At 36.5% G+C, this 144179-nt stretch overlaps 5 protein-coding genes across 14 annotated transcripts; 4 read left to right on the top strand and 1 right to left on the bottom strand.

The window, feature by feature from the left end:
• The first annotated feature begins 8466 nt into the window (after nt 1-8466).
• LOC128236811 (uncharacterized) lies at nt 8467-13436 on the top strand. The gene is made up of 2 exons (XM_052951921.1): nt 8467-9531; nt 9972-13436. Exons 1-2 carry the CDS (start codon nt 8526-8528, stop codon nt 10199-10201), a joined length of 1236 nt encoding a protein of 411 aa, XP_052807881.1. The 5' UTR covers nt 8467-8525; the 3' UTR covers nt 10202-13436.
• Nucleotides 13437-26497: 13061 nt separating this feature from the next.
• LOC128237080 (tubby protein-like) lies at nt 26498-79933 on the bottom strand. Of its 9 annotated transcripts, XM_052952281.1 has the most exons (17): nt 79814-79910; nt 71964-72027; nt 67711-67780; nt 57921-57944; nt 53883-53936; nt 52651-52702; nt 50443-50608; nt 48940-49086; nt 47607-47804; nt 41968-42182; nt 39365-39574; nt 38246-38358; nt 34426-34525; nt 33891-33989; nt 33211-33298; nt 31644-31727; nt 26498-30112 (listed from the first exon to the last, which is right to left on the bottom strand). In XM_052952281.1, the coding sequence occupies exons 3-17, from the start codon at nt 67728-67730 to the stop codon at nt 29979-29981; spliced, it is 1704 nt and encodes a 567-aa protein (XP_052808241.1). In that variant the 5' UTR covers nt 67731-67780; nt 71964-72027; nt 79814-79910; the 3' UTR covers nt 26498-29978. The 9 variants fall into 9 exon arrangements, with proteins under 9 accessions (XP_052808241.1, XP_052808246.1, XP_052808243.1 ...); XM_052952286.1 differs by lacking the exon at nt 67711-67780 and having other exon boundaries at nt 79814-79933; XM_052952283.1 differs by lacking the exon at nt 57921-57944 and having other exon boundaries at nt 79814-79907.
• A 272-nt stretch (nt 79934-80205) lies between these two features.
• On the top strand, nt 80206-114671 carry LOC128237078 (SWI/SNF-related matrix-associated actin-dependent regulator of chromatin subfamily A containing DEAD/H box 1B-like). 2 transcript variants are annotated; one of them, XM_052952276.1, is made up of 25 exons: nt 80250-80281; nt 80605-80869; nt 81285-81343; nt 81638-81831; nt 82211-82370; nt 82864-83051; nt 84717-84870; nt 85306-85441; nt 86353-86494; nt 86702-86769; nt 92109-92252; nt 92670-92884; nt 93877-93967; nt 96298-96397; nt 96788-96926; nt 98670-98805; nt 99491-99628; nt 100216-100317; nt 100788-100892; nt 101103-101246; nt 105185-105286; nt 106556-106770; nt 107148-107330; nt 109335-109447; nt 112050-114671. In XM_052952276.1, the coding sequence occupies exons 4-25, from the start codon at nt 81639-81641 to the stop codon at nt 112133-112135; spliced, it is 3054 nt and encodes a 1017-aa protein (XP_052808236.1). In that variant the 5' UTR covers nt 80250-80281; nt 80605-80869; nt 81285-81343; nt 81638; the 3' UTR covers nt 112136-114671. The 2 variants fall into 2 exon arrangements, with proteins under 2 accessions (XP_052808237.1, XP_052808236.1); XM_052952277.1 differs by lacking the exon at nt 80605-80869 and having other exon boundaries at nt 80206-80281.
• Nucleotides 114672-132244: 17573 nt separating this feature from the next.
• Nucleotides 132245-135956, top strand: LOC128236597 (uncharacterized). Its single transcript, XM_052951568.1, has one exon. It carries the CDS (start codon nt 132399-132401, stop codon nt 134457-134459), a length of 2061 nt encoding a protein of 686 aa, XP_052807528.1. The 5' UTR covers nt 132245-132398; the 3' UTR covers nt 134460-135956.
• A 2748-nt stretch (nt 135957-138704) lies between these two features.
• LOC128237590 (uncharacterized) lies at nt 138705-140401 on the top strand. Its single transcript, XM_052953180.1, has 2 exons — nt 138705-138831; nt 139000-140401. The coding sequence occupies exons 1-2, from the start codon at nt 138705-138707 to the stop codon at nt 139329-139331; spliced, it is 459 nt and encodes a 152-aa protein (XP_052809140.1). The 3' UTR covers nt 139332-140401.
• The last annotated feature ends 3778 nt before the right edge of the window (nt 140402-144179 follow it).

Here is a 144179-nt window from a genome sequence, read left to right as displayed (position 1 = left end):
TACGTTATTGTCAACTGTGCGGTATTTATGAAAATTTAACGTTCAAGATCAGCGCAGCAAATATTTCGAAAAATCATGCAATCCTATTAATTTACAGCTGCACTCTCACAGATTTACCGTTTTGACAACTTTTTTTTATTGTTTTGGAATTGCAATTTGGTTTTGAAATGAGCCAATTTCTGCGTAAATATCTGCAAACCAGTGATATAAGACTTCTGACAAAACAACAGATCGCAGGTATTCATATTTCCATTCGAAAATTAATGTTTTATGGCTAAAAGTGTTACTAAAGTCTTAAGAAAATGCATAAAACATCATTTTTTGAACTTAAATATAAAAATATTCGATTTGATATTTTGTCAGCAGTCTTAAATCCATGCACTTTAGCATAAATTGGCTCGTTCAAAGACAAAAATAAAAAAAAGTTGTCAAAACGTTCAATCTGTGAGAGTGCAGCTTTAATTGGTTTAAAAATGAGTGCAACTATCATGCGGGAGTTTACTTCATCTGCATCTTTAATTTGCAGATAATTACTTTCTTTTACCTTTTATACCTATATTATATAAAATGGTCGGTTTAAAAGTTATATAGAGGTTATATTTACTCTTAGCAACTTGTTGACCGAAGCTGCCTATCCACGATCAATAACATTGACCAAATGCGCAATCATTTTTCTAAATAATTTGATTAATTTATTCTCCGACAAACATTTTATATTAGTAGGATACTAATAAAGTTGTTGTCAACAAAACGAATGTTGAAGCAAGGCATCAAAGACGCAGATGAATTGGTTTTATTAAATATCTGTTCAATAGTTTGGTTCATTGATTTCCCCCTTTCTTTTTTTCATATCAAGTGTAAGTGTTATTTCGTAATATGTGTAGTTTTGCCGCGAGTGTTCAAGTTAATACAAACGAATTACATACAATTTGTGATTAGTGTTTCAAAAATACAAATCCGATAAAATCCGCAAATTCTCAGGTCACAGACCACTAAATAAAGCACTGGAAACTAGTGGTATCTTGTATTCAAATTAGTCAATTGACTATATTGGAAAAGTATTTAGTGGTATGTGACCTTAATTAAAGGGTCAACCCGGGTTTATCCAAAACTACCAAATTATATGTTGTTTTAACAATTTTCGTCACCCAACAGTAAACTGATGCCATTTAATACCGTCTACAGTGTTTAAATACGAAAAATATAACGATTTTGAAATTTTCGATAAAAAACCAATAGAAGTATGGACGGAAGTACTTTCTGTACGATTTAATGTAAAACAGTGTGTTTTGAAGACATTTTTCATGTTAAATGATAAGATAGTTCATTTGTGTTGAGACAAACAAGTTTCTCATTTAATTCCTTAATGTCAGCATATTTAAAAAAATCAACCAAAGACAAATAAAATTCAAGGGTCAAATGCACAGCTAAAATGTGACATTTGTACCCTGTCCCGATCGTACCAATTTAAGATTCGCCCCCCTGCAATAATTTTTAACAGTACATGCATTTTGGCTGTTCTGGTTATTTCAAATACTTAGCTGACTTTGTTTGTTTCTTTGTTTTAAATGTTTTTAAGAGAAATAAAGTGTGACAAACCAAAAAAGTACACATAAAAAGTATTATCTTTTAGGAATGTTCATTATTTTGTATAACTTTACTCCCTATAGTAAAAGCAACAAAACTGATAGTGAATATAAATTGAGGCGTATTTATTGATAATGAATTAATACTTTTATGTACTGTTGTTTAATAAATGATACTAAATAGAAAATTAAAACAAGATAACAGTTTGTGGTTTTTCAATCAGTAAATACATAAAAGGTAAAGCAATGAGATAATATATGACAAAATTTCATTTTCGTAATGTTCTGCACCCTTGCTATTATCAGACGCCCTGATAACGTATTCACACAATTAACCATGTTCTGAAAGGAAACTAGCAGCATTCTGCTGCTTCCGAATCCCTCCGCTACCATCACATCCCAACAATCAGCAGCATTCCGCTGCTTCGAAATCATCACAATGTGCAGCATTCCGCTGCTTCGAATCACCACAATGTGCAGCATTCCGCTGCTTCGAAATCACCACAATATGCAGCATTCCGCTGCTTCCACAATATGCAGCATTCCGCTGCTTCCAATCACCGCAATGTGCAGCATTCCGCTGTATCCAATCACCGCAATGTGCAGCATTCCGCTGCTTCCAATCACCACAATGTGCCGCATTCCGCTGCTTCCAATCACCGCAATGTGCAACATTCCGTTGCTTCCAATCACCGCAATATGCAGCATTCCGCTGCTTCCAATCACCGCAATGTGCAGCATTCCGCTGTATCCAATCACCGCAATGTGCAGCATTCCTCTGCATCCAATCACCACAATGTGCCGCATTCCGCTGCTTCCAATCACCGCAATGTGCAACATTCCGTTGCTTCCAATCACCGCAATATGCAGCATTCCGCTGCTTCCAATCGCCGCAATCTAGAGCATTCCGCTGCATCCAATCACCACAATGTGCCGCATTCCGCTGCTTCCAATCACCACAATGTGCAGCATTCCGCTGCTTCAAATCACCGCAAATTAGAGCATTCCGCTGCATCCAATCACCACAATGTGCCGCATTCCGCTGCTTCCAATCACCGCAATTTGCAGCATTCCGCTGCTTCCAATCACCGCAATCTAAAGCATTCCGCTGCATCCAATCACCACAATTTGCCGCATTCCGCTGCTTCCAATCACCACAATGTGCAGCATTCCGCTGCTTCCAATCACCACAATGTGCAGCATTCCGCTGCTTCCAATCACCACAATGTGCAGCAATCCGCTGCTTCCAATCACCACAGTGTGCAGCAATCCGCTGCTGCGAAATTACCACAATGTGCAGCAATCCGCTGCTGCGAAATTACCACAATGTGCAGCAATCCGCTGCTGCGAAATTACCACAATCTGCAGCATTCCGCCGCTTCGAAATCACCGCAGTCTGCAGCATATCGCTGCCTTTAAATATACAAAATCTGCAGCATTTCACTGCTTTTAGCTTTATTCTACAACATCATGTAGCTTTAGTCATTTAAAATGTACAGGCCTCTGATTATTTCAGTACATGTTGAACAAAGCTGCCGACACCAGCTATAATAGTTTTAAATATTGTAATAACCCTATGCGAGAACAAATTTATTGCGTTTCTGACAACAAATAATAACACAGCGAAAATTATATCAAACTTCTATTACAAATTCGGCTTTTGAGACACTAATAGACAATCACTCAATGAGTCATTAATGTTACCGTCGTTTGCGGTCACGGACTTCCACCTGCCATGTCTTTGTAACAAGCTATCAGGAACATTATATTTTCACAAGTAGAAGCCCAACCTGGACGGAAAGAGTGTAGACTAAATCTTGAAGAATCCAGACCTAAAATGTTAAAATTGCGTTTCAAAGTATCACAAAGACATGAATGAGATACCGTTTTTAAAGGTGTTCATGAGAAGCTTTGTTTCAGAAAATTTGCCGGAAAATGTATTCATTTGAATCTGTTACAATATGCGCTGAAATATCGTTCTAACAGAGCTACCGGACAATTGAAAGTCCTTGCAATAAACACACAGATCCCTTCCCTCAAAAAATCGCTTTTAGATTTTTCCACATTTATCTCACAATGAGATTCACACAGTTTTATATTTGTCTTCCTTATATTTAAACTTTCGTTAATGCGAAAAAACCTGCAAAAGATAACACATGTACAACCAAACAGCTGTCTCATAAGGAACTGTTCTCACAAGCAAATTTTTCAATGTAATTTTTCAAAATATCAGAGGCGATTGGTTATTTTCTATTAACTGTTTAAAATTATTCGAATACATCCTTGAAGACAAAGCTTAATCAAATCAATGGTCCATGGATTTATAGAAATTAAAACAACATGTTAATGGCGTAAAAATAGAGTTTTGTTTCGATGTACTACAAGAACGCGATTTATATATGACGTGTACCATATATAATGCAACTGTTGTTCGTGAAGCTGATAGAGATAAAAAATTATATGTCTCACACCACTTACTAAATTTCTTGAAGGCCAAAGAATACTTTTTAGAAGTAGATCTTTCCTTCCCTCGTAAACACACTTCCACTAAACCTGAGAACAGTTCTGGAGCTTGTGAGCTGGAGCTTTTAACATCAGTCCAGATATATGTGCTAAACAATGCTGTAAAAACAAACTCATACAGTAAAAAAGAGCACAAAAGAGTATGACATAATGACGATAGTGTGACAACTCAAACATGTAATGTATACATTTATGGTATCTAAACACAATCATAGATGGAACAAAAAAACGACACTGAAGTCCTATTTTCAGTTGCCATAATACCCATATTAACACACGACAAATCCTATCATTAAAATAGAACGAGTTGATCCCTTTCGAATCTTAGGGACTGTCTCAATCAAACTTTCAACTGTTAAATTTTACCAAAAAAATATTAAGACTGTGCACAAACCAGCTGAATCACCATTACTAGTAAAAATTTCAGACCCGACTATCGTGTCCTTAAAATGACCTTGGATATAAATCTTTGATAATTCGGTAAAAAGTTATATGTCATGAATGAAATGTGTTTAAGTTAAATTCTTAGATAATTCAAAGACAAAAATGGAATTGGAGACCAGTAAGTTGCAACAATAGCTCTGCAAAACAGCAGAAAATTCAGAGTTTTAGGAATGAGGTAAACTGGTGGAGCTAACCAATATTTTATTCCTTTTTCCTATGGAAAGAGAAAGCATCAGCCGCTTCTGTATCCGGTGTCCAATGAAGGGAATTGTAGCGAGACATTTCTTTATTTGAATCATTAGGTTAGCAAAACGATCGACATAATAAGGTCCATATTACGCGTTTATGTATTTGAAGAATTCGTCAGTGACCCATCATAATCGACTATCCTACTCAATTCGTCAGCAACTGTATTATTATTTCGCTTTACCTAACGCAGGTCTAAAGAAAAACAATGGGAAGCACAGACAGCAAACATAACCAAAGCCATAAGGTTTAATCCCGTTTTCAATAATTTGAACAAAATTTTGCTATCGGTATTCCGAACTTCTTTCTCCCCGCCAACATTTTCCTGAATGAATCCAAAGAAAATTCAATGGTCAGCATTTCCCTATACGTAGAGCTTTTTATCTGCTCTGTATCTGACCGAACTTTATGGGCAATTGCACCATCAAAGTCAATATACGCAGCTCTAGCAACTGCAATGACAGTGGGTAAATAGTCTTGAAACAATTGTTTGTGGAAATGATTTTTAAAAACATTTCTCATAAACAGCACTCGACCATGCACTACTATTGATTTGAACTCAATCACTCTGAAAAATGCCTTGGTTTGTTACTGACATACGATTCCTAGGACTGGCGACATAGAAATACTTTACTAGCTGGTTGTGCCAATTTTCTAGCCGTAGTAACTGGACATTGATATAACATTTGTCTAATGCAGTCCCGAACGTTACAAATACGCCGCTCTGGAAAAAGAATTCGGCCTTCATTCAAATCCCAAATGAAGTCTAGAGACTGAACGGGCTCAAAAATGGACTTTTTCTTGTTCACTTACAAACCTGCTTTCTCTTAAGTACTAAATACAAACTTTGAATCTATACAGGTTAATTTAAAATTATTGTTATTGCACCAACCATCATCTAAAAACAAAACTATCCATAAGCCATAACTTCTCCAGTATTTAACCAAAGGCCGCAATCATTTAGAAGAAAGAAAATCTACAGAAGAGAGACCAAATTGTAATACCGAAAAAATAGTAGTATTTGAGCGTTCGATCAAAACGCCATGAAAACCCGAAATAAGTATAATGAATGCTTTTAATTGAAAAGTGGTGATAACCACTAGTAAGATCAAACTTGAACATGTAACCATTCGAAATTAAATATTTCTTCGCAACTTTAAAATCCTTAAACATAACTTTTCTTTCTTTACATTTGTATATAAAACACTCAAGTTCCGTATTAGTCGCTGTTTCTCTATTTGTAGCTATAAACAAAGGATTAACATTGTGTGGCATAAACGAAATTCATGAACAGATTGTTTCTGAACTAACGACGAAACGGCAGATTCTACAAAATAAGTCAGGGCTGAACTGTCATTTTTCAAGGCAAAAGACGGTGGAACGTTAATAAATGGTATTACAAAACCGTTTTCAATAACGGACAACACATCCTCATTAGCACCGACAGTATGTTTAAAAAAGTGTGCACAATGTTTTTATCTTCCTTTTACCGAATAATCAGACAATGAAATAGATCTGTCGACATTCTCACAAAATATATGTTGAACATCAGTATCTAGAAAACCATCAAAACAATTTGCAAAAGTCCAGTACTTATTTTAATTATCCTCAAGCGGTAGGCTTTCTGTGTCTCGCGGTAGTTGGCTCCGTGTTTCCAATGGCTGGTTTTACCCCGCGGAAGCCGTCGCTCCTGTACCCAAGGATCTGGCCCCCGGATATCTGCGGCAATTGTCTGGGCAATCACTGGCGAAACGGCAAACTTCTCCGCACGCATAGCAGATGATTTTCGGTCAATCTGCTATTGGGCTGACTCTCCATGGTAGATCTTCCGGTGATCTGTGGTTTGCGAAAACTGCGAAAAGACTGTGGGCAGAATAAGTAAATAATTGAATTGATATTTTCACTGTTGTTATTTCACTGATAAAACTCCACATTTCATCGAAAAGCATGATCGAAAGTAAATTAATTGTACCACATTGTAACCGCGAGCATTAAATTCAAAACTAAATCTAAAATTTTAAAAGATCAAATTAGTCCTAATTAGTAAATCTCTTCTTCAGAACACATGCATGTTTGTTAACGATAATATATAGATAAAAATATTCAGCAAGCTACTCAAAACACAACAAAATCACATCCGTAAAACGTGCAATGTGACACGCACATCACGCATAAAACAAGTCAAATGGAATCGATTGTTAATTTTATTGAGAGGATTAAAGGAACCATTTCACCTTTCATAGACTCAGATATCGAAAAAAACTTACCTCGAATGGAATGTGAACCAAAAGCTTCTTTTAATAACAAAGCATCATTAAGCTGTCTAAAGAAGACTTTCTAGTTACAATTTATAAAAAGAACCCATTTTGATAAGTAATTTTAATGAGGTTATTTCAACAATGATGTTTATCTACTAGGATTTGCAAAAATCATATTCCGCACAGTCTCTTTTATGTGTAAGTTCGAAGAATTAGTATGATAATTTCATTAAATCAATATAAAAAAGGTTCTTTATTTAATCGTCGTCAATGTCATTGGTGACATCATTCTTCTCATATTCGAGTATAGTGGCCCAACCAGCCGACGACTTACCAGCTATTCTTATTAGCTTGTTTCTATGTTTTGGTTTCTTTTGAGCTTCATCAATGAAACTTTCAGAGTTGAATTGAAAATGTCTTTCGTTAGGCGGACTTCGCAATGTTACGAAATTGTCTTCACGTACCTTTCTTTTACAGTTTTTGTTATTCACTCCGAGTCCTCCTAAATGTTACTTTTGAGACTCTCTAAACTCCAATACGACTTTGGACTACAAAATATCGCCATTTACTGTCTTACTCCTACTTCCATTTTTAATATCGCTTTCTGGCTTCGACATTCTTAACAAAACGCCACTTGTTGTCAAAGATAGAAACCTCGAATGGCGCAAACACGCCGCCGACAACCTTATATACTACCTCTGCACGATAACACCGTACCTTCTCGCCAATATTCATATAATCGCCAATCGACACACAAGCAGACGAGCATTCGCAAATTTTGAAACGGAAATTATTTTATTATTCGGTGGGAAATACAGAGGCAATGACGAATCATTTGAAGCACGTCAACAAATCTCTTAAACAAGAAATCGTTGTATTTGTTAATAAAACAGTCACTAATCATTCCGTCTTGTAATATGCTGATTTACATTAATTTGCTTTACTCCTGGAATTTCTAAATTAATACCTTTATTATTGTTTTACATTCTAGCCCTTGAGGGGACCCATGATAACAAATTGAAAATCATGATGACACAGCATGTGTGCAAACAGCTTAAAGTGAATGAACGATCGAGAAAAATATATTTGATTAATTTGCCCAATGATTTATGATACACGAGTTTTTTTTTACATGTGCATGTTTACAAAAGTCTGTAAACGTGAAAGACTTAGCCGCGATTTATAAATATTTGTGCTCTTTGATTAATCAATTTATTGGCCAAGTTTCAAAGGTACAGCAAAAGGTATTTTGTTTAGGTGCATTTTTGAAGTGATATGGGTTTTAGATTAAGCTAATTTTGGGAACACATTGCGCATTCGGAATCCCAAGTTGTATGCGTCAGAAAAACGGACCAAAACTAATTATATGTTTATTAAAATCCGTTGGCAACTGCCAAAACAGTCAGAGTACTGACGAGATCTTACTTCAAATAAACAGAATAGCTCTTCAAGCTTCAGTTTTTTCAAGATGGGCAACTTTATTACAGCTCGACCTGTCAGAGGTTTGCTGTTTATTTGTTTGAGTTTAACTCTTACCTATCAAATATCTGGAAAAGGGGAATCCAACTTTCTGTCAAATGGTCTAAACCTGGCATTGGATTTGATTGGAGGTTTAGATTTGCTAGCTGGTGTGTTCCAACAAGACGATTTTCAGAAACTACAGGAGTTGTCCGATAAACTCGATAGGCTCCAGGATACTGTTAACTCGATTCTGACCTATGTGAAAACTTTCGTTGAAGAAATTGACTTACAAAACCGTTTCAAATCCTTCGACGAGGTGAAAGGAGTTATACAAGACTTGGTTATATATTTTGGAAGGTATATAAATGCTGTCGAAGAAGAGAAGGAACAATATAAACAAGAGTTCTTGGATCAAGTAGACAATAACGTCCGTGCTTTACGACGTTTAGCAGATGTTATGTTTGGAATACCGTCTGGTCAAACTGAGTCTTTATTTCAAATCCTTGTAGGTAGGAACAGGTGCTCTTATCAATATATTCTGCACTTAATTAATCTTATTTGGAATGAACTTGAAATTGCATCATCGATTGAGTTGATGTCCATTTCACTTAAGTATAATTCAACGTTGACACAAGAACTGGAGTACTGGAGAGATATATTTCTAAAGATTTATAACCAGGATATTCTTCCAATAATGAACAAGTGCGACGGCCAGATGGAAGAATATCTTAAGGAAGACATGCGAAACTGTTCAAACATAAAAGACATGGAATCCCTTTTGACGGAGAGATATGGGAACTATGAGCTGATAGGCGTTATCTTAGATACAGGGGACCTGTTCATATCCAACGACGCCAATGAAACCGGGGTTCATTATACCTGCATTCAGTCATGTGACAGCGGAAAGAAGTGCGTTATATACAAAAAGAAAGACAACAATGAATCTGCTCCTACCGCTGTTGCAAAGCTCATCGGCAGACAAAAGAATTTTCTCAAGTATTTTACAACAGATGGTAAAACATTTTATGTTACCTTATAGGCAACACCAAATTAAGTTTTCGGTTGTCGGATTAGCCGCGACTATTGTTTTCTTCAGAAAATGCAGTTTAAAAAATATTTATTTAATGCAAATTCTTCTTCTTCCCATGAAAAAGTTTGCCAAAACGCCAAACAAACGCTTTCCTTGGAAGATATGATGCATTAAACAACGCAAAACTTGTACAGATATGTTCCGACCATTTCTGAATGGAAACACATATAAAATGAATACTTTGTTAAGTATTAGAATAAAAGTATAATTATTCTAAACATTAATTATACGAGCAACAATGATGTTGCTTACGTTCACTACTGTGTTCAACAAAATGGAAAAATAGTCTTGATCTAAAAAAACATTTATTAGAAACCCGTGTACTGGTTCAACAGTAATACAATAAGTATTGATATATTTTAGGCTGGTACGTGATTCAGTCCTACAGAGGTTTGGAAAGCGAGGTCGACTTCTACTTCAACAGTTCGCGTTTTGAGAATTACACGCAGACCATGACAGTGCATTTCTCGGAAACCGTCCTAGCAGACGACGCGGTCTCGGAACAGACTACATGCGCGGGACCCTATATACATACCATGGGAGCCAGCTTGGTGTCTTTGCTCGCAGCGCTGCTTATCGGACTTATGGTTTGATTGATAGTCATATGTCACTATTGTTCATGACAAAATGGTGCATTTACATGTGAATATTCTGGGTGAATTTCTTTTTATTATTCTACTGTTCACTGCACCGTATATGCCATTGTAACAAATCAATGAAATTAACAATAATATACACTTAATGAAACTGAATATGATAATTTTGCTTCCATTGCTTATATATATATATAAAATATTGACTGACAATTATTTCTGCTTTTTGATTTTATCAATATATTGATCAAATTATTATTCCGTACATAAGTTCAGCAATTTGTTTAATTCATGACGCTCGAAAGATTCCGTGATCAAAGCTGATCCTTTATCTTTATAGACAATGTCTTTTTATTCCTTTGTGATTGTTCGGAATTTTTATTTGTTTTATTATTCACACGCACGTCTTTTATTCGAAATGTGACATGTGCATATTAAGAATATTCAATCAAAATGTGGGATTCCTGTAATTATGCCAGTTGCCGTAAATAGCAAGAAATCATTACCGTTTTTTTTGGAAACCATTTTTGTTCTATCATGTATTGCAGTGAGGCTATTCCGAAATGAATCTTTGATAAGCAACTGTTAGAACAGAAATATAATGTTATATCATCATCAATTGTCTTTTGAACTGTTTGTCGTTTTTATACATAATACGAACTTCCCGGAAAATTCACACAACGATATACCGATTAACTGATTTTTTTTACCCCACCCACGCCTCAAAATTTGTCAACAACCTAGCGTGGTCCTAATAATTACCTGGAAAACTACCTGTTTGATGAGCTTGATATCAGGCTTTATATTGTTTTATTCTGTGTATTTTATTTTTCATCATTATTTTTTCTTGACATTTCATTGTGTAAAAATGTGTTTAAAACATAATGCTTCAATGTATTTTATAGAGCTTGTACTTAAATGTTCTACTGAAGATTCTTGTCCCAACCCTAATCTTCTTCTACCTTGTCTGTTTCTGCACAATAAATAACTGGTTTGGTTATTATAGTGTAACTTGGTCCAAATTTGCAAGGGACAACATTCACATGCATAGCTAGGCCCATAACTCTGGCTTTAATAATTGTTGAGTTATGCCCCTTATTTTGCTCTAAAGGGCAGTAAACCTTGATAAACAAAGACAAATGTGTCGTCTATTAATTTTGTTAGTGATTTATAGGAAATAAATAGTTATATGAATGACTTTATACTTGTCACACATTTCAGTTGAACTATTCTATTATGTGCTAATAAATTTTATGTTTATGTAAATGATAAATATAGATACCTACGAGTTCATTGTAATGCAATGTAGCGTTGTGTTTATTGTAGATTTCCATCTAGTTTTTAGTTGTCCTCATTTTAATTTCAATTCTTATGTTTGGTACTTGTATATATATAATTAATGACTTTGAATGATGTCTTTAATAAGATTTTGTTTTAAAACAATTATTTCAATAAGATCTTAAATTGTATTTTAACATGATATATCTAGTAAAAGTATGTGTAAAAATACGAAATTTAGCTAAACACGTCTGCTTTCCCCTGTTTGGATTATAAATGAAAGTGAATATTATTTCTAGTTGCAGCCTAACCTTAGAAGTTGCAAGAATGTGATATGTTGCGAGTATGTGTTAAAATTTAACATGACAAGCTTTAAAGCTGCACTCTCACAGATTGAACGTTTTAACAACTTTTTTTATTTATTGTCTTGGAACGATCAATTAATTAATTAATCTATGCTCATGTTATCCTTCTAACGTAAACAAAATTATGTATGCTATAACTCGCTGCTGCAAATCTCTTGTATTTCGTTTTGACAAGATTTTTGCATCCAAGCGGCGAATCACATACAACTATACTATCATGGAAGTCAAATAGACTAATCTTATTTGCATGTAGAATATAAGCTTTCTATTTATACTTAGATATGAAGCTATATCCTGCAATGTTTGTATAAATATTTTGACACCAATACGCAATAATTTAGAACTGTACTATTATTATACATATATTATATAGGTTCTATGTCTATAAATGTTTGTATATACCATGAATATCTCCAGCCATGGGGGAAATAAAGATGTTGAGTTGAGTTGAGTTGAGTTGAGCTTATTTTGGCGAAAATCCATGGAAACCAGTTATATAGGACTGCTGATTTTCGCAGATTTTTATACTTTATTTTTTAAAAATTGATGTTTTATGCATTTTTTTTTTAAACCGTGAGTAAGGTTTAAGCGATAAAACATTAATTTTCGAATGGAAATATGAAAATCTGCGATCTGATCTCTTGTCAGCAATCTTATATCATTGGTTTGCAGATATTTATGCAAAGGTTTGCTCTTTCCAAGAACAAAATTAAAAAAGGTTGTAAAAATTGTAAATTTGTGAGAGTGAAGCTTTAACATACAGAATTTGTGTTATCAAAACGTGACATGACTATTGTAATCATAAAATAAACATGATGTACAATTTACGTTTGTTTATATCTATCTCTGTTACTGGTATTTTAAACTCTGAGGCCGTCCTTTGTATTACTTGTTTAAATGTGCTTTATAATTTGTAATAATGCCAAGATTTTGAGTAGTTTTATATTATATTCTGCGTGACGGTGTAGAAGAACCATTGTGTATAAGTTTAGTTATGAACCTGGTGCCTGTTACAATAAACGTCTTAGTCATAAAGTGGAATTCTATTCTTCTTTAAGATTTTCAAAGTAACATTCAATATCCTTTATTGAGACAGGTTCCATAAACACTTAATGTGACCGTGCATTCCCCTCTAGTGAAGCATGGATGCAGATGTGGGTTCAATTTCAATAAAAAATTAAACAATACATTTTCTTAAGAAACATGTTTAGTTTTACTATGATTTATTCCAAACGCTGATAAAATTTACACTTGAAAACAATGTCTATGTCTATGTTGCGTTAGAATTTTTTTTTAATTCCTATGTATGCACTTTTGAGCGAAACATTTCTTACACATTACAGTGTTACATAACATGGTAAACTTTTTACACTTAAGTTTGAACTGATATTTTGCCTGTTTAGAACAAGATATGTTGCGTAAGTGATTTTTTGTGTTAAGAGAAAGAATAGAAAATATGTGGCAATAGTTAAAACAGTTGGACAGTTTGATGTATTGTTAATGACTGATGTGTAACTGGTTCCAAATCAATGTTGTATGATCATCTGTTATGTTTACATGTCTCATTATTTAAAATAAACATTGAAAAATAAGCAGTATTGTTTTTTGGCCTGTCTTCACATTGCCTTGAACATGCGACATTAATAAAGACTTGGAACAATAACAGATCAGCTAGAAGCTACGCCATAGCTTAATGCTTCTTACATCTAACCAGTCCATTCTCAACCCTTCTTTCATCTAGCCACGCCAAGGCTCAACGCTTCTTACATCCAGCCACACCATAGCTAATTACTTAAATCCAGCCACGCAATGACTCAACGCTTCTAACATCCAACCATGCCAAGTTTAAAAACTTCTTACATCTAGCCAAGTAATGGCTCAACGCTCATTACATCCAGTCACGCCAATGATCATCGCTTTGTAAAACATCCCAGTCATGGTTCAACACTTCTTACATCCAGCCACGCCATGGCTAATCGCTTCTTACTCTCCATGATACTGTTAACTCGATTCTGACATATGCGAAAACTTTCATTGAAGAAATTGACTTACAGAACCGTTTCAAATCCTTCGACGAGGTGGAAGAAGCTATACAAGACATGATTATATATTTTAGAAGGTATATAAATGATGTCGGAGAAGAGAAGGAACAATATTAACGAGAGTTCTTGGATCAAGTACAATATAACGTCCGTGCTTTACGACGTTTAGCAGAGGTTATGTTTGGAATACCGTCTGGTCAAACTGCGTCTTTATCCTTGAAATCTTGTGCGTAGGAACAGCTGATCTCATCAATATATTCTGCCCTTACTTAATCTAATTCGGAATAACTCGAAATTGCCTCATCGATTGAGTTGATTTACATGTCTTTGAAGCATAAATCGACCTTGACACAAGAACTGGAGTACTGTAGAGAACTATTTCTGACGACTGACCAGTATATTCTTTCAGTAATGAACAAGTGCGACGGCCAGATGGAAAGACATCTTAAGGAGGACATGCAAAACAGTTCAAACATAACGGACATGGAATCCCGTTTCACGGAAAGATATGGGAACTATGAGCTTAAATGCGTTATCTTTAATACAAGGGAGATACACCTGTTCATATCCAACGACGCCAATGGAACCGGAGTTCATTATACCTGCAGTTAGTCATGTGACAGCAGAAAGATGTGCGTTATATACAAGAAGAAAGACAACAATGGGTCTGCTCCTACCGCTGTTGCAAAGCTCACAGGCAGACAAGAGAATTTTCCCGAGTATTTTACAACATATGGTCAAACATTTTATGTTGCCTTATAGGCCACACCAAATAAAGTTTTCGGTTGTCGGATTAGCCGCGCCTATTTTCTTCTTCAGAAAATGCAGTTAAAAAAATATTTATTTAATGCAAATTCTTCTTCTTCCCATGAAAAAGTTTGCCAAAACGCCAAACAAACGCTTTCCTTGGAAGATATGATGCATTAAACAACGCAAAACTTGTACATATATGTTCCGACCATTTCTGAATGGAAACACATATAAAATGAATACTTTGTTACGTATAAGAATAAAACTATAATTATTCTAAATATTAATTATACGAGCAAAATTGATGTTGCCTACGTTCAATCCTGTTTTCAACAACATGGAAAAATAGTCTTGATCTAAAAAACAACATTTATTGGAAACTCGTGTACTGGTTCAAGAGTAATACAATAAGTATTGATATATTTTAGGCTTGTACGTGATTCAGTCCTTCAGAGATTTGGAAAGCGAGGTCGACTTTCACGTCAACAGTTCGCGTTTTGACAATTACACGCAGATCATGACAGTGCATTTCTCGGAAACCGTCCTAGCAAACGACGCGGTCTCGGAACTGACAACATGCACGGGACCCTATATACATACCATGGGAGCCAGCTTGGTATCTTTTCTCGCAGCGCTGCTTATCGGACTTATGGTTTGATTGATAATCATATATCACTATTGTTCATGACAGAATGGTGCATTTACATATGAATATTCAGGATGCCATTGTAACAATGCAATGAAATTGTTAATAATACAGACTCAATGAAATAATTGAATGTAATAATTTTGCTTCCGAATGCGTTTAATTCATTTTACAAAAAATTTGTACTCCGACAGTTATTATGTTGTAATATATATATAAAGAGAGAGAGGGGGGGGGGGGAAAGACTGACGTGTTGTCAATAAATATTTGCACATTTTGATTGTATCAATATACTGATCAAGTCAATATTGCTTATTTTAGTTCAGTTTTTTTATCAATGTCCCATATTTAAGTTTAATCTGTCAAATTTGTTGCCAAAAAAACTGAAGTGTCTGAGCCCATAGTACGCATTTTGTTTGGTTATGACCGTTGAAAGATCCCGAGATCAAAACCGATCCTTAAACTGGCAATGTGTTTTTATTATTTCTTTGTGCTTGTTTGAAATTTGCACACGCACTCTTCTTATTTGAAATGTGACGTGGGACATTTCGGATACTTAATCAGAAGTTGGGATTCCTGTACTTATGTCAGTTGCCGTAAATAGCAAGAAATCATCACCGGTTTTAGAAACCATTATCAGTGTGGACATACCCCGTGGTTTGTGACGTCACATTTGGCTATTGCAGGAAGGAAAATACATCTCAATTCAGTTAGGGTTATCGCTGTAAGTTCGTTATTTATATATCAATTTGTACGAAACATATCGCAGGCTAAGGTGAAAATGCTATACTCGGTTACCGTGCAATATGTTGAGCAATTTATATTTTTATCATAAATCGTGGGCAAATGCTCAGAATGTATAAAATATCGTTTGTTTTAGCGAAAAGCAAAATACGTTTCTGGTCCAATTATACATATTTTTATTCACCATGTTTAACTTTAAATTTACACATTTTCAATCAATACATACACTACCAACCACGCATTTTTTGCACATTTCGCACATCGCCGCGATTTTCCCTTACCGCGGACGTTATCTTTTTGATCTAATTTTCACTTTACGCGGCGATTGAAGCATAATGCCCACCGCGTTCTTCCACCGCGTGGTATTCACGTTACTGACTTTAACAATTTAGGTGTGATGTTTAATTATACTGGCAATTTTAACAGAACAGAACAGAATTTATTCGATTTAAACCATTACGTTTTCTCATCAATAAGATATACAAAATAGATCAATACAAATGTTAAATAATAAACAATACACGAGTATGAGTTGCGATATATGACATATCAACAAAATGATACTGAAGTATGAAGCAATGCATGAGCTTATTAAGATAAAAACAAGAGAACAAATCCTAATATTTCATCACACCATGGATATATTATGCAAAGAAAAAAGATCATACCGTGTTGTTTAATATGTTTGTTTTTCTAATTCTATATGCATCTCTTATTAAGGTGGCAAGATTATTAAGTTCGTTTCTTCTTTTAGAATTAAGCAGTGGAATTATTTTGAAAACACTTTCATTTCTCCAATCAAACGTTTTAATGTGTTTTCGTCTAAGATCTTCATAAGGTGCACATTTAAACAAAACATAGAACTCATATTTAATGTCATTTGAGTTGCACACTTGGCATACACGTTCATGTCGTTCAAGACGATTTCGTCCGTATTTTCCGGTTTCTATTCTTAACCGATGTGTAGAAGTTCTCATCTAAATGACTAAACGTCTCTTTTTCTGAATTCCTAATGACGTCCAAATAATGTTTGTACTCAAAGTTTAATTTCATATGTTTATACATTCCTGCATGAAATTGTCGATCAGGGTTTGTTTAAATTGCACAATTAAATGTTGCAATTAATAGATTGGGGATCGTTCCACACATATGCATAGCCATATCTTCATAATAATTCTTTAACTTTTGATAACCAATTTGATTTACCATCGATACAGTCTTGTAACAAACTGTTATATATAGCATTTATTAAACAAATTTTACTCTGGACCACTTCCAACAAATAGTCTATCATTCTGTAAAATATGTTTATATACAATGGATATCGTTGCAATTCTCCATAAATGGCGGCCTTGTTACACGATAATTTAATACCTAAACTGCGTTTACAAAACTTCAAATGTATGCGTTCGATCTTCTTAGATTTAACATGACCTCATATTTCACATGCATAGTTTAAAATTGACGCTGATCTCACAGTAAACAGATAAGCGGTGGTGAATAACAGATGTTAAAACCTTGGCGAAGCAACTTATCTAAGTACATTAAATACCTCTGTAATTAGTAACGTCATTTCAGTCCCGCTTTTTAAATACGGGTACTATAATACCAATCATTCATTCATTAGGAAATACTCCGCTGTGTAATACATGATTAAACGAATCGACTATATGACCTATCAAAATGTCGCCCGCTTCAATAAGATATTAATTAGTAAGTAAATCAAGACCACCAGCTTTCCCTCGTTTTAATGTTTTCATTCCACGTCTAACATCGTCAACCGTGACGTCGACGTCTAACTCTTCGTGCGGAAATATATAATTTTCAATGATTTCAAAAAGGTTATGGTAAAAAGCATGATATGCAGGCGAGTTATTTTCCCAAACATATGCACTACATATGTACAGATCTTCTATCAGTCGAAAAAGCCTTTGTCGAACCGAATCCATGCTAATGTTTTTAAATGCGTTTTTACAATATTTATACCAGGCTGTATGCTGCTTTTGTAATATATTGCAATTCCGCCACTATTACGCCTTGCGTTTCTGTGTAGGAAGCATCGAAAATAATTGTGCGATGTGTTACCATCTATTTCAATGTCGCTACTTTCTCTAGTCCATGTTTCATATTAAAATGCGATATCACCCCCTGTATAATTTAAGGAATTCGTCATCATTTAGCTTGTCTTTGGTAAGACCATTACAGTTCCAAGAACAAATGTTCAACTCACCCTCATATCTGTCCTATTGCACTTTACCATACTTGCCGTCGGTGTACTCACGACCATTCACAAAAAGTGTGTTGTACTTAATGTACTTGCCTTCACCTCTTTTTTATCCGAGAAGTACTAAAACCTTAACCAGGAACACCTGATTGGCAAAGCCCTTAAGGCAAGGAATGTTATAATTTGCTTCCTTTTAGTCATGTTTCAACAACATTCGCGGCGTCTTTGATGCTTTGCATCAAAATTAGTCTTGTTGATACCTTACAAGGAATTGTCTTTTGGAGCACTAGGGTCAAAGCCTCTATTACCGTACATTAAAATAGAGAAAACGGTTGGAACAGAATATCTTTACAACTTGTAATACGTGTGTGTGTATAGTTTTCTTAAATTGCTGTGCACTGCAGTATAGATGATCTAAGATACAGTATAAATTGATTGCGAAAAGGTGGAAAACGGACCCTTGCATTTCGTTATATGTATTTTACTTACAGATTTATGATGCATTTCGTATTATAAACGTTCTATTTTTATTTCTTTTATATTGTTGTTTCGAAAAATTGAAAAATAAAATCACTGTTTACATTGTGATACTGAATTTAAAAGTCTTGTAATATTATCATTAAAAATGACGATTGGAACTTGATATGTCGGGAGAAGACTGCCTGATGCATTTTTCATCTAAATTAAAGATTGTGATGCGACGTTGCCAAGTGTATGCCATGCCCAGTATGAACCATGTCATGTACATGTAAGCTCTGTCATAGGGTTAAAGTCAACACTTTACACTGATATCAGCCTGACTATTTGAATGAAACGTGAATCGTGCTTGGTAGGTATGAAGCTTGCTCCTGATCAGAAGACCTTTCTTGATTTTGTGGTCACTTATTGTTTTTCTTGTATCCATTAACTTAAAGTAACTCCTGAATTTCACGAATGTGGACAGCTTATTTCAATCGCGTAAGACTTTGACCGACATGTTACTGACGTCTGGAAGGATTATTGGTCGTCGATCTTATGAGATTACTATGAGATTTGGTAATGTATTGTTATGCTAAGATTTCAACCAAATTGTCTGAAATAAATCTGTGGTGTTTACTATTTGACACTTTATTAAACACTTCTTTCTCGTCACCACTTGACTCTTATGAACTTTCTATAAGAATGTATATATCGTGACCGTTTTCTTTATTAATTTGATATACATCGTGTTATATGTTGCAAACAGTTGTATTAATTACGAACTATATATATTGTGTGTTGACGATGTGCTGTATACAAGTCGAAATACATACTTCTGTATGTCTGTCTGTAATAAATCGTACTGTTTTTTGTCAAATTGGCTGAAAGAAGCGTTGAGACATGGCTTGGCTGGATGTTAGAAGTGTTGAGTCATAGCCTGGCTGGATGTAAGAAGTGTTGAGACATGGTGTGGCTGGATGTAATAAGGGTTGAGCCATAGCCTGGCTGAACGAAAGAAGTGTTGAGTCATAGCCTGGCTGGATGAAAGAAGTGTTGAGTCATAGCCTGGCTGAATGTAAGAAGTGTTGAGTCATAGCCTGGCTGGATGTAAGAAGTGTTGAGTCATAGCCTGGCTGAATGTAAGAAGTGTTGAGTCATAGCCTGGCTGGATGTAGTGTTGAGTCATAGCCTGGCCCGATGTAAGAAGCGTTGAGACATGGTGTGGCTGGATGTAAGAAGGGTTGAGCCATAGCCTGGCTGGAAGAAAGTAGTGTTGAGCAATAGCCTGGCTGGATGGAAGAAGATTTGAGACATGGTGTGGCTGGATGTAAGAAGTGTTGAGTCATTTCCTGGCTGGATGGATGTAAGAAGCTTTAAGACATGGTGTGGCTGGATGTGAGTGTTAAGTCATAGCGCTGCTAGATGCAAAGAGTGTTGAGCCATAGCCTGTTCGGATGAAAGAAGTGTTGAGCCATAGCCTGGCTGGATGAAAAGAGTGTTGAGCCATAGCCTGGCTGGATGAAAGAAGTGTTGAGCCATAGCCTGGCTGGATGAAAGTAGTGTTGAGTCATAGCCTGGCTGGATGTAAGAAGTGTTGAGTCATAGCCTGGCTGGATGTAAGAAGTGTTGAGTCATAGCCTGGCTGGATGTAAGAAGTGTTGAGTCATAGCCTGGCTGGATGTAAGAAGTGTTGAGACATGGTGTGGCTGAACGAAGGAAGGGTTGAGACATGGTGTGGCTGGATGTGATTGTTGAGCCATAGCCTGGCTGGATGAAAGAAGTGTTGAGCCATAGCCTGGCTGGATGAACGAAGTGTTGAGCCATAGCCTGGCTGGATGAAAGAAGTTTTGAGCCATAGCCTGGCTAGATGAAAGAAGTGTTGAGCCATAGCCTGGCTGGATGTAAGAAGCGTTGAGTCACAGCCTTGCTGGATGAGACAGGCGTTGAGCGATAGCCTGGCTGTGTGAAAGAAGCGTTGAGCGATAGCCTAGCTGGATGAAAGAAGTGTTGAGCCATAGCCTGGCTGGATGTAAGAAGTGTCGGGTCATAGCCTGGTTAGATAAAAAAAGGTGTTGAGTCATAGCCTGGCTGGATGAAAGTAGTGTTGAGTCATAGCCTGGCTGGATGTAAAAAGTGTTGAGTCATAGCCTGGCTGGATGAAAGAAGTGTTGAGCCATAGCCTTGCTGGATGAAAGAAGTGTTGAGCCATAGCCTTGTTGGATGGTGGAAGTGTTGAGCCTGGCTTGATGTTAGAAGCGTCGAGTCATAGCCTGGCTGGATGTAAGAAGTGTTGAGTCATAGCCTGGCTGGATGTAAGAAGTGTTGAGTCATAGCCTGGCTGAATGTAAGAAGTGTTGAGTCATAGCCTGGCTGGATGTAAGAAGTGTTGAGTCATAGCCTGGCTGAATGTAAGAAGTGTTGAGTCATAGCCTGGCTGGATGAAAGAAGTGTTGAGGCATGGCGTGGCTGGATGTAAGAAGCGTTGAGTCATAGCCTGGCTGGATGAAAGAAGTGTTGAGTGATAGCCTGGCTGGATGAAAGAAGTGTTGATTGATAGCGTGGCTGGATGTAAGGAGCGTTGAGCCATAACCTGGCTGGATAAAAGAAGTGTTGATCCATAGCCTGGCTATGAAAGAAGCGTTGAGTCATGGCATGGCTACAAAAAACGCAGCCCTAGCGATCCACACTGGTTATCAAACACTAGCAAATTTTCCTAAACTGCGTTCGCATTTGCCTCCCTTTAGGATTTTAATAATGAATATGTCAGGCAGATCAATAAATTTTGAAAATTAGTTAAGACATTATTTTGCAGTTGATTTCAAAATTGATTTTAAGGCGAAAATTGGATTCACGTGCGAATGCTCTACTGGCCGCAAAATGATAATTAATAATCGTCCCGGGCCGCAGAACTGATAATCGCTGAGTCATGCATATAATCGCGAAAACCCTGCACAAATGTTTTCCTATATATATTGTAACATATGTATTAAATGTGAATCCCAAATACAAACTTCATTGTTACCAAAAAATACTTTGTCCATTTTCAACCACACTATACAGTCAATTTCATTTTTTACAAATTTGATCCCTTTGCGGATACTTTCTCTGCCGTATATTATTAATTCATGACTGCTGAACGATCCTGTGATCAAACCCAATTCTTTAATTGCGATGTCTTTTGTTGTTGTTTTTCGCTTGTTCTAAATTTGCACACGCACTCGTCTTATTCGAAATGAGACGTGTGCACATTTCGGATACTCAATCAGAACGTGGGATTCCTCTACTGATGTCAGCTGCCGTAAAAAGCAAGAATTCATCACTAGTTTTAGAAATAATTATCTGTGAGGATATACCACGTGGTTTGTGACGTCGCATTTGGTTATTGCAGAAATCAAAATAAATCTCGATTCAGAGTACCGATTACAGAGTACATTTTTTTCCAATTGCCTGCTGATTTTTTTTTTTAAAATGATATGAAAATAACAAACTTACAGCGATATTTCTATCTGAATCGAGATGTCTGGGCCTTAAGTGTTAAAGTCACTGTTACAAAAACAAACAGTTGAAATTAAATATCTCTAGTTAAAGTAAACATAGTGTGACTAAACTTGGTGTATAGGAGGGGTCTCTACAGACCTTTTATGAAATTGCGTTTTGGGTCCTTAGACTCAAGGTCAAGGTTACTGTTTGAAAAACGTTTGAAACTGACTAGCTTTAGTTTGAGTTGACATATTGTGTCCAAAATTTCTGTTTTAGGAGAGGTTTCGGATGGATTGAGTTTGTGGCTCCTAGGGTCAGGGTAAAGGTCAGTGTAAGTAAAACTAGCAAAACAGTTGGAACTGAATAACTTTAGTTTGAGTTGACATATTGTGACCACACTTGCTATTTAGGAAATAGTTTATGGAAACTTTTCAAGGGGTTACGTTTCAAGTCCCTTGGGTTAATGTCAATATCACTGTGACCTAAAATAGAGAAAACGGCTAAAAATGAATATTTTTAATTCAGTGACATAGTGTGACCAAACTCGGTAGTAAGGAAGAGTTTATTGACGTCACGACGTCAGTTTGAAACAGGTTTCAATGTTGTACCATGGAGGGTCACGTTATCAAAATGGACCAGTCAACAATATTATTGTAAAATGAAACTATAAAATATGTTTGATAAAAACAATCTTTATGAACAAACAATTTTATAAACTGTTTGAAGAAAAAAAGAAACATCAAGATACAAAAAACATATTATACCGTCATAACAAATCTTTGGACGTATGTTATTGGTATTTAATAACTTGTCCCCAAAATCATAGGCTACGAGTTTGTTTATAACTTGCTTTACGAACCGTAATGACCCGGCTCATCAAAGCTCAGAAGGTGATCTTTTGCATATTTAAAACTATCAGATTTTTAATAAATGGGTGAGCTTAAAAATTTAATGGCAATAACCCCTTTTACCCTAGGCGTTTGTTCGACTTCTTGTGTTTGGCCATGGACGTTAGACACGAGTGTTTGTATGGACAAAATAACGAAGCTCAAGTTTTGTTAAACCCGCTTGACTTACTTTTCTCACTGACAATCCTAATACATAATTATATAATGTCCCATGTTACATATAGTTTGTAGATATCGTGTGTTTTTTTGGACTGTTGATTCAGAACACCATATCATTAATGTTTGTTATTCGATTTGTATAAACCAAGAATAAAAAAGTGTGACTCTAAACAGGTGTTTTAGTTAAATGTTTGGCTACTGGGCTTGTCCCTGTAGTTTCTATTGTATTGTGTGAAGGTCTTCTTGTTTTCCCTTTCCTGGGGCTATATTATGTTGGTGGTACCCATGATGCACGAGTTCGTTACTGAACCTCGGCTGTCCCTGAAATAATCGGTTAAGGTTCGAAATGAAATCAGTTTATTTTGGATTTTGGTGTAAACCCCAGAAACCACAAAATAAACTAGCCAAAGTCCAAGCTTGGATTGGCTTGACTGCTACACGGGAAATTTTCACAGACTTTGAACCTTATGACAGACTGTCCATTTGTTTGACGACATTTGGCTTTAATGTATAAAACAGCATCCCTGCACTTGCCGCGGCTGGGACCAGTTTTGTTATTTAGGGGATGCTCTACCCTACAAGATGCACCTGTCGGGGTGCCCGGGATGATATTTGGTCACCGGTTTCCAATGCGTCAAAGAATGACCTAATTCTTGACATTTCGTACTTTTCAACGTGCCCAAACCTCACTTGTAAGGGAACGCAAATCTCGACGATATCTCCGGAACCACAAATGATAGGAGGTCCGTACTGGTCTTTAGCACTTTTGATTTCCTACGTTACGCCACCGTCGGCGTATCTAAGACGTCATTGCGTCACCGTTTCTATTCGCCTACAAGGCTTTTTTATACTCTAAAACGCAACGAAAAATGCCTAAAACTGGGGTAGGCGGTGTCGAAGATATCTCAGCATCCCTGCACTTGCCGCGGCTAGGACCAGTTTTGCCATTTAGGGGACGCTCTACCCTACAAGATGCATCTGTCAGAATGCCCGGGATGATATTTGGTCACCGGTTTCCAATGCGTCAAAGTATGACCAAATTCGCGACATTTCGTACTTTTCAACGTGCCCCAACTTACCTTGTAAGGGGACGCAAATCTCTACGATATCTCCGGAACCACAAATGATAGGAGGTCCGTACTGGTCTTGAAATTTAGCATTCTCGATTTCCAACGTTACGCCACCGTCGGCGCATCTAAGACGTCATTACGTCACCGTTTCCATTCGCCTACAAGGCTATTTTATACTCTAAAACGCAGCGAAAAATGCCTACAACTGGGGTGCGCGGTGTCGAAGATATCTCAGCATCCCTGCACTTGCCGAGGCTAGGACCAGTTTTGCCATTTAGGGGACGCTCTACCCTACAAGATGCATCTGTCGGGATGCCCGGGATGATATTTGGTCACCGGTTTCCAACGCGTCAAAGTATGACCTAATTCTTGACATTTCGTACTTTTCAACGTGCCCCAACCTACCTTGTAAGGGGACGCAAATCTCGAAGATATCTCCCGAACCACAAATGATTTGAGAACCGTACTGGTCTTGAAATTTAGCATTCTCGATTTCCTACGTTACGCCACCGTCGGCGCATCTAAGACGTCATTACGTCACCGTTTCCATTCGCCAACACGGCTAATTTTTACTCTAAAATGCAGCGAAAAATGCCAAAAACTGTTTACGGCGATGTCGAAGATATCTCAGCATCCCTGCACTTGTCGCGGCTGGGACCAGTTTTGCCATTTAGGGGACGCTCTACCCTAAAAGATGCACCTGTCGGAGTGCCCGGGATGATATTTGGTCACCGGTTTCCAATGCGTCAAAATATGACCAAATTCGCGACATTTCGTACTTTTCAACGTGCCCCAACATACCTTGTAAGGGGACGCAAACCACAAATGATATGAGGTCCGTAATGGTCTTGAAATTTAGCACTCTTGATTTCCTACGTTACGCCACCGTCGGCGCATCTCTGACGTCATTGCGTCACCGTTTCCATTCGCCTACAAGCCTATTTATACTCTAAAATGCAGCGAAAAATGCCTAAAACTGGGATGGGCGGGTCGAAGATATCTCCCTAGCATCCCTGCACTTGTCGCGGCTTTGACCAGTTTTGCCATTTAGGGGACGCTCTACTCTACAAGATGAACCTGTCGGGATGCCCGAGATGATATTTGGTCACCGGTTTCCAATGCGTCAAAGTATGACCAAATTCGTGACATTTCGTACTTTTCAACGTGCCCCAACCTACCTTGTAAGGGGACGCAAATCTCTACGATATCTCCGGAACCACAAATGATAGGAGGTCCGTACTGGTCTTGAAATTTAGCACTCTCGATTTCCAACGTTACGCCACCGTCGGCGCAACTCTGATGTCATTGCGTCACCGTTTCCATTCGCCTACAAGGCTATTTTATACTCTAAAACGCAGCGAAAAATGCCTAAAACTGGGTAGGGCGGGTCGAAGATATCTCAGCATCCCTGCACTTGTCGCGGCTGGGACCAGTTTCGCCATCGAGTCATAACCTGGCTTGATGTTAGAAGTGTTGAGTCATGGCCTGGCTTGAGGTTAGAAGCGTTGAGTCATAGCCTGGCTGCATGTAAGAAGTGTTGTGTCATAGCCTGGCTGGATGAAAGAAGTGTTGAGCCATGGCCTGGCTGAATGTAAAAAGTGTTGAGCCATGGCCTGGCTGGATGTAAGATCTGTTGAGCCATAGCCTGGGTGAATGTAAGAAGCGATGAACCATGGTGTGGCAGGATGTAAAAGTTTTGATTCATAAGCTGGCTGGATGTAAGAAGTGTTGAGCCATGGCGTGACTGGATGTTAGAAGTTTTGAATCATGGCCTGACTGGATGTAAGAAGCGTTGAGCCATGGCGTGGCTGGATGTAAGGAAGGTTGAGCCATGGCGTGTATGGATGTTGGAAGCCATGGCGTAGCTGGCTGTAAGAAGTGTTGAGCCATGGTCTCTCTGGATGTTAGAAGCGTTGAGCCATGCCATGGCTGGATGTAAAGAGCCTTGAGCCATGGAAGGCTGAATGTAAGAAACGATAGGCCATGGAAGGCTGGATGTAAGAAGCGTTGCCATGGAAGGCTAGATGTAAGAAACGATAGGCCATGGCGTGGCTGAATGAAAAAAGCGTTGAGCCATGGCGTGGCTGCTAGCTGCTCTGTTCTTGTTCCCATACTGTATAAGGGTCGCATGCTCTAAGCAATGTGAAGACCGGCCAAACAAAATAGTACTGCTTATTTATCAATGTTTATTTTAAATAATATGAGACATGGACACATAACAGATGATCACGTAACAATTCATTTGGAACCAGTAACACATCAGTCATAAACAATACATCAAACCTACCAACCGCTTTACCTATAGTCACATTCTTTTTCATTCTCTTAACATAGAAATTCTCATAAGCAAGTATCTTGTTCTAAACAGGCAAAATATCAATTCAACCCTAAGTGTGAAAAATTTACTATATTATGTAACACTGTAAACTGTAATAAATTCTTCCCTTAGAAGTACAAAAGCAGAATTCTAATAAGCGTTCGAAACTTCTTTTCAAATACAATACAACATAGACATCGTTTCCCAGTGTAATTTTCATTAGCATGCGGAATAAATCATAGTAAAATTAAACACGTAACTTAGGAAAATGCCTTCTTAAACTTTTTATCGGAATTGATTCCACATCTGCATCAATGCTTCACTAGAGGAGAATGCACGGACACAGTGTTCATGGGGCCTGCCTTAATAAAGGATATTGAATGTTACTTTGAACATCTTAAATCTGTAGTTACATCGCAGTTTGTATAATATTATATTTTTGTTTCTCACTGTCATGTTTTCATCTTAAATATTCCATACTGAAACATTGCCAAATAATGAAACGATGCAACAGAATTCCACTTTATGACTAAGACGTTTATTGTAACAGGCACCAGGCCCCAGCTTCACGAAACTTCCCAAGTCCCTTATAACAGGATTACACTAATCTCACTATTTTCCTTTGTCTTTAATTCGCTTAATATCAACTTCAATAAGAGTTATAAGATAGGAATTACTGTTATGTTTATCACAATAAACCATATTTTATTTACCAAAATCATATTTAAGTATGTGTTTTGTCAAATTGAAATAAGCAACTTAAGCCTATTAAGCTGAAGAAGTTTCGAGAAATTGGCGCCAGGTTCATAATTAAACTTATACACAATAATGCTTCAACACACAGACACGCGGAATGGAAAAATACTCAAAATCTTGGCAATAATACAAAATATAAAGCACACATAAACAATAAATACAAAGGACGGCTTCAGAGTTTAAAATACCAGTAACACAGATAGAGTATAAACAAACATACATTGTACATAATGTTTATCTTATGACTACAATGGTGATGTCAAGTTTTAATAAAAGTTTTATTAACACAAATTCTGTATGTAAAGCTTGTCATGTTAAATTTTAACACATACTCGTAACATATCACATGCTTGCAACTTCTGAGGTTATGCTGCGACTAGAAATTATATTCACTTTCACTTTTAATCCGAATAGGTGAAAGCAGACATGTTAAGCTAAAGTTTATATTTTAACTCATTATTCTAGATCTATCATGTTAAAATACGATGTAAGATCTTCTTGAAATAATTGTTTTAAAACAAAAGTCTTATAAAAAGACCGTATTCAAAGTCGTTTTATATATATACAATTACCAAACTTAAGAATGGAAAATAAAATGAGGACAACTAAAAACCAGATAGAAATCTACAATAAACACAACGTTACATTGCTTTACAATGAAATCACAGAACTCGTAGATATATATATATATATATATATATATCATTTACATAAACATAAAATCTATTAGCACAGTATAGAATTCTTCAACTGAATTGTTTGACAAGTATAAAGTCATTCATATAACTATTATTATATTCTATTATATTATTCCTATAAATCACTAACAAGAGTAATAGACGACAAAGTTGTCTTTGTTTATCAAGGTTTACTGCCCTTTGGAGGCAAATAAGGGGCATAACTCAGCAATTATTAAAGCCAGAGTTATGGGCCTTGCTATGCATGTGAATGTTGTCTCTGGCAAATGTGTACCAAGTTGCATCTAAATATCTTGATTTTTTTCTAGTGGAGCAGGCTTTTGTATGTAGTATGTATGCACTGTGCTGCTTGTGGAGTTTTGTGCTGTTCTTCCATGTTTCTTGTTTGTGATTTTATGTTCTATGTCTATGGCATTTACCCAGTGCAATTAAACCGGGTTTATGTTTAAACTTTTTTCTACTGAGCTTGTTTCTGTAGCTTTTCATACAAATATTTAGTTTTGCACTACGACTCCAACACCACAAGGGCTAAGACTATAAGAACGAAATCAGTTATTGTGCGGAAACAGGCAAGGTAGAAGAAGATAAGGGTTGGGACAGAAATCTGCAGTAGAACGTTTAAGTACAAGCTCTATAAAATACATTGAAGCATTATGTTTTAAACACATTTTTAAACAATGGAATGTCAAGAAAATGATGAAAATAAAATGCACAGAATAACAACAATATGAAGTTAATTACAGTCACACTTAAACAACTCAGAAATTGCTTTAAACCAAGATTTAAGTACTTACGAAAAGTATCAAGGCAAAGATAACTGTTGAAGGAATATAACTTGTCAACACAGCAGTAGTCCTAAGTATTCAATCATTTTCACATTATGTAAGTGCCTCACAAGACAAAAAACTAAACATTTTCAAAGAAACATGCACAATTCCACACACATGTTTACACATCAAGGGGCCAACATTTACACAGCTATAAATCACCATTCTGATATGTTATTGTTTGTATAGCCTATGGCAATGTACAAGAAAAATATGAGCATCGACAATTATAATCATTGTTTGACTTTCTAGAAATACTGATAATAACTTATGTTAGTATTTTGAGCGTTGAGACGCTAATGTGAGTTTGGAATGTAACCCTGGTCCACTCCAAAATAAACAATTGTCAACATATTTGCATTGTGAAACATGCAATTTCTCTTTGTTCAGTTCTGCTGTAAAGAAATGAAATTTAATCTCAAAAAGCACAGATGTGAACATTTTCCTGGAAATTTATGAATTATACTTTGTGTTATTTTTCATAGAATTCATTCCACAGTATAACTGTATGTAACTGCCAGTTCTCCAAGGAAACATCCTACATTTTACCCCACTTTAGCAGACAGACAGTGTTATTGCACAGAAAAGTCAGAGTCAGCCTCAATAGTCATGGAAGCGATGCATTTGACGGAATAACTTTTTTGATTATTCTATTCATTAAAACCAAAACGTAACAGGTTTGTAAATAAGTCTAAGTGGTAAACTAGTATCACATGGTAACAGATTTCCGTTAATGTAAAATGTGTCTGAGATCCAGCTCATCAAACCTTAACACAGCGCATTTAAATATTCTTGTACAAGTTATTAATATTGAAGCTATGTAACAGTATCACTAAAAGTACAATTCATGAAGCAAAACAGTATGGAGTTCTATCAATGGACAAAAGCATGTACGTTCCGAGTTCTTCTATGTTTAATGTCACTTCAAGCCTTAACACTCCTAATGCACTAGTTCCTGATAAAAGTCGGTGAGCTTAGAATGGAATTCTGAATCCTCGATGGAACTAGAATGGATGGGAGATATATCTGTACACAGTGTAGGTGAGTGGGGTAATCACTCGCACGCCAGCTTGCTGTCAAAGCTGCTGAGAGCGATACCGAAGGCTTGTAACGCACACATCGGGTAATTAAAGTCCATCGTAAACACATCCTCCGCAACTCTACCAAATTGCATCACAATGTAGTCCACTGAAAAGTAAAATGCAGATTTTTATACAGATGGCATTTTCAGTCTGTGCCGCCGACTAACTTTGTACTGGTTTAGGTTTTAAAAGTAAACTTATCATCTTCCCATTGTAAGTACCATCTTTTTCAGAAGTGACATCTGACAAGACTAGAACTCCGCGAGTCGGATGTGTCGCCTGACGAATTATTTACTGTCAATATTAAAGCTGTTAGATTGGCATTTTATTCATTTATAGACAATGATGTTGCCATTTAACTTTCAAGTGTAGGTGGCATTTGAACCCTCAATCAGATATACCTTCGGAATAAGTTTCAGGTTGAAACCTCCTATAGATTACGAGATATGCCACGGACAAAACCTAAGCAAGAAAATTAACAAAGGGCAATAACTCTAAAAATATGGCAGCAAGAGTAACGGTTCTTTTGCACTGCACTTGCCCTCAATGAGATCTATATTGCTATGAAGTTTCAAGTTGATACCTCTTATATTCTTCAAGATATGCCCCGGACAAAACTTTAAGCATGAAAATTAACAAAGGGCAATAACTTTAAAACTAAGAAAGCAAGAGTTACTGTTATTGTGCACTGCACTTGCCCTCAATGAGATATATCTAGCTATGAAGTTTCAAGTTGATACCTCTTATATTCTTCAAGATATGCCCCGGACAAAACTTTAAGCATGAAAATTAACAAAGGGCAATAACTTTAAAACTAAGAAAGCAAGAGTTACTGTTATTGTGCACTGCACTTGCCCTCAATGAGATCTATCTAGCTATGAAGTTTCAAGTTGATACCTCTTATATTCTTCAAGATATGCCCCGGACAAAACTTTAAGCATGAAAATTAACAAAGGGCAATAATTTTAAAACTAAGAAAGCAAGAGTTACTGTTATTGTGCACTGCACTTGCCCTCCATGAGATCTATCTACATATGAAGTTTCAAGTTGATAACTCTTATATTCTACAAGATATGCCCCGGACAAAACTTTAAGCATGAAAAATAACAAAGGGCAATAACTCTAAAAATATGGAAGCAAGAGTAACAGTTCTTGTGCACTGCATTTGCCCTCAATTAGATCTATCTACATATGAAGTTTCAAGTTGATACCACTAATAGTTTAGGAGATATGCCCTGGACAAGTGAAAATGGGACGCGGACGCCGCCGCCGCCGCCGACAAAAGTAACCCCTATATGTCGTCTTTTCAGGCGACACAAAAATGACCCTTCTTTAAGGTTAAAATGAACGCAATTCACATCCAGGGGCTGAATGCAATAAGCTTTAGATTTCACTTAATATTAAGGTTACAATCCTAATGTTTTGATTGGACTGTAAAAATAACTGGCCAATGGACTGAAGGCGTGTCTAAGGACAAGGATAATGAACGAAATTGAATATGACCCCAGAAGTTATTTCCTCAAGGTTGAATCTCAGGATATAGGAACACAAAGAGAAGGTCAAACTGAAATCCTCTTTTTCCAATTTACAATGTGGACCCATTAAATAATTCAATTAAATGAGAAAATTCTACTTACTGTCATTATCATGTACAATCTGGAAATTTTTCACAGATGCTTGTGTCACCCTCCCATGGAAATTCAACACATATGACTGTGTCTCTGAAATACATAGAGGAAACATGATTAAACAAAGACAATATTTCTTTACATGAAATGACTTCCAATTGTCTTATAGTCTGTAAGGTTATGCAAGTTGAAAGTTTTAAAAAACAGACAGAGAAATTTGTTTGGAAGTTGAAAGATGAAATGTTACTTTAAGAACAAGTAGAAAAATACTACAGCCAGAGTTATGGGCCTTGCTATAAATGTGAATATTATCACTAGCAATATTTGTACCAAGTTTTATTAGAATGTATTGAATGATTTTTTAAGCTATAACCAAGATTATAGATTTGCCCTATGACGCATCTGCCCTCAACATTAAGGCCGAGACAATACCTCGACCTTTTTTAAACAAATAGATACGCTTAAAAAAGAAGATAAATTCCAAGTTCATGCAGACTATGACAACAGCTGATGGATCTAGGAGGGGGCTGTTAGTTTCCTTCCCTGCCAAAGGCTCATTTCAGAGGGACTTCTGAATACAAGTGGTTCACTACTGGTCTAGACGATGCACATTTCATGTAATTGTTTTATACTAGAAAGCGGGTTTTGTTTTCCCTACAGACATACTTTTATATACGTCTAGGTCATTTATATAAATAATTGTGCACACTGGCTCAAATTTCTCAACATATCTTAAGGATATGAATTTTATGTATTTTAATTCATTGAGTCTAAATACTTGTCATAATTTGATTGCAAATAAGAAGAATATAACACAATTTTGTACCAAAATGAAAAAAGAGCACTGAGTTTGATAAAGTAAATATTTGGATCATAATTTTGTTGGAGAAATTGAGGCAAGAGACAAAGGATCTTAGCCAGAACTTTCTTAATCTTAAAATTTGTATAAACATCAAAAAATGGCAAAAGATGATATGCAAAATGAATAAAAGTTGATATTTTTATTCAACCACTTTATTTATAATGGCTCGAATTTCATTTCACACAAATATGTGGCAAAATAACAAAAATATGATAGTTGTGTAAATTCAATTTACGACTAATACCAAGTAAGATCTCTATTGAAGCAGGCCGCAGGTGTTTCGTATTTTGCCTGAATCATTCCCGATTAATAATGTGCTATAGATCCTTTATAATTCCAGTGTGTGTAATCAATTATCCTAAAGCCATAACTATCGTTCTTGATGCCATTAATTTACATTAAGTAGGCTTTATACTGCTGAGCAGGGATCCAGCTGAACTTTGCAAACAAGGAGAAAGAAATCAGTCTTTTTCTGTTATCTTCCACACACAGAAAAATGCTTCCATTGGGGCGAACTTGTTAAACAAAGACATCTAATGTTATTAATCCATTGAATCCAAGTCCTCGTATATTTATTGTGCAGTTAAAATTAAACATCCCAGTTTTACACTCTTCATAACGGTAGTTAACCAATAATGAATATCACAATGGCAGTGGCTTGGTGTCATGTCATTTTGGATAGGTAAGGGAGACCATGTATCTGTAAATACATACCGTCATTCCAGACAGGACTTTTGTTGTGAAGCTCCAGTATGTTGTCCATGTTCTTTCGCTTCCATCGCTCAATGAGACCATCATGATCCTGTGGGAGTAAGACAATTATGTAGACCAAAGAGTGGGAGCAGTGTTACAAGCCTGTTTTAATACAGGATTTCAGTCAAGACTAAAACAAGAGTGACATGGAGCGAACAACATTTACTGTTACTTTCAGTCAAGGAGCAAAATTTGGTAATTAATAAAGACGGAGTTATATGCCTTGCTAAACATGTGCGTATTGCCCCAAGTTACAAGTGTACTAAGTTTGATTTGAAATTCTTAAATGGTTTTTGAGTTATAGCCAAGGTTTAAGATTTAGCTTAACAATGCTGATGACCACAACAGCAATGCCATTAACAATGACAAAGTTGACACCAAGGCTTTGACAATACAACCATTTTTTTTCTATGAAAAACAGACAAGCTTACAATCTTAAATACATATAAAACAACAGCAAGAGGGTTTGTCTTTTATGATTTTGCTTGTTATCAGATTTTCTTTATACTATAAAACTACCATATTGTCAATAAGAAGAAGGCTATGCATTGTGAGTACCAGCATTGTTGCTTCAAATAACTTGAACCAATATAAACACAATAATCGCAAACTGTGAAAATGACATATATTACAACACGTACCGATGTTGGTTTGATGTCTACTCGCTCATGGTCCAGGTTCATGCCGGGAATGATAATGGTCATCTTGCGAGGTCCCTTGAAGCCAAGCACGTTGGTCTCCTGAAAACACACACCAGCAACTCTAGTTAGAGCAGAGAATAATACAGGTCACCTCAAGACACAAGACATGTACTAGGTGTATTTAGTATTAAGTGGAGAATCCCGCTTGTTAAGATGTCAGTTAAAAGGTTGCAATATTCAACCCATCATGTATGATCATGTGGACTACAGTTTGATTGCTATATCACCCAGGTATGCATCAAATTTACAAAGTCAAGGCACATGCTGAAATTGTGGTTTAAATTACAACCTCCTGCATTAGTACTTGATATTTTTCATACTTCATATCCTCTGTCGACGATTTATATATATATACTAGACATAAAGTTTGCAATGGTTCTAACAGTTGATCATTGTCAATCATAAAATTTATGAGTACGAGAAATTTGTCCTAAATTGGTAAAGGAGCTAAGACCTCTTTTGAAATCACACTTACATAGACAATTCCAATAAGCTCCTTGCGGGCGGTCTCCATGCCCTGTTTCGGGTTTTCCCCATTGTCATACAGAGTAAACTGGGTTCCCAGAAGATTTGATCTATAAAATAAAGGCGGATCACAGTGAGTTTATTTGGATAGTACAATAAAAATGTTGCAGAACCTTTATTACCTTGTTTTCAACATTCTTAAAATTATACGTAAATATGAAAAACATCCTAAAATGTTGAAACAAATAACAGAAGAAAATTCATAATTTACCTAAAGCGTCATCTATCATAACAAACAGTACATTCAAAATAAAGGCCTTTTCTAGTACATGTACGTCTATAACCCTTTACATTTAATTAAAAACAAGATATTTACACATTCTACTTTAATATATAAATATTCTAAAAATAAATATTCTTGCATAAAATTACAATCTAAATGATGATTAATACAACTGGGTCTATTAATAATCATTAAGCTGTTTCAACAACTCAAGATATTATCACTAAAACATTGTTGCAAGAAAAATCCCTTGAAATTCAATTAATGATTTCTTTCCTGCTTCTTTTTCTAACTACAAGTGTCTATAAGATATGAATCACTACCTGGTACTTGTGTAGGAAACAAGGAATATATAGTAAAAAAGAAACAATAAAATATGTATACATAACAAAAAAGAAACAATGCTGTCTACAACAAAGGGTTTGTATCAAACATAAGAAAACCAAATGAGAAAATTTGTTGTTACCGGAAACACAACTGTTAGGGAAGTGAGAAAACTGCAAAACTAAAATAAGGTTAACTGTGTGTAGGGTATTGAAGGGACTTGCTCATTTTTTGTAAAATGCACTTTTTCTTGTATGATGCAATAAAGTGTGGCAAATCATTTGGTGTGTTAAAACTAAGAAAATGACAGCTGGAACCCTTCAACAAATGTAGATATATGCTTAAATATTGTCTTTGAAGTCTTTGATTTTGAATAGCGTTAGTAAAAGGCTTAAAGGTTAAGTTATCCTTATGTTTGTGTATGAGTCCTTGTGGGCGTGAGGTTTTGACTTAAAGCATATGTTTTTCTGCAATATGTTTTCAGTTGCATTACCAGGAACAAACAAGAGCTGTCACAGTATGTGACGAATGCCCCCGAATGTGACATTGACCTACGAACAAGGTCAGTACATGAAAAGTTGATCTTGCCTTTACGTGTCAAATACATATGGCAAGTTATTTTAAATTGCCTTTGAACATAAAAAATACCACCCATACTTGACAACCTACACTGTTATGTCCTTATATTCAGAATTCCCTTGTGAATAAACACTTAGTGTATCTTTCACCTTAGAGGTAGGGACATGGGTCTTGCACACGACACGTCGTCTTCGTATGTGGAACACATGTAGCAAGTTATTTTAAAATCTGTCCATACAAGAGAAAGATACAGCCCCGACACGACAACCTATACCCTATGACCTTGTATGCAGCACTCCATTGTGAAAAAACACTAAGTGTGACCTTGACCTTTGAGGTAGGGACACGGGTCTTGCACGCGACACGTCGTCTTGGTATGTGAAACACATGTGGCAAGTTATTTTGAAATCTGTCCATACAAGGGAAAGTTACAGCCCGGACACGACAACCTATACTCTATGTCCTTATATGCAGCACTCCATTGTGAATAAACACTAAGTGTGACCTTGACCTTTGAGGTAGGGACACGGGTCTTGCACGCGACACGTCGTCTTGGTATGTGGAACACATGTGGCAAGTTATTTTAAAATCTGTCCATACAAGGGAAAGTTACGGCCCGGACACGACAACCTATACTCTATGTCCTTACATGCAGCACTCCATTGTAAATAAACACTAAGTGTGACCTTGACCTTTGAGGTAGGGACACGGGTTTTGCACGCGACACGTCGTCTTGGTATGTGGAACACATGTGGCAAGTTATTTTAAAATCTGTCCATACAAGGGAAAGTCACAGCCCGGACACGACAACCTATACTCTATGTCCTTATATGCAGCACTCCATTGTGAATAAACACTAAGTGTGACCTTGACCTTTGAGGTAGGGACACGGGTCTTGCACGCCACACGTCGTCTTGGTATGTGGAACACATGTGGCAAGTTATTTTGAAATCTGTCCATACAAGGGAAAGTTACAGCCCGGACACGACAACCTATACTCTATGTCCTTATATGCAGCACTCCATTGTGAATAAACACTAAGTGTGACCTTGACCTTTGAGGTAGGGACACGGGTCTTGCACGCGACACGTCGTCTTGGTATGTGGAACACATGTGGCAAGTTATTTTAAAATCTGTCCATACAAGGGAAAGTTATGGCCCGGACACGACAACCTATACTCTATGTCCTTACATGCAGCACTCCATTGTAAATAAACACTAAGTGTGACCTTGACCTTTGAGGTAGGGACACGGGTTTTGCACGCGACACGTCGTCTTGGTATGTGGAACACATGTGGCAAGTTATTTTAAAATCTGTCCATACAAGGGAAAGTCACAGCCCGGACACGACAACCTATACTCTATGTCCTTATATGCAGCACTCCATTGTGAATAAACACTAAGTGTGACCTTGACCTTTGAGGTAGGGACACGGGTCTTGCACGCCACACGTCGTCTTGGTATGTGGAACACATGTGGCAAGTTATTTTAAAATCTGTCCATACAAGGGAAAGTTACAGAGCCGGCCGGCCGGCCGGCCGGCCGGACAGACGGACGGACGGACGGTGCGATTTTAATATGCCCACCATCGGGGGCATAAAAATAGTGCCAAAACATGAGAGTCCCTTTAAACCCAAATTAGAGATAATAAGAGAACCCAGAGTGACCATCAATGCTTGTCTGCTGTATTTCAGTCAAAAAAGGGGCATAATTCAACATTTCTTGAAAGAAGAGTCATGTTCCTTGCTGTGCATGTGCATTGTATCCTTCAGAATGTGAACCAAAATTTAATTGGTATATATTTCCAATGTTTTTTGGGGTTATGACCGAGGTCAAAGTTTGAAGACTATGATATCCACACCAATGACATCAATGCTAAGACTATAATTCAGATTTTTTTTCTGCAAAATAGATGAGCTAAGCTAGAAAGCCACATACAGCAATGTTGAAAACAGTCATAAATGGTGTTATTAAATCCATAAAATGTCTATCTCAAATATCCCTGACATTACAGCTCAAATCAAACAAGAGCTAGGCAAGCAGAAGTTAACGCTTCTCTATTTTTTTATGGATAAACAAGAGTCATAACTCAAAAATAATTTTAAGCGGATTATTAAAACTATTTACACATGTATGTTTTGTCATTGTGAACAGGTTTACCAAGCTTCATATTAATATCTATAAAGGTATTCATGTTTTGAGAAACAGACAAGCTAAAAGAAGGAGTGAAAGGGTTGATGTTACTACAGCAAAAACAGTTAGTGAACAGAAGCAAGAGGCCATTGAAAATAGTCTCTACTGTTAAAAGGTATGATTACCGTAATAAAAATTAATGAAAAAATAAATTGGGAAGAAAAATACTGCTCTTTTGCCATTATCAACTTCAAATTAACCAATTAGTTCTTTATTCTTTTATCTATCCCACACATAAACTAAAATATTGAACAAGCCATGCAAACATTTTACAAGTCTCAAGCAAAATTTGAGCTTTAGTTTTCTAACCAACACAAAAAAAACAATCTAGACAAATTAACATCAGCAACAATACAAAATTTGACATCCAAGAACTAATCTAGCACTTGCAGTATTGTGAGTGAAAAGAGGGGTTGAACCACCACAGTTGGGGGTGCACAAAAAAATGTACCTCAGTTTTCCCACAAAATTCTCACCACTCCGCGTCAAATCGATAGGGTCAGTGGAAAGCAGATAGTTTGAGGTTTTTGATTTCTTTCGTTTCCGACCCGCTAATAAAAACACCTGAAATTTTCAATGTAAGAATATGCTTATCATCATACTGTGTAACTGGTACTACCTTATTTTCCCAACATATGCCTCTCCGCCTCGTGACAGATCCGTCGCGTCTGTTGATAATAAGTAATTTGATGTAGCACTCTTTTTTCTTTTTCTACCCGCTAATAAAAACACCTGTAATAAGACGTTGGTTAGAAATGTATTACTTTAAGTCCTTCCCACATGTTGAAGATTAATACATATATTAAGCATTGGTGTGCAGACAGAAAGTTAACTTTAAGAGATGCTACAATTGCATAAATAAATAAGCTTAGAAAGTATTGATTTTTTTGCTATAACAATGTAATCAAAACTAAAGGCATATCCTATAGGGGCTGGATGTACTTTTTTCAAAAACGAGTACAAATCAAACTAGCTATTAAAACAACATTTCAAACATAGTTCTTATGCCTTTGCTAACATTGCTTGGTCAAGGGATATAATTAAATAATGGTCCTGATTATATGATGTTGCTTACCGAAATTTTAACAATTTCATGGAATACATACTCTAGCATACATAATGCGATCTGCTAGTATTTATTAATTATTAAAAATGGTTGAGATATCATACCCACTACCATTGTCAACCCAATGGCTAAGGACTGGACAAAAAATGCTTGAGTATGAGAGGAAAGTCAAGGTGAACTTGGTCAAATTTTTGACAATTAAGGTGAATATTGTGATCAGGTTGTTGATCAACTTTGTTTGTAATATTATGCCCTTAAACATTGTATTTGGGCAATAGGGTTTCAGCTTAGAAGTGTTATAGACGGGAGCTGCAACCTTATTTTGTAGCACCCTTCTGCAATAGTGTGATGCAGCTTGTAAGAGATGAAATAACATAGCAATAAGCTAAGAGAGCAGAAATGAAAGTGTAAAGTCATGGACAAAGAAGCTGCCGGACAACATGATCCCTAGATGTCTGCAATTTTACACAGGTGACATGATAATCTCTTTATATAAAAGCATACCCGTTTGCCATCATCTCTTTCCATATGTAGGAAGTATGTTGGGTACATGCCGCGGTCCACGCCTTTCTTGTCCCGTGTGATACGGCACTTTATGGTGACGCCCTGTGGTGCCGGTTTAATCACAAAGTCGTCAAGATTCTCTGTCATCTCGGGGGAGTATGCACGCCCCATTGCGCCTTGGGCAGCCTCTTCATCTTCAGAGTCCTCGTCCTGAAACACAGAAAATAGACTTGTTTACCTCAATGTTACCTCAGTTTGTGAACACTAAAAATCTGGTTAATGTACCATGACGACTATTTTCTAGCTTGGCTATGATCCACAGGCCTGCTAAGTCCAATATACATCATTGTTAATGTTACATTAATTTCATGAATGATAAACTAACATGGGTAACCACCAAGAAAGGAAAATGATGTTTGAATCTATTTCTTAAACAATACAATAAATAAATCAGTTTACTGCATATCCTTTAACAGATTTCTAACTTGAGGGCAGAAGAGTGCTGATTAACTGATCGACATATGTATACATTTAGTTGCATCCATGCATTTCCTGATGCTTTCATGAATATAAAATGTATATTTTCCCTTTTAATAGTTCATACTACTGTCTGCTAATGAACTTTATATTTCAAGGTTTGAATCCTTAAATGAACATGGCATTTGCTCTGCCCACAACAACCAAGTGAATATTGAATGAAGTGAAATGCAGTTATGGCCTGTCAATGGGTTTAACACATCAAAGAATCACTGACTACAGCTGGGTACCATTTGGTATTTCACATGGAACTTACTTACTTAGAGGCAGGCTCATTACACCCCGCAAAGCATCGGTACATGCACAAGTTGCATTGGTTTCACTTCAACCGGCCAGTTAAATTGAAGCTTTACAATACGCTCACAAGAACAACTGGGTGACAAATTAACCTCTTTGAAGAGTTGAAATGAACTGATCGAAAGTTGATTTTGGTCCAATTAACTGTCTCTATGGTGCAAAATGGCATTGCAATCGTGTTTAACTAATGGACAAACAGATTTTTCTTAGTTTATTTGCACACAGCAGTAAAATGCACAGAGAATGAGTGATAGTGTATCTTTTCAAGGTTTTTGTCCGACAATTGAACATCAAGCTACAGTTGAAAACCACAAATGAAAGATTCATGGATTGTCTGAACCAGGAGAATATAATTGAGATGCATGGGAGGTGAGCATGAACATCAAGTTAATGAGACAACTGTCATGCAATATTAGGTCTTCATGTCAACATGCCCTGAAATGTCGAGGAAAATGTGACAACATTAAAGGGAGACAAAGGAAGCAGGGCCATTAGGGATTCCAGACTTAGAAACAAAGTTTTAAAATGTGTTCTTCAGGCACAATTGATAATGAGTTTGGCATTTTGGAGTGCAGTCCAAACAAACTCTTTATTGAGCATGAATTGAGGGGCATGGGGGAATGACCAGTCCAAACAAACTCTTTATTGAGCATGAATTGAGGGGCATGGGGGAATGACCAGTCCAAACAAACTCTATGTGGAGCATGAAACGAGGGGCAGGCGGATGAACATCCCAAACAAACCGTTATGGAGCATGAAATAAGGCGGAGGGGGGGATGACCAGTCCAACTAAACTCTTTATAGAGCATAAAACGAGGGGGAGGGGGATGACCAGTCCAACTAAACTCTTTATAGAGCATAAAACGAGGGGGAGGGGTATGACCAGTCCAACTAAACTCTTTATAGAGCATAAAAAGAGGGGGAGGGGTATGACCAGTCCAACTAAACTCTTTATAGAGCATAAAACGAGGGGGAGGGGTATGACCAGTCCAACTAAACTCTTTATAGAGCATGAAATGAGGCGGGGGGGGGGGGGGTGACCAGTCCAAACAAACTCTTCATGGAGCATGAAACAAGGGGGAGGGGGAAAGACCAGTCCAAACAAACTCTTCATGGAGCATGAAACAAGGGGGAGGGGGAAAAACCAGTCCAAACAAACTCTTCATGGAGCATGAAACAAGGGGGAGGGGGAAAAACCAGTCCAAACAAACTCTTTATGGAGCACGACAGACAGACACCACTAGAAGAGAGCATATGTTTTTAGAAGCAATACTAGATTATCTGATATCACTTAATAGTATGGTGATATAATGTCAATGAAACATTTTCATTACAATTAATTTGATCTTAATTACTGCCTTTACTTATTTTTATTCAGGATCAGTTCCCATATCAGCAATTACACCCTAGTTTACATTGTAAAGTTTAAAATTACCCCACAATAAACTGGGCCTTACTTACTGTAAGTGAGAACAAGGATAGCAGATCATGATAGATAGCACGCATGTTTCACCACTCCTTGTGGCTATATAAGGATGTTCACATATGGTAAGCAATCGTGTTTTTTTTTTCAAGATCTGGTAAAAATACATATCTGGAGTTTTTTACTTGGGTTCAGTTGAACAACACTGCTAGAGGCATGTTAAAATGCTATTTTTTTCATAAAATGTAGTAAAATTTTATAATATATAAAAAAGGTTGTCAGAGTTGTTTTTCATCACGCTGCTCCATATACTTAATGAACAATTATTAGAGTGAACCAATCTCACCTGGAAACGTGCCATCTCCTGCAGGTTCTTAGTACTTGGGGTTCGTATGGCATTGGGTGGGGGACCCACAGGCATACTCTCCGATGCCACCTCATCATCTGGGTCCTCAGGCGCTTGGAAGCCACTCCGGTTTGCTGGGGAGCGTGGTGGAGGTGCAGCCTTCTCTTTCTTCTTCTTCTTCTTGGTCTTCCCTGAAGGGACAGGCTTGTTGTCAGCTGGAACAGGAGCATTTACTGGGTGAAATAATTTGTTTTTCTGTACTAATTGTGTTAAGCCTTGTCATTTTCAATGAGACAAAAACGATGGAACTTATTTATGGTATGATTAACTGAATCTGACTGACATTGATGAGGAGAAATTTTTTTTTTTCAAGAAAAAAAAAGATGTCCTATTGAGTTATAATTCCATGGTAAATTAGAATGGTTGAATATCATTTTTTTTCTTTCTTTGTTCTATGAGGTTTCACCACAATATAAGCGACACTAGGGAATCATATTAGTTCCATCTTTCTGAATTTATTTATATTAACTATTAATGCATAATGTTACATCAAAGAGGACCTTTTATTACAAAGAGAAACTTCAATTTCCAAGCATTGACAGTCATTTATGCCATATATATATATATATATGTATATCTGAAATTATGTAGCAAAGGAGCATGTTATGGATGCAGTATATTGCTAAGCATCATGTCAGGGATGCTGACATTAGAGTTACGGATTATGTTACTGGTGTGTTGGAAAACATGCAATAAAGAAAGTCATTACAATGGTGCATAACATGCAACATACATGCGATGGCACACTAACTAACGATCTCTATCCAGTTATATTTGTAATGGAATGAACAACTGCTGTCAATGAGTGCATGATATTTTAGATTACAAAATAAACGTATCACTTGATGTACTGAAATGACATCACTATGGTTTTGCTATTGTGAAAAACTCCTGTCAGTACAGTGCACAAGTGGTTGTAGAAAGTGCAAAAATAAGAAATCATTAGAACTTGTAACCCTTACTACTGGATACATACATTTTATTAGGAACTATATCTTCAATATACATATGTCTTGACAGATATGTAAATAGGTACACCTAGGACTACAGTAGAGGCATAAACTAACTTTTACTCTAGCTGAAATGGAATTTGACTAGACAGAAGGACATCTTGTGACGGTGATATGCATGTACTTATTGCGCTTATAGAAGGTTTAAAGTATGAATCAATTAGCAAGAAAGATAACTATAGATACATGATAATAACTTGATAAGAATTTCAGTTTTTCAAAACTTACATAATTCAAGGTCGCTGTCAAACTCAAAAGCAAGATTGTTCTCTGCCATATTAGGCATCAACAACCATAAGTCAACGGTTGTCCTACACAATTACACACCATCACTCCATGAATCAAATGATTACACTCAATAAAGCCTCGAATAAGCAACACAATTTGCCGACAATCCATCTGTTCCTTTGATTTACTTGTAAGCAATTGGTGTCTCTGGAAGCAAATAATCTGTCACAGACTACTGCAGGAGAATTTCCACAGTAACACACAGCAACATGTGACCACTGATCGGAGTCAACCACCAACACACAGTCAACCACAAACACACAGTTGCTTCTGTCTCCACTCTACACACAGAGTCTCATTCTCTCATTCCGCTTCTTGAAACGTCCTCATAACCCCCAGCTGTCCCGTTAAATTGTGTTTTATAGCAGAGACTGACATTGAAATTCACAGATATATTCAAGATGAGCAATGAAATTGAAAAACAGAAATAAATTCCCTCACACAGGATGAATGCTCAATCTGTAAATTCCTTGGTTGTTTCTTCTTATTATGCGAATGCAAGATTAAAATTGATAAAAAGTTAATTTCTAAACACATTCTTTTTGATCTTGACAAGAAAAACAAAACTGTACTCTCAAGTTTTTCAAGGAGATGCAGATTTAAGACAAATCTATGGCAAAATTTAAACATCCAATTCATTAAAGAGCCAGTGACACAGTAATCCCGTCTGTCCCAGCTTAAATACACTGTCAATTAATTACTTCATATTCACTACAGTGACTTCACAATGACAGATATGAACCACATTTTATCATAAAAGTCACAACGGCATTATTTAAAAAAAGAGCAAAATAATCCTCTAATTTAAGCGAGCTTAAAGTTGAACTTTGAATTTTATTAACAACAAAGTTTATTATATAGGCCAAGATGACATATTTTAAATTAACAACTTTATCTTATCATGTTATAACAATATAGAATTGAGATATCGCTATATCCAGACACATTGGACTCAAACACACTGAACTGTCATTCAATATCAACTTCAACCAGTATTCAACACCTGCATACCTTTAAATGGTAATCGAATCACCTAACAAATCTTAAATATTGAATATCATGTTGCATCTAAACATAGTTACATTCATACAACTCTCAATACAACTGAATGAAATAGTTCAATGAGACTTACTTAATGGTTCACAATTTAGCATGGGGCACTACCCCGAAATATTTATGCCAGAGTGAAGGTTTACGTGTCCTATTTCAAAGAACAGCTGTATCAAATGGTTATGAAATAACTTGAGACCTAAAAAAATGCCTGACAAAACCTGAAAACTGCAGTTGAATCCTAACCTTTGGAAAATCCAAACCTTTCCATTTTATGTTTATAAAAACTACCACATGACAATACTTAATCCAATTCTCTCAGAATTACGACATTGTTCTGTTATCCTATCTCATATCAATCCATTCCACCATTGTCCTATATGTCCTGTATGGTCCATATTAACATCTATTTCAACAAAATTCCCAGGATAGGATAACTTATTGCCGAGAATAATCAAATGTACCACCATATACTTAAGGCTAGAATGTTCCTTGCTTCTCAATTAACTTGTAGCTTGATAATCTACAGTGCCTCTGGTTCCACTGGCACCATGAACACATGTAGAAGTAAAATGATGCAGCAGAATGAGCATTCGTAACATTTTCAATACATTTAATTGTGTCCCTGCCCTGTGGTATAGATAGGATGAAAACTTGACTTAAAGGTATTAAATCATGGCTAATATTTGTTTGGACTGGTTCCATTTCTCAATGAATAGAAATATCTCCGTGAATAGCTGACAAGGTATATATACGACTACATCAGTTCGACCTATGTATCGCCATTGAATTCCTACATAATACAGAATGATAGCATTAAGCACTTTTTGACAATGACATATTTGGGCGTCATATTAAAAGTGTTACAATTCAAATATATCACGGCCATGCCATTTTACATTAATAATAATAGAGAGTATATTAACTATCCTAGTACTTGGTTGACAAAGAATTGGCAATACTTTCAAATTACTATTTTCACTATCATAGCAAACTTCGCAGCTGTGAAAATAATTCTATTCACAAGTGAAATATTAAACTGGTGAAACTGGTGAAAACTTTGATCAATCAAAATATGTTAGTATGAAAGCAACAAAGTTGAGGGATGAATTGATTTCAATTTTTTTAAAAGTCTTTTCAAATGTTCATAATGAAACAAGAGTATTTGAATTCGGATACAACTATTGTTTTCTTCATTGGTTGTGTCCTTATTTTATATGGGAGCAGCTTAAGATCTTCTCTTAAACCTCAAAGTACCAGCAGTATGCCAAACGCTAGAAATATTTAATTTTTTACAAATGACAAACTTATATCGGTGATATGCACAAAGAAAGTCTATTTCAGTACAGGAAACTGCTAAATTTCAATCCTGCAGCAGAATTGTCTAGTGCTCTACGGCTCTACGAATAACACTTCGATAGAAAAAAAAGTTGATCAACACTCAGCAAATAGTCATCACTTACTCCGATCCTAGAGAGCATCTTTGTAACAAGCAGTCAAATTACTTTAGATGCTCATTTAACTCATAAGCACGCTCCCTCCCCAAAACATCCCCTCAAGATCGATAAGTCGCCACATGGTCCAGAATATTAATCTGTATCTGTCAACCATGGTCAGAAAAACTGCCAATAATTGTCCTCTACCTTCCTGTGTTGGGGAAACATTACAACTCTGTCAACCAGACCCCACAACACAGGCACTAAACATGACCAGGTCATAGACGAAAATTGAAAACTAGACTTCGAAGACGTGTCAAAAAGTCAGCCATCATGGTAAACTGTTGGTACGGTACTCATTTATGCCATGGTCCATCCAGTACTTGATCATTACTATGAAATTTAATGATGTATTAAGGCCCCCATGTTTACACTCGTAAACGGCGTCATGTTGTTTTTTGGCAGTGAACTTTTTCAAACTCACAGACCAAAACAGTCACATAGGATCCCATATTCAACATACTGATTTACGATTATTCCTATCGGTCCTGAACTAACAAATGTAAAACAACTTTTTTTAATAAATATTTTGCAATTTCTCTGTTTCATATTAAATCCCCTTGAGACAACCCGCCATAAAAAGTTGAATATCATGTCATCACAACATTATGTTTACTTCAGGTCAATATGTATGACTGATTGGGCAATTGAAGTTTTTATCCCGAACATATATATGTCACATGGGTAAACAAAATGCCCTGTACTGTAATATGAGTTCTTGCTGTCAATACACACAGAATGATATGCAAGTCAACATTCCTACATCTGTACAATATATACAACGAATCAATGAATTATCTGGATCTGCATTATAATACACATTCATATTATGTTTGAAGTAAATTCAAAGACAATGATCTTAAGATCCAGTAATGTACAGGCTATTGCCTTTTTTATAAATGGCAGCCTTTTGTTTTTTATGTCCTGTGTACACTTCTACAAAAAATGGTAAATTGCAGGAGCCTTATGTAGTATAAGCATTTTAAAACACGGGTATATGTTTAACAAATGTGAGCATAACTTTGACAATCTAAGTTAATGATAAGACAATAAGCTGCATGGGGAAGTTCACACACATGGACATATAAACTGGTTATCATGTTCTCTGTACTAGCCATGGTCATTTGAACACTGCATGGGGAAATTCACAAAGGTTAATGGTGGACATAAAGCAACATATAAAAGTATATATGTGCATGGAAAAAAATATTCCCCCACTATATTTTAAACTTCCACATAATTTGAAACAAAAGTTGCTTTAGAAAAGTTAACATGAATCTGACACCTAAAACAATTCCAATAATTTCAAGAAAAGCAACTCTTATTAATATTATTGTAAAAAGAAGCAATTATCTCCCCTGACTTAAATACATCTAATTTTATATATCTTTCTTCAAAGAAAAAATAACCTTCCTGGTCTTAAGAAACACGTATAAAGGTTAGTTCATGTCATTCAAGTAGCAAGAAGTAAATAACAAAGCAGTTATTACACCTATTCCTGTTAAGATACTAGAGGAAACATGCTAGCTACCGGAAAGCTGGTCCCAAACTGTTTTGTTTAATAATAATAATGTATGCTTTTCTTAAACACTATATGCAGTTGTGTGGTATTGGAAATACATGAGGAAAAACAGTTTGAGAGCAGTTTGCCTGGCTGTTCTATGCGACTATATGGTACATGTAAAGCCCAGTCACCCTAGAGTTAATAGAACACTGGTGTGGCTCAGTACAATACCTTGATGCAATTGGGGATCTGCCTGTTTGTACTTATGGTCATTTCTGGGCTCTTTGCCGCCCTCCACACCCCTTTCACTCGGGCTTGAGGACTCAGAGTTTGGGATAAACTCAAAGTTCCTCTCAGGGGAGTGCACCCAATTATTTTCAGGGTTACCTCCCTTGCCTTTTTTCTTTTTTGTTTTCGGTTTCATGTTTCCTGTGTAGAACATACACAAAATTTGCTTGAATAGTATAAAAACTTTGTTTATTATAAACACGCAAGTGTCAACACTGAGCTAAAACATATAAGCATTGTAATATAAGCTTGCTTGAAATGTGTACTTGAGTGAAAGCACACATGCAAGCTAGTGTTAAGTGTTGGTTGATACCAAATCCCGAGCACCCACAGCTGTAGCCAACATTCTCCACCTGTGTGGGCCTTACAACAGTTGCATATTGTTACAGCGTACATAGTTTCATGACAATAATGGTTTTCATTTATGGTTAACATGCCTGGACTTTTTTGTTTGAAATAGAGACATTGGGTTTCTTTAAAATATAGTTCTCTCACGACAATAATACTTAGCATTTTCAAAACTGATCCCCAGGGACCCAAATTCCAAAGCTCTAGCACTGTGGGGACTGGCATTTCCGGATCCCTACACACCCATTGCCAGCATGCACTCCCGCCCTAGGGGGCCCACCATGGGGTAACAACACCCACAGAGGCACACCACAGGGATTACGACACCCAGCACACACACACCACAGGGGATTCACCACTCTTCTACTACAGTACATGTTCAACCACCAAGACATGCCCAGGATGATACAACACCTACATGCTTTCTTAAGCAACAATCAGTTTTATTTCTTTCTATTTACTTGTCCTTGAAAAGATTTTTATTATTAAATGAAAGAGAAAATATATCAATAGATAGTGTGTGTTAATTTTACTTCAGTATTATCTTTGTCAATATGGTGAGAGGATATTGTACGAATATGCGATAACAAATTACAGCTAATCATTTTGGCATATATTTTTTTACAATGATAAATTATTCATATCACCAAATTTTGGAGTTTTTTGTGCATCACAAAGTTATTAATGAGACAACAACCACTACTTTGGGATAAACAATGTATTAGACTGTCAATGAACACAATTTCTTTAGTAAAGAAACCACCAACATATTGAAAATGTTAACTTGTATGGAACTCAGCAGTTAACACTGTTTCACATGTTAGCCTTTATTTGCAGAACAAAGGCGCTCATGAAGGTAAGCTTCAAAACTTTCATTGACAGTCGTATACAATAGGTTTGGGTGGGGTGGGGTGATCAGGCTGCTTACCTTCAGTCTCAATGGTGGGGATGTCATCAGCATCACTGGGCCCGTCGCTGCAACTGTCCACAGTGTTGTCGTTCAGTGTCAGAATGGGCCCGCCCAAACTCTCCACGATACTGCCATCATTATTGTAACTCTCCGGGCCAAGGTATGCTGTATGTACACAAAAATATAGGGTGCTAGGAGCGAACAAGCCTGAGACATTTACCAGTTGCCTATCCAAGGAGGAGGCCAACCTTAGTTAATAAACAATGTAGTTTAAAAATAAGTTCATTTAATTCTCTTGATGGCTCATGATAAATTTATGTCTTCAAACATGTTAGGAAACTTTTAAATAAATCATACAGAAAAAATACACATTAATTATAGGATACTTTTTTCAAGAAATTAAGTCGATGGAATGGCCTACTATTAATATAATTAATTTAATTCCATTATTGAACTACTGAGTGACTGAAAGGGGCTGGTCAGTTGCTGACATGCTAAAGTTAGCAGTCTTCACTTCATCTAATTCTATACATGTTTATTTGTAATATTGCTTTTTTTGAATAAACATCATTTTATTTGCATAAATAAAACATTAATCTGATGATTCTAAAAATATCCATGTTACTCATACGTCAAGCCAAAGCATGACTTATAGCTTAACAACTCTCTCAATATTTACATTGAAATCGAAGGGCAATTTGCACAATCATATCAGGGGAAGTTCAGTTTTACTGTTTGTTAAATATTGTTCTGAGCTGAAGTAACTCTTGATGAATTATTGTCATTGTTGACAATAGGCCAAGTAGTGCCTCGTAGACTGAGGTGCTGAACATTTGCTATCAAGTAGAGAAAACCTGAACTTGCCAGTCATGCAACATTCAAATTCTTGGGAATGAGCACTAATAGTCAGTAAGTGTTTCACCATTTCAAACTAGGTATATAACAATGATTTCAACAAACACAACCATCCTTTGTTAACCAGGCAGGGTTTTGAACTATGATTGGTGTTGGTTTTTCCTGTTTCAAATACCTATACATACAAAAAAAAATTGTGAAAACTAATGTTTACTATTTCGTATATTCTCCATCCATAATAAGTTTCTGTTTTTACTTGTTGAATTTATTTTAAATCTTTGCATTTTAAATAATTGCTTCAATGAAATGTTTTTTTCCTTTTAAAGGATTATGTTTGTATACGCTTTAGGTACGAAAGTTCCTGAACACTTTGTTGTATCAACGGTTAAATGGTATAATGGTTTAACATGAAACATTTGTTCATTTCTGGACAATAATTCCGAGTTAAACTATCACATATATGAACTATATTTAACCTAATCCCATTTGAAACAGAATGTTCATCTCAATAAAACAGCAACTCAACACAAATTACACTCCTTACAAGAATCTAAAATTTCCAAATAAAGTGCAATCAAAAGCATTCAAAGGGGCGAGGGTAACTGGAGGACTCCATGACATATTTATAAATACTTTCGCAACCAGATATTCTGTTTATGCACGTACCATGAAAGTTTTCTGGTGTCGATGGTTTTGAGGACTGGTCTGTCTTGAGGATGGGTTGTCTCTCTCCTTTGTTCTTGCGGCCGGAGTTTGGGCGACCGTCGGTGTTTACGACCACCATTGTCTGCTGCTGCCGTTTCCGTCGCCGTTCATCCTCAATACGCCTTTGCTGAGAACAAAAAAAATCTGCTATTATAAAGGCTTTTAGTATTCACATTTATTTCTCAACCAATCGGATTGCCAGATTATGTCTGATTAAATCAGTTATAAAATATGGACAATATAAGAAAGACATGTAGCTTCCTAAAAAGCATGCCCATATGCAATGGATGGGTTGACAGACAAAATCACCCATCACATTTTTTTAATAGGTGGACAAAATCAACATACATAGAATATTCGACTGTTTTTTCCTAAGTTTAAGGTATTTACCATTTAATGTAATGCATACATATTATAGTTTGTGCAATATTTCCTTTATAAAAGTTTAGATTTTCCCTCAGAAAAGACATTACAAACCATTTAAAGGCATGGTTGAATTTGAATAATCTTCGTAAAAACATGTGTTTTTTTAAGAATGATGGGGAGCATCATTTTTTGTTCAAATACGGGGACTAAATATTTGTATTAGTGTTTGAGTTAAATGCAAATACAACAGTGCTTAAGTGTTTTAACAATTCAACATAAAATGGAAATATGAGTTGATTGATTCATTAAACATGCTGGCAAAAATCAATGAACTCTCTAAAAAAAACTGGCTAGAACAGACTGGGTTAGTCTGAACAAGACTACTTAATTTGGAATGAAATATTTTATATGTTTATGGTAAATAAAGGTTACTTTTTCTGCGTAAATATCTGCAAACCAATGATATAAGATTGCTGACAAAAACTCAGATCGTAGATTTTCATATTTCCGTTTAACTAACGGTTTAAGAAAAGAGCATAAAACATCAATTTTTGAACTTAAATATAAAAATCTACAATCTAATGTTTTGTCAGGCGTATTATTTAACTGGTTTCCATGAATTTTCTCAAAAATTGGGTAGTTCCAAGACAAAAACTAAAAGAGTTGTCAAAACGTTCAATCTGTGAGAGTGCAGCTTTAATAGTGTATAGAAATTAAATAACATCTAAACAAATTCCCAACTGTGCTGTTAAGTTTATATAAATGTTCTGAATTTCAAAACATCTGTCACTGACCTTACAAAACAGTTTATAACCCAAGGCAAAATAAACATTAATCTTTTAAAACTATAAAAGCTTACAATAAAAGAGGTAAATTGTGACCTGATAGTATATTTTTTTATGTTATTAAAGTTTATTTATTGTATTAGTAAACAATGTGCTAGTCATGGGTAATATTGTATTTTGGCACATTCTTATCATTTCAAAATGAATTACAATTGAATATACAAATTCAAAGAGGCCTATATTTCATATGCTCTCTAGATGAAAACCAACAAGATTATTTTAAAGATGCACTCTTACTCCCAAATAAGATTTACCAAAATAAATAATAATACTGTTTTAAAATACCAAAAAGGATGAATAAATGTCGAAAACCATGGTTCTTATGAAGGATACCGAGTTTAATCTAAAAGAAATGAGCATAAAAGTCGGTATTTCTACCTTATGAGACTATAGTAGACCACAGGACATCTTTTCAATTTAGCATTCACCAATCATTTAATATTTTTGCGCTGTCTGCTATTAAATACACAGTTACAATCATGTTATCAGTTATTAATATTTCATTATTTAGTAAGTAGTTAGAGGTTTATCAGTCAAAATTGATGTTTGTTTTTCATGTGTATAAAGAGTGTTTAAAGAGTATATTATGTTTGAAAACAATTATGAAGAAAGTTATAACTTATACTAAGCCACTCTTGCTGGCATGATGTTGTGCGAGAGCGTGGTCTTGTGTTGTGGGGGGAACCAGAGTGCCCGGAGAAAACTCACTTGTCCTGCTTGGTGACAACAAACAAAACTCACATGCGCCTAGGATGGGGGGTTTTAGGGCTTAAAGATATGTATGTGACAAGAGGACCTCGGACATATACTTTGCCACAAAAATACCGGACATGTAAAATACCAGACATGTACATTGCAAGGAAAATGCTGGACATGTACATTGCAAGGAAAATGCTGGACATGTACATGGCTAGGACAACCAAGAGAGAGGGGGGGGGGGGGGGCTTTCATGACTCACCTCCTTCTGAAGTTTCTCATTTGTCTTTGACTGGTTGTAGTCATCCTGCACACTGTAACAGAACAAAACAATACTAGTATTGTCAGGGTAAAAGGACAAATACAAGTTTACATCTCCATAGTTATTAGGTTCTTGAAAAGTTATTTACGAAATTTCAGAGAAAACTTAACAAATTCAACATCTGGTTCAAAAGTCAAGCGTTAGGCAAAAAACATAAGTTTTGTTTCTCATAAAAATGTTTTTTTAAGAAAGAGGCAGAGCAGATTTGTTTCTTTTCATCTCTATTATGACTAAGCTATTCAAACTTGAATTAGGGGTAAAGCCGTACATGGAAGTGCTCAAGCAAGATGCATTGTTATCATATATCGATATAGTTATCCTAAAACATAAATATCAATACAGTTGTCCTTGTGCTAATATTGCTTATCAGGAAAGCACAGCAATGAAAATGTGAAATATAGCAACCTTCATTGTTTGCCAGCAGCTTAGAAATAATCTCTAATAATAATGTCATTCTTAACTTCACAAAGGGAGACAACTACAATGCCTGCACGTTGGTTTTACTGCATTTTATGGCATAATGCAGATGCCACTGAACACGGCCTTGAAGTCATGCTGTCTTACCAAAATTTTGAATTAACTTCTGCTAATATTGTTCACTCATATAAAACCCTTGCCAGGAACTCCACTCATAAACAACCGGGCCTTGACACTGTATCGTCCAGGAACCTCACTCATATATAACCCTTGCCAAGAACCACAATCATAAACAACCCCTTGCCACTGTATCATCCGGGAACCTCACTCATATATAACCCTTGCCAAGAACCTCACTCATAAACAACCCCTTGCCACTGTATCTTCCGGGAACCAGTTACTCATAAATAACCCTTGCCGGTATCCCCACTCATAAACAACCCCTTGCCACTGTATCATCCGGGAACCTCACTCATAAATAACCTTTGCCAGGAACCACATTCATAAACAACCCCTTGCCACTGTATCATCCAGGAACCTCACCCTTGCCAGGAACCCCACTCATAAACAACCCCTTGCCACTGTTCCATCTGGGAACCTTACTCATAAATATAATTGCCAGGAACCCCACCCATAAACAACCCCTTGCCACTGTATCGTCCGGGAACCTCACTCGTAAATAACCCTTGCCAAGAACTCCACTCATAAACAATCTTTTCAAAAACCCGATCATAAAAAAATCTTTGCCACTGTACCTTCCGGGAACCCCACTCATGTTCCAGTTGCCGGTAGTGGCTCCCTCTGTTGGTCTGGAATGGAAATATATCAACATGTACAGACAACCATTCTTTATGATATTGTGCTATGATTTGGTTATCAAAGAGAAAGAAATAAACTGTTTCTTACTGAAGAGGACATTTTTCAAAATCCATGTTTCTCACATTGTTGATAAAAATCATAATCATTGTTAAATGATAGTAGGTATGATTACTTTAGATTTATAATAATATACCAATAGTTATTATACATTTAGCCTTCATTATGATAAACAATAAGTGGAAATATAATGAAATTGTTAATTATTAGTAACTTAAGAAATGTTTATTGGTTATGTTATTTTTCTAGTGTACATTTCACATATAGATCTATGATATACAATACAAACGAATAAAAAGCTAATGGCAGATCTGTGTTTGTTTTGAAAATTATATATTGACTATTAAAAAGACAAACAAAAGACAATTAGGTTAATAACTAGGACTCTACAATCTATGATTATAGAAGAAGAAAGGGAACATGATGGAATATGATCAATGAAAGCATAAGATTAGCTTCACCGCCTTTGAACATAAATTTGAGTAATTTTCTGAACCAATCTAACAGTCTCTTTGGCCAATTGGCCTGCATGAACAAGGCTAAATAAATGCCTGACCTGTACACATCCATATCCATGTTAGCCAGAAGGCCATCCTCATACCAGTTTTTTCCACTCATCATGCCAGTGACACACAATGTAACACCACCATAAATGAAAACAATTCCCAGATTTTGCAGAGCTTGGCAGCGATCAATCTGAGATTTTCTCGTCAATATTTCCCTGCTCACTCACACAGGTGAATTAAAGTAATAACCATTCTGTTTATGCCTAATATATAGGTTTTTTAATTTCACAGCTAACTCAACATAGATCTGCGATCCCACACTGCCATGTATATGATGCTGGTTGTTTATTAACAAACCTTACTGGAAGATATCAAGTCGCTAATCAATATGGAATTGCTCTAAAACTTACCACTGGTATGGCAACCAATTTCTGAGATAATATCAGAGACAAATCCGTTGGTGGTCACCATTTATTTAATCATATATGCTGTGAAGTATGGGAACCTGAGCATTTAATTAGGTTTGGCAAATATGTATGGAACTCTCCAGTTTCATCATTACAGACAATCCTAGATTTGCCTATTACTAACCACTGTGAAATATCACCTAATACTGGTAAAGAAATAATCAGATAAAATACAAATGTCCTATTTAACTGCTTTTTAGGTTTGAATAAAGGCTGAGTCTTACCTTAAAGCTTACATTATGCAAAAGAATTCTTACAGTGAACAATTGCAGAACAAAAAGCTACCATACCTTAAACGGTCATACATCCTTTTTTTAAAATGTTTCTATACTTTATAATCCTCAATTTTCTACATCACCTATTCTGGCATACACATTTCTGTATTATGGAAAATTGTTCAAACAACAACAGTTATAAAGTAAATGATATTGTTTGTCACAGGTCAAGTGTGTACAAGTTCATATTAGGGCCTCCCTGCTGAGACATGCCAGTGTTGTCCAGATTTTCACAGTTTTTTGGAAGCCAAATAGGTGAAGGTGATGATTGGACAATAATGCCAAATTGGATTACCCTCAACAGGCAAACACTATGGCAACCATCTCCCAACCTTCCAAGCAAAAGACACTTTCACCCCATCCACCATACACAGCAGTATCATATGTATAGAAAAAGCTATTTCAGACCAAACCTTGAACCACAACAAAGTACCATAACTCAGCATTTCACTTCGAGAGTTCAGTATGAAATATGAGGGATTATTTCCAAATAGGTATATAAACATTATAAGATCGGAACGTATATGCTTACACTGTAACATGAATGTAGTAGAAAGTGAGTATCATTTCTTACTCGTATGTCCTAAATACAAACTCCTCCGACAACAATATCTCAAACCTTATTATAACTCGTGGCCGAATCTTAATAAATTTGACAATCTTTTGTCATCAACATCTGTTCACTGTATTAACAACTTAGCGAAGTTTATCTATTTCGCATTTTGCCTTAGAACAAATGCTACAGCAATAACACTTCATTATTGATCATTTATCTGAATGTAAATCTTAGCGTATTGAAATATGTAAGTTGTTACTACTAGTATGTCTTTTTGTAACATGACACCTACTTTCTTGAATGTTTGACCTCTCTGTAAATAATCTGTGTCTTCATTGTTCCATATTGTACTTTATTATATGGCTATAAAATTTAATGTGCACATGCCGTTTAATGCTGAATAAAGATATGTAATGTAATGTAAAAAATAAGCAATGCTTGAATAATATCAAAGGTATGTGTCAAAATAGCATCTACGCTTATTGTTTCAAACAATTGGACCGCCAGCCGACAGATTTAGAAATGTAGTTTCAGTAAATGAAAATGACCACCAAATTTCCATTTAGTCAATGATTGGTTCTATTGGTATGTTTTTTGTAATGCTTGCTGTCAGTTTATAAACATATCAAGCCCAATACCAAGATAAATATATGATTTGTTTTTTATCTTCTTAGCCACCAAGCCGGTTAAGTCGGGTCTTCTGACTTACTGGTTTAGAAGACTAAAAATGAACAATTAAACTATAATGTATGCAATGATCTCTTTCCCATCTAAATGAAAGTGCAAAATTATTTTGTGATTTATAATAGCCAAATGTATGATTAATGTCATACCATTATCACAGTGGTTAAGAGTGGTCTTGTGAATATCACTCAGAGGTTAAGGGTTCAATCCTCATCAGGGGAATGTCCTCTTGCCCATAGAAATATGTCCAGTATTACCTTTTTTCTTTCAAGGAAAAATACTCAAGTTTGATTCATATGAGCTTTCAGCAGTCTTCACAATAGATCTCAAATAGATGAGTATAAACCAACATATAGTTTTAATGAAATGAAACCAAATAATGCTTTATTATAAAGAATTATCTACATGAAATGATTGCTTTTATTTGATATTCAGCTTACAAAAAGTGACAGAGAGCATCAAGAGAACCATGAACACAAAGTCTCAGAAATCATTCTGACTCTGCAATAAGTCATTAAACAGAAATTATTCTGGTTTTGCAATAAGCCATTAAACAGAAGTTATTCTGGCTTTGCAATAAGTCATTAAACATAAATTATTCCGACTTTGCAATATGCCATTAAACAGAAGTTATTCTGGCTTTGCAATAAGCCATTAAACAGAAGTTATTTTGGCGTTGCAATAAGACATTAAACAGAAGTTATTCTGGCTTTGCAATAAGCCATTAAACAGAAGTTATTCTGGCTTTGCAATAAGCCATTAAACAGAAGTTATTCTGGCTTTGCAATAAGCCATTAAACAGAAGTTATTCTGGCGTTGCAATAAGACATTAAACAGAAGTTATTCTGGCGTTGCAATAAGACATTAAACAGAAGTTATTCTGGCGTTGCAATAAGACATTAAACAGAAGTTATTCTGGCTTTGCAATAAGCCATTAAACAGAAGTTATTCTGGCGTTGCAATAAGACATTAAACAGAAGTTATTCTGGCTTTGCAATAAGCCATTAAACAGAAGTTATTCCGGCTTTGCAATAAGCCATTAAACAGAAGTTATTCTGGCTTTGAAATAAGCCATTAAACAGATATTATTAATTGTGTAAGCATTTAGGGCTATGTTATCTACATGTGTATGATAAAAATATCGTAAGATCAACAGTTTCAGTTTGTTTAACTAAATAGTGAGAGTCCCAAATCAAGAAAAATTTACTTAAAAAAATAATTAATAATAAAACATGCAAAATTAAGCTCTTATTTTTGAATATAGATATTGATATTACAATAAATAATATTTAAATTTTTTATTTCTGAGAAAAATATGAATAAAAAAAATTGATCATACGATACATGCATTTATTAGCTTATAATGGCTCAGTAGAGATGATGAATCTAATAAAAGCAACCATGACTGAATGTGCACTGTCTATGCTACCTTCTGGTTTTGCGGATGTCTGGGCTAAAAAAAACAATTTTTTAATAATAATTTGGTGACAAAGTATACGATATTATAAATCTGTGATATTTTAGACCTTTTACGATAATATTGAGCCTTTCTTTACATAATACTCTGAAAGTTCAAGAAAATGATCAAAGAGATTATTAAATCGTAGCTGTTATATTTATATTAGGATTTTAATGTAGAAATTGTTGTTCACAATCTACCAAAATTTAAAATTGATCTAAATCAACTGTAACTTCATATTGTATTTGGTTTATACTGCAATTTACCAGACACAATAGATCAGAACACTTGACAGTTTAGTAGAGGACAAGTAAATAAAAAGTGCTGATAGCAAATCAATTGCCCAGGTTCAAAGTTTGTCATCGATCTTATGAACTTGTAAAATTTATTAACCCTTAATTGAATAGAAAGACTAACAAGTTATCAGCAAACTTGTTAACATAGTCTGGGTGACTTGGTCGGCGTGTCATGCAGTCAGCAAACTTGAATACACAGTTCAGGTGACTTGGTCGGTGTGTCATGCAGTCAGCAAACTCGTATGCACAGTCCAGGTGACTTGGTCGGTGTGTCATGCAGTCAACAAACTAATGTATACACGGTCCAGGTGACTTGGTCGGTGTGTCATGCAGTCAGTAAACTTGTATACACGGTCCAGGTGACTTGGTCAGCTTGCCATGCAGTCAGCAAACTAATGTATACACAGTCCAGGTGACTTGGTCGGTGTGGCATGCAGTCGACAAACTAATGTATACACAGTCCAGGTGACTTGGTCGTTGTGTCATGCAGTCAGTAAACTTGTATACACAGTCCAGGTGACTTGGTCGGTGTGCCATGCAGTCAGCAAACTAATGTATACACAGTCCAGGTGACTTGGTCGGTGTGTCATGCAGTCAACAAACTAATGTATACACGGTCCAGGTGACTTGGTCAGCATGCCATGCAGTCAGCAAACTAACGTATACACGGTCAAGGTGACTTGGTCGATGTGTCATACAGTCAACAAACTAATGTATACACAGTCCAGGTGACTTGGTCGATGTGTCATGCAGTCAACAAACTAATATATACACAGTTCAGGTGACTTGGTCGGTGTGTCATGCAGTCAACAAACTAATGTATACACGGTCCAGGTGACTTGGTCGATGTGTCATGCAGTCAGTAAACTTGTATACACAGTTCAGGTGACTTGGTTGGTGTGCCATGCAGTCAGCAAACTTGCATACACAATCCAGGTGACTTGGTCGGTGTGTCATGCAGTCAGTAAACTTGTATACACAGTCCAGGTGACTTGGTCGGTGTGCCATGCAATCAGCAAACTTTATACACAGTCCAGGTGACTTGGTCGGTGTGTCATGCAGTCAACAAACTAATGTATACACGGTCCAGGTGCCTTGGTCGGTGTGGCATGCAGTCAGCAAACTTGTATACACAGTTCAGGTAACTTGGTTGGTGTGCCATGCAGTCAGCAAACTTGTATACACAGTTCAGGTGACTTGATCGGTGTGCCATGCAGTCAGCAAACTTTATACACAGTCCAGGTGACTTGGTCGGTGTGTCATGCAGTCAACAAACTAATGTATACACGGTCCAGGTGATTTGGTCGGTGTGGCATGCAGTCAGCAAACTTGCATACACAGTTCAGGTAACTTGGTCGGTGTGTCATGCAGTCAGTAAACTTGTATACACAGTCCAGGTGACTTGGTCGGTGTGCCATGCAGTCAGCAAACTTTATACACAGTCCAGGTGACTTGGTCGGTGTGTCATGCAGTCAACAAACTAATGTATACACGGTCCAGGTGACTTGGTCGGTCTGGCATGCAATCAGCAAACTTGTATACACAGTTCAGGTAACTTGGTCGGTGTGTCATGCAGTCAACAAACTTGTATACACAGTCCAGGTGACTTGGTCGGTGTGCCATGCAGTCAGCAAACTTGTATACACAGTTCAGGTAACTTGGTTGGTGTGCCATGCAGTCAGCAAACTTGTAAACACAGTTCAGGTGACTTGATCGGTGTGCCATGCAGTCAGCAAACTTTATACACAGTCCAGGTGACTTGGTCGGTGTGTCATGCAGTCAACAAACTAATGTATACACGGTCCAGGTGATTTGGTCGGTGTGGCATGCAGTCAGCAAACTTGCATACACAGTTCAGGTAACTTGGTCGGTGTGTCATGCAGTCAGTAAACTTGTATACACAGTCCAGGTGACTTGGTCGGTGTGCCATGCAGTCAGTAAACTTTATACACAGTCCAGGTGACTTGGTCGGTGTGTCATGCAGTCAACAAACTAATGTATACACGGTCCAGGTGACTTGGTCGGTCTGGCATGCAGTCAGCAAACTTGTATACACAGTTCAGGTGACTTGGTCGGTGTGTCATGCAGTCAGCAAACTTGTATACACAGTCCAGGTGACTTGGTCGGTGTGCCATGCAGTCAGCAAACTTGTATACACAGTCCAGGTGACTTGGTCGGTGTGTCATGCAGTCAGCAAACTTGTATACACGGTCCAGGTGACTTGGTCGGTGTGTCATGCAGTCAGTAAACTTGTATACATGGTCCAGGTGACTTGGTCGGTGTGGCATGCAGTCAGCAAACTTGTATACACGGTCCAGGTGACTTGGTCGGTGTGTCATGCAGTCAGCAAACTTGTATACACGGTCCAGGTGACTTGGTCGGTGTGCCATGCTGTCAGCAAACTTGTATACACAGTCCAGGTGACTTGGTCAGTGTGTCATGCAGTCAACAAACATGAATACACAGTCCAGGTAACTTGGTTGGTGTGTTATGCAGTCAATAAACTTGTTATTTAGAGAAAAAAGCTTAAAAATGATAAATTACCTTACAAGGAAAAATCAAAATAAGCACATAATGACTTACTAGTGTCAGGCTTAGGGACCTTAGATAATTTAGACCACATTATATGCAAATTTACCAATAAATTGAATTTCGTCCATGTTACAATTTAATGAATATTAAGCATCAAATGTACATGAAGGGAAGTTTTAACTGAGTCATCATGACAGATATGCCAAAATAAGGTGAACAATCTGAGGCTTGAAGCTCATCATGAGCGGGATCTTATCACTCGGTTACAGATAAACATGAAGCAAACATGTCATTTCCCTCAATCACAAAGATAAAGCACCCTAAAACAGAAATCAATTGAATATAGGAAGTGCGCTAAAAGCATTAACCTATCAATATCGTAGCATATCATAAGCAGGTCATTTAAGGCAGAAAACTAAAAGCATTTCAAAGCAGATACATCAAACCAAAAAGCAGAACGGGAGCCTGTTCTTAATGGTCTTGCTATTTATTGTTGTCCATTTCATTGTCTAAATAACTTGTAGATATTTACAAAGCAGAATAACAAAATGAAGTTCCATTTTCAGGCACTTTCAAGAGTGAATTGGTATACAATGGGACATATGGAAAATATATTTTATGTCCAAAGACCTTGATGCGGGATCATGACCCAATGAAAGCCAAGAAACTGACATGGGGAATTTTCTTTAAAATTTGCTCAAATATTTATTATATATATATATATTGTTGGAATAATCATAAGTTTCTCAATTCATGCGCAATTATTTACAATTACTACCTCAACTTACATCCAAATTATTCTCAATTGTTTCCATTATTGACATAAAAGCTCAATTAAAATTAAATTCAATAAAAACAATTTCATTCTTTTTGTCAGTTTTCTATTCCTGCTCAAGGTCAAAATGCTTAAGCTTATAAAGAAATCATACAAACAATACATTAAACAATATTGATTCTCTTCTTACAACTGATCTTGAATGTGTACACGTTTCCATGGCAACTATTTTTACTTTAGAATAACTGATCACAAGCGATTTCATTCCAAATTAAAATAAATCAAGCCAATAATTGAATACCTCATATGGTGACTCCATTGAACAACCTTGTAGCTGGGCTCCATTGTCATTTGGATTTTAAACCTTGTTTCCATTCACAATTAACACAAAATGTCATAGTTTTGGCTTAAACAATTCAGGAAGTGCTTATACACTGTTCCTATTCCACAAAATGGCGTCCATATTGGTATTTCCACATACTGAAGATTGTCTAATCGTAAATATTTACAAACTGTATTGGAACACGTCTATTATGAGCAGACATAAATAGCTATCGTCAACTACACATTCTTAAAACTGACATACAGAATGATTTGGTCACAGTAGAGCTTATATTGATCTGGGACACCTGAATACTTGCAAATTGATAACCGAAGTGAGATCAATGACTGAAGATCACGTTTTGATAGAGACTTTATTGGCTGGCCTATGCCACGGTCAGAGATATGATCTATTAGTTATGAAATAAGTGCTGACCAGCTATTAACAATGGTTAAAAATCTCAATAAATATTATCGATATTCAATCAAGAGAACATAACCAATGGCCTGCATATTGATGTAATGTTTTACTACAAGCGTCAGTTTGTTTTACAGTACAGTAGATGCTTATATGTAACATTCTTATTTGCACAAGTTTCATCCTCACAATAATTTTTCTGCAACTGGGAAAAAACAATTGTTGACAAACTGTTGTTACATGTATGTAAATATCTAAATGAGAATTCACATTGCTGCTTTTTGTATATAGCATTGAGGCTGCTTTGAATAATTCCAATTGTGAACTTGAAATTGAACTCTCTGACAAAACATGGCAATATATATGTTATAGTCTATTTACTGTAGCAGATCTTTCAGCTGAAGAATCAATACACTTCAGGAATACAGTTAGGCCACTCCTTTTTTATTTTTTGGTTTACAAGAATTTTTGGAAAAAATGTCCACCGGGTGGTCGAAAAAAAAAAAAAAAAAAAAAGGAAAAAAGTCAAAAAACATACTCTTAAAGGGTGAAAATCAGAGAACAACATAAAAACATTGAAAATTTATATCTATTACTTGACATTTTAAATTTTAAACTGCTATTAATGCATGTTTTAATACACTCAAAGTTCCAAAGTTCTAATTAAAGACACAGTTTAAATCTTACATACTGTGCATATAAAACATCAATGAAATTGACTATAAAACATGTTTACATGTATTAATTACACTTTTTATCAAAGATACATTGAATATCACTCAGCAAGACATTTGTTTAGCTTTAAGGGTATGCTAAAGCAAAAGTGAATGCAGAACACTTAAAAACTGGCCAATATTAAACAAAACAAAGAGAAGGCGCATTTTACACATTAAAATACACAAAAATTGCAGTTGTATTAAAATACATTACATTTTCTAAACATTGTTTCAGTTATTTCAATATTGGAAAATGTCAATAAAGTGAAATAATTACCAATTTTGTAAATAAGGAAATAACATTTTATGAAGACATTTGACCTTTAATATTGTGAAAACAATTCCTGAACAACTAAAAACCAAACAACACCTAGATTTGAGTTTTAACAACCCTTACCATGCGGGGTCCTAGTTGTGTGTAACCCGATCCATGCTAAGTCCGAATATTTTCGGACCGGGATATTTACCATGGGATGTTCACCAAATCCATTTCAAATTCAAATCTTGCAGCAAATTACCACATCAGTACATAAAAATCACATAGCAAAATAATAATTCTAGCATGTGACTTAACTTTATGTACCAATGATAGTAAACTGACAGAGAAATCCATAATTATGTATCGGATATTTTCATCTTCTCCCAACTCCGCCATTTTGTGTATACATGCGTTCACAGAGCATCTATGCTTCATGCTTGGTTATTTTTCATTTTAAAGAGTATTCCTTGGTTACAACAACAAATCTCATTTATAGTGAAATATCAAGTTCATTACAAATTGAAATGGACTTATTCAAAATAGTTTTCAGTGTTGTTTTATTTAAATGTTTTGCACACAACTCCTGGCATTAGACGGATTAGTAAATGTTATTGACACATGTGTTCAACTCTTTTATTGTTTTAACTCTACTTTTAACCCAAACATTAATAAACATGTAATCTAGAATAAACACAAGCTTTACATTGACTATATGACAAGTATTTCCAAACCATTCTGTGATTTAAAATCCATAAACACCACCGACCGAACTTGTGAAACTAGGTCACCGGTGTCGACTTAGAAATTTTACTTTCGATTTCACCACTCACTTAGTGCACTGTTATTTGATATTTAACCATAAAATGTTTTTCTCACACATAATTTACAGATATTTGTGTCTAGTAATTCGATGGCAGCCGCTGAAACTTATTTTTTTATAGATCTATAAACAACAATATTTTCATGACCTAAATTGGCGGAAAATAACAACAATCACGTGACAGTTATTGTTTGTGTCGGCTGTTATATTTGCCATTTTTTGCTATTGTTATTTAAACAATTTCTGCATGTTTTAATTAATTATTTCATACAAAGAATGACTGCTATCGTCAATTCCACCATTGCCAACGGCGCTGCCATAACAGTTGACTGGCTCACATGCTATCACTATAATTTGGCGAATACGGCTACGGAACAACAAACCAGTCGAGATTTACTGCATTCGTACTCTTATCTGTTCGTTTTTCTTTCGTTTCGCACCAAAATCAATACGGTCGGGAAAATAATTTTGAAAAAAAAAAGTGAAATTCATTTTTTATTTTTTTTGTACTTTTCGGAAAATTAGACCCGCCGGTTTTGTAAACCAATTTATATAAAAGTAGTGGCCTTATGGACAACATTTGTATCAATATTCCAACTGAACCAATTTGAGTGAAAGCTAAACAGAAATAATATCCCATTTTATTTGTGCACTCTGGCACAAACTTGTAAATCAATGTAATAATTAAATGTTAATAATGCTTTTTGATTTTGCACCAAGTAAATTACACAGGACAACAGTGTTTCCTGGAACTCATGATCCTTAATGGTTAATTAATAACCATGTGCGCAATTAGAATATTCCCTGACCTATGATTGGATCTATATATGACATTGATAATTACATGTACCTACAGAATGGTGTTTTCTACAATATGAGTATGGTTGTTAGACTTTTAAGGCAAGTCTGACTGCCCTTTAAAGCAGCAAACACCAATCTCTGTAATGAAGGAGATTGCTTCCCCTTTCAAGTAAGGTGCAGGGCGGTGCAGACAGGGCCCTCGTGCATATACTCTTGTATTCTATACCTAATTCATACGTCCATTCGAAGACTCTTATTTTCACATATATGTGACCATACAATATATTTCTGTATCCTGATGCACGCGCGTACAAATAAATCCTGTATTTTCTCTGTATTGTACTATACACAGGTCCCATGTTAAACCTATGATATAGACCGAAACGTGTGAAAAAGGTTTCAAATGAAAATCCAAATAGGCAGATGCTCTAAAGTTAAATAAATAAGTTATTTAACATTATTTTGTACAATATGGGATATATTTGGACCCGAACACAGCCTTGAAAATCATATTTGACTCTTCCAATATGATTCTCCCCCAGCTGAGTACTCGTCCATATATATATATATATATATATATCTGTATTGAACAGAAAAATGTTCAATAACCTATAAATATTATACAGGGTGTACTGAGTGAAATGCTGGGCCCTCAAGCATATATACTTATGTTGTACAGGATGCACTGAGGGAGGCATAGTGCACTGTAATCTTTAAGATAAAAACATGATGAATAAGCAGTTCATGATTGCAGCCAGCTGAGTCCATCATAGGTCTCCAGCTGAGTCCATCATAGGTCTGGATGAACCTTTTCATATCAGTGCAGCAAAAATTGCAATTGGATTGTTTGACATTAGTTGGGGAACCATCAGGAGCCTGAATAGTGACATGCATGACCCGGCCCAATGCAGAACAGAAGGACGGGTTTTGAGTCTTGTCGCTGCTTGTTCTCCTGTCACCTGCGAGCTTCTCTTCTTTCCACTTCCTCAAGCTAACTTATATTCTGAGCAGCGTAAGCATTCTATCATGATGTCCTATATTCTAGGACTGCAGGCCTCTGTAGTAGCTTGTAGCTTTAATGGGTTGATTCTATATCACCTAACAATGTTCCTCTGCAAGAAAGCCACAATGTTGACGGTTGCTGAGTGCCTTTAACACGTCTAATTTTATTTAGTGATACACTCACTGCACATCAAGAGCCAGTCTGATCCATATACTTTGTTAGAAAATTACTAATGAACATACACAGACAAAAACAACATGAACATTTGTTAACCTTAATACCCATTTACATGACAAAATTTTCCCTCAGAGGCAAATATGTGCATATAAACGCCAATACTTACGAGGGCCATTGCAACTTACCTTCGGTAGAAAATTTGCCCCAAAGCATTGAAGGAAGGAAGAAGGAAATTGTTACACACAAAGTACTTTAAAATTACATTTAATAAAATGCTATCGTATTCACATTGCAGCAGATACTTTGAAGCTATTAATGTCAAGGTACTCCTATTGCAGTGGATACTTTGAAGCTATTAATGTCAAGGTACTCCTATTGCTGCGGATACTTTGAAGCTATTAATGTCAAGGTACTCCTATTGCTGCGGATACTTTGAAGCACTTGTATTCTTATTGCAGCGGATACTTTGAACATATTACTGTCAGGGTACTCCTATTGCAGCAGACACTTTAAAGCCCTTGTATTCCTATTGCAGCGGATACTTTGAAGCTATAAATGCTATTGTACTCCTATTTCAGCATATACTTTGAATGCTTTTGTACGTTTATTGCAGTGGATACTATAAAACTCTCATGCTCTATTCTTATTTTGAGTTCCAAATTAAACATACATACCGGGTATGCACGTACAGTTTAAATGTATTGTGACAGTTTAACAACACCTTTTTGAGGGCAAACCTTTTTTGATACTGCAGTTTTCTGAAGTTACTACAACATAATATTGCTGAGCGAAAAATAGTGGTATTGAATAATATGATAGTTATAACAACATTATGTTAAACATACTTTTCAACATGAACCATATGAATTTTATTCAAAAATTTCATTTATCTCAATAACCATACAAATGTGTCTCAGGAGCAAATTTTCCCCATGGGCAAATACTGGTCATGTAAATGGGGTTTAAGTCTCTTGACGTACTCAATCGCCTATTAAGCAACAACATATCCATGTAAAGGCTTTTAAGGGGTGCACAGTGTATATATTAACAGAGCAATTAGGAGTAATAATTTCAAGCAAAGATAAGGATTACAAACATAGACAAATCTAAGAGAAATAAGGCTCAAACATTAGTGGAGACAGTTAGCATTTGGATTTGGAATCATATATAAAGGAACAGGGAACCACCGCATCTAACAAAATTGTGTGAAATTCAATTTTGATTCTCATCATAAACTCCTGAAACTTTTATTTTTTTCAAGAAAATGACTGCAATTCCTAGAAACAGGGAATACTACATAAGTTGACTTACATTTTTGAAAGCTAAAACAACTTTTCGTTTAAGAGAGCTTGTATTGATGAAAATTTAGAACACAGAAGCATACCCACGGCCACACTGACTCTAGTACAGGTTGAATGCACTTCAACAAAAATGTGATGATACATATATATGTGTACATGCACCGAAAATCAGGGTATTCACACCAACTCTTCTTAGAAAACAATGGAACAATATTATCTCCCTTTGTAGATTATAGAAAAACATAAAATAACAACATTTTTCAGGTACCCAATTGATTTTTATCCTTACAAAGAGAGATAATACAGACAGTGTTATCGTGTAAACAAGGAGAGTTACTCACCCTGGATCTCCTGCGTACATTCTTGTGCTCAGTGCCCCTTAACCGGGCTGCACACACTCAGTTACCTCCCCTAGAACATACACCAACCACACTCAAGATTGCAGCACACTTGCTTGAATAACTATTACAATAATGCGACTAACAAATTTTACATGCCACCTCATCCTGCAATAGCTTATAATGATACAAGCATGCATTCAAGTCTGGTTCTTAATGGGAAATAAGAATTGTTAAAGTAAATCATGAATAGGTATGAGTTGGATTAAATACAAAGAAAATGCACACATCTAACAGTAAATTACAATCAAATTTGGTATGATATGTGTATTAAAATAAAGAAAAGAATCAATAACAATTCATAAAACAATACAAAGTCACAATTTGCAAAAGTCCTCCGAGTTACAGACCTTAATTAGTTAGTCCAAAGTCCTTACAGTAACTTTGAAACAATTTGAATTCACACTCAAGTCAAAACATTTTCTTAAAATGCCACTTCAAGAAACCAAACGTGTAAAATGTCACCGAATAATCCTCATACAAACTCCTTTATCAGCGAAATACCACTGCTTCAACAGTTACTGCCTTAGCACAATAAAAAATAACAAGATTTTTAGGTCCTCGATAAAATAGATTATTGTTCAATGGAACTCACTCCGACCAGACATGTATATGTAATTGTAGGAGCTTTAAGAAGATTTAAAGGTAAGTCCTGCTGAAAAATCAGGATTAAGTTGGGATAAACCATTAATAATTCATGCCGGTATATAACCAGGTTTCTTTCTCTTTCATGCCCAGCAAACCAAATGTATTGGCTGTTGTGTTAAAGTGCTGTTGTGATAAACGTCAATAGACTGCTGAAAGTTTGCTGAACGAGCGCACTATTTGGTTACCAAACCCGGTACACAGTTCAAAAAGGTCCCTTCTGGTCAATGGATGGTATAAATGCTGGACTGTTTGTTGGGCTGACTATTGGATAATAAACACAAAATAAAGATCTGGGCAGGCAATAAAGCCAAACCATATTTAGTATCTTAAAAATTGAAGTTTGGTTCCTTTTTAAAACACACGATATTTATATCAGATTAATGCTTGAATTTGGACAGACTGCTGTCTGTGTTCAAAACAAGAACATTATTTTCAATTATTTAATTTTCGAAGTACTTCAAATCAATTTGTATAAATCAGATGAATCAAAAAATTCAGCCAACCACTAAAACTAGAACGTGTTCTTTATTTCATATGAACTGTTTAGAACACATTTAGCATACAAACACTAGACTAATTTGACTGTACCTTCAATTATAGCTAAGAATAACACCACACAGATTACCAGACATACATTATAACAAGGAAAGTCTCAAGCAAAGATGCTAGTAAAACCATTTGCAGAGAGTAACAGCAGCAGTTAAAACTTGGTATAAAATGGCAGCTACTTTTAACTGCCTCTTGGCCTATTGGTAGTAAGAGAATCTCTTTTTGTGTGGGTTCAAGCCCTGGCTGCATCGTACCGAAAGATGCAACAATATGGCACCAGTTGCTCCTTTGCCTTGCGTTTGCACAGTCATGAGGCATGATAGCGGATTCTCTCCGTCATCATTCCGCATCTGCCGGTACTGTCCGGCCCCAATGCGGAATCTTTCTGTCATATTTAGATTGAAAAATGGAATGTTGCTGGGAAATTGTTTGGACAAACAGCAACTTTGTAAGAATGTTTTTGATATGATACTTGGTCATTCTTTGACATAAAGACATCTTAACCACCAAAAGATTATATGAAAAAAAAAAAACTTTGCTGAGCAACACCCACTTTTGTCACCATTTTTCCAGAGAATTTACGCATCAGCAACGGATAGAACCTGTTATTGCGGAATGTTGAAGGAAAGAATCCACTTTGCATCATCATCATGGTTCGGCATTAAAGGGTAGTTTTTGGAAATTTCCAGTATTCAGTACTGGTGAAACCAAGAAAGTGTTTTACTGTGTATCATTGCTTTACAACAGACAGGTAAAGGAAACGTCATTGACGGTATCCACGGTACATTCTTCAGTTTCACCATGTACCATGGGAAAAATGACTGACAAAATCTCATTAATATAAATATACATGAAGCAGGGGAGACAAATCTTCTACCAATAAAATCGCATGTTACAGTAAAATACTCTCCAATTACGCTGTATTGTCAGTTGTCTCCGCAGGCTTGTGGTGTAAGTGTCTGGTTTGAAAAGTGTAATGAACAGCCTCCTCCATTTAAATTTGAGCTTTCGCAAGAACAATTTTCTACGGGGAAAACATTAGTATGTGAGTCTAAGCATATGAGAGAGCCAGATTTTTGGAGAGGTTTAAACTGCCTCATTAATTATTTGTGATTACATTAGATTTTCTCGCCAAAATGCCAACAGTACACAGCAGAGGATAGCACAGTAGTGCCCACCAGGTATCGGACAATGGGATATCATGACAGTATCTAGATGTAAATGTGGAATTTGCAATTTCTTCTAACTGATTCCACTCATGGCATTTAAATACACTCTAACTTGTGGCAGCACGTGGTGAGGTCCATCTGACATTTTGCAGCAAACTGACGTGGGCAGACCTTTTTAAAACTTTTAGAAGGAATGAAACAGTTCACAATGACACCGATATCATTTAATTGCAATTTAGTACATCAGTTTCCTACAAAATGTCATTGTATGAAAAATGATACCTTATAGCATTTATCAAACATTTCAAAGATAATACAACAAAATACACTCAAAAATGCCAAAAAGCTAAATTCTGTAAAAATTGCTGTTACAATAGTGTTGCGTTGAGCCCTCGATATGTATACTTAGCAGTATAATGCATTTTAAATTACATAATAAACAAAAGCATGCAGTGTCGCAAAATATGAGGAGCAGACACGGTAAAATACAGTTTTTTGCCCATTAATGGGTCATAACTCTTGAGTGACTGAGGTGACATGGCTGACGGAGTTATTCTGCCCGCACACATTCTAACTTAATTTAGAGATGACTACCAAAGGCTTTTAAATTCATAATACAACAATTTAAGGTCATTTCAATAATAAAGGGGTTATAACTCCTGAGTGACTCAGGCAATATGGCTGATTTACAAACATGTCACAGATATTAATTATGCCCATACACATTCTGGTGATGATTGGACAAATGCTATTTCAGTTATTGAAGAAACGACATACTGGACACAAGCGGCCCTTCAACCTATACGCAGCATGTGAAACTATAATTTGTCCCATTCTATGAATTGATATATTAAAAAATACGAAGTACGCTTCAATGAATAAATTATTCACTCTACTCATTTACTCGACTACAAAAAAATAATTATAAAGATAAAACCCAAATGTAATTTTCTTTTATTTAAGTTTTGAAGTTGTGCTGGAGAACAATTTCCAGTATACAGTTTATAATCTATTGAGCAGGTACTGGCATCCGAAGGCTATCATGAAAAATTCTTGTAACTTTGTAATATTTTAATTATCTTCAATACCTTTCCTTGAGTCTTTTATAATCCTAACAGGTCAACACTATAACCACTGGCTATTCAGGTTATTTTAATTAGTCAATTGTGTTAAATATCTTTATACCCTACCAAATTTTGGCACAGATCTCAATTTTCTGCATGGAACAAAGCTTACACAGATCATGTTACGAGCAGAGACTCAATTTTGAACACCTTTTCCCATACAAAATCATGGCTTCTTTTTGTCTTCAGTTCAAAGCAATGATTAATCCTTCAGGTTATTACATTTATTTCCATTTTTGACTGAGAATGTTAAATAAATTATAAGTTTATTAACACATTTAAAAATATTTTATTTCAAAAATCATGATTGCAGGAACCATGCCAAAAAATCTCTACCACTTTCTGATTAAGAAGGAACTCTCTCTATATGCACATGACTGGGTGACTAAATCTTGTCCATGTAGGACACGCAGACAGTAATCATTGAAAATAAACCTGAAGACTGAGGCCAAAAGTGGTTTCTCATGGAAAACAACAACAACTTTTCAACATTATATGTTCATGTGTAGCTCAATATGTTTTGAGCATTATATGCATGTGAACTAATTCAATTTGCAACAGTACCATTTTCTTTTATCTAAAATTTATTAAAGATTTTTCTTCCATATTGCATACTTGTTTCTTCAACACAATAATCCCCATCACTTTAAAATAATGGTCCAATTGCATCTTGAACATAACTCTTTAGTGAGATGAATTTTCTTACCTGAGATTGAAAACAATGTTAGCGAATCCTGACAAAACAGCACAATCAGCTGAACCAGCAGCAACTGCAAGTAAAAATCATCAAGTGTTACAATATCTGTTGGATAACAGATCAATATGCAGCCATTTCATCCTACATTATCACTCATCCACAGTTCTAACACATGCATTTTCAAAATGGATTTTTTTTTCTTATTTCTATACTATACTATATGGAAAAATATCATTTATCTTATATATCACATTAATTTGTAAAAAAACAACAACATTTGATAAAGACTAACTCAAAGATGTAAATTTCAGTAATATTGACTTGCTGCACTTTCTTGCAATCATTCATATATCTCTTTTTTTCAGAAATAAGTTGTTTTGGGTAACTTTTCAATAAACAAGAGATGTGTGCCCAACATTATGCACCCACTGAGCGTCATGTTGTCAGGATTATTTGGACAATTAAATGAAATATGCATGGACCTCCAAGTCAAGTTTGAGGGCCATGGGTGCAGGTAGTGTCTAGTTTTTGCACAGACAACCTTCAGCATTAAAGATCACTGTGACCTTGACATTTGACCCGTTGACCCCTTAAATCAATAGGGGTCATCTACTGGTCAGGCCAAGCCTTAATGTCAAGTTTGATGATCATAGGTCCAGGCTTTGTTGAGTTGTCACTGGGAGAAGCTTTGTTAACCTTTTCCTGTTAAAAGTCACTGTGACCTTGAACTTTGACCGATGAAACCCAAAATCAACACGGGTCATCTATTGGTCAGGCCCAACCTTCATGTCAAGTTTGATGACCATAAGTCCATGAATGGTTGAGATGGCTTCAAGGTCACCGTGACTTTGACCTTTGACCCCTAAAATAAATAGGGGTCATCTACTGGTCAGGCCGAACCTCCAAGTCAAGTTTGAGTGCCATGAGTGCAGGCATTGTCGAGTAATCAATCGGGCAACTTTGTACCATTCAAGGTCAATGTGACCTTGATCTTTGGTCCGATGACCCCCAATATCAATAGGGGGTCATCTACTGGCCAGACCTAACCTCCAAGTCAAAATTGAGGTACAAAGGTGCATGCATTGTCAAATTACCAATATGACAACCTTTTATCATTCAAGCTCACTGTGACCTTGTCCCTTTGACACGATGACCCTTTAAATCAACAGGGGTCATCTACTGGTCAGGCCCAGCCTCCATGTCAACTTTGATGACCATAGGTCTAGGCATTGTTGATAAATCACTCGGACAAGCTTTAAAATCCTTTTACCATTGAAGGTCACTGTGACCTTGACCTTTGACCCGATGGCCCCTAAAATCAATACGGGTCATCTTCTGGTCAGGCCCTATCTTCATGTGAAGTTTGATGACCATACATCCAGGAATTGTTGAGTTATCACTCCGACAAGCTTTGGTCTACCGACGGACCGACTGACTGACCGACCGACCGACATGTGCAAAGCAATATACCCAACTTCTTCGAAGCGGGGCATAAAAAAAGGAGTGTAAAATGGTCTGATAGGAAGCAGGGAAGGAAAATTTCCCAATTTAATTTATGACAAATAAAATGTCTGTTAACAAATGTTGCTTATCTTGCAATTCCTATGGGACTAAAGATAAAAAGGTGAAGTCAATATTGTACAGTCAGGGCTTTTTCTATAGTACCCACGGGTCCGACTATCGGACCCATTCCCAAAGCAAAATATAAGATATTTTTCCCAATCTTCAGAAAAAATATTTACAACCCAAGGATTGATATTTTTTGGGTCTTTTAAAGGGAAAATAAACTAATATTAAATAATTTCCTAATTCGCAGGAGGCTAGACAGCTTTTTCGTTTAACTGTAAAATTTCCCAATTTCGGTATTTTCACGAAGCAAAATTTCCCAAAATGTCTAGGGTCTTTTTCCCAAAATGGGCAGAAAAAGCCCTGACAGTTTAAGAAAACAAAAAGTGAAATTTGAAACCTCTCATGCATCTTTTCGAAAATCAATAAAACCCTAAGTGATGCATTAGAACTTTGGTTAAGTGTTAGCATTTAAAGATACAGAAAATGGGAAGTAGAATTGTATCTAAATCAATATCATTTACGGACAGATCTCAAAAAGATCTCTTCTAAATAGGATTGTGTAAACCTAAGAATTAAGGCAGAAACACGCAACTGTTCCACTGGTGATAGACAAGCAGATAATCATCAGGATCCTAATTAGATTTTAAAATCCTCTCACCTACTGCCTGTACAGTTTCACAGTTTCGAAATACAAAATAAAAATACAAGTCTACCTCAAGCAACCACAACGCAAAACATATGCAGACATTTTGTTGGGACAATGCCGTAACTAGAGAATCTGTACGATAATGTTGACTTCATCTGGCAAATCTTGACTTATACAAGGCCATCAAGCTTGTGTACATGTAAATGAACATCCAAAACACAAAATTGATGAACAATACCATGAGTATCAAGTGTACATCAAAGTAACAATCATTAAGTTAATACATTAGACCCATACCAAGGCACTTACGTATCATGCTACAAAGTAATTGAATAAGTCACAGAATTGGCAAATTTAGGCAAATTGTCTAAACATTCAAAAAGACCAATAGTTTCCATAGTAGAGTATATTATACATATATCTGTAATCTGATGCACTTATGCTCTTAAAACCTTTATGATGTTTATTCCAAATGTCGATACTGTGTATGCTGCTGGCATGTTAAACTTCCAATAAAATTCTACATTAAAATGCTCTAAAATGGCCATTAATTGAATTAAACTTTTCTTAGAAATTATATTAACTTAAATGCTGTTTCCCCTGAGAACATTCATTGAATTAAGACTGAAAATCGATCTTAATGCAAGGGAAACTTGGTTTTTACTGAGATACATAAAGGAGGCTTGAATGCAAAGTATTTTTATTTCCTAATTTATTTCATATTTGAACACAGTCTGAAGCTATTACCTGAATTGTATCCAACCTAGAGTTGTATCACTTGACTGTCTGATACAACTAAGTTGAATTACATTCCTGATCAGTTTGAAATCAATCCAATCAGCAGTCATGGAAAACAAAATGAACAATCCGAACACTCAAATATCATAATCAGTATATATAGTAATAAAATGATTACCTTCAAATCTGAATATATAAACATTAACTTATTATAAATATCATAACAAAACCAAGATTGTTGTACAATTCCAGTTCTGCTTCCAGCTTATGCTAATTTTTCGGTCACTAAATGAGTACAAACTGCAGATATCTAGAGGAAAGAACCTCACATACAAAGCTTAGGCCAGAGTTTTTTTATTTTTCGTTTTACGGGAGCGCCGTACCTAAATATGGCAAAACACAAAAAAGAAAAAGATTCAAATTCCTAACTTTATTTTTATTTTTTCCGCCGCCCGTTGCTTCGATCTCCGATAGAAAATAAAATTTAGTGTTATTTAAGCTAACGCTAATTTCACAACAACAAAATATTATTGCGCACAGTTTCCAAGATGGCGGAAGCCGGCGATTACTGCTTATAAAGTTCACTGAAATATGTTTCATTGTTTTGTGATATCACATGCATATTATTAAAATTGCCATGATGAAAATAAAACTTGAAACTTGCTTAATATCATCATCTAAGCGCTTGTAAGGAATATGGCTGCCTTTTACGAAATTTTAAAGTGGATTTAGTTTGAAGACTGATACTGTTGTTCATATAATCGTGGCGTTTTTTTGTGATATTTGAACGGAATTGTATTTTCTTTATATCGAAGCATAATATCACTTAAATATTTCTGTGTGTAGATGTGTCAAAAATGTCAGGTCAAAGGCTGTTTTCTGGCCGTTTCTTGGCCAAATATGGGACGCTCTGTTTAGACACTGGCCAGAAACCACGACCCGGCCAATTTTCAGCCAGTTTATGGCCAAATCCATGAAAAATTGCTGGGAGATGGCGTTCTTGTTAAGGTTTTCATTGAGACAAGCCGCATTTTTAGTTTTCTATAATTATTTTAATAACTTTGGATTTTTGGCGAAATGTTTGATAATTTTACAAAGATTTAAAATGAATAACATTTATGCTGCGGCTGTCATTTTATTTTCTACAAACTTGGAACATTTTGGCATTATTCTTGTTAAGAAATACATAACTTAGATAACTTGAGAAATTTTGGACTTTCTGAAAGTATGGACACTACAAATATATTTGAAGAAGTTGTAATTTTTAAAATGATGCCATCTAACAGCTGTGGCGCAACACTATTATACAACAGGCAGTATGGAGTACAAAACAAGTGTGCACAACTTCAAAACATGCATTGTATAAAAAAAAATAAAAAAATATATGGAAAATCCATCTTATTTTTATTCTTTTTTCTCGACGCTCATTTTTCGACATCTTTTTCTATTTTTTATTCCCTCCTCCTGGTGCTTATTTTTGAAAAAAATCCCGTAAAACGAAAAATAAAAAAACTCTGGCCTTAGTTATGTTTAATAACTTTTGTCATGATTATATGATGAAATTTGTCCTCATGTATAAGCACAAATACCTACGGGGCTTAATAATCCCGTCTGGACGTGGGGTTAATTTGCCCAATGTGTGTTTGATATCACACTCACTTTAGCTGACAGTCTGACAGTCTAACAACTATTTTTTAAAGCATTTGCAAATTTCACAGAAGTTTTTGAATTACTACAACTGTATATCACTGAGGTAAAACTAGTAGTACAATCGTGGTGGATCGGTGATCTAGTGGTAACACACTTGAATGTCAATCCAGGTTTGATTGGACCCCCCTTCATCACTAAGAACAATACTAATCATGTTCGGGGAGGGACGTTAAATGGCGGTCCCTTGTGATAGTGCCTAAACACTGGTGCACTGAAGAACCAGGCTAGCTCTAACCAGGATTACTTTCTGTCTGTGCACTATGCTCTAAAACCTAAAATGACTAACAATCTTATTGGAGCACTTGCCAAATGGGCAAGGCCCAAGTGCGAGTATAAATAAGCTTACACAACCTAGTACTTTTTAAAAACAATGTTAGTCACAGTAGCTTTATCATTATGATTATTAAATATATAATTCAGCACAAACTATTGAAATTCTATTTAAACATTCATTATTCTGAAGTGCTATCACACGTGTGTTTTGCCAGACCAATTTGGGACCCAATTCCAAACTCTAAAACATACTTTTTCCCCCAAATGTGAAAACCAGAGTCCTAATTTTATGTTTTTAAAAAGAAACTCTCACATTCCTTTATCTTTTCAGTCTATTTAAACTAATTAATTCTTGTTCATTTCTGGGCATCAAAATGATACATTTCTCCCAATCTGAGAGGCAAACTCTATTTTAAAATTAGAGGGAGGAAACACTTGCTATATAAAAATGTCCAAAAAATACCCCAGGGGTATATTTGCCCACTTGGTCAAATGTTGGCCATACAAACACAACATTAACATTAGGTTAAACCCGAAATATATGCATCTTATGTTTTTGACATTATTTAAACTCAGTCAATGTTCTCTTCTTATAACAGAAAACAATATTTTGGTCATTCTAAGAATCACATGTCATATTCTGAAGTGTGAAGGACATACTGTAAGAGTGGAATAATATTGTATGGGTACAGGGTTCAACTAAATACATCTAAAAGACATAATCATGAGTATATTTAGCATACATGTAGATCATTCTCTGTTGTGTTATCTAAATATTTAATACTAAATAGTAATAGTAAGTTTGTGAATTTTCTATGTAGGTTTATCATATGGCACCAGCTTTTGTTATTTTGTAAGGATTCGGCCCCCTAAATAGTTTCATGTGTTCAAAATTTTGCTCAACCCAGGATAAAAAAATCCCCTTCAAATATTAAATGAAGCGATTTTGATTTAGTGCCATTAATAAATATGTTGATAGGTTTGTTGAATAAAAGGTTTGACAAGAAGTTGAACATTATATGAATTATGTTAATATATTTTCCCTTTTAGCCAAAACGACCTATCAATGGCCGCGCCAACATTCCCTTAAAGTGAAAATACAAAACTGTATGAAATAAATGTGGGGACGTTAAAACAACATTATGTTTCAACATTGATGTAACTTTGATGTTGCAATATTGAAACAAAGTCACAGTCATACTTCAATCAGCGCAATATTAAATGCAAGGTAACATTATTATCTTATATTCTAAAGTTATTTAAATTATTTATACAACATAATGTCATAAATAAGTGTCAATACAATTTAAATGTAATATGTGTTACATATATACAAAATACTTGTGTGAAATAGAATGGAAGCATGCCATATTGTCCAATTTTATGACCCCGCAGCGGAACCCTGTGTCTGATTAGATTTATGCAAGAAATAATTATTTCTTTTTCAGAAGTTAGTCGTTTTTATCCTTATCTACATTGTTAGTTGCATAAAGTTCTTACCAGTTATCTATTTGTGTATATGTGTGTGTAAACACCAAATAAATATTGTCTTGACTTGTTAATAATAAACATTGTTTGTCATTCATCTTAAAACAGTTCTTAACCATGACTTCTGACGTCATGCAGTGTCGTGACCAATACAATATAGCATATGATTATATATTTTGTATTGGTGGTTAATAATAGCTGGTGCCATTTTGGGAATTTCGAAAATCTTTAAATAATAACATAGTTTGTTTCGGATGTTAAAAAGTATTAAACAATGTCAATGCTTTATCAAAATAAAATGCCATTATTCAGTCATGATATTTATAATCAAACATTACCATCAAGAGCAAGTCATATTCTGAAATGCATGGGCAAATAGGACTCTTTTGGTAAACTAAAAACTTCATGCAAAACAAATATTTTCTCAGAAGTGGATGTGTAAAATAAATATAAAGGGCAGGGAAAACAGAATAAGAGCAATTTACTGTAACCATCATAATCCATTGAAATTTTATTTCAAATAATATATAACAACTGGTACATTCAAAAGTTTTCCGATGGTTCTTGTCCTTAGGCCGCTTTCGCTAATCGATGAAGGCCAGCTGGGTACTACACCATTTTGACAGAACAATGTCTGACTAGCGTTTGTGATACCGTGTAAACGTAAAAATAACCGGCCCATGCATCTATGAGCCAGGTATTTTGTTTGTAGCTGTACACTGAAGCATAAAATAACTTTAATAGGTCTGTGTTCAGTGCTGTTTACACGGGGAAAATTGAAGATTTTAATTTGCTGTACTCTTTCCGACTAAAGAAAAACATGAGAATTTGACATTGAATTATGCTTGTTTGTCTAAAGACAATATAGTTATACCAACATATCGCACACCATTTTAAAGGTAATTGACTCTTCTTTCCATGTCACTTATTTAAAAATGGATTGTTTATAGGTTGGTTGTGAAATTTACATAAAACTGGACTCTACCGTGAAATCGGGTAAGTTTGAGTTACATATCTTGTTTCTTTTTTGTATATCAAAGACACTAAATATCTTCAGATGTGTTGTTTATCTCATTGTATGTACCCAAAATGGTTTTAAACAATATTTTAATGACAAACAATGATTCAGATGCCTGTGAATACAGTATAGGATACTTTTGAATTTTGTCAAATCTCATTTTATGTTTAAGGCAATGTATTATATACATGTTCAAGTGTGTGTAAAATATAATTTTGGCTAGTTGAACTGATTTATTATGACTTTAATGAGCCTTTGTCATCAAGTCACTGTGGATGTGTGCACGATCATGACGGTTGGTAATGTAAACAATGCTTGTTTCAGCTAAGATACCGTTCGCCGGTTAAACAAATTCTATGATGCCATTGCCCTAAATGCTGCTCTGATATATTACAATACAATTACCATACGACTTACGTGTTTTGATTTGGATGAAACCCAAAGTTTTGATGGCAGAGTTGCAGGCAGAGACAAGAACTATTTCTGCTAAATGCGTGTGTTTGCTATAGTAATTTTGATTGGATGGTATTATTTTAAGCGTCCAATCATAAGCCGCAATGCAAAGCACCATATACACTTTTGTTCGTTTTTTTCGAATTTATAGTTTAAGTTAGAATGACATTATTTCTTAAAGTTATTGAAGTTTATTTTATTTTAATGCATTAACAAGTTTATGTGCGCAATTGTTTAACTTCTTTGAACTGTATGTATGTATTATTCGAAACTAAGTATTGCCGCGCTCCGCAACATTATCGCATGGTTGCACTCTACTAGCACTTTTATTACATTTGGTTGAAAACAATAGTGGTGTTTAACCTTACAATTATCTCCTCTTAGGTGCTCTTTAAAAACTAGATCAACAAAAATCCGGTAGACGATTTTCAGGTAATAAAGGATTATGTAAAACAACATGCATTCGATACATGTGAGCGTGAAATAAATTGTTTGCTAAATTCTGCTGATCTGTAAACTGACGAAATAGCAATGATGATCAATTTATCTAAATCAATGAATTTAGTAACTTTCTTAGCCTAACTCATTCATTTAACACCTAGATCTTCTACTAGATGCAAATAACCTTACCAAAAGATGTGAGATACCCATTTAATGAAGCCCTTTTTGTGTATCATAATTCATAACTGTTAATTGGCAAATCATGGAATCAGTGTCACTAATGCACCAGTCAATTGTAACCACGGCCCCCCCAGGTCCGGGGATAGCCGGGGAAATGGGCTGTGTTTTTACCTTCCAGGAGGCCCCGCAGTGCCGGTCGAATGCGGTAGCTTTGTCTTCCCGCCAAAAATAGCGGGGAATAGGCCTTACCTAGGGTGCCTCAGGTGCTGGGCATTTGGCAGGGATTTTACTAGCAGTTTGTCCTCACCAGGCGGGGATTTTACCCCGGCTTGGCTTGATGGAAAGTCAAAGTCCCCATTATTCCCAGGACCTGGAGGGGGGCGTGGCTACAATTTATTGGTGCATAACTTAGTCTAAAATTATACACTTCAAAAATGAGATTCTTCTAATCCCTAAATGTCTTTATCACGCGTAGCAATTACGTTGACATGACTCACCCTTTTGCATTGCAAGTCCAGGGGTGGTTTTCAAAGTGAGAAAATTCAATTTAGTGAGAAAGAGAATTTTTAACAACAAATGATTTAAATACTTTCTCTTTTTCATCAAATTTACATCAACATGTATTTATTAAATGGTAACCCTTTTCTGGCCTTTTCATAGTTTTGGAATAAGAACATTGTTAGTTTACTTAAATTTCAACTTTTTTTATTCATATAGTTGATTTTTTTTACTAAGACAATACAACTAACCTTGAGTTAAATTATGTAAACTCATTTCATGTTTATCTGAATTCTGTAATTATTTCTGTTTTCAGTGTTTAAAATCTTGAAGTAAATGGTTGTTGTAATCTAAGACGTCGTTCACAGTTGAAGAGTAAGTTATTCTTAGAAGCTGAATGTCATTTAAAATTTTTGAGTATATTGATTGAATTGAATAATGCAAAATGAAGATGGCGTTGATCTGCTTTTTTATTTTACATCATAATGTAAATAAGGTGCATTTGTTTTCTTGCAGATTATGGAATAAATACTGAGCACGCACCGCCACAATTCTATGATGCCCCTAAGTAGTATAATGACCGTGAAGCCATTTATGATATGTATAGTTTAAATATGTATCATTTCTACACTGCACTTTTTTGTTTGAGTGACAACTTTGCATTTTCAGAATGAGTCAGCCGACAAAACGGCTTACCTCTCTACTGCAGTACCGATTTGTGAAGAAAGAGAAGTCGGCATCTGGCTCGGACAGCTCTCAAGAGATCTCATTGTCCTCACAGGAGACTGCCTCTCCCTCCCAGATCAGCACACAGCCCCCCTCTACTCCTGACAAAACACCACTCAGCATTAACACTACACCTGGTAACTGATGATACTGGCTGGTTTTGTCTAATTGCTTATGGCAAATATTTTAGTAGCAAATAAACTATAACCCAATTTGAAACATGGAGAAAAACAAATAAGTTGTTATAAGCCCTTGCTGAATTAATTTCATTTTTTTTGTATGGCTTGTTTAATTCAAAAATTACAAGCATCACTGCATTGTAGTACTTTCGAAATGTTATCTTGGGCTAAGGGCTAGTATTTGGGATTTTTTCAAAATTTAGGGGAAGTGTCAGTGTTCTTGTTTTTAATACTTGAATCAAGTATTGTTCTGACAGTCATTAATATTGAGATATTTCATTTTTTGTTATGCTTAACACTGTAGAAAATTAAATGGATCTCTTGTAAATGTTTGTAGACAGCAAAGGTCGGCTGATATCGCCTGTCTCCAGCCCTGATTCTCCTATATTCACTACAAGACCCAGATTAATGGATCGACACAACGGCACACCAGAAAAACCTGCCTCTCCCTGGCTCTCGAAGGAGAATGGGACCATAACAAATGGAGCTTCCACCAGGTATTTGAAATGTTTCAGTAGATAAATTTTGCTTAATTTTAACTAGATACTGAACCTTTCGAATGTTCATTGAATTAAGCATGCCTGTTCCTTGTAAAAAAAGATTGATATTTAATGAAAAATCTGAACTTGAATTCTATCATGAACTACATTGTGCATTGTGATATATTTTTTCTTGTGTTAGCATGTGTATTTCAATCCTCTTCTTGTTTCATTTAAAGATAGTATTTGAATACTTCTAAGTGGGTGGGTATTCCAAGAATTAATTTCTATTTTGAATATTCAAAGCGTATGAGAGCTATAATACGCGCCCTGGTGTTTGTGTCTGTGTTGTGTCCAGGTCAGTGTCAAATATTTGCAAATATCTCAGCAAATACATCATGAATTGCATTGAATAGTGGCGTGTGCTGTACCTTGAACAACTCTTATTGATCATATTGTTGATATCTATTGAAAACAGGAACATATTAAAAATACCTTACCTATACTCCAGTAATCGGCGGCAACTGGCAAGGTTCCCATCTGACTCTGACGAGGATGTGTCGGAGGTCGCAGATACTGCGGTAAACCTCGCGAGTCTACGGCCGATGTTCCCTAGTCTGCCAGAGGAGGACGTGCGCCAGGCCCTCATGGAAGCGGATGGAAATGTGGAGAAGGCCATAGATGTCCTCATTGATCTTGGTATGACCTGGACCTCGTGTATTATACTCATGCTGATAAAACTGCTCAAATAGATGTTTTCATTGGTTAAGGCCTGTGTATAGGAAGTATGAGGTCTCCTACAAAGTGTTGCAACTTAAGCCTGTCTCCCACAGAACACGGTTGGGCACACGGTTCCAATACGGTATACTCGGTTATACACAGGTTGACTGGTACGAGTATTGAGCTCCAACCGTGCCTGGGCATGAGTTAGTACGATTTAGACTCGAATGTAGCACGAGTATGTACGAACAAAGCACGGATATACTCGGTCAAGCAAGGTTTGTCACGGTTTGAACACGATTTGCAAACGATTTTCATACGATTGTTGTAGGGTTCCAAGTACGGTCTAGTACGGTCTGTTACGGCCTAGTACGATTAAACACGACTTTTACTCGATTAACTGGACATTTACAGGGTTTACATACGGTCCCACCGACTTTTGTTTGAGTTATGCTCCAATTATCACACATTTGTGTATGTTTTGATATAAATTGACTCGTTTTGATGGCTTGGCTTCATAAATTTTTCAAACTTTCAACAGAGAAGTTATAAAAATGGCAGATGACAGAATAAGGGAATTAGAAATCATGATAAGACTGATAGACATTGAGATGGCCCATTGAGCTGGCATCCGAGTCTGAATCTCTGAGTATCTCGTCAGGTAGAGCCAGCGGGTCCTCCAGCTCATCAGGGTCGACAGGGTCAACAGGTTGAAGTGGTCGGAGGGCCTTTGTGGCCCTTTTTGTATTCTCGCTGGTAGAATCTTCCATGGTGGGGATTCTTTTGGGGACCTTCTTCTTCTTTGGAGGCATTATGTAGCAAGTACTCTGTTGTTTCAAGGTGGAAGCAGGTAGTTGTGTTTTCTGTTGTGTTCGAGTGCTGTATGATCATACACGAGCTTTGTACAGACGTAGAGACCGTGTCTGGTCGTACTTGACCATGTATAATTCGTACTTGAACCGTATTGGTCGTATGGCGATCGTATGAAACCGTATTGGTCGTATGGCGATCGTATAAAACCGTGTGTACACTCGTGTGAATCGTACGGTGATCGTGTGGCATTCGAGTGTTAATCCGGGTGTTGGATGTAGGACTTGGGAACGGTTTCACACGATTCCATACGATTTATATACGATATTGTCACGGTTGAGCTCACTCGTGGAGTGGACTTCATGTGCGGTTGTATATACGGTCTCACACGGTCTCTCGCGGTCTTGTACGATCGCTAATACGATCATACACGGACATGGCACCCGTGCCAGTTTTTTAAAAGTTTTAAAAATCATACACAGCTTTCACGGATACACTCGAATGGCCCAAGTGTAACTCGGATAAGGCCACGGTTGGTTTGGTTGTATGTACGGTTTACACGGGTGGCCAACCGTATAAGCGGTGTGTTCTGTGTGAGACAGGCTTTATTTGTTGACTAAAATGATTGTGAGCTTACGTGGCTTTATCAGCACAGAAATCGTAAATGAAAAAAAGAGGCAGTCTGAAAAATTTTCATGAACACTGTATCCATTTCTTCAATGATAATTTTGGGGGAATGGTTTTCATTGCAGTTAAAGTTGCAACAAAAGTCACTTTTATGCCTGGTTTATCTTACAATGCTCAGCGGTCGTTATTACTCTCCATGCTCCACAGGTCGTGGCAAGAAGAAGCAATTCAAGCGTATCCGGCCCGCAAGCCAGGAGAGCACCTCCCCTGATGTTGTGACCCAGCCTCGGAAACGGATACGGCAAATCTCATCTGACAGTGGAGAGGAGACATCCCAGAATGCATCGCAGTCTACTGTTGGGTATGCTTTACTTTGTCAACAATTATTTCTGATTCATCAACAATGGGGTAATGTAGTTTTGGTTATTCTTATTTTTTTTTCTCACCACTTTGAATCTTCAGATCACTGACATGATAGTACATGGAATTAATTGCGACTAATAACATTACTTCCTTAAATTCTTAGTTAAAACCAACAGGGTATATTTTACTGAAGTAAAAATTATAGATAAAATAATGAACTGTTGAAATAAATATTCTATATGTTTATATCTAGTAAACTTTAAAATTTATCTCCTCTAAAATTCTGATTTTGTCATGCCAGTCCCAAAAGATTACCAAAGAGCCCACTATAGATTAATCTGATGATAAGATATAATCTCATCTAGAACAAAAAAATTCTAAGTCACTGGTACACTATATAGTAGTATAAACAGTTTCCATTATCATTTCACAGGTACAGTCTGGAGTCTCAGAGATCAGATGTAACGGTGGTGTACGATGTTGACCAAGAGGAGTTACCTCCCCCGACCGCTGATCAGAAGAAAAAAATCAACTTTCTCTCAGGCTGCTTTTCCAATAAATCAAAAACGGTCTGTTGATGCTTAATTAGTTATTAATTGATTTATTAGTATAAATACAATCTGTAATGTGTTTGTGATAAGCTCTGTTCATTAATTGTTGAATTGATTGATTTATGCAATAAAGTAGTTGTTTTTCTGTGAGTGTATTCTAAAAACAATATTTTTGGTAATCATACCATTTTAATTAAAATTAAATTAGATTTTGTATCACATTTTTTTATGCCCCCAAAGGTGGGCATATTAAAATCGCTTCGTCTGTCGTCCATCCGTCCGTCCGTGTGTCCGGCTCTATAACTCGTGTCCGGGCTGTACATTTCCCTTGTATGGACAGATTTTAAAATGACTTGCCACATGTGTTCCACATACCAAGACGACGTGTGGCATGACAGACCCCTGTCCCTATCTCTAAGGTCAAGGTCACACTTGGGTGTTTATTCACAATGGAATGCTGCATATATAAGGACATAGAGTATAGGTTGTCGTGTCCAGGCTGTAACTTCTCTTGTATGGACAGATTTTAAAATGACTTGCCACATGTGTCCGACATACCAAGACGACATGTCACGTGCAAGACCCATGTCCCTACCTCTAAGTTCAAGGTCACACTTAGTGTTTATTCACAATGGAATGCTGCTTATAAGGACATAACAGTGTCGGTTGTCCAGTATGGGTGGTATTTTTTATGTTTAGAGGCAATTTAAAATAACTTGCCATATGTATTTGATATGTAAAGGCAAGATCAACCTTTCATGTACTGACCTTGTTCATAGGTCAATGTCACAATCGGGGGCGTTCGTCACATACTGTGACAGCTCTTGTTTTTTATAAAAACATTATCTTTGACAATGTTTGTACTTGAAAGAAAAATGATAATTTTATGAAATAAGACCAGCCTTAAACATTTTCCAATGTCCATTTAGGAGATACACCGCACATTGGCAGACCTCAACTGGAATGTGGGTGACGCTACGGTGACCTTGAGCTCCACAACAACATTAAAATCTATCACCACAGAGAACAAAGTCCGCGCGAAGGCAGCAGCCTCCCTCTCCAAAACTAGAGGTACTGTCTTCACCAGGCAGCTGCATGGTTCTTGAATTCAGACATATAATTAATATGATAATTGTCAATGAATATACACATTGGATCTATATCTTGGTAGTTCACTGTTTGATTCTTATCCATAGAACATCAGATTTTATATGACACATTGCCTGATATATTCTTGTGGTGCTTTCATCGAACCATTTGTTTGTGTGTGTAATTCAGAGGAAGATCTAGATGATGATGAAGATGAGGACTACAGCGGCGGAGAGGAGAGCGATGACAGCATAGAGGTACCTACACCACTTTTTCTCTCTGATATACTGGCATATACAGGAAGCACATTGCTGTTAAAACTTGTATAGCTTAGATAAAACTACAGTGACAATTTTAATTTCAATTATATTTATTTGGCATTAAAAATGAATTCTGCGCAGAATTATAATTTAAGATATTTTTAGCTTGACTATTAGAAGAATAGGTGGGCTATACTACTCGCCCCAGCGTCGGCGTCGGCGTCCGGTTAAAGTTTTAGGGCAAGTTGGGATTTTCACTTATAAGTCCAATACCCTACATTCAATTGACTTAATACTTCATGCAGTTGTTCAGGGCCATCACATGATGAGGTTAGATAACTCCATATTATTCTTTAAACAGATTATGGCCCCTGATTGACTATGGAACTTAGATTAAAGTTTTAGGGCAAGTTGGAATATTTATTAATAACTTCTATATCCTTTGTTCAATTGACTTAATACTTCACACAGTTGTTCAGGACCATCACACAAAGAGGTTACATAACTCCATATTATCCTAAATACAAGTTATGGCCCCTGATTGACTTAGGTTAAAGTTTTAGGGCAGGTTAAAGTTTTAGGGCAAGTTGGGATTTTCACTTAAAACTCCAATACCATTCATTCAATTGACTTAATACTTCACACAGATGTTCAGAGCCATCACATATTGAGGTTAGATAACTCCATATTATCTTTTATACAAATTATGGCCCCTGATTGACTATGGAACTTAAGTTAAAGTTTTAGGGCAGGTTGGGATATTGTTTAATAACTTCTATACCCTTCATTCAATTGACTTAATACTTCACACAATTGTTCAGGACCATCACCCAATGAGGTTACATAACTCCATATCCTAAATACAAGTTATTGGCTCTGATTGACTTAGGTTAAAGTTTTAGGCAAGTAAAAGTAAAGGGCAAGTTGGGATTTTAATAAAAAAAACTTCTATAACGTTCATTAAATGTACTTAACAAAATTCAAAATTATTTACGACCATCTTTCAACAAGAAACATAACTCCGTTTTAAGCCTAAATACAAATTATGGCCCTTGATTTTTTATGCCCCCAAAGGTGGGCATATTAAAATCGCACTGTCCATCCGTCCGTCCGTCCGTCCGGCTCTGTAACTTTCCCTTGTATGGACAGATTTTAAAATAACTTGCCACATGTGTTCCACATACCAAGACGACGTGTCGTGTGCAAGACCCGTGTCCCTACCTCAAAGGTCAAGGTCACACTTAGTCTTTTTTCACAATGGAGTGCTGCATATAGGACATAGAGTATAGGTTGTCGTGTCTGGGCTGTAACTTTCCCTTGTATGGACAGATTTTAAAATAACTTGCCACATGTGTTCCACATACCAAGACGACGTGTCGCATGCAAGACCCGTGCCCCTACCTCAAAGGTCAAGGTCACACTTAGTGTTTTTTCACAATGGAGTGCTGCATATAGGACATAGAGTATAGGTTGTCGTGTCTGGGCTGTAACTTACCCATGTATGGACAGATTTTAAAATAACTTGCCACATGTGTTCCACATACCAAAACAATGTGTCGCGTGAACGACCCGTGTCCCTACCTCTAAGGTCAAGGTCACACTTAGTGTTTATTCACAATGGAGTGCTGCATATAAGGACATAGAGTATAGGTTGTCGTGTCCGGGCTGTAACTTTCCCTTGTATCGACAGATTTTAAAATAACTTGCCACATGTGTTCCACATACCAAGACGACGTGTCGCGTGCAAGACCCGTGTCCCTACCTCTAAGGTCAAGGTCACACTTAGGTGTTTATTCACAATGGAGTGCTGCATATAAGGACATAGAGTATAAGTTGTCGTGTCCGGGCTGTAACTTTCCCTTGTATGGACAGATTTTAAAATAACTTGCCACATGTGTTCCACATACCAAGACGACGTGTCGCATGACAGACCCGTGTCCCTATCTCAAAGGTCAAGGTCACACTTGGGTGTTTATTCACAATGGAATGCTGCATATATAAGGACATAACAGTGTCGGTTGTCAACTATGGGTGGTATTTTTTTATGTTTAGAGGCAATTCAAAATAACTTGCCATATGTATTTGATATGTAAAGGCAAGATCAACTTTTCATGTACTGACCTTGTTCATAGGTCAATGTCACAATCGGGGGCATTCGTCACATACTGTGACAGCTCTTGTTTTCTTTGTTTTTTTATTGTTTTTTTTTAATTTCCTTTGAAAGGCATATTTGTATATTCTTAACCACATTTTCATAATGGGAAATCAAGTTATTTAAATGACTTGCGTCATTGTTTGGGCGGGCTTGGTGGGAGGGCAGCATCAAAGTCACCTTATGTATCGAATAATTTTAGTTAGGTTTGACATAAAGAGACCAAACTTGGTATTATTACATTGTTATTGTATTCTAAGTCAAAGCAGCGTAGTCGAACTCACTGTCTTACGACGGCTGTTGTTTATTTATGTAATAATGGTGAAAATATTTCTAGGTTGTTGTTCATTAAGAAATATAATAATTGTTCTACATGCACCAGTAGACCAGCAATAAAACAATGAGAACAATAGCAAATGATTTTCTAATCTAATTAATTTCCTACAGTACTAATATCTTGCCAGTCAACAGTGACAAGTTATTAGACCGGCCAGTGGTGTCTTTTTTTTTTGCTTCTGTTTAAGTTATTCTGTTTCTAGCACTGACCCAATGTTTCTGTTTAATCTATCCAATCTTTCTGTTTAAGTGGTTTTGTTTCTAGCACTGACCCAATGTTTCTGTTTAAGCTATTCTGCCTCTAGCATTGACCCAATGTTTCTGTTTAAGTTATTCTGCCTTTAGCACTGACCCAATGTTTCTGTGTAAGTTATTCTGCCTCTAGCACTGACCCAATGTTTCTGTGTAAGTTATACTGCTTCTAGAACTGACCCAATGTTTCTGTGTAAGTTATTTTGCTTCTAGAACTGACCCAATGTTTCTGTTTAAGTTATTTTGCTTCTAGAACTGACCCAATGTTTCTGTGTAAGTTATTTTGCTTCTAGAACTGACCCAATGTTTCTGTGTAAGTTATTCTGCTTCTAGCACTGACCCAATGTTTCTGTTTAAGCTATTCTGCCTCTAGCACTGTGTAAGTTATTTTGCTTCTAGCACTGACCCAATGTTTCTGTTTAAGTTATTCTGCCTTTAGCACTGACCCAATGTTTCTGTTTAAGTTATTCTGCCTTTAGCACTGACCCAATGTTTCTGTTTAAGTTATTCTGCCTTTAGCACTGACCCAATGTTTCTGTTTAAGTTATTCTGCCTTTAGCACTGACCCAATGTTTCTGTTTAAGCTTTTCTGCTTCTAGCACTGACCCAAATGTTCCTGTAAAGGTTATTCTGCTTCAAGCACTGACCCAATGTTTCTGTTAAAGTTACTCTGCTTCTAGCACTGACCCAATGTTTCCATTTAAAGTTACTCTGCTTCTAGCACTGACCCAAATCTTTCTGTTAAAGTTACTCTGCTTCTAGCACTGACCCAATGTTTCTGTTTAAAGTTATTCTGCTTCTAGCACTGACCCAATGTTTCCATTTAAAGTTACTCTGCTTCTAGCACTGACCCAAATCTTTCTGTTAAAGATACTCTGCTTCTAGCACTGACCCAATGTTTCTGTTTAAGTTATTCTGCCTCTAGCACTGACCCAATGTTTCTGTTTAAAGTTATTCTGCCTCTAGCACTGACCCAATGTTTCCATTTAAAGTTACTCTGCTTCTAGCACTGACCCAATGTTTCTGTTTAAGCAATTCTGCCTTTAGCACTGACCCAATGTTTCTGTTTAAGCTATTCTGCCTCTAGCACTGACCCAATGTTTCTGTTTAAGCTATTCTGCCTCTAGCACTTACCCAATGTTTCTGTTTAAGTTATTCTGCCTTTAGCACTGACCCAATGTTTCTGTTAAAGTTATTCTTCATTTAGCTCTGACCCAATGTTTCTGTTTAAGCTTTTCTGCCTCTAGCACTCACCCAATGTTTCTGTTTAAGCTTTTCTGCTTCTAGCACTGACCCAAATGTTCCTGTTAAGGTCATTCTGCTTCAAGCACTGACCCAAATGTTCCTGTTAAGGTTATTCTGCCTCAAGCACTGACCCAATGTTTCTGTTAAAGTAACTCTGCTTCTAGCACTGACCCAATGTTTCTGTTAAAGTTACTCTGCTTCAAGCACTGACCCAATGTTTCTGTTAAAGTAACTCTGCTTCTAGCACTGACCCAAATGTTCCTGTTAAGGTCATTCTGCTTCAAGCACTGACCCAACGTTTCTGTTTAAGTTATTCTGCCCTAGCTCTGACTGACCTAGTTCTGGTTTCCATAACTTTAATGTTGATATTTATTTTTTTGATGTTTACAACACATTAAAGTTATGGCGTAACCCCCATAGTAAAGTCAACCAGAATCAATTGAGTGTGATGATGCAATGCGGTCACATGACCATGATGACGTCGATGGATTCTATTTATAGCATCAGATTCACATTGTTCATTTAGTTGAATCCAATTTCAGTAAGGCTGAAAATACCTTTTGATAAGTAAAAACAATTTATTTATTCCAAATTTGTTATTAGTTATTTAATAATTATTCGGAATAGAAAAAATAACAGCAATATAATCACTACATTTGTGAGGTCAAATGTAGGTCACATGGGTATTTTCTGAAAATCTTGGTGTCACGTGATTAAATTTGAACACAACTATGACCTTGATAAGGAATGCTTGTAATAGGATTTATTAAAATGCTAAATCAACTATCTTTAAAGCGTTTTTTTGGTTTTGAAAATGTGTTTGTGAACTACATTTTACTTCATTTACCTGAGGATACAGTTATTTTGTCTGTACAATGCATACAAGTGAAATAACAGCGTGACATAAAAATGTCACGAATTCTGGTAGGGTTTGGATACGGCGTTCTCTTCAGCGAACACATCCAAAAAGGTAATATATAACGTGTTCGCTGAAGTTCTTTAGCTATGACTGACCCAATGTTTCTGTTTAAGCTATTCTGCCTCTAGCACTGACCCAATGTTTCTGTTTAAGCTATTCTGCCTCTAGCACTGACCCAATGTTTCTGTTTAAGCTATTCTGCCTCTAGCACTGACCCAATGTTTCTGTTTAAGCTATTCTGCCTCTAGCACTGACCCAATGTTTCTGTTTAAGCTATTCTGCCTCTAGCACTGACTCAATGTTTCTGTTTAATCTATTCTGCTAGCACTGACCCAATGTTTCTGTTTAATCTATTCTGCCTCTAACACACGCTATGCTTCTGTTTAATCTATTCTGCCTCTAGCACTCACCCAATGTTTCTGTTTACTTCAGGAGGAGGGAGACTCTGGTAAGAGTGTGATCCTTAAGTTCTTTGAAGAGGCTACACTGGAGGAACTGATGGCCACACCTGGCTGCTCCAAAAAGAAGTCCGAGCTCATTGTCAGCCATCGGCCGTTAAAAACATGGGAGAACATGGTAACAGCATTGGCATTTGTCTGAGTTTATATTACTTTAAAAGTAGGGTAATTGAGCATTTTAATGTTAATGTAATGAACCACATATATTATTTTGTTGAGGCACTTAAGGGTCACTATTAAAAGCACGTTCATTTGCAAGTCAATTTTGTTGCCACTTTATGTAACACCCTGTTACATTTGTTTATAAGTTTTAAAGTATAGTATATGTATTAATTATGTTACATATATTTACCTTTGTTCATGTTAAAAAACATTATGAAAATAGCAAGTTCAGCCACCTGAATAAGTAACTACAAACTTCACAATCTGCTTTCAACCCAAAGATGTAACAAATTCAATTCAGATCAAGCATCATATGTGATAACTGTCTCTGTGTTCTAACATCACCAGTAATTGACTGTATATCTGTCCTTAGCTTGAGACATTCCTCACGGTAAAGGGTCTGAGTTACGACCTGATCAGCGGCTGTCGAGAGGTGATTAAGATCCGTCAAGTCATCGTGCGCCTTATGAAGAAGTGCGAGGATATCGCCTCCAACATGCAGAAGGTCGTTTCTGATATCATTCACTCCAACACACAGGTTGACGACACAACGCAGATCACCATACAACCCAAAACACTAAACCCGGAGTAGGTTATTTTGTTGTGTTCTCTTGATGACTTGTTCTGGGGGTTTTTGTGTCTGAATAAGCTGCCATTTTGTCACCATTCATCATAAATGTCATCTTTTAAACCTCAATGAAATGCTTTGTGTAATGGAGTTGATTACAATCAAACATGACAAGAGCGAAGAACACCATGGGACAGTTATATGTTATTGAAATTAACACCTAGCTCTTGTTGCACTGTAAAGGAAATATTGTTACTGTTTATATATTTAAGGCGAATATATATATATATATATATATATATATATATATATATATAATTGTTCAGATTTTAGCTCACATGAGCACAAAGTGCTCAGCATGAGATATTGTGGTAGGGTGATTGTTCTTCATTCGACCGTTGCCAACATTTTTTGTCAAACAACTTCTCTACCTAAACCACTGAAACAATTTTAACCAACTTCACAGGTATGTTTCTTTCATAATTGGTAACTTGTAGAACTCTGGTTGCCATGGCAACATAAAGGAATAACTTTGAAAATCTTCTTCTCGGAAATCTCTGTCTCATTTTCAAAAGAATTCCACAGAAATGTTCCTTAGATGGCCCTGTTTATAATTCCTTCAACCCATGTCAATTCCGAAAAATACATGGCTGCAAGGATGCGAGGCTATAAAAGCTATAACAAAAATCTTATCCTCAGAATCTGCTTGATTTTAAAATAATTTTATAGAAATGTTCCTTAGTTGACCATATATCAAATTCCTTCATCTCATTGTGAATTTTCACTGATGTCTGTATTGAAACAATTCATAATCTTCTTACCACTGGCCTGATTTTGAAATATTTTCACAAAAATGTTCCTTATGTGACCCTTTCATGAACACTTATTCACAGTAACAATGTGCTCTTTTGTGACAAGTTATAACTCCAACTTTCATATTGTAAGAGTTATAGCCCTTTCTAATTGCATTTTTTTAACATTTCTCAGTTGTGTATGCTGTCTGTATTTCCAGACTGTCCCTGAAGCCTTTCCAGATTGTTGGGCTCAACTGGCTTAGGATCATGCATCAGCAGGAGCTTAACGGCATACTGGCAGACGAAATGGTGAGTGTCACATAGCAGGAGCTTAACGGCATACTGGCAGACGAAATGGTGAGTGTCACATAGCAGGAGCTTAACGGCATACTGGCAGACGAAATGGTGAGTGTCACATAGCAGGAGCTTAACGGCATACTGGCAGATGAAATGGTGAGTGTCACACAGTAGGAGCTTAACGGCATACTGGCAGATGAAATGGTGAGTCTGACACAGCAGGAGCTTAATGGCATACTGGCAGATGAAATGGTGAGTGTCACATAGCAGGAGCTTAACGGCATACTGGCAGATGAAATGGTGAGTGTCACATAGCAGGAGCTTAACGGCATACTGGCAGATGAAATGGTGAGTGTCACACAGCAGGAGCTTAACGGCATACTGGCAGATGAAATGGTGAGTGTCACATAGCAGGAGCTTAACGGCATACTGGCAGATGAAATGGTGAGTGTCACATAGCAGGAGCTTAACGGCATACTGGCAGATGAAATGGTGAGTGTCACATAGCAGGAGCTTAACGGCATACTGGCAGATGAAATGGTGAGTGTCACACAGTAGGAGCTTAACGGCATACTGGCAGATGAAATGGTGAGTCTGACACAGTAGGAGCTTTATGGCATACTGGCAGATGAAATGGTGAGTCTGACACAGTAGGAGCTTAACAGCATACTGGCAGATGAAATGGTGAGTCTGACACAGTCAGTGTACGAAATTCGGCTTTGAATCCACTAGCCCATTTGGGCTACCAGATAGGAAATTTTACTGGCCCGAAACCAATTTCACTAGCCCAAACTTAAACACTTAAAAATTTCACTCATTCAGAATAATTTTTGGAAGTTTAATTACGATTCCGCAACGAGTCCGATCATCTAATCTAGCATGCTCATACAGTTTCAATAAATGCTCCCCAATCTGAACAATGTGTCAATAATAAATTATAGTCATACTTATATTAGTGTAGTCATCAAAAGTTCATTAACTAATAAAGTTTTCAAAAAGGTATTACGAGAAAAAAAGAGAAAAATATTTTCTGAACATATCATTTATTTAATGGAAAGAGTTATGCGTGTACTGTAAGTTCTGTTATCCAATGCATCTTTGTCAAATCCGATATGCACCAGCGATTGTGCAATGACATTTTTCTCTTTTCAACTTTCAGTTTCACTTTCAAGTTTCAGAAATAACAACAAAAATATATGGATGTTCATATTGCCAATATTTTTATAATTGTTCTTTAAAAATTAATGGCAAAGCTATTCAAAGGTATAAAATACAACATGTAGAACCCTACTGTACTGTACACAGACAATGAGTTAACTATATCCGACAGTTCTCCTTTCACTTCGATTAAATTTGTCAGGAAGTAAGCGTTTCCTCCGCATTTCAGACAACTTTTGTAGAATGATTATGTTCTGTTCGCATTAAAAACTTAAATATCTTTCTTTTTATTTTAGCTAATAAATAAAATATATTTAAATGAAATAAACAAAATATCAATGTTGATATTGCTATTTTAGCATTGTTGATTTTCATAGCCATCGTTGTTGTCAAAAACTGCTGACTTTATCCGTTAATTTACATAATGGGCGGAGTTTAAATGACGTCATAGAGTTTGACTGCTGCTATTAGACGCAGTTGCTGGTTAGAAACTGATCAATAATTACTTGTCACTTTGGGCGTTAATTAATTTTGACATGTGCTTATATTCATTGATTGAATAAACAAACATTGAGCACATGGCTTGAGCCCTGAATAGCAGAGCAATTAGCTTTTATATCATCGTAAATTTTATCATCGTAAATTTCGGCGAATCCGACTACGCCGTTGTCACTCCAGTCACCTTGAAGGACGCATTCTTGAATAATAAGGCTTTGCGTATAAAAAAACACAATGCGTAACACGTTTAATTGGCAGGTGTTTTGTTTAAATCACAAGAAAAAAATGGTAGCCCGGTCGGGCTAGTTTCTGTGGAAAATCGGTAGCCCCAGCTGAAATTTGGTAGCCTCGGGCTATCGGGCTACCGCGAATTTCGAACACTGCACAGTTAGGGCTTAACGGCATACTGGCAGATGAAATGGTGAGTGTCACATAGCAGCAGCTTCTTAGAATTCCGATTGATCAAATAATGAATCTCAAAAAAAATAAAATTAGAAGACCTGCTGGGTTTATTTGTCAACTATTGTTCACAGTGTAAGACCACACACTAATGTCTTGTTCATGAGAGTTGTGTATGTAGTGTTGTAGGTATATTGTTTCAAATAAATATGTTGTTTAAATTTTCTTTATAATGGCATGATGTATTAATATATAACCTCAGTTCATGTGTGTTTATATCACTGCAGGGCCTGGGGAAAACAATACAGACAATCTCATTCCTTGCTCACTTACTGGAGGAAGGTGAGGCAGGCCCACACGTCATCATCGTACCATCATCAACCATAGGTAGGTGTGTGTATGTGTTATGAAAGGACAGTTAGCTTTCCATATCTGGCTCACAAACTTGAATAAGATGTATCAAATGAACTGAACCCTGGCATGTGCCTGGTTACAATGGTGTTTCCATATATATGATATCCTGTCTTTCCCCATGGTGTTGAAAAATTTCAGACCACCGCTGTTAATATACTCCAGCACATTGGAGTAGAAGTCTGTTACATGTGTAAATTCCTGATATTTCAAATTAATGTGTATAGACTGTTACTTTATGCATTTTCTTTTAAAAAATAAATCCATCCATCTGTTTTTCCAACTAATTCAAAAAAGGAAAGTATAATAATCTCACTTTCAACCTGACTCATACAAATGATATGGAAATATCTGCCTCCTTTTCAGACAATTGGATTCGTGAGTGTAAGGTGTGGTGCCCAGCCCTGAAGATAGTCGTATACTATGGTTCCCAGGAGGAGCGCAGGGCCACGCGCCAGTACATCATGTATAACAAGACTGAGGATTTCAACGTCATCATCACCACGTAATACACTGATCCTACAAATCTCACATTATTGCACCTGAATTATTATGAATAAAAGGATGAGCAGATATTGTGAAAAACATGTCATTTACAATCAAAGTCGCTTATAATCAGATAACCGTAAATGACTGGTTATAAGATCACTTTTTCCTTCAGATTTCGATGTAACAAAATGCCTGCGTCTTACGACCAGTAACAAGCTTTTGACATTTTTTGAGGTTGATTTCAGGCTGAAATTGGCTTTTTAGAAATAAGAAACTCAGAAGAAAATAGAATCAGAATCAGTAATTTTCAACATATGATATAGAACTGACCGATTTATTGTCTGTTGATGACATGCTAATAAAAGTAACAAGATCACACCCATCAGATTATGAGGACCATCTGCTTTGTTTCGCTACGATGAGCACTTGATATCTTCTAATTGGCTAACGCTTGTTATCGGTCCAAACATGTCACGGGAGACACATGTTTCTGCCTTTATATATTTTTTTACTTTTTTGGAAATTGTTCACCGTGTTGTTTTTTTCCATGTCCGAAATAAAATATACGTTCTCCTTACAATTAGGCTTTACATATATATATATATATCATGCAGACTAACTAGCAGGTTTCAATACACCTTTCATTAATCATCACAATGATTTATCAGCAATCATCAATGGCTATTTACTTCTCCTAATTTAAGTACATTCAACTGCAAAACTTATGTGAAAAACTACAGAAACAAGCTCAGTAGCAAAAAGTTTAAACATAAGCCCGGTTTAATGGCACTGAGTAAATGCCAAAGACATAGAACACAAAAACAAAAAATCACAAACAACAAACATGGAAAAACAGCACAGTGCATACATACTAAATATAAAAAACTAGGTATGTTTATCAAGGATTGTTAGGTACCGCCTTGGAACGTTCAGTGTAAATTTACTGGGGGTTTAAACCAGTTTATGTGCACAAACCTCACTCTTATTCCAACAGTCCTAAATTGTCACTGGCAACAAACATGGTGACCAATGGTGGCAGACGTTTTCAACATTTTTTCAATGTGTCCTATAACCTATGACATACCGGTAGATTAAAAGTTTTTTTCTCAAGTTTTCACAGATATTTTTGCCTGCGTCTTATAACCACTATCATCTTATAACCAGTCATTAATGGTATATAATCTTTGAACCAGTTATCACCAAGTGGCCTTATTCTCTATACATAAGAACAACAGTATAAATCATTTTAAATTCAGCTAAAAAACTAGATCTTATCATTTGCAAAAGTGTTTCAAAATATCAAAAGTACATTTCATTTTCAATTACTATTTAGTGCACTTATTTTAACATTCGATTTCAATAACATGAGCAAAAAAATATCAAAACAGCTTGACCGATTATATCTGATCAATTATGATTTAAGATTGATTTTAAATCCCAATGAATATAAAACTGCATGTCATCACCTCCACATAATAGAAAAGAAAAAATATTGAAAGGTGAAAGCCAAAGAGGTCTTTCTGTTTCTATTGTTAATATGACTTAGTACTTTCTCCTCTCTTTGAAATGTAAATGAAACAGTTATAAAAAACATAGGATTGTTTGAAAAACATAGGATTGTTTGAATGATCTCCCTTGAGCCAAGCATTTATAACAACAAGTCATTGTAAATGGTGTCTTACAACACGGCACTTTTGACATACTTATGATAAATACCTTTGCTATAAGTTTGAGCTGAGTTTTTCTGTATCTTATTCAGATACAACATGGCATCGGGCAGTGTTGAGGACCGAACCCTCTTCAAGAAGTTTGAGTTTCACTATGCCATCTTTGATGAAGGGCATCTGCTGAAAAACATGACTTCTATCCGATACCAGAGTCTCATGAAGATATCAGTATGTAACTTTCCCCTCCCTTCTATTACTTTCTATGGTATGCTCTCTGATTTTTCAATAACCAGACCCTTATAGCATCATTTTCAAGTTAAACAATGAGTTTATTTTGATATATTTACCCCTCAACTTCCATTTCTTAAATGATCTGCCTTTCGGCAATTGCGTTCATCAATCGATGAACGCAACATCTTCAGATATGTTCGGATCGCAATTCATCGCATAGCAATATACATGAAAACTATTGATCTTGTTATTGCTTGTATTGTGTCAGCAGGTCCTGTAAAATATAAATCAACATTTTTTTTCCTTCGGACTCCATACACTTTGACCAGCCCAATTGCGTTCATACCCCGATAATGACATCAACCCCGCAATTCATTCCTTAATTAGTATTCAAAACCTTGCAACATCAGCTGCTTTATATTCACCCAAGGATAAAGTTGTCATTTTCATATTTTTTTATAGCAGATAGACACTCCAAAATTATTTAAAAAGAAATAAGATAGACACTCCAAAATTATTTAAAAAGAAATAAGATAGACACTCCAAAATTATTTAAAAAGAAATAAGATCTTTCAAGATATTCAAGTGAGCATATACTTCATGCATCCAAGTTCTTTGCTGTAATGGCAACTTAATTGACAACAATCTTACTAGCACGCATTTAAATGCACATTTTCTACAGGCGTACCGCAGGTTGCTGTTGACAGGGACGCCCCTACAGAACAATTTGCTGGAGCTGATGTCCCTACTTTGCTTCGTTATGCCAGACATCTTCATGGGCAAAACTGAGCAACTTAAGCGCATGTTCACCATGATCTCTGTAAGTTGCCCAATTGTCAACTTTCTGAAACTTGTCAGTTTTTGTAGTAGAGATTGGTGTAAGTTATTATAAGAGGTATTTTCAACTGGCTCATCAAGGTCATTTTAAAACTTTACTCTTTAGCTATGACGTTGGCATAGTTCCAGTTATTCATATGAATCAATGTACGTATATTACTGGTAACAAAACACTTGAGTAGCAAGGCCCATTTCTCGGGCTTAATTATCAAGTTTTGCACCTTTGTCAACTGAGGGCTATTCAATTTAAACATATAACCCCCGGGGGGAAGCCACTTTTGAATTATGCCACCCGCTTACAGAAGAAAATTTACCCATTTGGGGTCCAAATTAGTAAAAAAAAAAAAAACTACCCATATTCTGCATGTGTATATTACAATACTTTGTAAAAACAGATCCTATCATACAGATCTTTAATGACTTAAATTGAAATAATTTTCAGGAGCATTATATGAGTATTGGGAAAAACATCCATGATTTTGTTATTCAATTTCTTTTTGTACTGTTTAAATTCAAAAGATAATTTATTATAATACATCATGTAACTTTGAAACCTTCTATCTTTAACAGAAAACAAACAGTGATGAAAAGAGAAGTCGTTATGAGCAGGACAGAATCGCCCAGGCAAAGAAGATCATGACACCCTTTGTACTGAGACGACTCAAATCAGAGGTTGGCTAACATATCATTATTAACACTGCTGGCTGAGAAAATGCTTTGTCACTAGAATAAAAGAAAACAATTATTGATTTTGGTTATTTTCGGCCCCTGAACTTGTCTGTAGACCAAAGTTGTTTAAGTGATCTCATTGAAAAACTATTGGTCAAGGTCTTTAACAATAGTAATACAATGGAAACTTCTAGGGTAAGTCCAGTCAACAAAGACTTGTTCAAAGGCATAAGGTTATGGCTAACTGACACTAAACAAGAGACTCACAAAACAACAAAAACAAACTACACAAACCAAAATATCAACTTTATTATATTTTGGGTTAATGCCTTGGAATGGTCAATTAGACAGGTGTTCACTGGGGTTTTTAATTCATTTATGAATACTCAAAAATTGTATTGTTAAGTACTGTTACGTCATTTTCATGACAGTAGTTTTAAGTAGTACAAGGTATGATGTATGGACATTTTCAGGTGATGAGTCAGCTGCCAAAGAAATCGGAGGAGGTTATTTACTGTGACATGCTGCCTGAGCAAGCCACTCTCTATAACAGCCTTGTCACCAACTTCTCTAAACAGGTAAAGTAAAGGAAAACTTAAGGTGGCTAAGGATGAAATCCTCTTATTGTAAAATATGTATTTGTGACTTTTACATTGTAAATAATTGTGCTTAATGGATTTATTCTAAGCGTGGTTAAGTAAAAAAGTTGCTTTGTTAGGCATATATTTTAGGTTCTAGATGGAATCTTTTGTTATGCTTCCATTTTAACTCCTAAACCTTTTTGGCAGGTGTCTGAGGGTTCAACTGATATGACTAGTCGGGCGGGAGCGTCCATGTTGATGCAGCTACGTAAGGCAGCCAACCACCCCTTGCTGCACCGTTCACACTACACCGATGCCAAGGTAGACCGGATGGCCAAAGACCTCTGTCAGGTGAGCAGGGAATTGAGGTTGTTAGACTGTCTGTTGTTTAGAGAAGAAAGTGTCATGGGATTGCCATAGCCGAGGTATCAATGTCATTGAAAGGGTCAGCGGAAGTGGCTACTGGTGCCATACATATCAATATTGGTACTGGTACCATACATAATCGATATTGGTACTGGAACCATACAATAATCTATATTGGTACTGGTGCCATACATAATCAATATTGGTACTGGTACCATACATTATCAATATTGGTACTGGTACCATACATAATCAATATTGGTACTGGTACCATACATAATCAATATTGGTACTGGTACCATACATAATCAATATTGGTACTGGTACCATACATAATCAATATTGGTACTGGTACCATACATAATCAATATTGGTACTGGTACCATACATAATCAATATCAGTACTGGCACCAGACATAATCAATATCAGTACTGGCACCAGACATAATCAATATCGGTCCTGGCACCAGACATAATCAATATTGGTACGGGCACCAGACATAATCAATATCGGCACTTGCACCAGACATAATCAATATCGACACTGGCACCAGACATAATCAATATTGGTACTGGCACCAGACATAATCAATATTGGTACGGGCACCAGACATAATCAATATCGGCACTTGCACCAGACATAATCAATATCGGCACTTGCACCAGACATAATCAATATTGGTACTGGTGCCGTACATAATCAATATTGGTACTGGTACCATACATAATCAATATTGGTACGGGCACCAGACATAATCAATATCAGTACTGGCACCAGACATAATCAATGTCGCTACTGGTACCACAAATGGTACAATTCATTGCCAATGTCGATACTGGTACCATACGTAATCAAAGTCACTACTGGAACCATAAATGGTACAATTCATTGCCAATGTTGCTACTGGTACCATACATAATCAATATTGGTACTGGTACCATACATAATCAATATTGGTACTGGTACCATACATAATCAATATTGGTACTGGTACCATACATAATCAATATTGGTACTGGTACCATACATAATCAATATTGGTACTGGTACCATACATAATCAATATTGGTACTGGTACCATACATAATCAATATTGGTACTGGTACCATACATAATCAATATTGGTACTGGTACCATACATAATCAATATCAGTACTGGCACCAGACATAATCAATATCGGTCCTGGCACCAGACATAATCAATATCGGTCCTGGCACCAGACATAATCAATATCGGCACTTGCACCAGACATAATCAATATCGACACTGGCACCAGACATAATCAATATCGGTCCTGGCACCAGACATAATCAATATTGGTACGGGCACCAGACATAATCAATATCGGCACTTGCACCAGACATAATCAATATCGGCACTTGCACCAGACATAATCAATATTGGTACTGGTGCCGTACATAATCAATATTGGTACTGGTACCATACATAATCAATATTGGTACGGGCACCAGACATAATCAATATCAGTACTGGCACCAGACATAATCAATGTCGCTACTGGTACCACAAATGGTACAATTCATTGCCAATGTCGATACTGGTACCATACGTAATCAAAGTCACTACTGGAACCATAAATGGTACAATTCATTGCCAATGTTGCTACTGGTACCATACATAATCAATGCAGCTACTACATTCTGTTATCAATGTCGTTACTCGTACCATACACAATTACTCTTGCTGTTTGTGCAATACCTTATCAATGCTGCTACTACTATCCTATGTAATCTTTGTCGCTTATGGTACCATACATAATCAATGTAGCTACGGGTACAAGACATAATAAGTGTTGCTATCAGCACCATATATAATCAATGTCACTACTAATACGATATGTAGTTAATGTTGCTTTTGGTACCATAAGTAGTCAATGTCCTTACTAGTACCCGACATTAATATCAATATTGCTACTGTCGAATACCATTTGTAATCAATGTTGCTACTTATACAATACATAATCAATGCATCTACTGGTACCTCATGTCATCCATGTTGCTACTGGTGCCATATTAAGTAATCTCTACTAGAACCAGACAAATGCAACAGCTAGTACCATATGTAATCATGTGATTGATGACTTTCTGTCTCCTCTTAAACTACTGGGTCAATTTCAACCATGGGAGGTTCCATAATGGGTGTTGGTTGCCATGGCACCCTAAGGGAAACACTTTCGAAATCTTTTTTGTAGGAGCCACTGGCCTGATTTCAAAATAAGGTCACAGAAATGCCCCTCTATCAATTACTTTCAAGCCAGCATGACATATTTCGACCAAACTTGGAAAATAGGAAGAGTTTATGGAGACCTTTTATGGGATTGTATTTGTGGCACTGAGAGTCATGGTCATCGCCAAGGTCACCGTTACTTTTAAAAGGTCACTGTTACTAAAAAAGAAAAATGGTTGGTACTGAATAACTTTAGTTATTGTTTACCTAATATTGCGACCAACGTGGTATGTAGGAAGCGTTTATGGAGGACTTCCATGGGATTGCATTTTGGACCATTAGAGTCAAGGTCAATGTCACTGTTACTAAAAATATTTAAGAAAACAAAATACAGTTGAAAATGAATCCAGAGCTTTTTCACCAAATATTGTGAAGAGGCATTGCCTTTCCATTTTGGGAAATTTAAACGCTTGAAATTCTGCAAATTGGGAAATTTAAATGCGTAAACGTCTCAAAAATGGGAAATTCCACATATGATGATTGAAGACACCTTTTAAACACGGGTCAAGGTATCCATATGAAACTTGGAACTCATGTTGCAAAAAAACAGGCTCATATCTTACATGTGAGTCTACTTCTAGCTGTTTTCAATTATGACCTTTTTAATATGAAATGTATACAAACACTCCACAGGGCAAGCTTGAAAGGTCTAAAATGTATGGACTTCCAATTGATATCATGTAGATCTTATTGGGGGAGAAATCATGTCTTTGACTTCTCTTTTTTGACATGACACAATGACAAAAGAGGGAGAGAGATTAGTTTTAATCTTCATAGAGTTGATTCTAAATCGAGGGAAACAATTGATAACAATATATGGACTAATTGGTCCTCGAATAATGTTTAAATTATACAGCATTCTTCTTATGTTAACTTAAAAGATAAAAAGAAAAATTTGCTCAAACAAAATAAATTTTATTGTAAATTTTTTAATTAAGATCTTCCTTTTTGGGAAAAATATCTGGGAATTGTGAAAAAAATATCTGAAAATTGGGACAATATGCCATTTTTCCCAATGGTGAAGTAGCCTCATTTCGGCCCCTAGCAAAGAAGGTGAAAAAGCCCTGGAATCTCACAACAAAGACTGAAGTTCTTGTCAATCATTGACAACCTGATTTCGTTGCATTGCGTTTTTTCTTGTTTACTTTTTAATTTTATTTTTATCTATTGCTTTTGACAGACACATGTTACATCATTTTGTATTCAGTTCTTAGACAAAGCAGTGTGTGCTGTCCTTGGACAGGTCTTGTTTTAGTATGTAATGAATACCTCAACAATGGCTTGTTTCCCTATTAGCCATCACATTCCTTAGCAAACATGGACCTCCTTAGAAGCCACTTATTTCCTTAGCAACTGCCTTTTGTCTTAGCAACAGATGGCTAACTTGTCAATAGGTTGCTTCAGTAGTTTCTCCAGGTACTCAGGTTAGTGACTTTGGGCCATTATAATACATACACAATGAAAATGAATATACAGTTTCAATTATTCTCTGATTGGAAATTGACACAGTCCTTTCAGTTTGATTCTACCAACGATTGTATTTTGTGTCCAATTTTGCCACACTTCTTAGTGCAAATGTTGGAAAGATAACTTGACTTCCTGTCCACCTCAAGTTGTCAAAAATGCTGGTATTATAGTATGCTATACATGCTTAAACGTGTAATCCTATTTCAGGAGACCAGTCACATGGAGCGGGGTGCTATACCAAAGTTTATTGCTGAGGACATGCGTGAGATGTCCGATTTCGAATTGAACAAGACATGCCAGTTTTATAAGGTAGAATTTTTAACTCAAAATTTGTCAAGAAGAATGCCAATCAATGCTTTTTTTAATTTTTTTGTTTTTCTTATCATTCTAAGGATTTAATGTCATACAAGCGTTCATTCCAAATGTTTGCCTCATGAGAACACTGTTAAAATATTGACTCGTAGAAACCGTTATAAGATATTTTGATATGATGTGGAGATTAAACAAAACTACCCATGAGAGTTTGTTTTTATAGGAGATTGACAAACTCCCTCTCGCACAATGTGTTTCTTGATCCTATAAATTCTTCTATAAGGGGGAAAGCAACTATTACAGTATAATGGAATAAAAAGTTCAACATCATAAATTAATGACATTATGATGTTTAAACAATTATGTTACAATGTGGCAATTTATTAAAAGATAAAAAAAATGAAGGCTGCAACACCCAAAATTGCAAATTGTATTTATATATTGTTTCTATGCAACATTGAAACAAACAACTTGAATAATAAACAGACTATATCACATTAAACGTTTCTTCTCAAACAATAAGTATCATCATAGTACTCACCAAGTGATTTTTCACACTTTTTTATCTGTCTACTCATCTGCCAATGCAATTTTCACAACATACTCAATTATAAAAGCAGGTCAATGAATTGTTTATTTGGAACACACAATTTAGCAAAATATGTGAAAAACAACTTGAGTAATACATAACAACTTTTGTCTGTGCAGTTGGGTGCTACAGTTTTTGAGTTTGGAATTTTGCAATTATTGGCAGAATTAATCATATATAATTAGATGGAAAAATGTTAGGGACCTGCTGTTCTCAAGCTTGTGTCCATTCGAAAAAACAACAACACCCGTTTACCTTACACAGATTTGACTGTATAATATAAATATCTTATGTATTTTTCATCAGGTAAAAACATTATGATCACTAATATGTTGTCAGATGTGTTTCACTTTTTGTTGTTAGTTGACTTTGTTTCCATTGTACAATCCCTGCGATTATTTGTCATCACATTCAAGATATTTTTGTCAAGATTCTCAAGATTCATAATGTGTCTCCCAGCCACTGTTATGGGATTGATATGTGTAAAACAGACAAGGACTATGTCACCGACACTGGGGAAAACAGAACTAGGAATCCTTTGAGGGGAATTAAATTTACAGAGAAAACTTAAATTTGTTGGGAAATTCATGATTTCAATGTAATTTTCAGTGGAGAAGAGGCTTATAAACATTCCCTGCTATGGAGGGTTAAAAAACACTTTTACATATTGTTTCCAGAGCCACTTGAAGAAGTACCTGCTGGATGATTCACTCATTCGTGAGTCGGGTAAGTTTCAGGAGTTGGACCGACTCCTGGACGACCACAGTAAACGTGGCCACCGCGTTCTCATCTTCAGTCAGTTCACATCAGTTCTGGACATCATGGAGGTGTTCCTCACCCAGAAACATATCCGCTACACACGCCTCGACGGCTCCACTCCTGTCCCTGAAAGGTATGTGAATACTTTGGGTAATATCATTCTACATTAGAATTGTTTAAGACTTTAAACAACCATCTTTCATCAAATTAATCTTTAAAATGAAAGTAAATTGACCACATGAATTCACTTGAAAAAGACTTTTTGGTCCTAAAATTTGAATACTTAAATTACTACTTGACTAAAAACGAAGTGTAATGAAAATAAAATGATGACTTGATGAGCAAGTCTTGCATGCATGGTCATTTATAAATGCAGCAGGGTTTGTGGTAATTCTGACCATTGGACATGAAAACATTGTTTTTGTTTACTGGTAATTCTGCCTTGTAGTGCCAAGTAAGATTCCTTTTTCCTTACTGGTACCACTAAATGATTGATCATGTGTGTTACAGACAGAGGTTGATAGATGAGTTCAACACCGACACAGAGATTTTTGTGTTCCTGTTGTCAACACGCGCTGGCGGCCTGGGTATTAATCTGACATCGGCCAATGTCGTCATTCTGCATGACATTGACTTCAACCCATACAATGACAAGCAGGCTGAGGATCGATGTCACAGGGTCGGACAAATCAGGTAGACATCTAGCTATAAATGCTCTACAAGAAGGGCTTGTTTTGTCACGAAGAAGGTTGTAGTACTTGCAGGTTCTTTCTGTCATTGGTGCAGAGTTACCTCCCCTTGAACTTTGAATTTTCTAAAGAAGAGTTTGTGCAAAACATAACTTAAAAATTACAGGTTGGTTAATTCAACTGTGAATATTGAAAGATGGTAGTATGCAGTTCTGCACAGGAAGGTTAACTCTTCAGCACCCTGTGTTGTAAACTAATGGTCATTTTCCCCCTGGGGTTAACTCATGGTCACCTTCCATATGTGGTTAACTCTGTGGTACCTTCCCTCGGTTATTAACTCTGTAGCACCTTCCCCCTGTTATTAACTCTGTGGCTATTTCCCCCTGTTATTAAGTCTTGGGCACCTTCCCCCTGTTATTAACTCTGTGGCACCATCTCTCTGTTGTTAATTATTGGACACCTTATTACTGTTGTTAACTCTTGGGCACCTCCCCCCTGTTGTCAACTCTTGGACACCATCCCCCTGTTGTTAACTCTGGGCACCATCCCTCTGTTTTTAACTCTGTGGCACCTTTCCCCTATTATTAACTCTTGGGCACCACCCCTCTGTTGTTAATTATTGGACACCTTATTACTACTGTTGTTTACTCTTAGGCACCTTCCCTCCTGTTTTTTACTCTGTTGCACCTTCCCCCTGTTATTAACTCTGTGGCACATTCCCCCTGTTACTAACTGTGGCACGTTCCCCCTGTTACTAACTCTGTGGCACCTTCCCCCTGTTATTAACTCTTGGGCACATTCCCCCTGTTGTTAACTCTTGGGCACCTTCCCCTTGTTGTTAACTCTTGGGCACCTTCCCCTTGTTGTTAACTCTTAAGGACACCCTCCTGTTATTAACTTTTTGGCACCTTCCCCCTGTTATTAACTCTTTGGCACCTTCCCCCTGTTATTAACTCTTGGGCACCTTCCCCTTGTTGTTAACTCTTAAGGACACCCTCCTGTTATTAACTTTTTGGCACCTTCCCCCTGTTATTAACTCTTTGGCACCTTCCCCCTGTTATTAACTCTTTGGCACCTTCCCCCTGTTATTAACTCTGTGGCACATTCCCCCTGTTACTAACTGTGGCACGTTCCCCCTGTTACTAACTCTGTGGCACCTTCCCCCTGTTATTAACTCTTGGGCACATTCCCCCTGTTGTTAACTCTTGGGCACCTTCCCCTTGTTGTTAACTCTTGGGCACCTTCCCCTTTTTGTTAACTCTTAAGGACACCCTCCTGTTATTAACTTTTTGGCACCTTCCCCTGTTATTAACTCTTTGGCACCTTCCCCCTGTTATTAACTCTTTGGCACCTTCCCCCTGTTATTAACTCTTTGGCACCTTCCCCCTGTTATTAACTCTTTGGCACCTTCCCCCTGTTATTAACTCTTGGGCACCTTCCCCTTGTTGTTAACTCTTAAGGACACCCTCCTGTTATTAACTTTTTGGCACCTTCCCCCTGTTATTAACTCTTTGGCACCTTCCCCCTGTTATTAACTCTTTGGCACCTTCCCCCTGTTATTAACTCTTTGGCACCTTCCCCCTGTTATTAACTCTTTGGCACCTTCCCCCTGTTATTAACTCTTTGGCACCTTCCCCCTGTAGGTGATTTTCTTTAACCAAAGTTTGCCTGAAGCATTTCTCAGCAGCAGATAAAAATTAAATTAGACTTTGAACATTGATAGATGGCATTGAAAAGTTGTACACAGCGTAAGAATTATAACTCTAGAGAACTTCCTTACACATATATATATCTGCCTTGTTATTTTTTTAAGGTGAGACATCAGTTTCAGACATCAGGTGCTTTTTATTTTGCATTGTATGCATTAAGTAGCAGAGACATGATTTACTGGAAACTTGTTATTCTCTTTATCACCAATAACATTTTCATCTGGGTAAATAAGAATTAAGTATAGGAGTTCAATGATTGATGTAAACAAAGTATGAACTGTTTCATTTGTATTTTTTAGGGAGGTTCAGATTGTACGGCTTATAAGCAGGGAGACTGTAGATGAGGGAATACTGAAGTGCTCGCTGGAGAAACTCAAGCTGGAGAAGGAGGTCATCAGTACCGATGGACAAGGTGAGTGTGCTAAGGATTGGAGTGATTTTTGATTAGTGGGCTGACATAGTGTATAATAGCATCTTGCTCCCTGGAAAGACAGTCGGGCCACTGGGACAGGTTGGGGTGTTGGTGCATGGATACAGAGTCAGGCCCATGAGGCAGGTTGGAGTTTTGGTGCATGGATACAGAGTCAGGCCTATAGGGCAGGTTTAGGGTGTTTTTACACGGATACAAAGTTGAGTCCATGGGGCAGGTTAGGTAGTTGGTGCAGGGATACAGAGTCAGGCCCATTGCCAGGTTAGGGTGTTGGTGCATGGATACAGAGTCAGGCCCATTGCCAGGTTAGGGTGTTGGTGCATGGATACAGAGTCAGGCCCATGGGGCAGGTTGGGGTGTGGATGTATGGATACAGAGTCAGGCCCATGAGGCAAGTTAGGGTGTTGGTGCATGGATACAGAGTCAGGCCCATGGGGCAGGTTGGGGTGTTGGTGCATGGATACAGAGTCAGGCCCATGGGCAAGTTAGGGTGTTGGTGCATGGATACAGAGTCAGGCCCATGGGCAGGTTGGGGTGTTGGTGCATGGATACAGTCAGGCCCATGAGGCCGGTAAGGGTGTTAGTGCATGGATACAGAGTCAGACCCATGGGGCAGGTTTGGGTGTTGGTGCATGGATACAGAGTCAGGCCCATGAGGCAGGTTGGGGTGTTGGTGCATGGATACAGAGTCAGGCCCATGGGGCAGGTTGGGGTGTTGGTGCATGGATACAGAGTCAGGCCCATGAGGCAGGTTGGGGTGTTGGTGCATGGATACAGAGTCAGGCCCATGAGGCAGGTTAGGGTGTTGGTGCATGGATACAGAGTCAGGCCCATGAGGCAGGTTAGGGTGTTGGTGCATGGATACAGAGTCAGGCCCATGAGGCAGGTTGGGGTGTTGGTGCATGGATACAGAGTCAGGCCCATGAGGCAGGTTGGGGTGTTGGTGCATGGATACAGAGTCAGGCCCATGAGGCAGGTTAGGGTGTTGGTGCATGGATACAGAGTCAGGCCCATGGGGCAGGTTGGGGTGTTGGTGCATGGATACAGAGTCAGGCCCATGGGGCAGGTTGGGGTGTTGGTGCATGGATACAGAGTCAGGCCCATGGGCAGGTTGGGGTGTTTATGCATGGATACAGAGTCAGGCCCATAGGCAGGTTGGGGTGTAGATGTATGGATACAGAGTCAGGCCCTTGGGGCAGGTTGGGGTGTTGGTGCATGGATACAGAGTCAGGCCCATGGGCAGGTTGGGGTGTAGATGTATGGATACAGAGTCAGGCCCATGAGGCAGGTTAGGGTGTTGGTGCATGGATACAGAGTCAGGCCCATGGGCAGGTTGGGGTGTAGATGTATGGATACAGAGTCAGGCCCATGGGGCAGGTTTGGGTGTGGATGTATGGATACAGAGTCAGGTCCATGAGGCAGGTTAGGGTATTGGTGCATGGATACAGTCAGGCCCATGGGGCAAGTTGGGGTGTTGGTGCATGGATACAGAGTCAGGTCCATGAGGCATGTTGGGGTGTGGGTGTATGGATACAGAGTCAGGTCCATGAGGCTGGTTGGGGTGTTTGTGCATGGATACAGAGTCAGACCCATGGGGCAGGTTGGGGTGTTGGTGCATGGATACAGAGTCAGGCCCATGAGGCAGGTTGGGGTGTTGGTGCATGGATACAGAGTCAGGCCCATGAGGCAGGTTAGGGTGTTGGTGCATGGATACAGAGTCAGGCCCATGGGCAGGTTGGGGTGTAGATGTATGGATACAGAGTCAGGCCCATGGGGCAGGTTGGGGTGTTGGTGCATGGATACAGAGTCAGGCCCATGAGGCAGGTTGGGGTGTTGGTGCATGGATACAGAGTCAGGCCCATGAGGCAGGTTGGGGTGTTGGTGCATGGATACAGAGTCAGGCCCATGAGGCAGGTTAGGGTGTTGGTGCATGGATACAGAGTCAGGCCCATGAGGCAGGTTGGGGTGTTGGTGCATGGATACAGAGTCAGGCCCATGGGGCAGGTTGGGGTGTTGGTGCATGGATACAGTCAGGCCCATGAGGCAGGTTAGGGTGTTGGTGCATGGGTACAGAGTCAGGTATTGGGGTATGTAGGTGAGGGTGTTGTTGCATGGATACAGTAAATAGTTCAGTGGACAAGCTGCCAGGATGTATTTTATTAAATGGTGGTATATACACTTAATGGTAGATGCATATTCTTTTTAGGTTTGTGGCTTTAGGCTCACCATTTTCACAGTAAAACACTGTAATGTGGCACATGAAGAAAAGTATTGAATATATTTTCAATATTTTCATGAAACTTGGGACATATGTTTGGTATAACATTACACGCTCATGAAGCAAGTCTCATAGCTCTGGATAATGGTTGGGAATTGGCTTTTGATGCCCTTGTTTTGCAGTTTATGAGAGAAAGAGAAAAACTGAATAAGATTGTTTGTTTCTTCTGTTTGCTGCTGACATAATTTATTAATGTGAGGTTGTCTTAAAAATTTTACTAGGTCTGTTAAACAATTTTAGAACAATTTGACAACATATTACAAATAAGAGCTTCCATGTGACTAACTGGCCTGGTGCTGTTTTCAGATGATGAGCAAGGAAACACGAAGAATGTAGCCTCCATCTTGAAACAGGCCCTCCATGTGGCGGAGAAGCGCAGTGCCAAGTCTTGATGAAGGCCCCACTGTAGACCTCAGTGTTACCAAAATACAGCGTGGCAATGATGCCGTTCATTATGGTTATAAAGGGCCAGTGTTCAGTCAGAGTGTAAATAGGCTTGGTGTCTTGACAGTTGAATTTAGAGTTTCAACTATGTTGACTAAGGAAGGTAGTGATCATTGAATCTTAGGAGATTCAACTTCAATCATGTCTGTCAAGCATGGTAGATACTGACCATCAGTTCATGAACGATATCCCTACTAATGTGGGAGCAGTAAGGAACTGTTGCATTTTGTGTGTCAGTTTTGTTGCGAAATACATTCATATTAATCCAGCTTTATATGCGAACATCAACAACATGCATACTTCCATCTTGAACATCATCATAACTGGAAACTGTTTATATGTTTGAAATGTATCATAATTTTCATCAGGTATTGTGCAAATAACTTATGCTTGGAAAAATTGCCATGGAGATAACATACTATATAGATAAATTAACCAACTATAACTGAAATATTCCTTTTCAAAAGTTTGAAAGAACTTTTTTCGTAATATTTTATGCAAGATATGCACAATACCCTTTATAAGGGATTTAAACATGAAAATACAAAAGTGAATTAAAGCTCAAGGCATGAACTGTTAAAAGAGTTATGTAAATTGTGTATTAAATTGAAATCTGCCTGTTCAAGTATCAAGTGCTATAGAAGGCACAGCCTACACATGTGATTGATTTGTGGAGCTGTTTTGCCTGTTTGAGCTGAATAAGTGCTTAACTTGCTTGCATGTGAGAATTGTTATAATTGTTTTGAGGTCATATAGATTCATCTTCATCATGTAAAAAATAAAATACTGACGTTCAGAAGTGATGTTTACCTTGACAATGTTGATGTGCAATTTGGGCCCAGAGCAGAGTTTATAGAATGGGTACTTGATAGAAAGTTAAAATATTTCCCTCCTAACAACATTTAGGCACATATATGGTTTTCCCTACTGGCACCACTTAAACACAGATATTGCATTCCCTCCTGACAGCATTAAAACACAGATGTTGCTTTTCCTCCGGACAGCATTTAAACACATATGTTGCTTTCCCTCCTGACAGCATTAAAACACAGATGTTGCTTTCCCTCCTGATAGCATTTAAACACAGATATGGCTTTCCCACCTGACAGCATTTAAACACAGATGCTGCTTTCCCTCCTGACAGGACAGGTATCCTAGTTTCCAAGCTATCGAGTGTTTTGAGGGTTACATATATGAGTGAACGACTAGGAGGTTTATATACATATAGCATTGGTATATCGCAACAAAATCACTGAGTTGCAAGATTTTGTTATAAGTTTTTTCACTTTGTTTTCTTAGACCTATCTTTATTATTTACATCTTATGGCAACGGGATATTATGCTTTTCAACAACCGTGTTCCGTTTCACATTACCAACTGATAGGCTTTTTTCTTCATATGACTATTATTCACTATTTTTTACGAGAACGCTTTACGATGAAACACAATACATCAGGCAGAGGCGCACAATATTCTTATTGGTCAATTTTCAATTTCTCTTTATATATAATATAGTAAATAGAGACATCCCAAGATGGCAAGAATTTTCGTTGTAAACGTAATAACTTTAAGGCGTATCTCGCCAAATTTACTGATTTGTTTTTTTATAAAACAGTATTTTCGTTCACTTCATGAAATATTAGGACTGAAAAATTGAAAAGAAAAAAATACTTCCATATTCAAAATGTATCTCTCTTTCTGATCTTCGTTTATTTCATTTTGCAAAACAGGGAAGGAGTTTGAACAAACAGGGTGTTAAGTTCATTTCCTGGTTTCAACAGACTTTAAATCGTTGTCACATCCGATATATCGTATAACTCTTCCCATAACAGTATACAACTGCTGAACAAATTAATTTAATGGTTGTAAAATACACAATAGCATTTGCTAGTAATTGATAGATTTGAATTGAATTATGTATCTTCAAAGGGCATATTAAACGGCGAATGAAAGCATATCACGGTCTTTGTCTGTGTTAGTGTAACGAGGAATAATGTGGAATAACGCGGGGAGCACAGTATGCTCATTATCAAAATAAATCATTTTTATCCCCCGCCTTGAAAAGGCGAGGGGATATAGTAATGGTAGGCGCGATTCCGTGTGTGTGTGTGTGTGTGTGTGTGTGCGTGCGTGCGTGCGTGTGTGCGTCCGTCCGGCCCACATTCATTTCTTTGCATCTCCTCTTACATTTCTCATGCGATTTCTAACAAACTTTCACAGATTGATGATCATAAAGTGAAGCAGCGCATATTGTCGGGCTTTCCCGATACAACCATTTTCCAAAGAGTTATTGCCCTTTGCTTATTTAACATTTAAATTGGTTCTTCGCAACTCCTCTTACGTTTTTCATGCGATTTCTACCAAACTTTGACAAATTGATGATCATAAAGTGAAGCAGCGCATATTGTCGGGCTTTCCTGATTTGACCATTTTTGAAAGAGTTATTGCCCTTTGCTTATTTTACATATTAAATTGGTTTCTTCGCAACTGCTCTTATGTTTTTCATGCGATTTCTACCAAACTTTCACAGATTGATGATCATAAAGTGAAGAAGTGCATTTTGTCGGGCTTTCCCGATTCGACTATTTTTGAAATAGTTATTGCCCTTTGCTTATTTTACAATAAAATTGGTTTCTTCGCAACTGCTCTTATGTTTTTCATGCGATTTCTACCAAACTTTCACAGATTGATGATCATAAAGTGAAGCAGCGCATATTGTCGGGTTTCCCGATTCGACTAGTTTTGAAAGAGTAATTGCCCTTTGCATTCACATTTAAAATTAGTTTCTTCGCAACTGCGCAAGCTCTTACGTTTTTTATGCGATTTCTACCAAACTTTCACAGATTGATGATCATAAAGTGAAGCAGCGCATATTGTAGGGCTTTCCTGATTTGACCATTTTTGAAAGAGTTATTGCCCTTTTTTTACCCCCCGCCTTAAAAAGGCGAGGGGATATAGTAATGGTAGGCGCGATTCCGTGTGTGTGTGCGTGCGTGTGCGTCCATCCGGCCCACATTCATTTCATTGCATCTCCTTTTACATTTCTCATGCGATTTCTACCAAACTTTCACAGATTGATGATCATAAAGTGAAGCAGCGCATGTTGTCGGGCTTTCCCGATTCGACCATTTTTGAAAGAGTTATTGCTCTTTGGTTATTTTACATTTAAAATTGGTTTCTTCGCAACTCCTATTACGTTTTTCATGCGATTTCTTCCAAACTTTCACAGATTGATGATCATAAAGTGAAGCGCCGCATATTGTCGGGCTTTCCTGATTTGACCATTTTTGAAAGAGTTATTGCCCTTTGCTTATTTTACATTTAAAATTGGTTTCTTCGCAACTTCTCTTATGTTTTTCATGCGATTTCTACCACACTTTCACAGATTGATGATCATAAAGTGAACCAGCGCATATTGTCGGGCTTTCCTAATTTGACCATTTTTGAAAGAGTCATTGCCCTTTGCTTATTTTACATTTAAAATTGGTTTCTTCGCAACTCCTCTTACGTTTATGACTATAAAGTGAAGCAGCGCATATTGTCAGGTTTTTGCAATTTGACCCTTTTTGAAAGAGTTATTGCCCTTTCTTAATTTTACGCATTTCTTATGTTCCTGAGAAACTACCCTTACCATTGATTGGCTTTCGTTACAAAAAATGCCCCATGAGGCGGGGGATATAGCTGTCTGTGACCGCTCTTGTCCCCTTTCGCAATTGTATAAATTAAATATGCAGATATTTCGTTCATGACATATATAATGTAGTGGTATTATTTGTGTTTAATACGTGGTGTGCATGATAAAATATGCAGCGGCGATCAATAAATAGCGCTTTATAAAACATTCCAAATGCGGAAGTTGCAGGTACAGTACGTTCCGTGCTAGTATATCAAGCGACTTTTTAAACTTTATTTTATTCACTGAAAGGCTTTCGGCGCTGTATGACTATTATGATATCAAGAAGGCTAACATGAAGCACTATATATTAGGCAGGGACGCGTTTCTACCAGCGATAGTTCTTCTGTCCGTTGGGTTCATTGTTGGGAATGTGGAAGCCCAGACCCGTGCGGATACGAGTCAAGATTGTCACGTGATCGGGCACGATGGTGTTTTAAGTTGTAACAACGTTATACCACGTAACCCAGCAGGTGCAACAACGGTGGAAATACGCATACGTGTGTTTATGGATATTCACAGAGGAGCATTCGTCCATAGGAACTGGTCGTTCGTGGAACATCTTTCATTTAAGTTGACTTCAAACTCTCGTGAAGGACATTATACTTGTATATACGTTCACTCTAATTGGCATGCGGGATTAGACGCGCTATTGTGGCTTGGCATTCATATATTTCAAGGAACACTTGATTTTGATAATGACGCTTTTCATGGACTGTCCACCTTGAAAGTTCTGGATTTGTCAAACTCAAATTTTTTTGATGATAATGCTGTTATAAGGATATTTGCAAATAATTTATCTTTACCAAATGTGAACAAATTGAATCTTACTAACACTTCTGTTCACAAACTCAATAAGCAACTGATACAAACCGTAATGAGCAGACCGATTAAAGTGCTTGACGTAAGACACACCACAATCAAGGAGTTTGACAGGGTGATGTTTTCACGCCACTGTCACTACCTTCAATATTTATACATGTCCGGTGTATTTGAAAGAAACCCTCATGACGTTTATAGTAATGGAACCGAGCAGATTTGTGCGAATCTTAAAATTGTAGATATTTCAAATATAGTAACACAGGACATATTTTATAGCCTTTATGTCAGCTCGTTGAATTTTAACTATTCAGAAAGAACACCCGCTATTAAAAGATTTCGATTTCTTTTCAATGCGGAAACAGTAATACTGGACAATATTTTGAGCGGTGGTGTTTTCATTGGATCAGGCGTTTTTTCCATAAATCAGACCACGAGCAACACCTTTTTGAAATGGAAGAACTTGTACCTGAGACATAACACGCTTCAAACACTAAATTGTAGCTTGATTATACCCTACTCAACACTCGAGCTTCTAGATTTAAGTGATAATATAATAGATTACATTAACCCGAAGCTTCTTTCCTCGCTGCATTCCCTCCGGAGTCTTTCATTGGCGAACAATCGTTTGAATGACATGCTTATCAGTTTTGAAAGTGATTTTGTAAATCTATTTGCGGCTTTGTTGAAACTTAAAAATCTAGATATTTCGAACAATAACCTCCAATTTTTTCCGGCTGACATATTTAAACACCATGTCCAGCTGAATCAACTCGATTTATCGGGTAACAAAATAACTGAATTGAGCATTTCTATTTGTCCTTTAAAATATCTCGTTTCTTTTAATATTTCTAACAATTTGCTTGAAGTGAACGACGCGGATTTGCAAAAAGGCATCACACACTATATGGAATATTGCAGAAACAGCTCTGAGAAAGGCCCCGTTTTTGACATTACAAACAACAAGATAGTATGTTCCTCTTGCGAACACAAATCAACAGTTGAGTGGCTTATTTACCGGAAGAGCTACTTTTACAGATGGCCAGAACTGCGATGTATTGGTCAGTCCAGTCGATTACTGATGATAAACGAAGATATTGTCAGAAGCCTTAATGATGCCTGCTTGAGACAGACCAGAATAGCGTTAGCGACTGCAATACCGTTTGCGTTTATGTTATCTCTAATTGGCATACTTTATGTTCTCTACAAACGCAGGAAAGCCTCGATGCGGCTTCAGACTCGTGAGAATCGTATTGCTAAACTGCAGGCGGACGATGATCGGTTCGCTGTGTTTCTAAGCTACAACAGCGAAGACTACAACTTCGTGCACGAGCACGTGTTCATGCCCCTGAATCTCCACCTCCAGACCATCGTGAACACGGACCGGCCCCTCGTGTGCACAGGCGACCAGAACTTCCGGTTGGGTTTGTACATACACGAAGAGACTATCCGCCTCATCCAACAGTCATACGTGGTTGTTCTAATGGTGACAGATTCGTTCTGTACAAGCCGCTTCTGTCACAACGAGCTTAGGTTTGCTTTGAACGAGAACAAGCCTGTGATTGTGATGGTGAAGGGGCGAGTCAATGAGAACATAATGCCGCCGGAATTAAGAGACCACTTCCATAAGTACACCAGAGTCGTGTGGACAGAAGTGGACGGACAATATATACTGAAGACCACGTGGACAAATGTTTGCAACTCCATCCTGGAAACGTATTAGAACAAAATGTTTCGTTGATACAATTTCACGGGAATCATTCTGACACGATTCATATTGTAAAACATTGACTGAAATGTGAGAGTTTCATAAATTTAAATCATATATATATTCTTGGGATATTATGTAGGTACATGTATGTAGTATCTGTATCATGCTCATATGCTTGTTTTGATGTGCTGTTGCTATGTGAAATCGCCAATCCATTCAATAACGTTGTTGTTGCTGCTGTTGTTATATTGTAAAACATTTACTGAATTGTTGAAAGTTCTTTTTAATTTCAATTATATAATATTAAATTCGCATGCTATCTCTGGATTTCTAAATTTCTAATAGCCCACCAATACTTAAAAATATAACTTTATTTACTTACATCTGTATTACGCACATACGCTTGTTCTATTGTATGTTATGCCATGTTTTTGGGATGTGATATGGCCGATCCATTCACTAGTGTTGTTTTTGTTGTTGTTGTTGTTGTTGTTGTTGTGTTAATGTTGTTATTCCAATTTTTTGTGTAGGAACATTTCTCTTTATCTCTTCAGAGATGTATGACATTTGAAATGGCCGGTATAACTACCCTTTTATTGTGCTTCTGCTACCTACTGCTTCATCAACATTTTTTGCAAACGAGCGTTTTGTTTTCAATTTGTATAATTTATATTAAATAAATATGTTGGCGCGCTTGATCGACATTAAATAGTTACCTTACGTACATACTTAACATGTTTTTAATTTTGGTCTATTTTGAAATTCCAATCTATGAAAAAGATAGTGTATGCAGAAATCACAAGATTGCAAGTAGTTTCTGTCGCAAACGTTATGACTTTACGGCCTATCTCACCAACTTTACTGATTTTTTTGTACCAAACAGGGTTTTTGATTATTACATGAAATATTTGGTCTAAAAAGGAAAAGTTTTATACAATCATAATCAAAATGCATCACTCTTTATGTTGCGTTGGCCGATATATCGTATAAGGGTTGCAATATCAGTATGTAATTGCTGTGTAACGGCCTTTGTGTTTGTTGGTGTAAGTAGGAATACTGCTTACTATTGAGCTTAAGTACAGCTTGTTAATTATCAAACATTTTATTGTTTTATTTCGTAACTTCATTGTTGAAATATACATGTATTTTATTCAGGAAGTCTAAAATGTATCCTTACAGATTCGGTGTTTAATACGTGGCGTACTTGATCATGTAACCAGATACAACCATTAAAAGTGTTTTATTGAAATGTTTTGAATGCGGAAGTGTAAGATATATTATAAAAACTGTTTTTAAAGTAAAGTGTTAATGTATACATTGCACTAATTGTTTTCATAATCTTCGACATTGTATAGAACATCTGAACATCATAACTATTTATACGTTCATCAATTTATTAATTCTTAAGGGTGCATACTGTAAACAAATCGTTACTTGGCCCAAGCTTTTGAAGCAACAAAAAAGATCAACAAACATAACTATGTTTCATTCCCGACAAAATCACATAATGCGAAAATAGGGTTCATTTCTTACAACAATAATGGCATTTATAAATGTATGGGCGAGTTTGATGCGGACGTATTTCAACGTTTGACAACTTTCCTTTGTACAATGATACCAGACCACAGCGAATCAGTCTTAACTAGTGATATCACTCCTATATTAGCTGGATCAAATATCCTTTATATTTCCGAAGTTGGTAATCAGATACTGTACAAATACAAGGCAAATATCATTCTTAAATATGCAATAGCGAAATGATGAAATTGTAAGTAGATTTTAGGTAATAAATAATGCACAAGACTGCTTCCGTGAAATTGAAGCATTTTAAGCGTAAATAGCGTCTCTGCCATTGGAGACGACAGGTAATCACGGCCGTTTCTGTTGAGATGCCCGTTAGTCACGGCTGGGTCTGTGGATACGCCCGGTAATCACGACTGTTTCTGTGGAGACGCCAGGCAATCACTGCTGTGTCTGTGAAGACGTCAGGTAATCACGGCTGTGTCTGTGATGACGCCGGGCAATCACGGCTGTGTCTGTGAAGACGTCAGGTAATCACGGCTGTTTCTGTGGAGACGCCAGGTAATCACGGCTGTGTCTGTGAAGACGTCAGGTAATCACGGCTGTGCCTTTGGAGGCACCAGATAATCACGGCATTGTCTATGGAGACGCCAGGTAATCATGGCTGTGTCGATGGACACAGCCATCACTGCCTAGTGCCTTCACACCAATAATTACCCAGTGTCTTCACGTCTTCATGACCCAAGCCATTGTAACCTTGTTTCTTAACGCACACATCATGACTACCTGGCATATCCACGGATCATCCATGATCACCCGATGTCTTCAATTCAGAAATGAATTGCGTGGTTGATGTCATTTTCGGGGTATGAACGCAATTGGGCTGGTTAAAGTGTTTTGACTCCACGTGTACTTTGACCAACCCATTTGCGTTCCATTCGGAGCTCCATTTTTGTCAAAAACAATCTAGGATGTATTTGGACGTTTTACATACTCAAAAAAGTGGCACGTTTAAGTCCGCTGCAAGTATAACGCGTAGTAATTTCATTTATCAGTTAAATTCTATGACTTAACTCTAGGGAATCTTGATTACGTTTGCAATAATACACTTCACTGGCAATCAATTTAAACTAAGATCAATAAATACTACTCTTAAACACTACATTTTATTAATGACATAATTCAAAAAATTACGAACTACTTCAACTGTTTTATCGACATACATCCCAGGTTGTTTTCGATAAAAATGGCCGAGTAGTTCCGAATGATTGCGTTCATATCCCCGATAATGACATCAATCCCGCAATTCATAACTTATATTTACACCAATAGTTTATTATTTTATTCACGAATTTTTAAAAAAAAAACTTTATTTCATTTAAGGAAACCTTTCAGTAATACTTTCTTACCCTCTGTAAATAGAATTACCCGAATGTATCCGGATACATTTTGTCAAATGACGTCACAATAACGCGGGGAAAAATCAACCATTTGAAATCACTTTCAAACGTAAAATTGAAACACTTATGGCAACAATACATTTAGAATATTATAAATTAACACTTTTAAAAATGTTGATTTATATTTTACTGGACCTTCTGACACAATACAAACATAACAAGACCAATAGTTTTCATGTATATTGTTATGCGATTAATTGCGATCCGAACATATCCGAAGATGTTGCGTTCATCGGATGATTACCGCAATGGCCGAAAGGCAGTTCATTTAAGGAATGGCATTTTGATGGTGTAAATATAGACAAATCTATGATGACCCAAGGTCTCAATGGACACAGCAGCCATTACAGCCGTAAAATGTTTCGTATGTGTTTTTTTTAAATGTTTTAAATATCTGACATGAAACTTCCCAAACAATATTTGATGTTATCTTTATTATGCTTCTCAGTCCCTGAGTCCTATCCAGTGTTCTATTGTAGAACTCGTGCGTGCAGTCTCAACAACGTCTGATCTTGTTGTTTGTTTGTTTCCCTGCATAATATACATAAATGAACGACTAGGATATTTATATATACCTTTGGTATATCGCCACAAATTCAGTGAATTGCAATAAATATTTCTTTTATGCTTGATCGTTTCACCACTTTATTTTATTATCTCTATTTTTATCATTTGCATTTCATGGTAAATTTTGGGATATTATGCCTTTCTACAACCGTGTTCGATTTCACATTACTCACTGAAAGGTTTTTTTTCTTCATATGACTATTATTTACTATTTACTTTATAACGACCGCTTTAACATGAAGCAGAATACACTATGAGGCGCATCTCGCCAACCAATAATGTTACTGTCTTCTTTGTTCATCTTTGGTATTATGGGTACTAAGACCTGCCACGAGTGCCACGTGTCAGTGCCAGATAGCGTTCTCCGTTGTAACAACGTCATACCACGGGACCCAGCAGGCGTCACGACAGTGGAAATATGCTTCGGTGTGTTAACAGATATCAATAAAAGAGCATTTAGATGATCAGGGAGTTTTAGGGATATTTGCAAATAATTTATCTTTGCAAAGGGTGAATAAGTTAAATATTTTTAACACTTTTGTTTACGAATTCAATAAACAGCTGTAATGAGCAGACCTAAGGCTTTTATTGCAGAACTTCAAGCGGACAATGATCGGTTTGCTGTGTTCCTTGGCCACAACAGCGAGGATTACAACTTCGTGCACGAGAACGTAGACACGCCCCAGAATCTCCACTTTCAGACCATCGTGGGAACAGACCGACGCCTCGTGTGCACGGGTGACACGAACTTCCGGTTGGGCATGGACATACACGGAGAGGCTGTCCGCCTGATCCAACAGTCGTACGTGGTTGTTCTGATAGTGACGGACTCGTTCTGTACAAGCCGCTTCTGTCAGACTGAGCTTAAGTTTGCTTTGAACGAGAACAAGCTGGTGGTCGTGATGTTGAATGGACGAGTCAATTAGATCATAATGCCGCTCACATTGAGAGACCTCTTCCGTAACTAAACCAGAGTCGTGTGTATTTAAGTGGATGGACAATACAAACGGAAAACCACGTTGAAAAAATTGTGCTCCATGCTGGAAACGTATTAAAACAATATGTTTCGTTGATGAAGTTTCACGTGAATCATTCTGACATGATTTATATTGTAAAACATTGACTGAAATGTGAGAGTACTTTATAGTTCAATCATATACATATCCGTGTGATTTGATGTACGTATTTCTATTGTCCCCGAAAATCACAACACGTACTTATATCTGTTAAACACTCAAATGCTTGTTCTATTCTTTGTTTTGCCTTCCTATCGCGATTGAAATCGCCAAAGCATTGAATAATAATGTTGTTGCTGTTGTTGTTGCTGCTGCTGCTGTTGTTGTTGTTTATGTTGATGTTGTTGTTGTTGTTGGCATGGCCGGTATGAACACTATTTTAATATATGGCTTCTTCTAGCTACTTCTACATCAATATTTCTTCAAACGAGCGTTTTGTTTTTTAAATTTGCAGGATTGATATAAAGTTAATCTTATGAGATGCTTAAGCGACATCTAACAATAAACCTACGTTAACACTTCACAATTTCTATAATGAGTCAATTTTCAATTTCTAATATATATAAAATATAGTATATAGGAACTACATAGTATATAGAAAAATAACAAGCCGGTGTAATATGACAGTTTCGTAATCAGCGATCATACCAACGAACGACCTTTACACTGAAATCATCCATGAAACTATCCTTTATCTATTACGCTGAGAGCACAGCTTTTTCATTATCAAACATTTCAAAATTTCATTGTGTGAATATTTTATTTATTCAGGAAGTATAGAATTTAATGTTGAATATTCGGTGTTTAATAGGTGGCATACTTGATCATGTAAACAGATACAACCAAAATAAAATTTGCTTTATGAAACATTTCGAATGCGGAAGTGTTTGATACAATATGGAAACTGTGACTAAAATAGAGAGTAAACATTGCAACAATTGATTAAAGAATATACATACGTTCAGCCTAAGTGGATCTGCTCTCCGACTTTTCGATGCCATCGACTTGATCGGTTTCTGATAATCGTTCACACATAACCATTGACTGGCATTGACAGTAAGACAACGTGTCAACGTTGACCTTTCGTTTGGCTTTTAATTAATTGCTAAGTCCTGAAAATAAATCGTTTGAAAACTATTCTATGTCATATCTTTAAATGTTCCCGGCATATCGTCATATTTTATTGTCAACCTTATTGAGAACTAAGATATAATCATTATGGTGGTTTAAACAATAATTCAATAAAACATGTTCAAGATATACAAAATTAAGGGTGATTGCCCGTGCAAAAATACAGTATATCGTGTTCTAGGTATTCATTTATTCGAATTTATTTCAGTATCTTTATTGAAAGTATTTAACAGCGAAAGAAAGCATATTTAATTTACTGCCTCTGTAAGTACTTGAGAAATACTTCTTACATTTTACGCTGGGAGCACTGAATGTTTATAAGCAAACACTTTATTTGTTTTAGTTTTGTAATTATATTACTGGAATATACAGTTTTTTTAGTCAAGAAGTATAGAATTTATTGTTGTATTTTGTGTTTTATACTAGGTAAACTTCATCATGCTAGCAGTTACAACTTGTAAATAGTGCTTCATTAAAGGTTTCGAATGCGGAGACATACATTAAAAAAACTATCAATTACAGAGAGATTACGTGTTAGCACCACATATGGCAGTATCAATCAGAAATGTCCAATTGTTTACACCATCTATACCTTGCACCTCAGATGGCAGTGTCAGTCAGAAATGTCCAATTGTTTACACTAACTTTAGATTGCGCCATATGCGTCAGTATCAATCAGAATTGTCAAATTGTTATCACCACCTATTCTTTGCACCATGTCGGCAGTATCAATCAGAATTGCCAAACTGTTTACACCATCTATTTACTGCACCATGTCGCCAGTTTCAATCAGAAATGCCAAACTGTTTACACCATCTAAACATTGCACCACAGGCGGCAGTATCAATCAGAAATGTCCAATTGTTTACACCATACATGTATATACATTGCGTCACTGGCTGTAGTATCAATCAGAAATGTCCAATTGTTTACACCCTTAATACATCGTGCCACAGGCGACAGTTTCAATAAAAAAATGCCCAATTGTTTACGCCATCTATACATTGCACCACATGCAGCAGTATCAATCAGACATATCCAATTCTTTACAAAATCTATATATTGCACCTATAATGGCATAATCAGTCCGAATTATCCAGTTGTTTTTAATATCTTCACATTGCACCACAGTGGGAAGTGTCAGTCAGAGATATCAGTCAGAGATGTCCAATTCGTTATATCACAGGTGGCAGTGTCGGTCAGATATGTTCATTTTGTTTTACCACATTTGACAATATCAGTCAAAGACGTAAAATAATGTTTGTTTACAATCTTTGACTAATACCGCTGATTATATAACTTTGATTATATATAATATATTAACCGTCTCCGATCCGTGAGCTTGTTGTTAAGGCGTCTGCCTACGGAGCGAGAGGTTGTGGGTTCGATCCCTGGTCGCGTCACAACGAAAGACGTTAAAAGTAGGTCCCTTGCCTGGCGCTCGGCAATTAAAGGGTAGTGCTTGAAAAAGTGATGTATTCAGTACTGGTTTAACCCAGGAAAGTTGTACCTCGTGTATTGGTGCTTTACACTGAACACGTAAAAGAACCAAGGGCTAAAACTATTTTATGATCAATATATAAGCTGGAATGCATAAAATCATTGTCTTAAAGGCAAATTATACCGAGAATGACACCTTTGAGTCAAAATGAACGTTTTACTACATGGAAAGAACCTTTCCATTGAATCCTAATTTGAATGCAGTTCTTACATTTGTATCTGTAAATGAATGTGAAAAAATTGCGACACTTAAATTTAAATTATTTTGATACTACCAGAAGTTATTTTTTCTGACTAATACGATTTTCTTTTTTTATTGATAGATACCTCATGGTGATGAATCACGTGACTTTAACGGGGTTCTCACGTGGGTCACCACGGGTCAAAACCGATGTAAACAAACAAGAAAGTGAAGGTAATTTCTAAATATCTTTTCTGATGGAAAAGATATAAAAATATTATTAAACCTATAAAAACTATGGCCAAAATTTCAACTGGATTGAGTTTTGTAAAACGATGCAACTGTGTGCGCCGTGATTCTTTGCTTTTTTTATGATTTTCTTAGTAATAGGTAATATTAAAAAAGGTAAGAAATGTTAAAAAAGTTAATTTTATTCATTACTATCATTAAAATTGTTTGTATTTTGTCTTTAAGTTCTAGCAATAAATATCGATATTTCAAGAAATGCTGTTCTAGCACACCGGATAGGCATTTCCATTGAATTCAGCAGTGCTAGAAAACTCCATCTGGCACCCCCCCCCCATGCCAGATGAGTCACGCGCTGTGACGTAATACTTTCATTTTATTTTATTATACACTTTATGTAATCATGAGATTTCAATAGATGAGTTCCATTTACATTAACCTTACAAAAAAAATACAAAAAAAACAAACTTAAAAGACGTGATATCGAAGGAACTTATTGACGAATGCAGAGTATACAAACTACTGCGCGCCATGACGTCAGTAAACATCATGTATTCTTTGTTTTATGGCGAAACCATTATTACGATAATAATACGGACACTGTTTTGAATTGGTGTTGACGTGTATTCATGAACGGTTCCACCAGCCGGGCTTACACCAATATCATAGCTTTTAGGATGACCTCCTTAAGAGTATCCAGGGCGACTCTAATCCCTCCGAGGACTCAGACTTTACCCTGGACAAGTATAAGGGCGATCTGAAACGCAAAGCTCTAAGTGACACTGTTGGTCAACGATGGGACAGTCCTTCCATGCATTCAATAAACATGATTGCGGCGAACGTTTGCTGTTTGGTCCCCCGCTTGCAGTGTATGCGTTGCAACAGGGATACTAAACAAAAACTTTTGCTAGCGTTGTGTTAACGCTCGCCTTACTGAACGCACTGCAGACTGAACCATCTTATGGCGATTAACGTGCACCGAGAAGCCTGTTTAATGCCGACCAGAAAAGGATTAGCGACTGCAATACCGTTTGCATTTTTGACCGTATTTCAGAAGCGCGCTTCGTTCGTGACGGAACATGCTAAAACGCCAACGCAGTACCTAGTAGTGCTATTCATGGCATTATACAGCTGTTAGTGGAATGCGTTGGTATCAAACATCTGTATCAATACTACTGCGTTATACATATTTTCTAGTCTGTATATTTGAACCTAGTGGATAATGGAAGCCGTTTGTATATAAATGAAAGAAATGATTATGCGCAAGGGTATACGGAATATTAAGTTTTTCGATGCAAGGATAAGTATACCTAGGTTACAAACTAGCAAATTCACTGATATAATGTAACACGCAGGATTTGATTGGAATCCAGGGCAAGCTTGACTCCAGATGTAAAGAAATCGTTTAGATTTATATTCTGTATTAAAAACAATGGAATTCAGTTTTCAATACGAATTAAAATATAAATGGTGTTTAAACTGCGCCTGCCTTCACAATGTTATGGTAATCAAAATTTCCTCAGATGTTAAAGGTACCATAATATACGGATTATCAGCTAGAACAGTAAGCAGAAAGATGTTGACCAGTTATTTATAGTTCACTTATTCTGGTTAAAAATAGCTTATGGTGTCGGCCCACAAAGAAATGCTTCCGAGTCATTGTATCCCTTCAAGTAGTTCTTTAAAACAATGTTTCTCCCCCAGGTAGCATTAAATGATGTGTGCATTGCATTCTTGTATGTATGCAAGTTTGCACATAATTTGTATCATATTTGAAGACATTAATGTAGTTTTGAATGATATTTTGCAGGACCTCTTTCTTGGGTATATAAATTCAGAGAAGCGGTCATGACTGAGTCTCATCAACGTTTTAAATATTGACTGTACAGAAATGATGAAACGAAATCTTTTATATGGTTTCTGGTGTTTAATCAACAGACAAAGTGTTCATAATTTGACAGAAAATAGTGTTAAAGCTAACATCTTTTCTGCGAATTCATAACAAAGTGTACTGGAGTAATTTTACATAAAACAAAAAGGGAATGTCATTGTGGGCCGACTCTTTATCTGGGGTCAGTAGTTTTAGGTGCATAGTATAGGGCTGTCGGTATATTACCAACCAGATGATGACATACTGTATTTTAATGAAAGGTATGTGAATGGAGAACTTACATGTATGTTTGATGAACTAAATCAAGAGATCTTGTTAACAGATATTGTTAAAGCTTGTAAAAAATTGAAACCTGGGCGCTCAGGAGGTCCTGATTATGTCATTAATGAATTCTTTAAATATGCTCCCAACAATGTACTTGAATACCTACATAAGTTGTTTAATAAATTGTTTGATATAGGATATTTTCCAGACTTGTGGACTGAAGGCTATATTGTACCAATCTTCAAAAAGGGAAGTAGGGTCGACCTTGGAAACTATAGGGGAATCACTCTTCTTAGTACATTGGGAAAATTATTTTCCAAGATAATAAATAAAAGACTAACATGCTGGGCAGAGAATTATAATGTATATGTTGAAGCACAGGCTTGTTTTAGACAGAAAATGAGTACTGTGGATAATATTTTTGTTGTTCATGGACTCTTACAGCATATGTTAAACAAAAATAAAAAGTTATTTGTTGCCTTTATAGATTTTACAAAAAGCCTTTGATTATATTGAAAGACAAACTCTTTTTTACAAGCTTATCAAACTAGGATTGAGAGGAAAAAATTATGATATTGTCAGAAATATGTATAAAAATGTTAGATCAAGAGTTAAAAGCAATAATAAGGTTAGTGATGAATTAAGTTGCAACTTAAGTGTAAGGCAAGCGGAAAGCCTTTCCCCATTTTTATTTGCTATGTATCTAAATGACTTAGAAGAAACTTTGATCATGAAAGGCCATGATGGCATTGATATTGGTATGTTAAAACTATATCTCATTTTATATGCAGATGATAATGTATTTTTTTCTGAAACGGAAAAGGGACTGCAAAATGGTTTATCTATATTGGAAGAATATTGTAATAGATGGAAGCTAAAAGTAAATGTCAGTAAAACTAAAATCATGATATTTAAAAAAGGTGGACGGAGATTAGGTAACATTATATTTACTTATAACAATGAAAAATTGAAATTGTTTATAAATTTAATTATTTGGGAATTGTGTTCACCACAGGTGGGTCTTTTAATATGGCCTTTGAAAGTATAGCTGGTCAAGCCATGAAAGCAATTTACACGATGAAGTCATATCTTGTTTAATTTCCATACATCTCTGTAAGTCACAGGTTAGATTTATTTGATAAACTTATCGACCCAGTGATATGTTATGGTAGTGAAATCTGGGGATATTCTAATGCACCAGTCTTAGAGAAATTGTACCTTAGATTTTATAAGCAATTACTTGGAGTCAAATTGCAGACACAAAATGTCTTTGTCTATGGTGAATTGGGCAAGATGCCATGTAAAAATAGAACTATGTACAATGTCATTAGATATTGGACTAAGATTATATGTACATCAGATATAAAGTATGCTAAACTTGTATATAATATGATGTTAAATGACTTAGATATATATCCAAATAAGCCATCTTGGGCAAAGCATGTTAGAAACATATTACAACGATTAGGACTTAACGATGCTTGGTTATTACAGATCGTAGGAAATGTGAATTTGTTTTTATACCATGTTAAACTAAGAATAAGTGACCAATATAAGCAAGAATGGAAGGCAGATTTACAAAGTTCAAGTAGAGCATTAACGTATAGACTGTTTGCTGAATTTAAATTTCAACCATATTTAGATATTGTTAACATTGAAAAGTATAGAATCTCATTAACTAAATTACGTGTTTCGTCACATATACTTTGTATAGAAACAGGTCGATGGAACAAACCTACACCTATTCCAGTTAATGAAAGAGTCTGTTTATGTTGTAACTCTTTAGAAGACGAATTTCACTTTATTTTCGAATGTGAAAGTTTCATTGAACTAAGACAAGCACTAATAAATAGATATTTCCGTACCAACGCTAATGTTATCAATTTCAAAGATTTATTACAATCAGAAAGTTGTGTTGTTTTGAAAAAAATAGCAACATTTTGTCATAAAGCATTTGCTGCAAGAAACTTACTATTTTACAATTAGTAATATATGAGCATATATATATACTAGTATGTGCGTTGCTAAAACTCAAACATTGAGTTCTGCCTGAAATAATTATTATTTATTGTATTGCAAGTTACTCTCCTTTCGCTGTATCTTACTACATGTACATAATACTCATCGCCAACCATATGAATGTATTAACCATTGTATTTGTATACTGTACTCATGGGCTTATGCCTACTGTATATGTTTTTCCACAATAAACAATGTATATATATATATATATATATATATATATATATATATATATATATATATATATATATATATATATATATATATATATATATATATATTATGATCGCGTTGAGGTCAGGTTAATAATAGTAAAAAAATAATAAATTTTCAACTACATTACTAGTTTTGGAATAACTATGTTGATATGCTTCAGAATAATGTGAAGATTGGATTTGATGGCATTCTAAAAATATTCACGTTGTTTTGTTTTACTTATTCAATTATTATTTATTTAGTTACAGCGAGAAAATGAAATGCCACTAATTTGTTCTGACTTATTCAGCCATGTCAAAGGGAATGCAGAAACACCCAACTTGAATAGAGTTTCTAGAACTATACAGGCTATTTATGGTCGTTCATATTTATGCATTTCGAGACATCCATTTTAAAGGCAAACATGGTGAATATATAAACATATTTTTGGACCAGAAATGTACTTTGCTTTTCGCCATAACAAAGAATAAGTTATACATTCTGAGCATTTGCCCACGAGATTTCAAAATAATATAAATTGCCCAACATATCGCTTAGTAACCGAGTATAGTGTACATGTTTCCCCTTAGAGTGGGCTATGTTTTGTAAAAAATGATATAAAAATAACAAACTTACAGCGATAATCCTATCGGAATAGAGATGTATTTTGCTTCCTGCAATAACTAAATGTGACGTCACAAACGACGTGGTATATGCACACTGGTATATAACTACAAATTATATAAAGACATTAAAAAACCATGTTTTGTAACTATCTCTAAAAATTCTGCCGATTTTTGACACTTTCACTGCAAACTTTATCGACCCCGGTTCTTCTTTAAATCGGCATAACAACGAAAGTACTTCATAGATTTTGACCTCATTTTTTGCCAAAAATGTTTCTAATGAAGAACTCTTTTAAAACTACCCAAAACTGCAAATGTCATTTTTGCACCTTTGTACCCCTTTTTACAGGCGTCGTCACAATCATACTGTTTATCAACAATATTTGGCCGCTAGCTTATGATAGTTATTATATTGATATATTGAGCATACTATTTAACAGTGTTTTAGATATTTATATGTTGTTACTTACGTGTATAGTATAAATTATGTATTTCCATATTATATCTCTACATTTATTGAAAGTGTTGTTCTCGATTACCCGCACATTACCGTATCCATATATCTGGCGCCAAACGTGGGGCCCGTGTTGCACGATAATCCTCAAGGTCATTGCAAATTGACCTTTGTCTCCGAAATTCGAGGACAAATTTCAAAATGGAGGGGGAATGTGTAACCGGGTATTCCACATGTATACAGAGGCACGTATACTGTCTCGCTTTAGAGCTAGCTTTTATAGCGACGCGGTAGAGTGTCCGCTTGTCGTGGGTTCGCACCCAGACAGGTGCACGTAGGAATTCGTGCCATCTTTACACATAATTGCGAGAGACACATCCCAAGATGGCAAGAAATTATGACGCAACGGTATGACTTTAAGGCGTATCTCACCAACTTTATTGATTTTTTTGTATCAAACAGGATTTTCGTTCATTTCATGAAATATTTGGACTAAAACTGAAAAACAATTACGTGCATATTGAAAATGCATCTCTCTTTCTTAATTATTTTTATTTCATTTAGCAAAAACAGGCCAAGAGATTGAAAAAAGGGTGTTCATTTCATTCCCTGATTAAAACAGACTTTAAATCGTTGTGATATCCGATATATCGTAAAACTCTTCTGATAACAGTATACATTTGATGAACAAATTCCCTTTCGTAATTTGATCATTTGAATATTTAGGTATTTTATTCATGAAGTATATAATGTATTGTTATTTTTTGTGTTTAAAGCGTGGTATGCATGATAATGTAAGCAGATACGATCATTTAATAGTGCTTTATAAAACAATAAAAATGCGGAAGATTCAGATACATTACATTTAAACTTCAATTTATTCACTGAAAAGCTTTCGGCGCTAGTTGACTATTATGATCTCAAGAAGGCTAACATGAAGCACTATATATTAGGCAGGGACGCGTTTCTACCAGCGATAGTTCTTCTGTCCGTTGGGTTCATTGCTGGGAATGTGGAAGCCCAGACCTGTGTGGATACGAGCCAAGAGTGTCACGTGATCGGGCACGATGGTGTTTTAAGTTGTAAAAACGTTATACCAGGTAACCCAGCAGGTGCAACAACGGTGGAAATACGCTTATGTGTGTATATGGATATACGCAGAGGAGCATTCGTCGATCGGAATTGGTCGTTCGTGGAACATCTTTCATTTGTGTGGATTGCAAAAACCATTGACGGACAGTATATGTACTTTCACTCTAACTGGCATGAGGGATTAGACGTTTTATTGCAACTAGGCCTTCATTTATTTCAAGGAGAAATAGGTTTTGACAATGATGCTTTTCATGGTATGTCCACCTTGAAAAGTCTGGATTTGTCAAACTGGAATTATTTAGACGATAATGCTGTTCTAAGGATATTTGCAAATAATTTATCTTTGCAAAGTGTGAACGAATTAAATCTTTCTAACACTTATATTCACAAATTCAATAAACAGTTTATACAAACTGTAATGAGCAGACCGATCAAAGTGCTGGACCTAAGACACACCACAATCAAAGAGTTCGACAGGGTGATTTTTTCACGTCACTGTCACTACCTTCAATATCTCTACTTTTCCGGTGTACTAGAAAGAAACCCTCGGGGCTTTGGTAGTAGTGGAACTGAGCAGATTTGTACGAAGCTTAAGATTGTAGATATTTCAAATACAGAAATTTCAAAATTATCTTTTGGCTACCATGTCAGCTCTTTAAATGTGAATTATTCAGAGAATTCGAGCGTTTTTGGAAGATTGCGATTAATTTTCGATGCGGAAACGGTAAAACTGGACAATAATTTGAAAGGTGGCTATTCAATAGGGTCAGGCGTTGTTACTATAAATTGGACTACAAGCAACACGTTTTTGAAATGGAAGAACTTGTACCTGAGACATAACACGCTTCAAACACTAAATTGTAGCTTGATTATACCCTACTCAACATTCGAGCTTCTGGATTTAAGTAATAATATATTAGATTACATTAACCCGAAGTTACTTTCCTCGCTGCATTCCCTCCGGAGTCTTTCATTGGCGAACAATCGTTTGAATGACATGCTTATCAGTTTTGAAAGTGATTTTGTGAATCTATTTGCGGCTTTGTTGAAACTTAAAAATCTAGATATTTCGAACAATAACCTCCAATTTTTTCCGGCTGACATATTTAAACACCATGTCCAGCTGAATCAACTCGATTTATCGGGTAACAAAATAACTGAATTGAGCATTTCTATTTGTCCTTTAAAATATCTCACGTCTCTTAATATTTCTAATAATTTGCTTGAAGTGAACGACGCGGATTTGCAAAAAGGCATCACAAACTATATGGAATATTGCAGAAACAGCTCTGAGAAAGGCCCCGTTTTTGACATTACAAACAACAAGATAGTATGTTCCTCTTGCGAACACAAATCAACCGTTGAGTGGCTTATTTACCGGAAGAGCTACTTTTACAGATGGCCAGAACTGCGATGTATTGGTCAGTCCAGTCGATTACTGATGATAAACGAAGATATTGTCAGAAGCCTTAATGATGCCTGCTTGAGACAGACCAGAATAGCGTTAGCGACTGCAATACCGTTTGCGTTTATGTTATCTCTAATTGGCATACTTTATGTTCTCTACAAACGCAGGAAAGCCTCGATGCGGCTTCAGACTCGTGAGAATCGTATTGCTAAACTGCAGGCGGACGATGATCGGTTCGCTGTGTTTCTAAGCTACAACAGCGAAGACTACAACTTCGTGCACGAGCACGTGTTCATGCCCCTGAATCTCCACCTCCAGACCATCGTGAACACGGACCGGCCCCTCGTGTGCACAGGCGACCAGAACTTCCGGTTGGGTTTGTACATACACGAAGAGACTATCCGCCTCATCCAACAGTCATACGTGGTTGTTCTAATGGTGACAGATTCGTTCTGTACAAGCCGCTTCTGTCAGACGAGCTTAAGTTTGCTTTGAACGAGAACAAGCCTGTGATTGTGATGGTGAAGGGGCGAGTCAATGAGAACATAATGCCGCCGGAATTAAGAGACCACTTCCATAAGTACACCAGAGTCGTGTGGACAGAAGTGGACGGACAATATATACTGAAGACCACGTGGACAAATGTTTGCAACTCCATCCTGGAAACGTATTAGAACAAAATGTTTCGTTGATACAATTTCACGGGAATCATTCTGACACGATTCATATTGTAAAACATTGACTGAAATGTGAGAGTTTCATAAATTTAAATCATATATATATTCTTGGGATATTATGTAGGTACATGTATGTAGTATCTGTATCATGCTCATATGCTTGTTCCATTGTTTCTTTTGATGTGCTGTTGCTATGTGAAATCGCCAATCCATTCAATAACGTTGTTGTTGCTGCTGTTGTTATATTGTAAAACATTTACTGAATTGTTGAAAGTTCTTTTTAATTTCAATTATATAATATTATATTCGCATGCTATCTCTGGATTTCTAAATTTCTAATAGCCCACCAATACTTAAAAATATAACTTTATTTACTTACATCTGTATTACGCACATACGCTTGTTCTATTGTATGTTATGCCATGTTTTTGGGATGTGATATGGCCGATCCATTCACTAGTGTTGTTTTTGTTGTTGTTGTTGTTGTTGTTGTTGTTGTGTTAATGTTGTTATTCCAATTTTTTGTGTAGGAACATTTCTCTTTATCTCTTCAGAGATGTATGACATTTGAAATGGCCGGTATAACTACCCTTTTATTGTGCTTCTGCTACCTACTGCTTCATCAACATTTTTTGCAAACGAGCGTTTTGTTTTCAATTTGTATAATTTATATTAAATAAATATGTTGGCGCGCTTGATCGACATTAAATAGTTACCTTACGTACATACTTAACATGTTTTTAATTTTGGTCTATTTTGAAATTCCAATCTATGAAAAAGATAGTGTATGCAGAAATCACAAGATTGCAAGTAGTTTCTGTCGCAAACGTTATGACTTTACGGCCTATCTCACCAACTTTACTGATTTTTTTGTACCAAACAGGGTTTTTGATTATTACATGAAATATTTGGTCTAAAAAGGAAAAGTTTTATACAATCATAATCAAAATGCATCACTCTTTATGTTGCGTTGGCCGATATATCGTATAAGGGTTGCAATATCAGTATGTAATTGCTGTGTAACGGCCTTTGTGTTTGTTGGTGTAAGTAGGAATACTGCTTACTATTGAGCTTAAGTACAGATTGTTAATTATCAAACATTTTATTGTTTTATTTCGTAACTTCATTGTTGAAATATACATGTATTTTATTCAGGAAGTCTAAAATGTATCCTTACAGATTCGGTGTTTAATACGTGGCGTACTTGATCATGTAACCAGATACAACCATTAAAAGTGTTTTATTGAAATGTTTTGAATGCGGAAGTGTAAGATATATTATAAAAACTGTTTTTAAAGTAAAGTGTTAATGTATACATTGCACTAATTGTTTTCATAATCTTCGACATTGTATAGAACATCTGAACATCATAACTATTTATACGTTCATCAATTTATTAATTCTTAAGGGTGCATACTGTAAACAAAACGTTACTTGGCCCAAGCTTTTGAAGCAACAAAAAAGATCAACAAACATAACTATGTTTCATTCCCGACAAAATCACATAATGCGAAAATAGGGTTCATTTCTTACAACAATAATGGCATTTATAAATGTATGGGCGAGTTTGATGCGGACGTATTTCAACGTTTGACAACTTTCCTTTGTACAATGATACCAGACCACAGCGAATCAGTCTTAACTAGTGATATCACTCCTATATTAGCTGGATCAAATATCCTTTATATTTCCGAAGTTGGTAATCAGATACTGTACAAATACAAGGCAAATATCATTCTTAAATATGCAATAGCGAAATAATGAAATTGTAAGTAGATTTTAGGTAATAAATAATGCACAAGACTGCTTCCGTGAAATTGAAGCATTTTAAGCGTAAATAGCGTCTCTGCCATTGGAGACGACAGGTAATCACGGCCGTTTCTGTTGAGATGCCCGGTAGTCACGGCTGGGTCTGTGGATACGCCCGGTAATCACGACTGTTTCTGTGGAGACGCCAGGCAATCACTGCTGTGTCTGTGAAGACGTCAGGTAATCACGGCTGTGTCTGTGATGACGCCAGGCAATCACGGCTGTGTCTGTGAAGACGTCAGGTAATCACGGCTGTTTCTGTGGAGACGCCAGGTAATCACGGCTGTGTCTGTGAAGACGTCAGGTAATCACGGCTGTGCCTTTGGAGGCACCAGATAATCACGGCATTGTCTATGGAGACGCCAGGTAATCATGGCTGTGTCGATGGACACAGCAATCACTGCCTAGTGCCTTCACACCAATAATTACCCAGTGTCTTCACGTCTTCATGACCCAAGCCATTGTAACCTTGTTTCTTAACGCACACATCATGACTACCTGGCATATCCACGGATCATCCATGATCACCCGATGTCTTCAATTCAGAAATGAATTGCGTGGTTGATGTCATTTTCGGGGTATGAACGCAATTGGGCTGGTTAAAGTGTTTTGACTCCACGTGTACTTTGACCAACCCATTTGCGTTCCATTCGGAGCTCCATTTTTGTCAAAAACAATCTAGGATGTATTTGGACGTTTTACATACTCAAAAAAGTGGCACGTTTAAGTCCGCTGCAAGTATAACGCGTAGTAATTTCATTTATCAGTTAAATTCTATGACTTAACTCTAGGGAATCTTGATTACGTTTGCAATAATACACTTCACTGGCAATCAATTTAAACTAAGATCAATAAATACTACTCTTAAACACTACATTTTATTAATGACATAATTCAAAAAATTACGAACTACTTCAACTGTTTTATCGACATACATCCCAGGTTGTTTTCGATAAAAATGGCCGAGTAGTTCCGAATGATTGCGTTCATATCCCCGATAATGACATCAATCCCGCAATTCATAACTTATATTTACACCAATAGTTTATTATTTTATTCACGAATTTTTAAAAAAAACACTTTATTTCATCTAAGGAAACCTTTCAGTAATACTTTCTTACCCATTCTGTAAATAGAATTACCCGAATGATAGTGTGATTGTATGTTTTGTATGTTGCTTAATATGTATAGTACATGTGTTTTTGTAATACTTTTTGTGTGAAGGCCATGCTGGAAATAAATAGTATGTCTGTAATGATTGTACACTTAGTATGTAACCTTCGTTAAATAAAGTTGTTATTATTATTATTATTATTATTATTATTATTATTATTATTATTATTATTAAATGTAACCGGATACATTTTGTCAAATGACGTCACAATAACGCGGGGAAAAATCAACCATTTGAAATCACTTTCAAACGTAAAATTGAAACACTTATGGCAACAATACATTTAGAATATTATAAATTAACACTTTTAAAAATGTTGATTTATATTTTACTGGACCTTCTGACACAATACAAACATAACAAGACCAATAGTTTTCATGTATATTGTTATGCGATTAATTGCGATCCGAACATATCCGAAGATGTTGCGTTCATCGGATGATTACCGCAATGGCCGAAAGGCAGTTCATTTAAGGAATGGCATTTTGATGGTGTAAATATAGACAAATCTATGATGACCCAAGGTCTCAATGGACACAGCAGCCATTACAGCCGTAAAATGTTTCGTATGTGTTTTTTTTAAATGTTTTAAATATCTGACATGAAACTTCCCAAACAATATTTGATGTTATCTTTATTATGCTTCTCAGTCCCTGAGTCCTATCCAGTGTTCTATTGTAGAACTCGTGCGTGCAGTCTCAACAACGTCTGATCTTGTTGTTTGTTTGTTTCCCTGCATAATATACATAAATGAACGACTAGGATATTTATATATACCTTTGGTATATCGCCACAAATTCAGTGAATTGCAATAAATATTTCTTTTATGCTTGATCGTTTCACCACTTTATTTTATTATCTCTATTTTTATCATTTGCATTTCATGGTAAATTTTGGGATATTATGCCTTTCTACAACCGTGTTCGATTTCACATTACTCACTGAAAGGTTTTTTTTCTTCATATGACTATTATTTACTATTTACTTTATAACGACCGCTTTAACATGAAGCAGAATACACTATGAGGCGCATCTCGCCAACCAATAATGTTACTGTCTTCTTTGTTCATCTTTGGTATTATGGCTACTAAGACCTGCGTTAGCACGAGCCACGAGTGCCACGTGTCAGTGCCAGATAGCGTTCTCCGTTGTAACAACGTCATACCACGGGACCCAGCAGGCGTCACGACAGTGGAAATATGCTTCGGTGTGTTAACAGATATCAATAAAAGAGCATTTAGATGATCAGGGAGTTTTAGGGATATTTGCAAATAATTTATCTTTGCAAAGGGTGAATAAGTTAAATATTTTTAACACTTTTGTTTACGAATTCAATAAACAGCTGTAATGAGCAGACCTAAGGCTTTTATTGCAGAACTTCAAGCGGACAATGATCGGTTTGCTGTGTTCCTTGGCCACAACAGCGAGGATTACAACTTCGTGCACGAGAACGTAGACACGCCCCAGAATCTCCACTTTCAGACCATCGTGGGAACAGACCGACGCCTCGTGTGCACGGGTGACACGAACTTCCGGTTGGGCATGGACATACACGGAGAGGCTGTCCGCCTGATCCAACAGTCGTACGTGGTTGTTCTGATAGTGACGGACTCGTTCTGTACAAGCCGCTTCTGTCAGACTGAGCTTAAGTTTGCTTTGAACGAGAACAAGCTGGTGGTCGTGATGTTGAATGGACGAGTCAATTAGATCATAATGCCGCTCACATTGAGAGACCTCTTCCGTAACTAAACCAGAGTCGTGTGTATTTAAGTGGATGGACAATACAAACGGAAAACCACGTTGAAAAATTTGTGCTCCATGCTGGAAACGTATTAAAACAATATGTTTCGTTGATGAAGTTTCACGTGAATCATTCTGACATGATTTATATTGTAAAACATTGACTGAAATGTGAGAGTACTTTATAGTTCAATCATATACATATCCGTGTGATTTGATGTACGTATTTCTATTGTCCCCGAAAATCACAACACGTACTTATATCTGTTAAACACTCAAATGCTTGTTCTATTCTTTGTTTTGCCTTCCTATCGCGATTGAAATCGCCAAAGCATTGAATAATAATGTTGTTGCTGTTGTTGTTGCTGCTGCTGCTGTTGTTGTTGTTTATGTTGATGTTGTTGTTGTTGTTGGCATGGCCGGTATGAACACTATTTTAATATATGGCTTCTTCTAGCTACTTCTACATCAATATTTCTTCAAACGAGCGTTTTGTTTTTTAAATTTGCAGGATTGATATAAAGTTAATCTTATGAGATGCTTAAGCGACATCTAACAATAAACCTACGTTAACACTTCACAATTTCTATAATGAGTCAATTTTCAATTTCTAATATATATAAAATATAGTATATAGGAACTACATAGTATATAGAAAAATAACAAGCCGGTGTAATATGACAGTTTCGTAATCAGCGATCATACCAACGAACGGCCTTTACACTGAAATCATCCATGAAACTATCCTTTATCTATTACGCTGAGAGCACAGCTTTTTCATTATCAAACATTTCAAAATTTCATTGTGTGAATATTTTATTTATTCAGGAAGTATAGAATTTAATGTTGAATATTCGGTGTTTAATAGGTGGCATACTTGATCATGTAAACAGATACAACCAAAATAAAATTTGCTTTATGAAACATTTCGAATGCGGAAGTGTTTGATACAATATGGAAACTGTGACTAAAATAGAGAGTAAACATTGCAACAATTGATTAAAGAATATACATACGTTCAGCCTAAGTGGATCTGCTCTCCGACTTTTCGATGCCATCGACTTGATCGGTTTCTGATAATCGTTCACACATAACCATTGACTGGCATTGACAGTAAGACAACGTGTCAACGTTGACCTTTCGTTTGGCTTTTAATTAATTGCTAAGTCCTGAAAATAAATCGTTTGAAAACTATTCTATGTCATATCTTTAAATGTTCCCGGCATATCGTCATATTTTATTGTCAACCTTATTGAGAACTAAGATATAATCATTATGGTGGTTTAAACAATAATTCAATAAAACATGTTCAAGATATACAAAATTAAGGGTGATTGCCCGTGCAAAAATACAGTATATCGTGTTCTAGGTATTCATTTATTCGAATTTATTTCAGTATCTTTATTGAAAGTATTTAACAGCGAAAGAAAGCATATTTAATTTACTGCCTCTGTAAGTACTTGAGAAATACTTCTTACATTTTACGCTGGGAGCACTGAATGTTTATAAGCAAACACTTTATTTGTTTTAGTTTTGTAATTATATTACTGGAATATACAGTTTTTTTAGTCAAGAAGTATAGAATTTATTGTTGTATTTTGTGTTTTATACTAGGTAAACTTCATCATGCTAGCAGTTACAACTTGTAAATAGTGCTTCATTAAAGGTTTCGAATGCGGAGACATACATTAAAAAAACTATCAATTACAGAGAGATTACGTGTTAGCACCACATATGGCAGTATCAATCAGAAATGTCCAATTGTTTACACCATCTATACCTTGCACCTCAGATGGCAGTGTCAGTCAGAAATGTCCAATTGTTTACACTAACTTTAGATTGCGCCATATGCGTCAGTATCAATCAGAATTGTCAAATTGTTATCACCACCTATTCTTTGCACCATGTCGGCAGTATCAATCAGAATTGCCAAACTGTTTACACCATCTATTTACTGCACCATGTCGCCAGTTTCAATCAGAAATGCCAAACTGTTTACACCATCTATTTATTGCACCATGTCGCCAGTTTCAATCAGAAATGCCAAACTGTTTACACCATCTAAACATTGCACCACAGGCGGCAGTATCAATCAGAAATGTCCAATTGTTTACACCATACATGTATATACATTGCGTCACTGGCTGTAGTATCAATCAGAAATGTCCAATTGTTTACACCCTTAATACATCGTGCCACAGGCGACAGTTTCAATAAAAAAATGCCCAATTGTTTACGCCATCTATACATTGCACCACATGCAGCAGTATCAATCAGACATATCCAATTCTTTACAAAATCTATATATTGCACCTATAATGGCATAATCAGTCCGAATTATCCAGTTGTTTTTAATATCTTCACATTGCACCACAGTGGGAAGTGTCAGTCAGAGATATCAGTCAGAGATGTCCAATTCGTTTTATCACAGGTGGCAGTGTCGGTCAGATATGTTCATTTTGTTTTACCACATGTGACAATATCAGTCAAAGACGTAAAATAATGTTTGTTTACAATCTTTGACTAATACCGCTGATTATATAACTTTGATTATATATAATATATTAACCGTCTCCGATCCGTGAGCTTGTTGTTAAGGCGTCTGCCTACGGAGCGAGAGGTTGTGGGTTCGATCCCTGGTCGCGTCACAACAAAAGACGTTAAAAGTAGGTCCCTTGCCTGGCGCTCGGCAATTAAAGGGTAGTGCTTGAAAAAGTGATGTATTCAGTACTGGTTTAACCCAGGAAAGTTGTACCCCGTGTATTGGTGCTTTACACTGAACACGTAAAAGAACCAAGGGCTAAAACTATTTTATGATCAATATATAAGCTGGAATGCATAAAATCATTGTCTTAAAGGCAAATTATACCGAGAATGACACCTTTGAGTCAAAATGAACGTTTTACTACATGGAAAGAACCTTTCGATTGAATCCTAATTTGAATGCAGTTCTTACATTTGTATCTGTAAATGAATGTGAAAAAATTGCGACACTTAAATTTAAATTATTTTGATACTACCAGAAGTTATTTTTTCTGACTAATACGATTTTCTTTTTTTATTGATAGATACCTCATGGTGATGAATCACGTGACTTTAACGGGGTTCTCACGTTGGTCACCACGGGTCAAAACCGATGTAAACAAACAAGAAAGTGAAGGTAATTTCTAAATATCTTTTCTGATGGAAAAGATATAAAAATATTATTAAGCCTATAAAAACTATGGCCAAAATTTCAACTGGATTGAGTTTTGTAAAACGATGCAACTGTGTGCGCTGTGATTCTTTGCTTTTTTATGATTTTCTTAGTAATAGGTAATATTAAAAAAAGGTAAGAAATGTTAAAAAAGTTAATTTTATTCATTACTATCATTAAAATTGTTTGTATTTGGTCTTTAAGTTCTAGCAATAAATATCGATATTTCAAGAAATGCTGTTCTAGCACACCGGATAGGCATTTCCGTTGAATTCAGCAGTGCTAGAAAACTCCATCTGGCACCCCCCATGCCAGATGAGTCACGCGCTGTGACGTAATACTTTCATTTTATTTTATTATACACTTTATGTAATCATGAGATTTCAATAGATGAGTTCCATTTACATTAACCTTACAAAAAAAATACAAAAAAAACAAACTTAAAAGACGTGATATCGAAGGAACTTATTGACGAATGCAGAGTATACAAACTACTGCGCGCCATGACGTCAGTAAACATCATGTATTCTTTGTTTTATGGCGAAACCATTATTACGATAATAATACGGACACTGTTTTGAATTGGTGTTGACGTGTATTCATGAACGGTTCCACCAGCCGGCCTTACACCAATATCATAGCTTTTAGGATGACCTCCTAAAGAGTATCCAGGGCGACTCTAATCCCTCCGAGGACTTAGACTTCACCCTGGACAAGTATAAGGGCGATCTGAAACGCAAAGCTCTAAGTGACACTGTTGGTCAACGATGGGACAGTCCTTCCATGCATTCAATAAACATGATTGCGGCGAACGTTTGCTGTTTGGTTCCCCGCTTGCAGTGTATGCGTTGCAACAGGGATACTAAACAAAAACATTTGCTAGCGTTGTGTTAACGCTCGCCTTACTGAACGCACTGCAGACTGAACCATCTTATGGCGATTAACGTGCATCGAGAAGCCTGCCGACCAGAAAAGGATTAGCGACTGCAATACCGTTTGCATTTTTGACCGTATTTCAGAAGCGCGCTCGTGACGGAACATGCTAAAACACCAACAAAGTCTAAGTACTACGCAGTACCTAGTAGTGCTATTCATGGCATTATACAGCTGTTAGTGAAATGCGTTGGTATCAAACATCTGTATCAATACTACTGCGTTATACATATTTTCTAGTCTGTGTATTTGAACCTAGTGGATAATGGAAGCCGTTTGTATATAAATGAAAGAAATGATTATGCGCAAGGGTATACGGAATATTAAGTTTTTCGATGCAAGGATTAGTATACCTAGGTTACAAACTAGCAAATTCACTGATATAATGTAACACACAGGATTTGATTGGAATCCAGGGCAAGCTTGACTCCAGATGTAAAGAAATCGTTTAGATTTATATTTTATATTAAAAACAATGGAATTCAGTTTTCAATACGAATTAAAATATAAATGGTGTTTAAACTGCGCGTGCCTTCACAATGTTATGGTAATCAAAATTTCCTCAGATGTTAAAGGTACCATAATATACGGATTATCAGCTAGAACAGTAAGCAGAAAGATGTTGACCAGTTATTTATAGTTCACTTATTCTGGTTAAAAATAGCTTATGGTGTCGGCCCACAAAG

Source organism: Mya arenaria, chromosome 6, assembly GCF_026914265.1.
Source record: "Mya arenaria isolate MELC-2E11 chromosome 6, ASM2691426v1".
Classification (NCBI taxonomy): Eukaryota; Metazoa; Mollusca; class Bivalvia; order Myida; family Myidae; genus Mya; species Mya arenaria.
The sequence above is the reverse complement of the archived record's forward strand: the minus strand, read 5'-3'. Positions and strand labels throughout refer to the sequence as shown.

What these genes read in the sequence shown, in the direction of transcription:
- LOC128237078 (XM_052952277.1), top strand. Translation starts at nt 81,639, where the DNA reads ATGAGTCAGCCGACAAAACGGCTTACCTCTCTACTGCAGTACCGATTT. An exon ending in GCATCGCAGTCTACTGTTGG is followed by an intron (nt 84,871 to 85,305) that starts GTATGCTTTACT and finishes ATCATTTCACAG; the next exon opens with GTACAGTCTGGAGTCTCAGA. An exon ending in TTCAACGTCATCATCACCAC is followed by an intron (nt 96,927 to 98,669) that starts GTAATACACTGA and finishes TATCTTATTCAG; the next exon opens with ATACAACATGGCATCGGGCA.
- LOC128236811 (XM_052951921.1), top strand. Translation starts at nt 8,526, where the DNA reads ATGGGCAACTTTATTACAGCTCGACCTGTCAGAGGTTTGCTGTTTATT. An exon ending in CAAGTATTTTACAACAGATG is followed by an intron (nt 9,532 to 9,971) that starts GTAAAACATTTT and finishes GATATATTTTAG; the next exon opens with GCTGGTACGTGATTCAGTCC.
- LOC128237080 (XM_052952279.1), bottom strand. Translation starts at nt 61,928, where the DNA reads ATGGAAACAAGGTTTAAAATCCAAATGACAATGGAGCCCAGCTACAAG. An exon ending in CAATGGAGTCACCATATGAG is followed by an intron (nt 57,945 to 61,854) that starts GTATTCAATTAT and finishes TGTTTTTTTTAG; the next exon opens with CCCAGACATCCGCAAAACCA. An exon ending in AAGTCCTGTCTGGAATGACG is followed by an intron (nt 31,728 to 33,210) that starts GTATGTATTTAC and finishes TATGTATTTCAG; the next exon opens with AGACACAGTCATATGTGTTG.
- LOC128236597 (XM_052951568.1), top strand. Translation starts at nt 132,399, where the DNA reads ATGAAGCACTATATATTAGGCAGGGACGCGTTTCTACCAGCGATAGTT.
- LOC128237590 (XM_052953180.1), top strand. Translation starts at nt 138,705, where the DNA reads ATGGCTACTAAGACCTGCGTTAGCACGAGCCACGAGTGCCACGTGTCA. An exon ending in GACAGTGGAAATATGCTTCG is followed by an intron (nt 138,832 to 138,999) that starts GTGTGTTAACAG and finishes CTTTTATTGCAG; the next exon opens with AACTTCAAGCGGACAATGAT.